This window comes from Tyto alba, unplaced genomic scaffold (genome assembly GCF_018691265.1).
Source record: "Tyto alba isolate M040663 unplaced genomic scaffold, T.alba_DEE_v4.0 Super-Scaffold_22, whole genome shotgun sequence".
In the NCBI taxonomy this organism is placed as follows: domain Eukaryota; kingdom Metazoa; phylum Chordata; class Aves; order Strigiformes; family Tytonidae; genus Tyto; species Tyto alba.
In genome coordinates this window covers 29,674,784-29,802,202 of record NW_024881296.1, presented here as the reverse complement: position 1 = coordinate 29,802,202, position 127,419 = coordinate 29,674,784, and the positions used below count along the sequence as shown (strand labels likewise).

Sequence of the window (127,419 nt, the reverse complement as noted above, 5' to 3'; positions counted from 1 at the left end):
AGTACATTTAACACAAGTGATGCAGATAAATGTAAAGCAAGCAGACGAGACAAATTTAGTCAGATATTCCTGTAGAAACATAGTTATGTAGCTTTTAAAACCAGAAAGGCTATTTCATTACAGAAAAATAGGGCTGAAAGGGATCTTGAAAGGACACCTTGCTTAACCTCCTTTTCATTAAATTCAATCGAGTTAAATTTCACCAGGTCTAGTGAATCCAATAACATGTGTTTAATTAAACTGTAAAATATGTTCCAATTAAGCTGTATTTTCCAGTAAGGTCTGGAAAATAAAATAGAGACTTCATCACTTCCTCCCATCCTATGTTCCAGGTTAATAAAACTCAGTTTCATGAAAGAACGTTTTTTCTAATATTGATCTGGCTTCTGGTTCTAGCCATAGCTTCCTGTCTGGCCCTTCTCTGTGAGAATTGTCAGCCTTGTTGTACAAAGTATGTTTGAGGATACTGGTCTACTGTAAATAGTTACTTCTCAAGCATCTCTATGGTTAAGTAAACAGACTGAGCATTTCACATTTTTCAGTGGAAGCACATGAGTTTTGGTGTTCTTACAGGACTGTCTGAAACAGTAATCTGAAGAACCAATATCTCATCAGGATTGCTTTATTTGTGTAACTAATTGTCACTGAAGCAAGGAGAGAGGGAACTTTCTGCTCTGCTTCTCTGTCTGGGGTTAATGGATTTCACCAAGAAGCAATTCAGTTCAGCCTCTGAAAACTGACCAGTGATTCAGAGTGCTCAGCTAGAGGCAGGTTGGAGGGATTTTCAGAAAATCTGGAATAATCAATATGCCTCAGCCAGGCTTCCCTGAACTAAGCACCCCCCTCCACCCCACAGCCTGTCCCTCAGCCTCTAGTCATCTGTGAAAAATTTATCATTAATCCTCTCCTGTGCTTTAGAGTTGTCAGGCCTATATTCTGGTGCTTATGGCTAGAGAAATAGATAATGGTGAGTGTCCAGTTTTTACTGATGGCGTCTCCCAGTACTCTATTCTGAGCACCACATGCTTTGTTGGCTAATGTGATATGCAAAGAAACTATTGTTGAAAAATGGCTTTCACTCAGGCAAACCAGGCAGCTTGCTGTGCACAGACGTTTATTTTTGAGATCTTTGATCTATTCAGCCACAGCTTTTATCTGTCTCTCAGCCTCAGATATTTCTCCTAAGGGCTCGGCACTATCTTCTCTTTCACAAAAGCATTTGTATTGACTCTACCACCTCCATGAGATTTCCAGACTGCTGGCTGAAACGCCATTCTCCTTCCATCCTTCTAGACCTGGCACCCTGCGTGCTGGTGGTGGTGGTGGCTGCCCCTGCGCATATATCTCATGGGTCCTGGTACCAGAGACTTGGCCTCTCAACCTTTCTTGCTAATTAGTTTGTTTGAGTGTTGGCCTCTCTTCAGCTGGACAAACTATGCACTCAAGCATATTTCTATTAGAGAGAAAAATCTCCAACTGTTTTAAAAGTAGCCTGATAGTTTTAAAGTACTGTGTTGTTTTTTTGAGGCAGGTGCATTACTGTGAAAGGAATGACCTAGAACACTAACCTTGCATTATATAGAGCCTTCCTGGCCTCTTCAGGATATCCATATTTTCCTAAGAATTCTTCCTGGCTGAAATCCTGTTGGCTTTGTGGCCTCGAAGGATTGTACATGAAAACTTTTTTACCACAGATATCAGAAGTGTGACTCAATGGCTGTAGACCTTATATCTAGCACAGGAGATTAAAAGTCCTAAAGAGACCCAGAAGGGGAACACCACATTATGTGTTTTTACACCATTAGACAAAGATTTAAAGCAAGAGAGATTTTCCTGAGAAGTGTTCCACTTTATTATGGTGCCAAAATCATGACTTCAGACTTAAACCTGAAATAAGCATAAAACTCCATGTTTGCTGCATTTAACTGCAAACAAAAGGTATAAAAATTGAGTAGGAAAATAAAAACTTGAGCCAAGACAACCTCCTCAAAGGTGCTTTATTGTGGCTGTCATGAAACACCAAGGGCTTTCATCAACTTGGTGGCCTGCCAGATGTACCAAGCTCTTTAAACAAGTCCTACAGGTACTTCATACTTGAATGGCCTTTAGCAGTTTCCATTAAACTGTCATATACTTGCCCAATGATAAAATAAGTTTTTTATTAGGGCAGTCAGGGAAGAAATGCACAGATATTCTAGCTGCAAAATTTTGGAGAGCTGCAAAACACACAGTAGTATTTGAATCCCTGTGAGGCAGCCCCATAGGAGGGCACAGAGGTTTTTTCATCACAGATCCTGAAGGAGTAATATAAATTTAGATTAACATAGTATGCAGAGGGCACTGCGCATGGACCAGAACTCTCATTCTGCTGTGCCTTTTACAAGCACAGCATCCCAACAATTGGCCTTGCCTTCAAATGATTACAAGTGCAATATAACAGATAACTGGTGGTAAATCAGTCCAGGGTTTATAAGGGAGCAAGTAAATTCTACTGACGGGTTTGATTGGCTACAGACTTAACAGCCTAAATCATCTTCTTTTCCCCCTGCCTAAGAAGAATATTCAATGTGAAGTCTCAGGTTTAATATCACAGCCCTTTGTGTGGTTCCTTTTGCTGTGCTTTCAAAGTTACCTACATCTCTGGCATTGTCCAAATCCACATGTTGCAGATTATTTCTAATATCTTGCCAGTTATCTGTTCTTACCCAGCCGCTCAGACAGTGAGTGCTCCTCCCTTCCCTCCCTTTGTGGGCCAGGAAGGGCGGATAGCTTCCAGCAACTATGGCTCTGATAATTTACCCTGGTATCCAATCATGAAGAAGGACACAGCTCATTTCACAGAGTACCACTGGAACAGCTCAGAGAGTAAGAATGAAAACTGAAGAAAGAAGAATGAGCATTTGACCCTTCTAGTCCTTATTCTATCTCCAGAAATTAAGCTAGTTGAGTGTCTGTCTGGCTTTCAGCTCAGCTCTGCCTTAGGGCAGCTCTTGACACTTCCTACGTTGTTATTCTACCTACCAGCCTTGTCAGCATCTACCTTGTAACCCTGTTGTGCGGACACCCCCCTTACACCAACTCTCATACGTTTTCTGTTGTTTATCACTCACAAGCAGCACATGTCTCCCAGCTCCTATTTGTGTTTGCCACTGTGCTCCATTGCCACCCTGCTCCTGACCATATGCAACTCAAGAACATATGGACTGTGTGGTGCCCCTTGTTGGCCAGGTTTTCCTACAGTTCTTCATCTGTTGTTGCTCCTTGCTCTCCCATTCGCTGTGAGGACTGGGGAAGTGAGTGACACAGTAACAGCCCCAACATACAGTCACCATATTCCGATACCAGAAATTAAAGCTGGCGATATAATGCCTAGCAATAAAAGACTAACGTAAATAAAGCTGGTGTGGTAAAAGCAAAGCATGTTTAGCTCTTTGGAAGCTTGCTCAAAACTAACACTGCATCTACTCTTAGTGTTTTAGCCCCCTCCTTTGAGAGGTATTTTGAGGGGCTCTTCACAGTGCTGACAAAGACTTATTATGGTCACACTTGGTTTTATTTAGGGAAAAACTAAAACATGATGGGACCCTAGGAAAGTTATGGTACTTTCTTGCAGTAGCATAACGCCCACAGTGTTGTAGGAAGGCAGAAAGAGAGGGTAGGGGGGATTTCCTCAGCTGTGAGAGATGAAGAAAGAAAATCCTTCTGAAGAGTGGTGCCCAGAAATATAGCATGGCCAGGGGCATTGGGCTGGCCTCCTGCAGAGCACTCCAGCCCTTCCTTCTCCTGACCCGGTTGACTATGCTCGCCTTTCACATCCTGTGCTGGCCGAATAGAAAAGGAGATCTAGCTGCTCTCCAGCAGTTCAAACTTCTTAAAAATGGCTTATAACAGTTTTTATTCATACACAATATCAGAAGCAATTTGAAGGTCTGATAGTCTGAAATCCTTCCAGGCCTGGAAGCAATTGTTCTGTATTTCATAGGTGAGCCGAAATCCCCTTCTGTGCAGCCTCATGTAGTTTCCATTTCTAGCCTACAGAGAGCTGGAGATATAAAACCTATTCCGCAGGAAGAAAGCATCTATCTATATCCTATAGGCCACAAAACAATCATCAGAAAATAATGAGCTTTGCTTGCTGCTGACCTGAGCAGAATTCAAACTGTGAAAATTTCCATGACCAAGATCAGTCAGTTTAGCTAAAGAGTCTATGTAGGTAGCTGGTTTTAATTTTGCATACTTGACTTTTGCTGTTAGATTATTTCAGGCATCTCGTTTCCTTGAATATTACTTAGAGGTTGGATGAAAATAAAATGATACATGAAACTATGAAATAAAATAAAACTGACATTCACAAAAGAGATAGAAAGAGATCTGGATCTAAAGCAAGCAAAATTTCACTAGAATAGACAGAGAAGCTTTTTTTGTGCCAGGACTCTCTTTTTCCCAGATAAGTCCAATCTAGAAAAAAACCAGGATAGAGGAAAGCCATCATTATTACTGCAGGCACTTAATTAGGTTTCCTAACTGTATCTTGATTGATCTGTAAGGTTTTTAGAGAAAGGGAGCCAAAAAGCATTAGGGGAAAAAATTGAATTTTATGGAAACCTTATCAAGTCAATAATTTTCCCTGGCTCCTTTTTTCATTCCTTGAATCCATTCATGAAGCGACACATCCCTTCAGCCCCAGCAGCACCTTCACAGCCGAGCTGCCAGGGTCGGTGCTGGGGCTGAACGGGCTCCCTGTGCCCGCTCTCTCTGCGTCTCTCCCCGGCTCAGCGCCCGGCTCGGCACAGCCAGCACTCGTGGGGCACGGCCCAGCAGCGGTGGGGTTTTCCCAGCTGCTGGCAAGGCGATGCTGGATGTGAGACCCTGGCCAACAGATAGAGCTGGTCAGGGAGAAGGAGGCCTGCAGGGAAGTCAAGCCCCTAAAAAATACCTTTGCAAATGGTGAAAGAACTGTACAGCTCCTGAGCGCACAGCCATGGATAAAGGTCCAAGCTGTCACAGATTGAAACAAAACCATGGTGTTTTGAGGGTGGGGGTGGGTTAGCAGCTGCCCCGTTTATTTGAGAAGACAGGACTGAAGTAATTAGTAAATAGCTAGTTACCCACAGAAGACACGGTTTAGATGATGCTGAAAATAAGCATGCTCTGTGAAGGACACTGTCATTTTACATGGATTTGGTAGTCTAATCTTTCCACTGCAAGTTTATTTAAATGTGTGCATTTTGTTTGGGTTTTTGTTGTTGTTTTTTTTTTTTTTTTTTTTTTTTTATTTTTTGTTTTGTTTTGTTTTTGGTTTTGTTTTTTTTTTTTTAAATCACAGCTAGGACATACTCTTCTCTAGGACATTTGCCAGTGCTGTCAAGGGCAGCTTTATGGGCAGGTATACACAGGTCCTCAGTGAAGACGCTGTTCATTTTCCTCAGCAGGCTCAGCATGCATGCTTGAGTTCTCATGCTGTGGAAATCTGCTCACTTTGACTAGCAGGTGGAGAAACGAATTATAGCAACCATCCCTCTAGGCCAAAAGAATTCTACCAATTGTCACGGTGGTTAGGTGTGAGCTCTCATAGTCCTTCACCTTTGGGGGGGGGATTTTTTTGTCTGAAGACCAGCTAGTATTATCATCCACTCACTTCCCAGGGTGTTGTTTCATCTTCATTGCCCTTTTCACTCACACCACAGGGCCATCTGGCATGAACTGTCCTGGATTGCCCCAGTTAAACCCAGTGACTACTATGCTCAGCTTTTGATGCCCCCTCTCCCTAATCAGCCAGCCCTCGAGGGAGTACCTCTTGACATCTCCCTCTTTATTCCTCTTCATGGTGTATTCTAGGTGTATTCTAGGCCAGTGCTACAGTGTACTGTAGCAAATTTTCCCATTTATTTAAAAAAGCAGTTAACTAGAATGGAAGTTTTGCAGCTACTCCAGTCAAGTAAATAGCTACATTTAATTTGAGACGAAAAATTCCTTTGTTTCACTCTGCCTTGTCATATAGAAACAAGACAAATACCCAAAAGGTACAAAGGCAACAGCGTGTAGCCAATAGCATGTAGTCCATCTAAGATGGGCTTGCTTATGACTCGTTGGCAGAGATCAGGGAAAGACTCTGATGGGACCAACACCAACTTACAGATATTCCCAAAAAACATGATCCCTCAGAAGTATTAGATGAGTCACAATTACTCATTTGCTCCTTCAGTTGGTTGGGGAGGGGGACAGGGAGAAATAACTTGTTAATATTGGCTCATAATATCTAAAAATTGCAACAACCCACATACGGTTCAGTTACAATGGCTGCCGTGTAGGGGACACAGAGCCAAGATCCACCCAGCCTCCATCACTCCTCTCCCAAACTTGTAGCTTCACCGATTCCTGTTGCAGTCAGACCCAAGGTATGAGCTGTCTGTGTGGGAGTGTTTGCAAGTGGTGTTTCTCCAAAGCACAGTGTAACACTGACACATACACTCTGATAATTCAAATCATCATCTAGCCCTGCAAAAGGGCAAACTGAGTGTCAATGGTGGCTGATTTTTGCATTACATCTCCAGGTCTGCCAACCAGTCTGTCTGCTTTGAAGACCTGGGCTGAGCAGGAATGGGGTCCACATGAATATTCAACATATTCTCAGGGAGAAAGAGGGATAAGTTACCTGTCTAGAAGACTATGTTTTGGTGTTTTAAAGACAAAAGAGGCTTGTATCAGAAAATATTTGTGTACAGGAAATTTGAAAACATTCAGATAATGTTATGACTGAATTACCTGACTCTATTTTCACAGTAAACTCAGCTACAGCAAACTTCGATTTGTAGCAAAGCAAATTAAAGTCACTAATTGTTTCATATGTGCAATGTGGGAATTGCAGTTTCATTTATAATGAAACTTTGATTACACCATAATTGTTCTGGCAGAAAAAATGACTCGATTTTCAGAGGCTTCTGCTGTGTTTTCAGACTGTGTCCATGTCTGCAGTAATTTTTATATTCCTTGACTAGCATTGTGCAATCATATCTCTTTAGGCTTTCCCAGAATTGTGATTCATATTACCTTGTCGTGGTTTGAGCTCAGAGGGCAACTGAACACCACACAGCCGCTCACTCGTCCCTTCCCTCCCAGCGATGAGAAGGGACAAATAGGCCAGGCTTTGGATTCGAGATAGGATCAGGAGGGGAAAATCACCCATTATGGTCATGGGCAAAAGGCAGACTCATTAGGGGAAGAAAAAAGAACATAGATATATTACAGACACTAATAACAACACTTAACAGAGTAGGACAGTGAGAAGCATTGCCACATCTTGAGAACACCTTCCCCACACCCCTCCCTTCTTCCCAGGCTTGGGTCTGCTCCTGATATCTCTACCTCCTCCCCACAGCGGCGCAGGGGCAGGGAATGGGGGTTGAAGTCAGTGCTGCATCTTTGGTTGGGGGAGTTTCTGGAACTTCTCTCCCTGCTCCATTGTGGTCCCCCTCTCAAGGATACAGTCCTCCACAAACTTTCTCCAACATGAGTCCCTCCCATGGTCCACAGCATTTCCTGACACTGCTCCAGTGTGGGTCACCAACTTTCTCCAACTGGAGTCCCTCCCACGGCTGCAGCCCTTCCTGAGCTGCTCCGGCGTGGGACACCCCAGCATGCTGCAATCCTCCCGGCGCTGAACTACAACAGCGGGGCTACCTTATTCCCAAAAGATCCTGGCCATCTTTGGGCACAATCACCTTGATAATCCTGGTGAAAAACACAGGCCATAAATCAGTGTCTTCTCCACCGTAGATATTAATGGGTGGCGGGGGGGGCCACCCTGCCATTTCACCACAGGATACAGGGGGGTCTCTGCTCCGGCACACCTCCCCCTTCCTTTCTTCCTCCGTTCCTCCACTGACCTTGGTGTTCACGCAGCTGCAGCAACTCCTCCTCACAAGTCCAACTCCTCCTCACCACGTCCCTTCTTAAATACATTATCGCAGAGGCGCAGCTGATTGGCTCAGTTTTTGAGCAGAGGTGGAGCTGACTTGGAGCTGGGGGAGCTTTGAGAAGCTTCTCACAGGGGGCCACCCCTATAGCCCCCTCCCCTGCTACCAAAAAACCCCACCACTCACTCAAACCTAGGACATACCTGATTCTCAAAATCCAGACAAACTCAGCGGAAACACTCTTCTTTAGGTGGAAAAGCAAATAGAAATGCAGTGGTTTGGATATCCTGATAAATCCTGACTGTTCTGTGCAGAATCCCAGGGGAAATACTAACTCATGCTTTTATTTTGCTCATCAGGCTTCTGCGTTTGACATATCCTCCAATGCTTTTCCTCTTACAGAAAGCCACTGTTCCCTTGCAGAAGGTGCTTCTGACACTTCCTACCAGAGCTTATCTAGTAATTGCCTACGAAGTATAACCATGTCTTCACTGAGCATCTGGAATGAAAAAACATCATTGGAAAGACCTTCATTAACTTGTTCCTAATGTAATTGAATTAATAAATCACATTCCTCACGACCCTTTCCCTCCTGTAACATGTTTTACTTCACACTCATCCATGAAGAACACAGCCAAGGTGGTTATTGGTATAACTTTAAATGTTACAGTTGTTGGTATTTCTCCTATATGTTTGCACTGGTGAGACAGTGGTTTAGAACTCTAAACTATTTGCAGCAGGAATCTCAGTTTCTTGGATTTCTATGCCCAATGTCTATAGGCCTGGGAGCTTTATAAAACAATGTATAATAATAATAATAATCTGAGGTTTATCAGCTGTGCTTCCTTTACAACTTTTCCAATGTCCTCTCCTATTGCAAAGGAATACTGTAGCTATCAGGTGGCATAGGAGGGGAGCAACACTACACCTCTAGTTCCATAGAAACCATAGGGTAGTTACACATAGTACAGTGAAGGAAGAATTATTTGTAATTAATGTCAACAGATATGGGCATGAAATGACTGACAACACCATGTAATTGTGTCCCAAAGCAGGGGGACTTAGAGCTGAGACAAAGGGTTTTGTTTCCATGTCATTGATACCAGGATTGAACTGTGAAGTGAATATTCACATCACTCAAGTGAGAAGCATTCAATTTCCTCAAGATCAACTCTCTGTAGTCTGAAAGTGTGAGAGAAATGTGTTGGGCCACTTTCTGGGCATCCTTTTGTGAAAATGAAACAGATTTCCAAGAGATGAGAAAATTAACACCCCAAATTAAGCTGGTTTGCCAGATGACTTCAGCCTTTCATATTAAACACTCTTCCACAATAAGACTTGCATTTTTCTGAGTAACAGTTGTAGGCATCAGCAGTAATATTGTTTAGCATTAGCTGGTATTACTAATGAATTTTTATGTGACATACGTCTGGATGGAAAAACTACCATATTAACATTTAGAAGTGGAACCATTTTAACCTGGATTATTTAGAGGCTTTTCCTGTGCTTACATTTTATAAATATTAATGACATGTTTCACTGCTCATGTTATAAATCATCCATGCGACACAGGAATTCATCTCTTCTATATATTTGAGCACAGCACGGAGCAAGATGTGTCGTTAGTTTAGAAGATCTCAGTGTTCTCAACTGGAGAAACTAGTAGTTCTGAAAGTCTGTTCATCCCTACATAGGACTTGCAATCTTCTGAAAATCTCAATGGTGGGAGTCTGGTGCCATCAAAAAATCTGTCCTCAAATGTCTTCTTGTGTTTTGTGTTTTTCTCTGAAGGTTTTTCAGCAATTTTATATTTTTCTCCTTGAAATTTCAATAATTTTGCATTCACAGAGGCTGAATTTATGGTAAATACATCTGCATGTCTCAGTACGTCATGGAGCTCCAGGTAGGCTAAAAACCTCCTTTGATCAGTTGTAACAAATGCCTTGGTTCAGATAATGTCAAAATATCTGTTAACAATTAACATCAGTGCTGAGGTACATCCTGTAATTGATTATGTCAAATTGCAATCTTGATCAAACATACAGAGACGTCTGAAGATGATGGAAAAATATAATTAACAACTTCAATTGTAATGTATCATAAACTAAATTAGCATATGGAAAATAATTCAGATAATGCCTTAGGAATCTAGAGAGAATTCTTATTATGTTAGAATGTCATAAGCCAGACACTGTCATGAAAGGAAAGAAAGGTAAAACTAATTAAAGTATTTCCAGTGAAAATCACTTTTCATTACGAAGTTCCATATGTCAAAACTGAAACTGTTCACAGAAAAGAGTTGGTTTTAGTAAGTCTCAGGATAATTTAAATTCCAAATTGTCAAATACCTCTTTTTGGTTCTTTAAAGGAAAAGTCTTCTTTTCTGACATAAAATTCATTTTCTCCTCAGCAATTTTCATTAATATATAATGAAAAATGTTTAAAAAATAAAAATCAGTTATCAGGAAAAAAATCATGTTTTGACTAAAACAATCTTTTTTATTGTTATGACATCACACAGGATTTTTTTTTTTTTCTCTCTGTCCTGAGTGAGCTTTGAAATCTCAAAAATTCCTACAGATCAGAAACCTGCTTTGCATTCAGCTTTTATATGCATGTCAGCATTTGATTATCTCAGCATACTGTACCATTGGTTTCAGTTAGGAGTCATGAGACAATGTCAGCGTTGTGAGACCTATCCAAACTTCCAAATTTGTGATTTGGGGTCATGTTCTTTTCAGCATGTCTTTTCAGACAGATGCACATTTTAAATGTTTAACATTTACATTATATAAATAGCTATTGCATGATGCTAGGCCTTTCTCTATCATACAGTGATAGACAGTTGATTTATTAGTGTGTATTTTATGTGGAAATCCTTTCATTTTCTGTTACACACTTCCATTGCAGGTTCCAAGATTTTTTTTCATATGCAATTCCTTTGATGTTAAATAAATGAATTTGCAAACACAAGTAATTGACCAAGTTTCCTACATAAAAGAATTTACTATACTACTTTTTGACCCCTGCTCTCACACATTCCAAGAGGAATGTTAAAATTCATACTGTGTTTAGCAGGACAGCAAATCTGGGCTTGCGTACACTGAAACAGAATTTTAAAACTAGTATCTGTGCATGTGGCTTCCCAATTACTCACTGCGTACTTCGATGTCTTTAGTTAAGACTACTGTGTCATCATGGCTAAAGAGAAACTGCCTCTCCAGTAACAGGCCTGAAATCAGTTCAGGGACTACACGATAAAAGCAAAACCTTAACCTTCACATAGATCCTTATCATCAACAAAACCTAAGCGTCAAAGCACTAGTTCAGTGTCCTAAGACTTGAGTCAGAGGCAGATATCTGCTATATCAGCTTCAATTTCTCAGGGAATTAGACGGCAGATTTTTGTCATGAGCTCGAGAGCAGCCTGTTCCCAAAGTGACTAAGACTTTTGGTGAGTGAGGCAACACCTATGCTGTGTTTTGAGGCAAGACGCAACCACATTGAGGGTTACGGGCAAGCAGGCACCTGGAGTGTCTGGACCAGCACTGTTATCCAGCGCTACATCTCGGCTTTGAGCTCCATGAGTCCATGGCTGCTCGGAGTTTGGTTTATTCAAAGCACAGACAATGGAATCTCCCTGTATGCCATGTAGACCCATCCAGAGTGACTGAGAGGAGGGATTGTGCCCCTTTCATCTGCATCAACTGACAAGGTCCTTGTAAGTATAAGAGAACCAGACACTAAATGCAAACAGCCGGTGCCTCTGGACCAGCGACACTGTGGAACTATTGACAGTTGTCCCACCAACCCTGTAATGTTATTCATGCTTTACCTAGAGGGGGACTTGGCCAGCTACTGTTTGCACGGCAGACACTAAAGCTGTGCAGGCACCATGCATTTTGGTGTGTGGCATGGGTCAGAGTAGATGGACATGCGGAGACAGGAATCATTAACCTACTGATACATATCTAGCACTTACTAGTGGAGTAAGATTCATATGCATGTTCAACTGGACAGTTGAGAGGACACAATGATGCATGTTAGTGATTTTAGGGCAAACTCTGACCCTCTCAGACATCTAACAAAGAAAGGAACAAAGGCTTCAAATCATCAGCCTTTCATCTTACTGAGAACCAATAAAGGTCACTTTGTCACTTGCTAACAGGTCCTACCAATGGCTATACTTAACTGAATTAACCTAACTCTGACTTCGACCAAGGTTCTATCACCCATATTGGAAACCTCAGACTTAATCTGAAAATATTAAAATCTGATTGAGTTTTTTGCAGGATCTGGGCAGGTTTGAACTCAGGCTACATAGAATTTATACTGAAATATTCCCACCCACTAAATAACATTCCAAATCTTCCTGAAAGTCACTCCTGAGGGAGAGAAATGCTCTCTCAGCACTGTAACAGCTGATGACAATTATTAGCAAAATCGGTAACAAGTCACCTACATCTCTTCTGAGTGCAGATGGACAAGTATACGGCAGGAAGGACATGGGATGATGTGTAGTTGTGGGGGATACTCATGTCCAAGCTAATGCAGGTGCTCAGACTCTGGCCACCAGCATTCAGGAAAAAAACAAAAACCAGTAAGTCCCAATCTTTCTTCACTTTTCTGAGAAATAAATAACTCAGCTACAATAAATAGATTGTGCAGCATATGCAAGAAAGAAATCAAATACTTTCCCAATTTGTCATTAGAAGAACAACTATCCAGTTCATTATCTGGAACATTCTTCTGATGGCCTGTAAAGGGAGCCTGAACTGTCCTGAATACCACATGGATTCCTAACGCACTCTATTATCAACTTAATTTCTCAGAAAAGGACTGGCCCTAAAAAGACTCACGCTTTCAGTATACTGTTTCCTAGAAAAAGGCAGCAACACAGCCTCCTTCAGATTACAAGCATACATTTTGTGGCCAAAAATGTTCTAATACCTTCTGCATCTCCACACTTGCTCTTTTCAGTATTTCTTGTCCCACCAGCTACAAAATTGTGCAAAAACTAAAATCAAAATATATTGGTATTTATCTTAATGAGATGAAACTAAGTGTAAGGAGAACATGCAGCTATGATGTCATCTTCATGACAGTTATAGATGACAATAATTTAGCAGCTCAGTCAGCAGCAACATACTAACAACTAAATCCAAGGTCAGATGTCTTCAGCTTTGTGGCCTTACCATAATTAGTACAGAGGCTTACCTCCCACCATCCAGCTTGCTATTATGGGAGGTAGGATTTTGCACCCTTATACTCAAGCTGGACTGAGCACAGATGCCTCTTTTACACAAGTTTTGCCGTGGCCTTGAGGTTATGTTAAACATAAGAATATTATTTCAAGCATGTAGCTGAACAGGAGCTGTTAGAGGCTTAGTGTGCACATCCATACATCAGTATCCAAGAGCGTCCACCTGAAAGGTGTCCAAGCAGAGAGGGTTCTGACTGGAAGTTGCCATAGATCTCCTACCCCTGAATTTTGATATGGATAAATCTGGCCTTTGCTCAGTACTGTCTCCTCTGAGATACAAGGTCAAAGGGTAAGAAAGTTTAGTATATCTCAGGTTAATGCTAGATAACCATGATGCTCATTGTTTAAAGGTTAAACATTATCACACCTACTTCAGGACCATGCACCCAAAATTTGGAACAACGAAGGCCAGATCGACTTTGTGATGAAAAAGGAGTTTGCCACCTGATACAGATCCAGACATCAGGGCAAGCAGGAACCATAAGGAACACAAAAGCAATATCAGAAAATATCAGCAACTTCTCAGGCTTCATCCAGAACAGATAATTATGCTGTGTTATGTTTCATAGAATCCAGTTGCTATATGTGGTTGGGTGAAATATGCTGAAGTTTGGCTGCTTCCAGTCATTATGCATGAAAATTCCACCTAGTGATGATAAATATTGAGCCATAAACCTCTGCAGAGTTCAGGAAAGATTTCTTGTTTTCAGAATGTTCTTCTGATGTTACAACAATGTGTCTCGAGACTTATTATGTACGGCTGTTTCTTTTAATCTAGTGTATTTAGCTTCAATGTCAGTTCTAGACGGTCCCCCTGGAGCTAGATGAAAAATGAATTCTTGATCATTGCTCAGCTTTATGGAAATTTAATGCAAGCAATTATGAGTTGAACCCTGAGAAGGTCACATTTATAAGTAAGAGCAAATAAGGGAGCTTAGTGAGTGACTACTCTGTGAACAACAGAGACAAAACAAAGTACAGATGCATTTAGCTGTTTGCTGCCTCCATGGTGCTCGCTGACCTGATGCCGTCCACCACCTGAACTCCAGGATCCCTCCCCATGCCATTGCCCAGCAAGCACGTCAGGTGAGAGTGCTCCTGTGAGTGAAGTAGGAGGCAGACATATGAAGGAGCAGGGGCTGGGATCACCCTGCAAGCCAGGTGCCACTCCAGCCAGCAGAGAGTCTTACCCTCTCTGTCTTTGATCTGCTTGGGCTTTTGAAAGTTTTGGGGTAAGGTTATCTTTTCTGAGGGGTCTTTGGTTGCAAGTTAAAAAAATCCTCATTTCAGTGCTTATGTTATATTGAATTATTCTGGCAGGAAAGAAGTTAATACATCTCCTCCTCCCATTTTATGTTATCTTTCTCTACCACTGGGTGAAATAAAAAAATAGACATAAAAAAAAAAAAAAGCTTGCTTGTATTTCACTACTCCTCTTTTATTGCATTTTCTTTTTGCCTTTCTACACCATACCTTTAAAATTCTACCAAAAGGTAACAAGTGAAATAAGACTTTGCAGTCCTACAGAAATTGATTCATTCCAAATGAAATTACGTTTGATAGGGTATGTTTTTCAAAATAATCCTTTTTTATTCCACCAACCCCACTATTCAATTTTGAAGGCTTGAAATGAAATAGATGCATAGTTTCCTATGAGTCCTGTATGACTTCAAAATAATTGATTTACATTTTGTTATTTTAATTTTATTTCATTTATTTCATCAGTCTTTAAGGAATACTTTGGTAACTGTCAAATGCCCGTAATTTATCACAATAAAGGACTGATAAATAGACAGAGGTATCATTTCTCTCTTCTAGTCTAAATCTGAATTGGTAAATTAATATACTATAAACATGCTGAAATAACTGCTAATAGTGAATCTTAGATTTAAGTAGTAGAATCCTCAATAACTTGCCTATGGACAAACTGACTCCTGGCATCACATGAGTTTTCACGTACCACACTGAACTGAAAGTAAATTTTGTTTATGGATTCACAGTATAAAGTTGTATAGACATAAAATTGGAAAGCAAATGCAGTAAAGATCTTCTTAAATAACAGTTAGTATGTACAATTCACAGGGTTGGGTTTTTTTGTTTGTTTTTTTTTTTTTTTTTTTGCTTTGTCCAGACCTTATAGCTTTGCATTTGGACTAAAACAGTTGTAAATTGTTCTGATCTGGTAGCATTTCAGTTACTAACTAGAAAAGAGATAAAACTGATAAGTATGTAGCTTATATTTGTGATGTGATTGACAGAAGTGCTGCAAAAGGTGAGGCAGTATAGGTTAGGAGTAATAGCATGTTTACAAGACACATGGCTTTGTAAAAATTATGTCATATATTTTCTTGTTATATTTCATTAAAATTAATTCCATACATCTGCTAGCTTACTACAGGCAGTAAATCAGACTGTCTTTCCTCATTCTTTTGTTCTGGCACATAAAATTTCTACAGTTCATGTATATTTTGGCAACCACAGGGATGATATTGAAAAACAGGGAAAAATGTCCTTCCATATTCACACTGTTTTATGCCAGGCATCTAATATTAAACGTCTGATTTCATACTTGACACAGATTAGCAGTGCCTTAGACCTAGCATATCTCGACCCATATTTGTCCATTAAATAGTTTTGATTCTTTTGTAATGCAAACTAGATGAATGATAGTTTTCCAAGCATATAGAATTGCTCATTATGTCAGCATCAGTGTCTGATTTGTGCTTTTGGCTGTGGCAGTAAAATTGCAACTCCCCTTTGTGCTACTTGAGTCTTCCTTGAAGGGGGAGAAGAAAATAGAGAAGGGGTTTTTTTACTTCCTTTAGTCTTTATTTTTGTTGTCACTAAATAGTAACTTCTACCTCTGTGTAACAACATGGAAATGCAGTTAATTAAATCCAAGGATTGTAAAATATTTAGTGCTGAAAAGGAAACTGCCAGAAAATCCATTTGCACAGTTTATTGAAAGGAAAAAGAGTAAGTACCACTGGAGAAGTTAGTAAAACTTTACCATGGAATCTTTTTGATAAGATTCTTAAGAAGTGGGCCCACATGAACCTTATGAAGTTTAACAAGGCCAAGTTCAAGGTCCTGCACCTGGGTTGGAGCAATCCCCAGTATAAATACAGGCTGAGGGACAAAGAAATTGAGAGAGGTTCAGCTGAGAAGGATTTGGGGCTACTGGTGGATGAAAAGCTGGACATGAGGCATCAATGTGTGCTTGCAGTCCAGAAGCCAACCATATCCTTGGATGCATCTAAAGCTGCAACAAAAGTTGCATCAAAAGAAGTGACCAGCAGGTTGAGTAAGATGATTCTTCCCCTCTACTCTGCTCTGGTGGGACCCCACCTGGAGTCTTGTGTCCAGCTCTGGGGCCTCCAATATAAGAAAGACATGGACCTACCTGTTGGAGCAGGTCTAGAGGTGGGCCACAAAAACAGAGATATGGAACATCTCTCCTATGAAGACAGGCTGAGAGAGTTTGGCTTATTCAATCTGAAGAAGAGACGGCTCTGGGGAGACCTTATTGCAGCCTTTCAGAACTTAAAAGGGCCTTATAAGAAAGACTTTTTAATATGGCCTGCAGCAATAAGACAAGGGGTAATGGCTTTAAGCTAAAAGAAGGTAGATTTAGACTACAAACTTTTTACAATTAAGGTGGTGAAACATTGAACAGGTTGCTCAGAGAAGTGGTAGATACTCCCTCCCTGGAAGCATTCAAGGCCAGGTTGGACGCAGCTTTGAGCAGTCTGATCTAGTTGAAGATGTCCCTGCTCATTGCAGGGGGATTGGACTAGATGACTTTTAAAAGTCGCTCCCAACCCAAACTATTCTTTGATTCAAAAGGCTATGGAAATTCTCTAGGGTCTGATGTATTGAAGAAAATGAACCTCTTAGGTTATGACTTGGCTCTAAATAAGTAGGATAATTAAAATAATAATATTTATTCAATACAGATTCATTTAATTTAGAATAGGATTCAGTTATTCATAAGTGCTGTAGAACTGAGAGCTGCTGGATGTGATTTTATAAGCTGTGTTAGGGAGCTCAGTGTTTTTCATGTGTCTTTTCTGTTGCTCAGATGTGTGGCTTCCGTACTACACGCTGAGGGTGCAGGATGGAGTCAACCCAAATTGCATGGATAAGCAGTGGGTAGCCAGGAGATCTGCCTCAGTGCACACCTGCAACTGCAGACAGTGTGCCAAAGCTGCAGGCATGTTCAGCAGATGGCTGGGAGCATTTGGGGCATGACAGACCACACGGAGCCATTGTCAACAACCAGATACAGGCAGGTAAGAGAGGTTTTCCCTCTCACACACACAGCCTGTCTATCTGGGGAATTAAAATGAAGACTTAAGGAAAAAAGCCAACCCCAAAACATTTGGTAGAGAAAACACGACACTGACACCAAAAAGGAAACTACTACACGAGTGTTATACTAAAGGTTACTCCAAATAGTCAGAAGAATCTCTGAGTTGCATTAATATTTGCACATCTGTGTCCATAGTCCTCTAAAAGTCTTGCTGCTTCTTTTTATTCTTAAACTTCAGACAGTCACATGCCTGTGAAATGTTTTGCCTGACTTGGGAGGGAAATACACTCCTCTGCTTTTTTATGCTAGATTATCAATTATGTTAAAGATTTCTCTGCCTATTAATGAGAGAAGGAAAGGATGAGCTTTCACTGAGAACTTTTCTTTGAAGTGAAAATCTTTAGTAGAGCCCTCTCATTTCTAAGGACACTATAATCATCTTCATGAGAGGAAAAAAAAAAAAGTATTCTGGCTCTGTACCTATCTTCCTCCCACACTCCCCCTCATTTTCCTTCTCCCTCTCCTCTGTGTGCACGTGCACGCACACACGCACACACTCTCTATGGGCTATGGATGTAGCAACCTACAAAGCATGTATTTTCTGAACAGCACGTATACATCCACACAGGTACAGTTATTTTTTCAAAGTAGCCCATACCTGTAACACATGCACACCAACACTCACACACTATACTTCAAGGACTTTACTTTTATTCTTGTCAGTACACTTTTATGGATTTGATCTTTATTTTCTCCACACATCCTGTCAAATCTTTTGCAAATGAATTTTATAGACACAAATATTTGCTCTAAAGGAATTTGGAATTATAAACACCCACACTCAAGGAGACTTTACTTTAAACATGAACGCTTTGCTATGGAAATACTTGCATTCTTCACTTGGGGAATAAAATCTGCATCTTGTCTGCTGCTCCCAACCAGGCAGCACAGCTCGGGTTACAATTATGCACCATAACTCCCTGTGATAGAAGTATACTGACAATGATCAATCCACATGCATTCAGATAAATAATTTTAAAGTAAATGCATATTGCTTGAGGATGCTCAGCAAGCAGAAAAAAAAAAAAAAAAGCCTAGTAGACGAGTATGTTACTTCTTGGGAATAGCTCTCTCTGCATTTACGTTGATATATTCTTTGGGAACACTTTAACGCAGTTCCTATAATTAGTGAGTACTTCATAATCACCTTCTAGAGAATGAAATCTCATTGTAATGCTCGGGTTGATTTCGCAGGCATTGTAGTGTACATGGTTCTTGTATCAGCAGAAGGAAAGTTGCAGGGCAGGGCAGGGACACACACACACACAGATGCACAGACACACACACATGCACACTCTAAAACATTACCAGGAGGCATCAATGTCAGTTCCCTGTAGCAGAATAATTTCTCTTCTTTGAGGAACACCAGTGAAATCCTGGTCTCACTGAAGCCCGTGGGCATTTTGACAGCCGCTCCCCCAGCAATCCAGCTAGGAGAATGGCTTCATTTACATCGTGCAGGGGTGGTGGGGGAGCGGTGAGGTATGCGGGGACAGAGTCAGGTGCTCCTTTCCTTACCTGGGTGAGGAGGTGACCTGTGGGCTGTGACCCGGCTGTTGGCAGCAGGCACCCTCTCCCAGGCGCTCCCCTTGGGCCCGGCACCAGAAAAGCCCCTCCGGCCACTCTTGTTCTGCTCTGCCCACCCCTCTCCCCCTCACACCCCAAGGCTATGATGTCTACAGGCTAAATGTGTTCCTTTAAATAAGATTAACTGTCTGTGATAGTATGGAGAGATTACTGTGTGGTTTTTAACCCTTCGAGTGTCCTGGGACAAATTCTGTCTATGGGAATCCCTCCGCCCCTGGCACCCAGAGTGCTGCCACTGCTGCTTGCCAGTGCATTTTCTATTGAGCTGGCGTGCCGGGAGACGTAAAAACGGTGACTTAACATTAATCTGATATATGGTCATGATTGGTAACTATTCTGTGAAGTGTCTTGTGAGAGGAGAGAGGGGTAGAAAGAGCCGTGGAAAACTGGTCAAAGCCTGTTGTTCTAGTAAATAACGTTGAGCTTAATGTTTGATAACTGCATAGCTATGAGAAGACCAGAGTTTATAAGCCTTACTTCATTTGATTGTAAAATTTGCCTAGTGAAGGAAATGCCTAGAAAAGAAATTGTGCGAAAATTTTACTTCTGGTACTGTTTGCCAGGTGTTTGAGAACTTAAAAAGTCTAAAAAAGAACCAAACCAGTTTTAACTTTAATGATATTTTTTCCATCTCTTTCCTTTCTCTACAAACTTAAACTTGATAAGAAAGAGTTGCACATTAACAAAATACAGTAGTTGATTACAGCTCACTCCCTGGACCCCATGGATCCCTGCACCTCCTCCTGTTACTAAGCATCCCCAATAAATATTTCTCATTTTGAACCAAAGAAGCCTTTTATGACATTTCATGCTAAAATGTATTTACCTGAAATCATTGCTTAGAAGTGATCTACAGGATTTAGCCTGCTCAGAAGTATTCTACAGCACTTAGACTGTGACAGCCAAAGGATTTTGACTGTGATAGTGCTCTGTGTCTCAAAGAACAAAGAATTTATAACCAAATGGCTCTGTGGTAATCTGATTAGATCAAGCTTGCACATTATGTATAATATAATCCATAATAATAATATAGCTCTTTGACTTCCTGTAGAATTTCTAACTTGCTCATGTTATATTATTGTTCCACGATTACTGGAATACATGGAGGGAAAAGTTGGAGACAACTGTACAAAAGCTAGGCAGTATTTTTGAGATGTTCAACCAAAATGTGGAAGGGGACTATGTTTCCAAAGTATCTAAAAGCAGATGGTTAATAGGGTGATTTGTTCATTGTTGCAAAGGTGAGGGGAAGAGCATTTGTAAGACTAAACTTTCATGCAAAGATAAGTTAGATTAATGGTTTACAAAATGTTCTGGGTAAAGTAGCTCTTTTACCTTCAGGCTTTTATGTAGGCAGGCATGTGAGAAGTCTGTTTGCAGTACTGCAGGGTTGGCATGCACTGCTTATTTAGATTCATACCTGCAAAGCCGGTAGTGATTTCATGCCATCAGAATGAATTTGGAACAGATTTCTTTGCTCTTTCCAAGAGACATAAATTGTGAGAAGCCCTCCTGGGGCAGGTTAGATTTGTTCTTTCTTTAACCTTCACACCTTTTGAACCATATGCTTTCAAGGAAGATGTTAAAAGGTCATTAAAGAACATTGGTCAAAGCATAAAACCAGATTCTTAAGTTCTAGATTCTTTGTCTATATATAGCACAGAGATCCTGTGTGTCCCGGAGCTTGTCATTTAACTTTTTATGTGCCTCAGATTAATTTGCACTGAAATTGCAAAATGTGTCTATCTCCCAGGTAGGTAGCTGATATTAGAACTTACTTTTACTCTACACAGGACATGTAATATGGACAAGATGGGGCTCGGAGCTCCAATTCATCACAGCTTGTATCACACTTTCAAATTATCAGTTCCTAAGGTATGAGTTGGGAAGTTAGGATGGACACGGTTCTGGGAGATGCCAAGCAGCCACATCTTCCACTAACTGAGGTGAAAGCAGAGGGAACTGGACATCTCCTGGGAGAGCCCAGAGTATAGAGCAGAGTCAGCACACATACACAGATAAAGATACACGCATGTCTATGCACACTTATCAGCCAATTAGCCTGATAAACCTAAATAATTCAATGATTCTATAAACTAGCTAACACTCAGGAAGAATTGTTTTAGCTATGGGTATAAATCAACTATATATATCAGACATTTCCCTTCCTTGCAATCCCAGTCATTGTCAGAGAACATATATGGAGCTTATCCCCTTAAGTACAGTAGAAGCAAAGATCAGCCAGCCCTTTTCCTGCCCTCCATTCCCAGAACTGCTTTTCCAGACAGTTCTTGACATAAGAAGCTTCATCCCAGATGAAGGTGGCTATGCTTTTCTTACCATCTGTTTTCTTCTTTCACAGCTTTCAACAGGTGTAAGGAGACCTCTCAGACTATGTGCCTTGATTGTGGCCATGGTTTGCCATGTAGCCAATTGCCCAGGGCAGCAACTTCTAGAAACTTCCATTGTCTCTTACTAAAAAGGGCTTTAATTGTCTCTTCTGCTCAGTCACAAATGTGTCTTGCACATGTGGTGGGTTGAAGAAGGTCTCTAGTTGTATGGCAATGAAAATGTCTTTAGATGCAAACTGCCCACAGACATAATAAGCCAAAATACTTTCTCACATTATGTAACAATAAGCTTGACACAAGCATCAAAAAATCATTAAAATGTACCCTAAAATATTTTATAGATTATCATTTTCTCAGACACAGGACCTGCTCTGGGCTGGCTCTCATTCAAGTTCATGCAAAGTAACTCACTGCTCTTATGTGATCTTATTTTTGTTAAATAATAGCAGAAGGAGTAAGAAATTCAGAGCCACACATTCAGGCCAGATCAGTAAAGAGGGTTAAATCCTACACACAGACTTTTCTGTAAGTGTAATGGAAAAGGACCTCAGAAATATTGTTATACTGTGACAGGATGCCTTCTAAAGCAATCACTCCCCGCGTGCTGTTTTTAAGTCAAGCACCCAGGAATGTGTCTTAAGTTGTGAAAAATACTATTGAAAATTGGAATATGAATCCCAGCTGTTTCAGACTGTCACACCTGTACAAGAAGATGGCTTGTCCTGAGCACCTATTGGAGATGAATGCCAAAAAGATGTTCACTGCTTTTTCTTGATAACCCTTTTGAAAAGAAGAATCAAAAAGGATCAGTGGTTGTTTAAGTGGAAGTCATGCACCACCATAGGGTCAGCCTCTGAATATATACGGTCTGATTTCATTAAACTCCACACAACTCTATAAACACTTCCCCTTCTAACCGAGAGAAGAACATGTTCCCTGTTTCTTTTCCTACTAGAATAATTGCAGTATATTAAGACACAACAGGCAGGTTAGAGCAAAGCTTGTTTGGAGTTTGCATTTCAACTGCACACTATGCACTTGCTTTGTAATGTATTCAAATTGACAGCATCGTTATGGTGAATTAATCTAAATTACGTCTAGACATATATTTACAACAACAACTATCCTAGGGACTGTTTGATGACTGACTGCTCAGAGGAATTAAACAAGAAAATCCCAGGCTTAAATCTTAAAAATAAATTATTAAATTGATAAATGAAGGAATAAATGAGTTTAGGCCATGCTTCAGGAGCAATACCAAAATCTTCTCCCTAGAATTTTACTAGCTTACATGTTCCTTTGTTTACCATTTTAATTATCATCCCTTCTGTTGTAGGGACATACCCCTGCTGTAATGCTAGTGCAGTCTCAGAAACACACACAGGGAGAGTGCAGGGAAGTCACAGCAAGTCACGGGAATCATTACATGATTTCTGCTTTTGTGCAGTAAAAGTGCCTGGATATACTCACATTTTGAAAGATTATTGTGAATCTCCTATGGCTATTTAAAGTCAGGTGTGTCAGGAAGCTTAGTTATCATTTTAACATTTGTGAAGTTAAAGACATAAATTTAGTGTTGTTCCACCACTAGTGGTGATGGGGAGAAAAGGAGGCTTGTAGTTCACACTATTATTTATTATTTGTAAGGACAAAGGCTTTAGGAACAAGGTTGATTGCTTTTAGCACTTTCCACCTACAGATAATAATTCTATTATGCAGCTGTAATAAATCTGCAACACTGCTAGTGGATCATGCAATTAATTGTGTTTTATAGACTGACCATATACAGTGCTTCATCCTAAACTCACTGCAAGGTAAGAGCTCGCAACTGCAGGGCGAGGGGCAGCGTATGAGTGGTTTGGTGTTTCACAGTAGTGCTGACTGTCAGCAGAGCTCTCAGGGCAGCAGGGCACGCAGGGATGCAGCAGTGCCGCCCGAGGAATCTCCATGTCATCAGAAAGGATCATGCTGCTGTCTCACGACATCATTCCCCTGCGGCGACACAGGGACAGCATGTTCCCAGCTCCTGGGGAAATAAAATGCTTTCTCCCTGGCATGGGGTTAGTGAGAGGGGAGGGACTGCCTCTGCCAGCCCGTTTGGTTTTCAGATCTTGATCCATATGCAGTAACAAAACCTGCGTGTGGCTGTCCAGGAGGGCTGGAGAGGGACTGAGGGAGGAAAGGGGGCTGAGCCTGAGCAGGGGGGAATTAGAAGCTGGATGAGAGAAATGTGAGACCGGAGACTGCTTCAGCACCAGGGCTCTGTGTTCCCCAGTGTGCTGGAAAGCACTGGTGATTTCTACACTTGAGGAGACCCACAACAGTAAATTCAACTCCTTGACATGCATTTTTTACCTGTGGGGAAGCAGAAAAAATCAGCATGGGCACAGCCTTCAGCAACACGTCTAAACAGCTTCCAGCTTGGAGAAGGCTTTCACTTGGCTGATTCAGAGTGCGGGCAGAGCTGCCGTCTGTGCAGATATGCTTGTAGATAATCCAGGTGGAAACAGAGCAGTGCAAGTATGGTACATGTCCTACAGAAATGGGGGTGAGGTAAGAGTGATAGCAACACAGGAAGGTCAAATTAATTTCTTAAGATTGCCCAAGAGGCCTGTGCCGAACCTAGCATTTGAACCCCAGCACCTCCTGAATCCCGGGTGAGTAACTGAGAGTGCAGTGGAGGTTTACCTTCAGGATCACTATTGCTGCTACCTTTAATAAGTGCTTTAATTGCTCTGTCAGAAGTGTTTAATAGTTATTTAGAAAGCAGAAGTAGAGATGTGAGCGTATGGCGTTAGTTAGCCACTGCTAGAAGCTGACTTGAATTTCTGGTCTCTGTTTAAGGGAGGCTAAGGAAATACTAGAGGTTTCAAAGGAGAGCCACAAAACTGACTTGTGGGCTGCCAAGCAGACTGTAGGAGGGGAAACCTTAGGACCATAATTTATACAGTTTACTGAAAAAAAAGAAGCCTGAGGTGATTTGGGTGTTTTGTACAAGTGTTAGCACATGGGCTAGATATCTGAGAGTAGAGAGCTTTTAAACTTTTACTGACAAAGGCGTGACAAGATCCAGTCACAGATAAATGTCCTTTGGTGGGAGAAACTCCAAATCACAGCCTGCAATCAGTGGTGAGGACCTCACATGATTGCCTTCAGGCTATGAAAGAATTCCTTCTCTCTCCCTCTGAGACATATTTTGATTACTCCCCTACCCACTTACCACTTTCTGAAGTATCAGACCTTGGTCACAGGACAACAGCAGGGTTAGACCTCTGACAGAAGGCACAACATAGTCCCAGATTTCTGCTTTGTGTCTCTTCCTCTGATGCTCAGGGTCACAACAATGACCAGATTTGGTGTAGGGACAGTGTTTTACTCCAGAAGATAGTCAGGAAGGGATTTTGAGAGTTTTTTCCTTTATCTTCATCAAGGAGTGCAGTTTGCAGGCTGGAATTCCTCATTGTCCCAAGGGTCTTCAGGGTGCAGATACTTTGCTGTCTCTTCCTTGCACGCGGTGTGGAGCTTTTTCTCCCAAGAGCTAAAACACTGAGTACAACTGTAGTCTTTGGGACATGCAGGAATTCAAACAATTCTCACAGACCAATAAAAGGACATGACTACCCAAGTGACACATTTAAAACCAAGTCCCAGAAAGTCCTCCTCAGCCACTGGCCCATGCTGGTAGTGCCCAAGCTCCTCATGCAAGTCCCCCAGGCTGGCAATGATGACCAGCTGAAGCCTATCTTGTTTCTGTTCCCCATCAGGATCAGGAAGATGGAACTCTTTCTGGTCATCTCCCCTTAATAGCTTAATCTAGCAGGTGTTCTGAGAAGATCCCAAACTGAACACATTGCATTCAAAATGCAATGACAGATGCTTTTAAAACATAGTGGCAGTAGAAGAAGGTCTTTATGTTACTGGTAAAGGGTGAAAATGCCCAGCCAAGTTATGGTCAGTTGACACAGATTTGATTATCCTTTCTCTGCCTGAAGGAATTTAAATCCCAGATTTCCAGAGGAAGAAATCTTTGCTTCTGGCACTCCCCTGAGCAGTCTAGTTAAAAGGACATTTTACAAGCAGGTAAACACCAACATCAGTCAAGGTTTTGAAGAGAAGTGTAATGTCTACTCAGTGTATTTGAAGCAAGAGCACTGACATATCCTTTCTAATGTAAATTAAAGCCTGGGAATACTAAGTGAAAGTACTCAGATACTTGCCTGCAAGGAGAAGTGGAATACAGGAGTTTTAGCCCTAAAGTCGAGGTACCCCATCAGCCTGGCTTCCCCCCTGCCTTATCCACTCTGTGGCATGCAGTGCTCTCCTGCTCTGTATAGGGAGCCTATCTCAAGACTAGCAAGTAACTATGAGTTTGTGCATGGTAGTGCTTCTGTGAAGCTGAAGCTTAAAGATTTCAGAAATTTCCATCCGGATAAGAGAGAAACAGAAAGGCTATGCCGGAAGAAGAAATCTAAAACTGTTTTCAGTATATGGTCACTTCTGTAAACTGCCCATGAGAAATATCTGGGCTTTTACAAAACCTTTTGTCACAAATGAAGTTCTTTTGTGAGAAGAAGAAAAAAATGATCTTTGGTATAAAATAAGGATTATTGTCATGCTTCTTTCATTCACATTTTTAGCCTCTTTAAAAATGGAAATACACTTAAGTGAGCTGTCTGTATATGTAGCTTGGTTTCCCCTTAGTTTTGCACCTACTCATCAATTTGAATAAAATTTGAGATAAGAATAAAACCCTCAAAGCTTTTTACTGACTGAACAGTATTCTGGGGGGGATTTAAAAGGTAAAAAAGTACGGGGGAATCTGGAGAGGGGATAGGAAATCCTAAGATTGGTCTGTTAAATCAACAAAGAGGCAGAGCCCTGTAAGAAACCTGACTTAATGTTTTGTACTCATTGCTTTTATCTGACTTTTTCTTTCTGCAGATAATGTCCATAGTTTCTGAAGGCCTGAACCTCACTTATAAACCCCTCCAATAGCTGCCTGTTCTTGTGACCCTTGCAGGAGCTTTGCAGGAACAATATGTTTGAGAGTTGTCAAATTTGGATCAAATCAGCCAACAAGTTCTGTAACTACCGAAGAGGAAAATATATGCAGGGTGCAGTCCCGACAGAAATGGGAAAGCTTGTCAGCCCTGCAGCCATGAATAAACCACCTGATACCAGCCAGAGCTAATGAAAGGAGAAGGGGTCAAGCTACTTTACCCACTCCAACATATCCATCCCCCTTAAAATAGCAGGTTGAAACGCAGGCTAGTAGGAACTAGTTTATTGCTTTTAAATGCTTCAGTTGCTGCTTGTGATTCATCAATAGAAGAGCGGGCTACAGCATGCAGGGAGGTTTGTTTGGCCAGCTGTGAGCCTGAGCAAGTCCAGACTCATGTAACCAGTCATCACTTTCTCACTGTTAATATATCCATGCAGAGCTCTCTGTTGTTCTTGCGAAGAGTGGGTGAGGATGGAGGGAACACGTGGATGAAATATGGTTCCAGGACAGCAAGTGTCATTTGATCAACATGTGGAGAGGCATGGGAGAGGAACATCTGCAGTGTGCTATCATACATAGAGATCACTATATTCTGATTGTCTGAATATTACAGACATATTTAAGAGGTTGAAAAGTGATAATTAACTTTTTTGTCCAACATTCTGGGGCGAGCATGTTACTGAGATTATTCATTCATGTTGGCGAATGCGTGTTTATTAAAACGGGTGCATTTGTGCTTTTAATCCAATTTTTCTGTGCCCTTATGTATTTCAAAAACTCTTAACATCTTACAAAAATTAAAAATCTCATTTTCTAGGCAACACAATCGAAATAATTATAGCAATTTTATTTTCACAAAAATTATGTTTGGTATCTGCTTCTGTGGTGTAGATATAACCCATCCTACCATGTAATAGAAATTAAAGAGTGCATTTACACAGCTTGTGAGGTCTGATTCTATTTTCAGTTATTAGCCATGAAAGCTACTACTGTACAAGCTATCGGTTCAGTGATAACCATTTGGTGGGTAATTGCATAACTTACATTAGCTCAGTGCCACATGTCATCTAAGGCATGAAGCATTTGCTCAGGAGTAGCTGTGTGCCTGATTGCAGTGTGCTATTAGACTTATGCTGAGGAAACTTCTGCAAGCCCTATTTGCATTTACACTAATGGCTTTCTACACTGTTAAGGCAGGGAAAAGGAGCCTTAAACCAAGTACAGTTTTCTCATGTTCTCTCCTCTGGGTTCCTTTACACTTCCTGAGCTATGTGATTATAATCAACGTATCTGGATATTGGTCAAGAACTTCTGTATGTTTTCATACAGATGATTATATCGCAGCAAGTGCACACATGCAGCACAGATAATCTCTTCACACACAGTCATCATATATATGCTGGCGTGTTGGATTCACTGCTTAGGTCTGACTCATGGTAGAGCAAGTACACAGAGCAAGTACGCAAACATAGCAGATGGATCAGACTGCACAGATGCTATGCGATGCTGTATTCCTGCCTAGGAAATCCCTGACTCCAGCAGAGATCCTCAGTGCTGCAGCAGTAGGTGAGAATTGGGACCAAGTATGAAGAAGGGTGAGTGTACATGGCACTACAACAGTTCCACAGTGATTAATTCAATTTAATTTAAATCATTTAACATTTTACTCTGAACTGCTGGAAAATTACTTTTGGCACAACATATCCACACTTCCCTCTGTCTTTGCAGCCGGCCTTCAGCTCCTGGTGATGTTGAACTGCCTGCATGTTTGACAGCCACGTCACCTTCCCTGACATATAAGTAGGCTGACCAGCAACTTGACAAGCAGTGCAGCAAGAAGATGAAAAGGTGGTGTTTTTATGTGTAAAGGACAGAGAACTGCAATGAAAGCTGCCCCTTTTACTGATCATGAGTGTCTCTGGTAGACACAGCTAATAATGTTACAATGCTGAAGAGCTGGAACTTACCAGAAGCCAGAAGCCATGCTGCTGACCGCTGTGGGCAGCCCAGGAGGTAAATTTGTAGCTGCAGGGTCTGGCAGATGGGGCTGCCTGGGCTGCTGTGCTGCCTGGGTGCCATGCAGAGGGGAGGGATGGACATGAAGAAATGGGAGGGGGGAGGGAAGAGAAGCCCCCATAGAAATACCAGCACACCCTAATAAAACCCAAAGCCATGACCCCTGGGCAGAGGTTTGTTTTTCGGAGAGCGTGGCACGCAGCGGCGTGGCCGCCGCCAATGCTGCCTGGCAGAGTACAAAGATCTTGTCAGGCTGCCGGTGACTTGTCCCCCCAAAGTGCTGCAGGTCTGGCTTTGTTTTCTGGTCTTAATCAAGCCAGACCTGCAGCACTTACCGGTGGGCTTATCCCTGTCTCCAGATACAGTAATTTTAGCTAGAATTCAACTGCATCAGCTATTAGAATGAAGTGTTTGGGTGAGTGGAGCAAGCCCTCACCTCTGCAGGGCTTCGGAGGGCCTGGGAGGCCGCAGCAAGGCTGCACGGCAGCATTCCACGCCAGCACACCGGAGGGAAGCCCCGCAGTGGGTCTGGCTTACTCCACGTGGCTTTTCCAAGACGCTTCAGCAATGACCCTGGCCCCCACCTCTGCCAGAGGGCCCGGCTCCCACCTTGGCCTGCCCAAATCACCTGCACCTTGCGCGGCTGCAGCCGGTGCCACGGCCCACGCCATGGCTGCCCAGCCCTGCTGAGGGACACCTGCTTCCCCTGGCGTCTTCATGGTGGGGACAGGAGGCAGCCTGGGGGCTGCCCGTGCTGGGTGGAGGTGGCGGGGGGAGAGGGTGGGGGGGGAGCCAGCTTTGGAACTGGTCGTCGTCTTAACATCCCAGCCCCTGCAATCCGATAAAAGCACGGCCACTGTGATGCGGTGGGACAGAACGGCGAGTGTCAGTCCAGGGGCTGAGCTCGCGTGCCCCCGCCGCTCTGCCGGGGGCTCTGCAGGGATGGGGTGGGGATGGCTGAGCAGCTGCCGGCACCTCCTCACCCTGAGGCAGATGTCTGCTTGGGGCTGAGGGGAGTTGCATCCCCGGAGCACCCGTTTCTCCCCCTTACAGACAAGGCGAGTCTAAAGGACTGTCTTGGGTGCAGAGGCGTGCAGCACCAGTGCACAAAGCTGCAAGAGGGATCCCAGTCCTAATTTTCATCTTCCGTTAGGTCGACTGAATCTTCCCAGCAAAACGATTTATGGACTCATAAGCAGCCACATCTTATGGATGTCTTTGAACAGAGTTTCTTTTTTGACACAGACATTTACATTCATAAAAAAGTTGCCGGATTCACATTAATACTAAGCATTCCCAGCTCCCAGTGGACTCATCATCAAGACTTGACCAAGGGCAACACTCCTAGAAACAGGCAGTTTGTATAAAGTTTCCTAGATGTCAGCATCATGTCAGGAAACACTGTCTTGTGTGTAGGTCACCTACACAGGCATGGCTGCTCTGGACAGGTGTGAGAGCCGCAGCCGTTGGCCAGGCCTTACGCTATGTACCATCATACTTCTGTCTATGGTTAATATGTGAAATTGTCATCAGGAATGCAGGGCAAGGTAGACAGAAGAGTCAAACGTGTGTAGCAGGCTGTTCTGTCCTGCCAAACTCTTTTTCTTTGACCTCTCTGCCCCTGAATGCACAAGCTGTTCTGGTTTTAACACCCCCTGCATACCAAATTTGAAGGAAGTCACACTAGTTTTCTACTTTAAACCCACTTGCACCTGTTTATCTTTCCCAGTGAGTGCATCAGCACCAAATGTAGTCTCATGCCTCTTGCCTCCACCACCTCAAGAGGGTATCTGCCACTGCCATTCACATCTCAGCTGAATGTAGGCTACTCTTCTTCAGGTGGCTTGAGAAACCCATTTAAGAAAACACACTTTTAAAATTACTTCCTCTTCTTTTAAAAGTATTTTTAAAATTTTTGCTTCAGCTTTTTTCTTTAGGGTCTTAAGGCAGCTATGTCAAAATGTTTACAGTTTTAATACTGCTGAATGTCACTGGAAGCACAAGCTGGGTTGCTAAATTCTTAGACACATTTATTATGTGGGATTCATTTGTTTCTATTTAGCTCATTCTGCATGTGAATGAATACAGACAGGATAAATATGGCACAGGAGAAGACAATAGTTTTGACTGCAGCTTGCCTGTGTTGGTTTTATGCTCTGCCGGCCAGTGGGATGACACTGGTATGAAAGGGGAATCAGAGCAATATCGCTGCCCCAAGACTGCTCCATCCTGGAACGCCTTGAAGGGGAAAGCAGCCAGACCCATGGATCACCCCAGGATGGTGAAGCCATGTCACATCAGGCACAGGCGGTATCTGGCAGGTGCCACCTCCTGCAAGGTCCTAGGGACACATGTCCTCACAGATGACAAATCCCCAGCTGCCAAGGCCTCTCCTACACATCCCAGTTCCCCACGCTGTAGGCAGCTGGTCAACCTGATCTGTGTGTGACCCACTGACCATCTGCACCTGGTGGGTAGGATTTCAGCAGCAGGGTGCTGCTCTGCAGGTGTTTGTGATAGAGGACATTTGGGAGAAGGGAAGGAAGGAGAAAGGGGAGAAAAGGCACAGAAACCAACATCTACTTTCCTGGTCTCATCTTCAGTATGTGAGTCCTGAAAGCTGTTGGCAGCATGAATATAGACGGACCGAGTGTGATGATGCAGGTACAGTAGGGAGGCTCAAGAGAGTCATGCATCTCCCTTCAGCCTGAGCATGTGACTTGTTTCACTGGGAGCTGCTCTGTCTTTTAATGAAATCAGATGGTCAAAGCAGACTAGGGGGATTTGAGTATGTGTGGTTTAATTGAGCAATTTCTCCCTCTTACATTAAAAAAGAGTTTTGCTGTGCTGACCTAAAATCTAGGTTTTGTTCATTAGATCATTTATTCAGATCTATAGTCCACAGGATAATTAAAATTTAAGAGTTAATTAAACCAGCAGTGATCTAAGCATAGGTCTATAAAGAAGGCAGGGAATCAGATACCTTATATCTCCTCTTAGAAGTCATGACTTCTATCATATATAATTACTTTCCCCTGTGGTGTGCATGGGAAAGACCTGTTTCTAAATGAGCACATTTTCTATTAAAAACGGCAGGAGAAGGGTTCAGACACTAAGGCCTTCATACGTAAGGCTCATTTTTGAATGAAATCAGCCCCAGTCTGGCAAAGCAGTGGTGCAAATGTTTATTTATGAGTGTGTGAATAGCTCTGTTGCCTTTAATGCCATCACTTCTGCTCCTGAAGCTAGGCATGCCCCTAAATGCTTTGTTTGAGCAGCCCCAGAACACTCGCTGGAGTCTTTTTCAATTGGCAACACACAAATCAAGCACCTAGGAATCACGGACTTCAAAAAAGTGCCACCAATACACAGCTCCCAATATCCTGGCACCTAGCTGTTGCTCTGGCACTGACATGACTGACAAGCAGACTGTGAAGGAGGCAGGACTCTGGGAGGTAGGGTGCAGAGCTTTGTAGAGAGTCACGCATGCACTGAAGGAAAAATATGCTGAGGATGCATTCCAGGGGTGGGAGAGTTGTTCGTGGGACTGGGACTAAGTGGATTGTAGGGCTGTGTGGAAAGATGGTGGACTGTGGACCACTCCTAGGGTTGGGAGAGAGGTGCTGTAGGGTTTGGTGGAAGTCTGTGGCACTGCACATGGAGCAAGCTGTAGAACTGGCTGCGGGAAAATAAACTGAGGACTGTATGGAAAGCTCCCTGGCTAGCAGTGGCAGCTGTAAAGCAACATCTAGGGATTATTTCTCCTGCCATAAACACTGTCACTTTTTCTTTCTGCTTTTTTGCAAGGTGAGATTCTGCACAGATTGCAAGCTGATTTAGATCATCTCAGTTGCATGGATTAATCATGCAGGATCCAACTATTCATGCGGGTAGTTTCTAGAGCTGCTTGAGTTCTGTAAATGTAGCTGACATAGTGATCGGAGAACAAGATTGCTGTGGAAACTACTTCACTTGCACTTCAGATGAGGCAATGACCTAAATGCTCTTTAAGGGTACAGGGAGTGGCTTGTGCTGTAACTAAGTTCGTCAGTGAAAACACTTGAAAACAGACCTGAGGAAACAATACAAATTTTTTCTGCAGTAGTCATTGTTTGATTTTTTAAAAATTAATAGATTGCATTTCCTCTTTCTTACAGCAGTCACCCTCTAACACTTCAGTTTTCCCCCAGCCCACCTGGCAACAAGGAATGAGAGCCACTATTTGGCTGATTCCTCATGCCTCAAGGTAGAAGATATCTTCCCTGTCTGATTCTGGATTTGAGAAAGCAAGTAAGCAGGGGGTTGAACAGGAAGATGGCTTCAGCTGAGCATCGGTTTACTACTGCTCATTGCCCTCCCTATTGAAGAGGTGTCTCCTTCTGCAGACAACCCTGCTGTCTGGAGTCCTGGTGATTTGTCAGGCTCCTTCTTGTTTGGTTCAGAGGATGAACAGGTAGCTCATCCAGGCAGCTTCAAGGAAGTAGCACAATTTAGAGTGCTGACTGGAAAGCATTTGTCCAAATACTGAAGAATCTGGGAAACATGGCAAAAGCATTAACGGGTAAGCAGTGAACAGAAGAATAATATTCATTGAAAAGCACTTAGTGCAAATGATTTGTTGAGCCCTGTTTGCAGTAAATACAAAGTTTAGATAGATGTATATACACACGTGTGTGAATATCAACAGCAGTCTGCTCTTTCAAGGTGCCTGCCTATTCACATGGTGTATCGGCCTATCCAGCAGAGTAGCAACAAGAACATGTTATGAATTTCAAGTCAGTGAATGAATATTTTTGGGCACACTTGATGTCTTGCTAATTCCTACCTGTAGCAGGAATACATTTCAGAGCTCTCATTACTTCAAATGACACGCATAGAGACACGGACTGTTGAAATATGTGCTTTCTGGGTTTCTTTTCTGACTTAGAAGGGCAAGAATAAGTGCTACCAGGTCACCCTACTTGGAATCACTTAGCTGAAAGCAGTCAGCCAGCATCATCTGAGCTTTTTCAGCGCTGTTGTTTGCATGCAGGTATAATTTGCTTTCAGCCTTTGAGGAGTAGTGCACGTAAGGCAGGCCTTCAGAGTGATGTTGGTATCTTCCCTTGGAAGGAACTGCCTGCCCATCAACTGTGGCTGGGGTTATCAGAAATTAGATCAACTCCAGGCTTGTATGAAAAAGCACCAAAGTTGTTTTCAGATGGTCTACCTAACTACTCCTCCTTTGAGATTCATGACATAGAATGGAATGAGCTCTACACGGCTCCTGTTTTATGTTAGTTTATAAGTGAGTTGGTTTGGGACTACCACTGTAGCTGAACTTGCATTTTTTTCACCTTTTGTGACCTGGTGGAGATGGAGATTACAGAGCCGTGTGAAACCTGAATGTTGATGTGGGGGAGAGGAAAGACTGTGCAGTCACAAGACTGCCTCATCGTATGACAGTGAATATGTGTGCAAAGCAGGGAGGGGTGCATAGCAAAAAACATCAAGAGCCCTCATGTTTGTGTTATAGATCTGCATCACTGTACCATTTGGTATCACGATGACCCCAGCTTTCCTGGGGAAATCACATATTTTCAAAGCAGTTGGCAATGATCTTCATATTCCAGCAATGACTAGTTAATCTCTCAAACAAACCTTTTGAAATACTGGAATAAACTTCCCACCAGGTAGAGGTCACAAATGTTTACCTTATTATTGAAATACTGGGTCTCCTATACACACTTACATGATTCCACATAGGCATACACACACAGCTGCATAAAGAAACCAAGCAGTAATTTAGCTTTGTAAGAAAACCAAATTTCAGTGGTCTGGCAGAGCAGGAAATGAGGCCCGCCAGTGTGGGGGTTGTGCCTGGACCCTCCCTGGGTCCTGCCGTAGGTAGATATGTAGGCAGATAGCTTGAAGCATCACTCTCCTCTGTCTATCCTCCTCTGCCTTGTGATTGACCACTACTACTTCTCATTCCGTGCTAGCAAAATCTCTATGGATCTATGCACAACTACATTGGGACAATGGAGTGGGGAGGGAGAGATTGGTGCCCTTTCTTTTTCTGCAAGTTAGTTTTAATCTGTATCACCTAGAAGATCTGGTTTAGTGCATGCTGCGTGGGAGCAGGTGCAGTAGAAGGGAAAGAAGATGGTAACAAGAAATTGAATGTGAGGGTGGACAAGATTGCATCTTTCTGGTGCATTTCTGGCTTAAAATGACCATGAAATCTATGAACTTTCTGTAATATATTATCTCAGGAAAATGTATCAGGTCCCACTCTTCAGGATAAATTTATGGGAGGAGAGTGAAAAATAAAACTTCATATTGGAAACTAAACTCTATGCAGAAATTACTACCATACATCCATGCATCCATCCATACCTATCATTACTGTACTATCTGAATACATCTTTCGACTAACTCACATTTCTCAGTGGACTTTATTCTTTTTTTTACTCATGTAAATGGAAAGTAGTCATATTCTCTGATGAGTTCCTGATAAGTAGACAGGGAATGGCATGGGTCTATGAAATTTTTTTCTCAGCTGCTGTTATATTCTTAACACAGAAAAACAAAGGTGGTGACAGAAGGGGAGGAGTGAGGGATGCTGAGCCCAGCATTTCAGCAGTGCCCTTGAATTCTTGTTTTACCTGTTTACCTGTAATTGTAGCTTATCAGAAGCACATCAGAAGCCTCAGGTAGAAATACAGACAGATCACTGGGCTTGAAAAAATGAAGCCACGGGCTCCCAAAGTGCACAAGGCTAGAACCAAGACTGTGCATTGCTGAGAACATAGTGAAATGCATTAGTCTCTCTATAACAGATAGATAAAATAAATCCTCAAGGTGTGCAGAGATATGTCCTAGCAACTTTCAATGTGCTTCCCTCCTTAGCTGAAATGTTTATTTCTAAAAGTGGAAAAGAAACTAATTCTCTGCCTGCACCCACTCATCTGGTTTATGGCTAGAAACGCCTGCCAGGATAAACAGCTAGACCCTAATCCTCAGTTTCAGGGTGTTAGGCACATCAGTACACTTGAGGATCTGGGCTCCAGCATGAACTCAGAAGATGGGCTTTCAAATAGAGTATTTGCTCAATACAACTTGCTGTTTTGCAGGGGTACCCTCAAGTAACTTCAGTGATTTGTGATTAGGGAGGGTTATGGAGATGAGCACATACATCTCTGCCAATGTTTGAGAAATCCAGTCATACGGTCAAAATGAGCGCTAGTCATTTAATAATTTATTTAATCTGGAAAAATCATGAAGGATGTGAGTTTCAGGAGTTTGGGAAAATACCCACAAAGCATTCCATGTCTCCCCTTAGAACAATAGAAGGGAAAGTGCATGATATAAGACAGTACATTTGCTACAGATGGCCTTTCAAACCTGCTGCAAACCTGACATGATGTAGAACAGTAGATCTGTGTCTTCTGAACAGGGAAAACACATACGTGACTTTGGCTAGTTAATCTGAAGAAAGATCTCATAGGACTACTTGTCTTATCAGACCATAAATAAGAATGAATGATCCATACAAATACCACAAACCCATATAAAACACTATAAAAAATGAATCCCAATTCAGCCTGAACTAAAATGAAATTCTGAACCATATCCCGAAAGTGATTCAGTGATCAAAACACCTGTTCTTTCCATACATGTTCTCTCTCCCTATCAAACTATAATACTTAGGTTGGAAGCAGAGACTGTGTTTGAATAACTGGAAGCAGGTGTTCTTTTGGAAAGGCCTGCAACCACATAGTAGAACATTCCCTTCCAAAATCTTAAAATTCACACACAAAATGAGAGCTTTACAGGAATATTACTACATTCATTAATGTTTTGAAAATTTCTCCACCACATTGTAACAACCCTGCTTGCAGATCATTAGGCTGTACTTCAGTGCATCACAGTGACGCACTTCCAGATTTAAAGATTTTGTATGTTCATCCCCATCATTTCCAAGCTTTAAAGAAGTGTATTCCATACTTTCCTTTGCCGAGATAACCTGGAAAATTACCATGATACTGAACAACATACTTGGCTCCAAACCGTGAGTTTTACCAAATGCTGTTTGTCACAGGGTAACAAAGCTCAGGTTTGAGAAAAGCAGTCTGGAGCTTCATTTTCTATCTAGATTTACCAGGAAGGTTTAGAGACATCAGAATTGGTAGCTCCCCTCCAAGTGGCACTGCCTGCTGTAGCAGATGTGGCTTTCATGGGATCACAGGAGATGTCCTGCAGCTCCCCACCCCCTCCTTCAGATCGGTGTCCAGCCCTGCTCAAAGCTCTGATAAGCAGCAGATTACTTCCAGATCTTTACATGCCAGAGATATCACCTGGGTGTGGTATCATAGCATTTCATATTTAATACCATCATGACCTTGTATATAATAACTGCATTAAAATGGTAAGTACGGACAAAGTCCAACATGTACATGCTCAAATGAATGTTTCATCTGATTCCTGATAAATGAACAGAGGTTTGTCATTCACTCAGGCTATTCACTTTTCCCCCTCTTCTGTCCTCTGAGACTTTTATTTAGTGGCCAGTGTTTGCAACATGGTGGTTACCTGGGAAATTATAATTGCTTGTAGATAGCATTAGTTAAAATGAAGATTCCAAGGCTGAAATGAAAGGGGAAAGGCCTTTCAGTTTTACCAAATATACATATGTTCCCATTGTGTTTCTTTTTTCACTAGCTGATATTCTAATAAACTGTATGTTTTGTTATGAGCACCAAGAATCTAATCCAATTTTCACAAAAAGCAATGGAAAATAATCCTTTTGTTTTTCATGGGGCTCAGATTCTGCACCAATTGTGTTTTCTCTCTCTGCCTAGCAGACATATGAATAAAATGCTGTAGATGTGGTTTTGATTGTCATTAGTTGTTCTTTAGATCATGTTATTCCTCTGCTGAGCCAAATTATATCATTAGAACATCTGTTTATTCCAGATTTTTTCCATTTGGATACCTTTTAATCTCAATTTTGAAATCCTAAATGTTGTTCTCCCTGAGAAAAAGGAAGAAGTCTAGTTTTTAACATTGTGGAGTTATAACGGGGAAAAGAAAAAAAAATAATAGCAACACGGTGTAAGGGACAAAATATTTCTGCTTCTGAAACATGGAAGAAAATTGCTTTTTCAAGACACTGTGCCTCTGTCTTACATGTAAAATTTAACTACTTAGTGTCTTAACTATTATTTTCTCTTTTGTCTCTTAGCTAGTCTCCTCGTCCTCCTCTTTTCAGTCAGTGTCATGAAAGGAGCCATTTCCCTTCCCACTCTTGGGGACACAATGCATCTGGCCTCTTTTAGAAGTCTACATATGGATGAGGGGAATCAGGTCCTGGAATTGCCTGTTCCTCGCCATTAACTCTGAGGTGAGTTAAAACAACTGAATCAGGTGCAGATATCTTGTATTGTAGATATCTTGCTTAGGTCAGATGTTGTTCCCTGGGGCAGTTGCCCTGTAAGATGATAGACAAAATCTGGTCCTAAAGAAAAAGTCAAATAAAGTCATAGCTAGAAGCAAGGTAGCAGAGATGCCAAGTTAACTCACAATGACTATTTCTGAGGACTGGCAAAAAAAAAAGCAGAAGATGCTTGTTCGCATGGAGAAGATTTCTCAGTTTATGAGCTTGTGTAGACCCCATCAAATATTTTTGTGAATGTAATTCACAGTTCTCTTGCCAGAGAACTAGTTTTCTTTTTGGAATTATTAGACACTTTTTTTTCACTGTGCTTGCTTGAAAGACAAGTACAGCTACATCACTGTGCCTTACCTGATGTTGCAGATGACTGTAATCCATGGTTTGTTTAGGTCTTTTTCTTTTTAATTTTAATGGAACACTGCATGTTGTATGATAGAAGACCCATCTTAAAAAAAAAAATATTTCTGCCAGTGGGTAGTACATATTTGGCAGTATGTATTTGGTTTGTATGTTGGACTTACGTTTCCTGTAATTTTAATTTTACTAGTTTACTTCATTCTCAGCTGCCATTTTGAGCATTAGCCTGCCGTGAAGTAGCTAAACTAACATTTTTATGTAAGTTGAGCTTCTGAGGCTGAAAAACTTGAACAGATTCATAATGAATGAATCTGTACATATTTGTTCTTTTTTTCCAACCATTTTTCACCTTTACCTACATCTTTACACTGATCTAAATATTTCTGTATTTTGAAAGTGGGTGGGCAGAAGTGTGCACATACATCTGATAAGTAAGAGAGTTATATATCTCAAGTGGCAACTATGAAAAGTCATGATGGAAGTGTGTTTGGAGCTTGGGTAGCACCAGACATTCTCTTCTTGTCACTTTATTGGACTCCTCTTATGCCAAGAATATTGGCAAAATCTGTTAAAATTCTTGCAGCAAGGCAAAATGGCTTTTTTTTTTTTTTTGCTTCTGTGTGTTGTCTCTGTGTGACAAACAAGTAAGAGCCAAAGTTCCTGCCCCAGGTCCATATTTGGAAAGGGATGTTTGCCATGGAGCCTCCCTGATTAGACTGTGCAAGGAACCCGTGCTGGATATGGTGCAGGAATGCACCAGTGGTTGGATGATTACTGCAGTGGTTTCCTCTATGGTCTTCTTCATTGTTCCCTCTTAGTTTGCCAAAAAAAAGAAAGGGTGCTTTTTATCCAAGCCTCTCTTCCCTTTAAATACTTCACTGGTTTCCTAATAACCTACATATCACATTCAGTCTCCTTGTACTGGCTTGAAAGACCTTCTATAACCCTCCAGTCTGCAACTTGAAGTGCTTCTTGTACTTGTTCACAGCTGTGTCACAATGACTGCATCCTTGATCTGAGTGTGGGTGACCTCTTCTTCCTTTGCCTAACCTGTTCATATTGAAGGGCTCTTGAGGTCTTACTCACAGAGGTATTGTCCACCTCTCTTTCTGCTGCCCACTAAAGCTTGTTTCTAATGTGATGAAGCCAAGTTTATTCAATTATATCTTTAAAATGAATAGAAGCACCTACAAGATATTACTTGCCCCAGACCCAAGCAGTTACCTTTTGAGGTGAAGGCTGTGGTTCTCATACTCCCTTAGTCCATAATGACCATGTTGGTTGTTCTCATTGTAGCAGCACATCTAAATTTAGGTTGTAAATTCTTTGCCCGTTAGATTGCCTATTTGCTGTGCCAAGTGCAGAGCATAGCTTAGGCCCTGCATAGTTTGGCTATGGGTTAGGATTACTTACAGCTGGGGTGGCATGCTGATGCTGGCTTGCTAACCAGGCTTTCTTAAAGGATGCGGTCTGTGCTACGCTCTGTTTCGATTTCATTCCTGGTCACAAATTAGGTTATTGTTTTTGACCGTTAGACTTAAACCAAATCTGGAAATGGTTCCTTAAAGGCTGCCCCTTTGCTTGCTTCAGACCATAAAAATAGAGGACTGCGGAGATGCTTCCTAGGAACCCCTCATGCAAAAATGTTCCACAGAAAGAGCTCAAATTCAGAGCTCTCTTTTGTCTTACCTCAAACCAGCCAACCTGCAGAATAACAGGTAGCCAGTTCTGTTTCCTCCAGTGTTTGTGGGAAAAGGTCCAGTGTCTGAAAAGCTGAAAGTAAATTAAGTGTGTGTGTTTTGAGTGCAGGGTAAGTAAGCATAGATGATGATGAACAAGGAGAATTTTCTGGATCAACTGATCAGGTGTATATTTGTCTAGAACACCTTTAAAAAAGAAACAGAAGAACAATGTATTTTGTAAAATAGATGTTAAAGGGTAGCACTGAAGATAAATTTTAACTCCTGTGTTTAGCACAGCCACAAACTTTTCATTGCATTCCTCCATTTGCTGGCAAATAGCATTAGACTCACATTGCATCCAGGACACTATATAATGACTTTTCAGGCTTAGTCAGTATTTAAAAAATCCATTTGAGGCCTGATGAAATGAAAGTACAGTTTAATCTAATTAATTTAAAAAATAGATCCAGGTAATATTTTGTTTAAATATGTCAAACATTTGAACTTAAATAAACACATTCCTTTATTTTTTTCCCTAGCTGAAGCAATTTCATGAATATACTAGGGATTTCCATGCAATTTTGCCTGAACCAACCCCCCTTTTTTTGGAGAATAAGATACACAAATAAAAATGTTTCCAATTCTTTCCATACTTAGAAACTTGTAAGTGAAAAATCGTATCTGTCTCTAGGACTGGGATCTCTTGTTTTTCCAAATGTGTGGCCTTCGGAAGGGTAAATGGGCATTTGTGCCAACAGCTGCAGAAAACATAAGATGAGCCTCACAGACACTGATAATATTTTGCAACAGTTTTGACTAGCTGGTGCCAGGCGGCTGTTTGCTGTGATGCCCACCTCATCCAAGGCTCTTTATCACTGGTCCCCCATGGACTTGCCCCTGATGATTCCACTCTTCTCCCTCCCCTCCATCTCTCTCTCCCTCTGCTTTGTCTTTCCATTTTGCTTATCACATTCCTGTCCCTGCCCTCAGTTAAACCAGGGCTGTGAAAGTACCATAGTGTTTGCTGCTGTGGTTTTCTGTGTTTTATCTCCTTTCCCTAGTTTTTGGCTGTGTTGTCTGTTTTGACTGTAAGCAATTCAGGGTGTGGGCTGTCTCCTCTTCATCACACAGTGTCTAGAACAGTAGATCTCCATTCCAGCTTGATCCTTAACAACATAAATAGTAAGTATGTAAATAGAATGGACAACAGAGTTTTATGTACTCATCTAGATAGGAAATGGTAAAAAACATGATTCTTGTCACAAAAACTCTCCCTATATGAAGCAAAATAATTCTGTCCTCCTCTAGTGGAATCCTTCCATGACTATTTTACTTTAAGTGTGTTTTGTATTTTTATCTTCCACTGGCAGCCTTATGTGGTTCTACATAGAAATCTTTCTAGCACAATAATTCCTCACTCCTATTTTTCTTTCCTTTCTCCTACAGACCAAATTAAAATTTCTCATTTTCCATATCCACAGCCTTATATAAATTCTCTCTTCTATCCTACTCTGCAAACCTAATTAAGAGCAGAGTCCTGCAAGGAGTCGGCACATGTAAAAGCTGGGGTATGCTCCTGCACTGCAATTTCTTTTTAAGCAGTGATGAAACCAAGTTGATAGAGGTATTCAGTGTATCCTAATGTTTCCTTATCTCCTGTGAGTGCAGTCTCTCACACAGCTTCTTGCCAGCATTCTCTGACTCACTCAGCAAAGCTGGGATTGGAACAAATCGAAACAAACACAGTTTCCAAGCTTTAATCCTAATGTCCTACACCTAGTTCCAAAACTGTGCTATAAAGGCTTGCTTACATTCTTCCTCCTCAATCCACAAAGTCTCTTATGTAAAATGCTTTCCTAGGTCACTCAAAAATCATTTAATGATGATTCAGTGGTCCATAATATTTAATGAGCTTTTGGCACTGTTTGGTGACTGCTTGGATATTTGAGGAGTGCAAGTATGAGGTGCACTGTAAAACTGTACCAGGGAAAATACTTTTTTGGGGCTCATCATTTATAGCTCAGCAAAGATCAAGGATGAAAATAGTACAGTCTCAATTAGCTGCTGGTCTGGATGATACTGGCAAGCTGTAAATAAAAACCGTCTGTGTTTTGCTGGACTCTGAATAGGCTGCTTTGAGCAGCCAAGGAATGGCTTGAGCTGGCTGTCAGAGGCTCAGAAAAGCCCCAGTCTACATGACAGGCTGCTGCCCTGCTCAGCTGTTGGCAGTTACCTCATAGTTTGAGGTTTGGTTTTCTTTTTCTTTTAAATTAACTTGTAATAAACTTCAAGTTAACCTTAAACTGAGGTCAGTCTGAGGCTAGGTAGATGATACTTGTGCATGATACTAAAAACATCTAAAAGGTTCTGATTATTTTAACTCCTGTTAATCTAGTTACAGATCTTAGTATAAGCAAGAAACTATTCTGGTCTTACAAATCTCTAGTCTTCCTAGCAATAGGATAAGAATAGGCCTCTTGGCTATTTTTTAGATCTTGGAATTTTTTATTTTGGTATCAGTGATCGACACGGTGTTCGTCTCTCCCCCAAAGTGGAACCGCCAGAGCTGAATGCAAACACAAATGAAGCATGTTTTCTGTAGACTAAAAGCTCCTGGGCAAGGAAACTTGCTGCCCTTAAAAAAACAACCAAACAAACAAAAAAACCCAAACAAACAAACAAAAACAAAAGCAAAACAAACCCAAAAACGACAGAGAGAGTTTAAAAAAAAAAAAAAAAGAAGAAGAAGAGATTGTCTCACTTTCCTACATGTTTCTAAGGGCCACTTCCAGATATAGTTTTCCAAAAAAGAGACAAATACCACCTACAGTATCTCTTGGTGTGATGTAATCTGCTGCACTGAGGTTTCCAGTCACTGTAACTGATTTTCTCAGAACTTTGTCAAAACTTCTTGTCCTAGAATTTTTTGGAGCAGAGTTGATCTGAAGAGACATCTTTTACTGAACTTTAAAAAAAGTTGATAGTGAAGTTACTCAGGAACATTAGTTGATTTAATTAAATTTATACTTTGGAAAAACGTTAGGAGAATGGTTTTAAACTACTGAAATACCCATTTTTGTAAAAATATTTTTCTCATTAAAAAATTAACTTAGTTTACAGAAAAAATGCTTGGTCTTTTAAAATGGTTATAAGCAAAGTTTGTTTAAAAATTACAACCATGGATTATTTACATTTACTAATCAAAACCTTTTTTCTGACCTCACAAAAATAGTCACGTGTTCCAGTTTTGGCTAAGAAAAACTATTAAAATCTAGAATGTTCTTGTAAAGGCACTGACTGTGAAACAGCTTCTTAGATGACATCCTTTAATTTTGCAAACCTGCCAAATCTATTCTTCTCTCCCTGTGAAGTGGTCAGGTGTTAATCAACATTACCCTATTAGCTATGGAGTTCTCTGTTTTAACTGCCTGGGGATGGTATTGTTTGCACAGGTGCCCTAGCTGGGGAACTGAATTAATATCCATTTTCCTTGGCTAAAAGGCTTGTTTTTCATGTCTTGCCTGTCTTTTTGCAAACATAAATGCAGAATCTCTTTTAGACTTGCATTTACAATTAACTGTTTTCACACAACAGGCTTTCTCTCCTGCTGATGCTGGTTCATTAGTATATAGATACATTTTCATGCCTTCACCTAAGGGCCTGATCCTTCCCCCAATGCAATAATTAAATGTCTTGTCACTAATATCAGTGGAAGCAGTGTCTGGCCCTACATCACTACTCCTCTTTTCCTGAAGAAGTTGCAGGCTTTCCCAAAATTAGTGATGAAACAGCAGGTTGCTCCCCATTAAACACAACATTAAGGTGTGCAGCTCATCTGTAGTTCTCGGTTCTCAGTCACAGACTGTGCTCTCCCTGTTGACAGTACTCAGTCTGTCATAGTCCCCAGGCTTGTACTGTCCTTTTCACTGGAATTTGGATACACAGATCTGAACTGCAAATGTTTCCAGTCAGATTGTCTGCCTACCTACCAGTCAGACACTACTTAATACACTAGTTCATTTATCTTCCCTTTGAGCTAGGAGTTTTCAAAAACAAATCTTTTTTTCTCCTTAGGAGTCTTTGTTTCTAGTTTGTATTTCTACAGCTCCTTATGGAAGAACAAATCAGAGGGATCAGCTTTGTATTTAGCTCTGAAGGTGGAAAGGCCAATTTGTTCTATAGGACACATCCAGACTCCATGACATGTCCTCTCCCCAGTAAACTTCAGAGGGATTTCTAAGTGAGTTAGGTCTTTTATTAGAAAATTATACCAATATGCCCTGACATAGATCCCAATTAAACTGATTGTGAAGGTTCCTGGGGTTTCAGTGAGATTTGGTTCAAACTGTGAAAGGAGCCCTGTTCCACAAAGCAAATACCTGCTGCCTTTTCCAGGGTATTTGGTCTTCCTTCTAAATAAAATGAAGTTTACTTAAGCCTACTACCCAGGAATGGACACACACCCTAACCAGTTCTGTGCAGGATAAAATAAGCTACAATTTTCAGTATTTATTTTTTCTTCCTAGCAGACTTTCAGATTATTTAAAGCACTGAAGTGAAAATAATGTTATGGCAATAAAGTGACACACTATTCTGTTCAATCACACCTTTTCCAAAGCCACAAAAAATGGCTCTTTTTTGCTGTAGCAGACAAAGACTCCATCCAAGAATACCATGCAAATGCAGGAAGCCTTAGATGAATGAGCATTTGGCATATAAATGACTCTCTCTTCTGCCTGCACCTGCTTAATTTTACCTGCATTCAGTTTTGACTAGATCCTTTCTGTGAAGGTGATAAGTATTTGAGAACGGAAGAATCTGGTAGTTTCTTATTTTATAGCATCAGGCATAACAGCCCAGGACGGACTTCGTCTATAGCTTCTCTAGAAATCCACTTGGTGATGGTAACTAGAGACTGGGTAATACTTGGGGGAAAACTGGGTAGGATATATGTAAAGATGACCTTGGTCTACTCTAACCAGGCTACATAGCCACAAGTGGTGAAGTCAATGAAGATAAAAGCAGAGTGATGATTTTATGTATTTCAGCATGCTGTTGGAGAATATTTCTCACACTTTTCTGGGGATGTCTGAGTTTCGGGAGTGGGAGAAAGAGAGTCAGGGGTGGAGGGACAGCAGCATAAGGGAGGCTTGGAGCACAGCATCCAGCCTCCATCTATCTCCGGTCTCACTCATTGCATGGATACCCTTGAATAATTTTGACTCAGGTGAGATTTTCCTGCTTTAGATGTGAAGGCAACAAAATGGCTGCTCCATCACTTTCCTATCCCTTGGCTAAAATGCACATGAAAATGAGAGTAGAATAGTTGGCAGACTAGACAAATGTGCAGTCATTGGAGAAGCTGATTTCTGGAGGCAGAAATTAAATTAAGATAACATTTCCTTATCTCTGATTTTTGAAAGATTTTTGAGTGTCTGCTAACTCCTTTATAAGTTGATATTTGTAATTGCTTCAAGATACTGTGTTCAAGTGCTCTAAGTGTTTTTTGAAATTGCTTCCAAGGGGGGAGTTTTCTGAGATGTTACTGGATATAAACTAAATGACGCACAGCTGAATTCCTTACCTGCTTCTTTGCCGTGCTGTTCCAGTGACACAAGAAGCCACAGGCACGCACAGCTCACAGGTCCTGCTGCCACTCCCTCAGCACTCACCTGCTTCTCCCTCCTTCCTCTGCCCCATCCTCCAGCAGCTCCATCTCTCCTTCCTCATTTTACTCCACAAACTCTTACCTTTCAGTCATCAAAGTGGTTCTTACCTCTCACCTGAACCCCATAATCATAAATCATTAATTCCAAGATCTCTTCTACGTTAATAGAAGTCAGGTGAGGATGCTTATTATTTAGATGACAGAGAGAGTGTTTCCTGTTTATCTGGTTCTGTTCTTACGAAGTATCCTGCTACAAATAAGTGCTTTGGCTGAAGCCTCATCTTTCATAGGCTCAGCCTGATTTTATGAAGGTAAGTCCCCATCCTTGAACCCGCAATTGCAATTTAATACCCTGGAAACTATTTTCTTGATCACAAAACCTTTGTTTTGAAATGTTATGGTATAGGCATGAGATAACATCACCACGTGCTGTTCTGTTGTGATGTTACTGTGTTGCAAAGTGACACGCTGGCACTTGCAAAGCAAGAAGAATTACGGTCCAAAATAAGAGATTTGGGTGTATTTTGTTTGCTTTTAACCAGGGTTGGTGAATCAAAAATAAACCAGCAGTTTAAAACATATCGTAAAAGTATTTAAAGAGAATTTCAACAAAATGTTGTTCGCTAGTCATTCTTCTGTTACTAAGCTGCTTTGTAATTATTGCTTATGTATAGGAAGCTTGCTAATTGCTTTTATATTGAAATCTCTAATTAAATATTTGGCTTAACTAAATAATACATTAAAAATGACGTGAAAGGACATGACGTGAGTAGCCGACTTTTCTGATAATGGGGAAGATGTCTTGGAAGAGAGGTGTGTGATAGCAAACAACTTCTCTGCTGCAAGGAACCGATGTATTTAAGTATAGTTCCCCCCTGAAAATGCTGCATAGAAGTAGTCTTCTATCATTGATGCACTTTTTATTCCACTAGTTCTTATTCTTAAATTGCTCGTTTCTCAGTAGCCCTCTGGGGCTCCTCTCTGGACAATGTAGAGTCTCCTTTTCACTCTGTGTGTAGGGAATCCTTCTGTCACGCCAGGTACAGACTGTGGGGGATGCCTCAGAGGGGTTCCCCTTTTCCTAGCGATAACTCAATTTCTGCTGTCAATGCAAATGGCTTTATTTTTAAGCACTACATCAGGTCTGGGCTATTTCTAGAGCCTCATAAGCAAAGATGAGCAATTTCCGCTCTAGTAATCTAACTAGGCTACTAAATCTACAATTAACAGTCTTCATGCCTTAAATGGTCTTAGTGTCTCTGTCTACAAAGTCTTCTATGATAAAAGAACAATCTAGTGGCAGTATTACTTTTGAGAGTATATATCCAAATGATTGAGCTTAAATTATTCTGTTAATCTTTTTAAGGAAAACACTGTATAAACTGTTATGATTTCTTTATTTGTTCACTGTTATCCATCACAAAGATATAGCAATTCCTTCTAGTTATACACAATTGCTTTAATTTAAAGGTAAATATCTTACAAGGTGAATTTAATTGCATATGGGCTGGCACATTAAAAGGATTTCCAGTGAAAACATCTGAAATGTATCAGAAGCTGAAGCCAGAGCTTCACAGCTCAGTGACCAAGCTGCTCCAAACAAATGAATTGGATCACTTAATTGATTCAGATACAGGCACCATGAAAATATGTTTTCAGGTTGCTATTTTCAGCAGTGACGTAGACTCTGTCAGAGACCACAGTGCTGTATTAGCCATCCAGCTACTGAATTAATGTTCATAAAGATCACCTTGCAATGACAGTGCTTGGAAGATTTCAGCCAATGTGCACAGACGTATGGAAAGAGAGTGCTGAATTAGAAACAGCTTTGAAGATTAGGTAAGATATAACCCCAGGCCATTAATCTTTTTTTGAAAGATTTGTGACGCAGTCACCTTGGTGTTTGCTGTTGTCATCTGTAGTTTGTGCACATCCCTATATAGAAGCACTCCAGTGGACGCTTCTCCCAATAACAGAATAATAGAGGAAGAAGAACCTCCGGGCCCAACATCACAATGTTGTCATCAGAGTGGGGTTTGCCATTGCATCAAGCGGGAATAGGACTGATCTTGAGACAGTAGGCACAGATACAACAGAAACAGATATATCAGGGAAATTCTTTTGCATTTTATGTTGCCCTGTCTTGGACAGTCCCTTCAAATGACAACCTCCCTGCTCGATGAGGGCATGTCATGACAATTAAAACCAGACAAGCTTTTGTAGGGAAAGTTAGAAGAAGACACTATAATTCATGGGAAAGTGAGTCAGCCTCATTTCCTGGCCAAATTCTATTTAGGGTTATTAGTTTCCTTCTGTCTGTATTCCCCCACATTTTCAGCGACACACCATAGTTTAAATTCAAACCCAAAGTGCTGTGACATGCTGTTAAAGGTCTACTTCCTTCCACTGCACAGGTGACTGTGCCAAGGTTGTGGGAAGAGCAATTATTGCTTGTTAATTCATAGCATTCTGCAGTCATGGATTAATCTTTACATAAAAGGTGCTGTATAAATATATATTTCAAAGGAGATGTTTTATTCCTTATCACCTTTATTATTTTATCTTTCTTTACTCCTATTGGGAATGAATACTTTGAAATATCTTGTAATGTCAAATATTTCTAATTCTGCTTTTTTAAGAACATGAACTAAATTCAGTAATCTTCAGTAGGATCTGAGCTGGCATGTGAGCTTTGATCTAAATTTAAGTATTTTAGATCTTTCAAGCAGTGTTGACATGACTAGTGGATAGAGTTTCTGAAGAACCTCTAAGTTGCAAGCACTACAAAGTCATTTTGACTTGGCCAAGCAATAGCATTTATCAAGGCGATGTCATATTAGTGGTGGTAGTGTGACTTTTTATAAACATACCCTAGAACTCCAATCAAAAGTCTGACGAACAGGAACATGCTAATCTAACAGTAATAAAAATAATTATATTTAAAAAGAAAAACCTCAGCCTCTCTTTTCCGATAAAGCATAAGGAGATTGTTTTCATGATCCGATGACAGACTGTCCTTGAATTCTTACATCATAAACTAAAAATGACAACAGAGGAACCTCCAAAGGAATGAGCCTCTCTTCTGAGACGCACTGAACGTACGCGACCTATGTTTGAGTCACTCAGAGCGGTACTTACGGAGTCTTAACACATCGCTATAGTATGCTACAGGTCTGGTGTCATACGCACTAATAGCAGGGTAGAGAGCTGGAGTTAACATCACCCTCATGCACTCAAGGCATAGTCACTGTTCACAGAAGTAGCACCACTGTGCTGTTAGGTCTTTGCTGAGATTCCTTTCCCTGTGGCAGCCCCACTGATGGTCAGGAGGGGACTGAGGGATGACCCTGAATCAGCGTGTCCCCTGGCAGTGCCGGAGAAGCCCTCCCCTGCGGTGTGACGCTGAGGAAGACAGTGTCTGCCACCCTGCTGTGCTCCTCCAGGCAGGCTTTCCTCCCCTGGGGTTTTCTGCCAGACTCCCCATGGGCAGAAGTCAGCATGTACCCTACATTAATTTGTTTTCAGATGTTTACAGGCTGCAGGTTGCTTTGGTAACATGGTTAAATCCCAGCCTGGGTCTGTTTGACTTCATCTGTGTGGTCATCTGTATTAGATGACCAGGATCTCTTTTCCCAGCACGCTTGTTCTGCTGTTTATGTGGGACCATGGTCAGCTGACTCAGGCAGGCTAGGACTCTTTCAGCATCATCATTTACAGGATCTATGCCATTACTTCATCTGTTTTCTTTTCCTCAGCAACACAGCCAAACTATCAAGTCCCAGAGCATGTTCCCATTCTCCCTCTCCCACAGCTAGTGGATGTTAGCCACGCACCCCCTGCACGGGATGGGGAAACAACACTGCATTTCCATAGGACATAACTCAGCTCTGACTAAGCCCTGCAGAGCCCAGCCCAGCTCCTCTCCAGACTTCATTGTCAGATTTTCCATGTGCGATAGAAGCCTGACTGTACTGCAGATGCCTCAGCTGATCAATATACTAACACTAGTTATTACAGATGCAAGATCATGTAGTGAGAGGTAGAGTCTTATCAGTCACGTCTGGAAAAAATTAAGGACTTTCTATTCCTTGCTTTGCTTCTCCACATCTACCACCTTATTCAGAATATAAGAACAACAGCAACAAACGTGTTGGGGAGCAGACAAGATGGACTCATCCCTTTCATTTCAAAAAAGGATCATGTCATTGTCATTTAGACTTGATCCTCATTGTGAACGGAAGTATTAAAGGATTAGTGAGTCATTTATACCCAGTTATACCTCCAAACATTGGGGTGGCTTTCATTACTCAGGGACACTGCTCCCATGTGTGTGCAGAGAAGAGGTCTGTCCAGTGTGACTGCCACACCGAGAGAGGGGTTAGCTAATGATATATTTCCAATTAATTAACAGACTAAGGGAATCCTATGTCTGAACAGCTTCCTAAAATAACATTGCTTAGTTGTTGTGACAATAAATCCTAGATTAATGTGTTGTTCTCCTTTCCTTCTATTTTTTACTCATACAAAAAAAAAAATTCCTCCTCCTCCTCAAGTAGGATATTGAACATGACTGTCTAGAAACCTGTGTTTCATCTGGGAACACATGACATACAAGAGAAAGCCAGAATCCTAAAGCTCATGGAAGCTGACAGGCGCAGTGCCTGAAAAAAGAACCATATAAGACTTTCAAGAACTGCTCTATGTGCTCTATGGTATATTTGTTTTACAACATCAGAAGCTAAAATGGAGTCACATCACAAATTCAATTCTGCTTTATGCTACATTCCTGAATGCAGTCTAGTGTCAGACACCTTAAGCTGAGACTTTAATCACCATTAAAAACTCCTGCTACAAAAAAAAAAAAAAAAAATTGTAAGTGCTTTTTTGGAGGGGAGGTTTCATGTACTATTTTGACTGCTGAGCATTGAGGCATGGCAGGCTTCCATTCCAATCCACCAGTTTCAAAACCAGCAGCAATGCGGGCCATGTCATACAGCTTGTGAGCAGATAAGGCATTAACTGACTTCAGACATAGTTGGAGTTGGATGGTGCTTAGTGGCTGTCAGTCCATGTTAAGATCTGAGGAGGTAAAAGTGCTGCTTCTGGCAAGAATCTGACCTAAATGGTCTCATTGCGTTCCTAAGTAATTAGCTGTGTACCAAAGCCCTACTCTATAGGGTGCATCACTGGTTTGTACGTACGCAAGGTTACAGTGTGGTAACTACACTATGGGAAACCAAGCTGCCCCTGAAGTGGGAGAGGACTGCATCACCTCTCCTTTCTCACCCTCCCCAGTCCATATGTGAAGAAGGTGTGACTCCCTAATTGCCTCCCTCGTTAAGCTGCTGAGGAGCGCAACACAGAGGCCTCACCCCATGAGCCTGCTGTGCCTGGTGGGTGAATTTAGATGTGTGATGGGGTCTATGCCCCAGTGCATGGTCCGGTGTGGCCGGGTCACCGCAGCGAAGGGGCTGCTGGGGAAACAGTGGCACTGCGGGCTTTGCCAGGGGAAGGCTGAGCATCTTGGAGGAGACAGCCAGGAGAAGAAGGTAAGGCTGAAAACTGAGTTAATGGGATATAAGAACTTGTGGCTGGTATACAGAGAGAGTCCTTTATCTTTCAATAATGTCTCTTAAAAGAAGAATTCAGGTTGTACATAAGGTCTGCAAGTTATCTGTTATTATGTAGCAGTCTCTTTTCTTTCAGCTGTATAATACGGCAAGATTTATTGGGGGTCTGAAGCCCAGAATTCTTTGGAAACCCAATAAGCCTCTGTTTCAGCTCTGGCTGGAACAAACTCTCTTCTTTATTTCTCCTGGTGAGTTTCATGCTTCTCTACTTCCAGGTTGTATTCACTGCAGTATCTTAAGTAAACACTGCTTCTGGCTGCATTGCATAGCAGGAAGAAATAAAAAGCAATGAGGCTTCCATCATGGTTTGAAGATCTGATTGGTGAAAGAGTTTAAGAAAATTCTGAAATTATTGCTGGGGTAGGGATGTATCCAAACATACCTAAGCCCTTGGAGGTCTTACTGCCCATGATGAATTTTGCACTTCATACTTCTGCCAATGGAGAGTAAGGTAGCATGGACACCTTGTGCAGGAGCACATTTATAGCTGTCATTATCAGGAAAGTGCTCTGAAACTGATGCCTAGATCCTCAACAGGATTTGGGGTTCACAAGCCTTGTGGCTTCAGCAGGGTTCAAAGTCCTACTTAAGGTACCCAGCCTCCCCCTGCCCTGTACGGAGAAGGTCAAGTAACTCAGAAAAAGATGCAGAAAAGAAGGGATACAGGCTATGGATTTGGGGGGGTATGGAAGTCAGAGTACATCTTGGTGTTCCCACCTTCTTTCCCTGGCTACTCTCCCACCTCGCTCCCTCAGCCCCTGACCAGTGGGTGGTGAAGAAGGACATTTTGCTGACCTTCTGGCAGGGATTGGGGTGGGGGCTGCGTCCTGCCAGGCAGGGAGCGCTCACCCCATGCCTCTTGGAGGGGCATCTGGGGACTGAAGGTGGCTGCTTCCAGTGTGCTCCATCTGCACACCATGCTGCTTTCAACAGGCATGGCAGGACCTTCCTCCGAGCTCCTTTTAAAGGAGTTGACTCAAGAAAAGAAATAATTATATGTTCCGGCTCAGAAAAGATTAGTCTCCACCTGGGAGAAGTTTAGCAGCTGGTTGGATTTGTGCTGTATTAAATGTGCTCTAAGTAACCACATTTAATACCACTCACTCAAACCCAGGACACAGGGGAAAACCCCTTCTCCTGTTGTGTGACCCCCAGATACCAAGTGTGTCGGGTGCTGGATGCACAGCAGTGAGGTCAGGGTGGCAGATGCACTCATAAATGGAAGGCAGAGATTAATCTGCACTGGTGTGCATGGGCATCCAACAAGGAATTAAGTCCCAATTGCTTCATTGGTAGCATCAGGGCTTTTAGCAGTTTTCCCTTTCAAGAAATGGAATTTCTGACACTTCAAGAATTTTAATATTATAACATCTAAAGTGCCTCGAGATCAAGTCACAGTCACACAGAGGTCACACCTCCAAAATGGGAACTGGGAGAGATTCGTGACCCTCCATCCCTCCGTAGCCATTTTATACTATTCTGAAGTTTTCACACCCCATGGGAGTAATTAAAGGTGATGCAAGAATCAGACTTGAATTGCTTGACTTCAGTGTCCTTATCATCACATCCACATCATCAGGGGATGCCAGAGAAAGGTTTCATATGAACACTTCAGGGATGAAGTGCAATACTTAAAATTTGTGGCGCATAAAGTCACGCTGCCGTTCAAATTTGCTTGAACTTGACAGGCCTTTTATTATTATTTTATGTCTTTTCTGTTATTTTCTTTTACTTTATTTTTGTGTTATCTCATTTCATTTTTATATTGCTGCTGCAGCAAGTTTTGCATTCAGCATATTATTCTCTGGCAAGAGGATGTGAATGAACTCTGTGATTCAGCAAGTCAGCAGCACTGCAAGAAGGACTTCAGGGTCAAAGCAATCAGCTGCTATAGACATAAAAGCATTACACTGAAATAGCATTTCAGCATCCACAGGAGGCACAAAAAATCAATTTCTCTTTAGAGATCACAGAAATAATGATGATGTATTTTTACAGTAGAAGGTAGAACGCAATTTTGTGATGATGTCAGGTCTTTTAGGTACTCAGTGATGTCATTCGCATAGGTGCTCTGGATGGAATAAGAACAACCAGCATCACAGTTCTCATCAGTGATGGCTGGATTTGCAGTTTCGTTTCAAATAGATGCCAGTCTATTAGTGAAATGTCACTTAACCACAAGGGACACACTGACCTGAAAAACTGAAAAAAAAGGCTCTCCTGGGAACTCAGTTTCTTGTGCAAACCGCATTTTTTTTCCCTGCTCTTTCTTAAAATGCAACAAAAGAAACCCCAAAGCAATTTGTCATTTTGGCTCAGAATCAGAAAACACTGAGGCAGAGTAAACTGCCCAGCATGAGATTATTTTATTTTTTTCAAAGTGACTTATTATGAACATGGAAAATATTTCCCAACAGGTTTGGCTCAACCTTGGGATGAAGGCTCTGATCAGTTCCTCATACATGTGACCTCATATGTTTGCCTCTGTTCATCAGGCATTGGTGGCTCGGCCCTGTGCAGTCCACCCCCACAGTGCAGGACAGAAGTGTTCACTGGTGCCCTGTGGTTCGGAGCCTGCAGAAGATGTTGGGTTTGACTTTTCTCAGTGACTTTAGCTCTGAGGATAGGGAAGCCATGGACTGTGAAAAGCTAAGACTCCTTTTCTCAAGAGCCTGTGCCTCTCTTCCATCTTTTTTTTCGGGACAAGTAGGCCAGGATGGGCCCCTGGACTTCAAACAAGCTGTCCTTTGAGAGATGGCATGTCACTCCTGACAGCCTGTGAGCAGCAAAGTCAGCGCAGTGGTACTGCACACTTAGCAAGCTAAGCCTGTCAAGGTGTTCAGTTCAGAAGCTGGGCAAGTTGTATCTCCTGCCATGTTTATTTGTTTGCAGGTAAAATAAAACACAGCCGATGAGTGGGAAATATAATGCTCTGATGCACATTATCACTTCCTTTTTGAGTTTATATCATCAACACCATTCAATCGGCCCTTTATTACATACAGCCAGGTGCATGCTCTTTCTTTAAATCTATTTAATCATAACACTACCTCCATAAAGTTTAGGATACAAAAGGCATTTGACCACGCAGAGAATAGAAAAGAACATTTGCATCCCAAGGTGGTATCTTTGATTACTGTAAACACATAAAAATTAGTCCATCTAGAGCTGTAATAAAAACTGGAAATTAAATGGAAACAATTAAAAAACCCCAAATAAAAACCCCACTAGTATAGAATAGATTATTAAAGCCTTGTTCAAAAATACACACAGATGCTCTACACTTTCCAATCCGAAGATTGTTTCATATCCTAGGTCACCATTTTAGCACCTTTTCCCTAAGTGATCAGTTACCATTAAAGAAGTTTTCCAAAGAGGGTTGCCCTGTTGCAAAAGTGGCTCCTGCCTCAGCCTGTCCCCATCCAGAAGTGCCCACTGCTTGGGCTGGCCTGCATGGCTCCTGCTGACCAAAGCTGAGTTCTCCAAATGGGACAGAAAGTCACTTCTGGCAGAGGGACAGTGACAGGAAGATGAGAGGTATGCTAGGAGAGGTTTTCAGAGCTGTTTTCAGGCAGCTAGAACACGCAGCTGGCAGTGATACATGGAAAAACCTCAAAGCAACAGCAGAAAGCAGAGTGCAAGGCTGTTGTTGCATTAAGGCCTTTAAGGACTCTGACTGGGTCTCCTGCACAAGGAAGTTCTGAACAAGAGATATTTTCTCTTCCACAAATTTTGTTGGCATAGATTATTATATTTCTACATATTCCTCAGGACTTTTCAAATGCACAAGCTCCTATATGTGCCTAATTATTCTTCAGGTCATAGATACCTGCAGGCATGGCTGTTCACAGTAGTCTTTTCAGCTTAAAGCATCTAGCAGATGGTTTGTGTCAATAAGATGGGTGAGTATGGTTGCATGTTTTGAGCAAGAATATTTCCTTCTTTTGGTTTTGAAATCAGATAGACTGAAATTACACAGGGAGGTCCAGAAATTTTTGTCATGAGTGATATTTTAGGCAGTGTCCTCAGGGGATCAGGCCTACATGAGGGGCTGCTCCTTTTTTTCTTCATACATCTGAGGCAGTTCCATGCTCAAGATTTTAAACCTTGCATTTAAGAACTTACCCACCGCAAAATGAAGACATCAACTGAGGAGAAATCCTTCCGGTTTCTAATTTGATTTTGCTCCCAGCAGCCTATGTCCAATGAGAGCAAATAACTTTCAGAGACCTGTCTTGCTCTAGATCTATCAGTGAATCAGCAAGGAAAGGTACAGAGCACACTGCTCAGCTCTGCCTGGTCGCCAGTCCCAGAACACTTCAGAGAAAGAAGCTGATGTCAGGCTGAACACCATTGTATGTTTATAACAGAGCCACGTATGGAAAGAAAGAGTCCCAGCTCATTTGAAGAGCAGATTGAGGTTCATTTGGGAGCTGGCCAGCTGGTGGAAGGGACCCTGGAACTCATGAGTTCTTGGTGAGAAACACAGCTGTGAGACTGCGTCCTGCTGCGTTGCCTCAGCTATCATTTCTGAGTGGCTTGAAGGTGCAGTTCCAGGTAGGTGCAATTTGACCTCAGGGTGACAAACTGAGATCAATAAACACAGTAAGGTTCCTAGCAGGAGACAAGGACAAAACCTGCCTCCCAAGCACAGAGTACAAAGAGCCTGGCAAGTCTCTCAAGTTCATTATATTTAGTAACTCACTATATTGGATTTGCTGTGCGTGGTGCAAAGAATGATTTTAAACTATTAGGAATAGCTTTCATAATGAACCTCTAATGCTTTCAAGGACATGGAGTTTAGGGATCAAATTAATATATTCCAGAGTTTACTGCCACACACCATAAAGAAACAAACAGAAAAAGCCAAATAAAAAGTCTTCATTCATTTTCTCCAGAATGTTGTATGACTATTCAGAAGTATGAATTTGTCTAGTTTCTCCACGTATAAAATGTTCAGAATGATAATCCTTAGAAAAATAGGTACCATATGAGTATTTTTTCCCAACATTTTTACAATTGTCTTTCTTTTTAGTATAAGGTGTTTTGTTTTTTTTTTTTTTTTTTTTTTGTACTATAAAGGATCCAGAAAAGAATAATCTGTTGACAGATTTTTAGTTCTGCCGCTTAAAAATTGCCAAATGGGGGTTTAATTTTTAAATATCCTTCCATCCTGAGAATATAAGCTATACTTCTGCTAACAGTGTAGTTCTAAGGCCAAGATATAAATTCTCTGTCAGACCTGCCTACCCAGCAGTAGTTTGTTTCCAACCTTGGACTGACTCTCCAGCTCCATTTGCACCTGTAACAAGTGACAGAGTTGATACTGCCTTCCCAATTACACAGCAACAAAAGGGAAAGTGGTTTAGAAGACACTGCTGCCTCATCTAGAAGCAACACAGTCAGTTTGCAGCCTGACACTCTGCAACGGAGCTGGTCACTGGCAGCTCCGTTTTTGCTTGACAAAAAAGACAGTACTGCTGCACTGAGCCACGTAGTCTGGGGAAAGGTCTAGTTCAAGATGTAGCGACAAGGAACCCCAGCAGGAAGAGGTAAGGGATTATCAGAGGTGGCAAGCTTCAAGGAAAGGGAGGATACAGAAGTTCAAGGTGTGTGCGTATCTGAAACTTATGTAAAAGACTGATAATCTTACCGTCTTGCCACACTGGAACATTGTGTCTTTTCCAAAATCACTTCAGATAGAACAAAATATTTCTGTCAGGAGATTACACAAAAAACTTGGCCCCAAATCAATGAAGGGATGCATACAGTCCTATTTGAGGCTTGGGGATGTTTGAGAGGGGTGGGGGGAGGTTTCCCTTTCATGTGAGGTCATGGCTGTTTATTTTCTATTAATACAAGTAATTACCCAGCTGACAATTAAAAGCAAAAGCTCTAACATCCCATTGCATGGATTATTTTTAAGATGTCTTGCTAGATAAATAACCGCAGTGGACTAAGCATGAATGCTTTTGCTTCTTTTGTGACATTTAACCCTTTCTGTTAGAGTTCTTCCACTTAACATGAAAAAATGTTCTTAAGGACAGAGACAGAAAGAGAGAGACCACTTCAGGCATCCAGTGGATAGAACAGGGACTGCAGGAATCCAGCTGCTGGATATTGCATTACTTCATACAAAATATTTGCAGGTAAAGAGACTGGACTCCCCCACATGTATGTGTTTCTTATTCATGTTTCTGATTCATCAGACACCAAAGTGATTCCAGTAAGAAGTTTCCTCTAATACAGAGCACAGAAATGTTGTATCGTAGACTCATGAAGGCCCTTGATGTGAAGTTTAGTTTATTCTGTGCCAATATGCCTTCAATAAATGTGCTTTATCCCCTGCCTCCATAGGAATTCATACTGCTTGCAGGAGGAGGAATGTTTATGCTCAGGGAAGTGGTCAGCACACTGTACTTTCAATATTCCTGCTAGATGTCATGAGCATGGGGCATGAGATGACATCTGCCTAAAGGCTTAGGTTATCTTTGAGAATATAAAATGAATATTATCCACAATTCAGTAGGTTCTTTATGGGTAATTTGCCACCTACACATACATTATTAAAGCTCTTGATGCATCCAAGTACTCATCTCTAAGTTACAGCAGTAATATAAAATCCCACAAAGTTATTATTACACAATTTTTCTTGCAAAGATTATATTTTACTGCTGTAATCACTTCCCTCTAGGAGACTCCAGAAGATTTCATCTCCATTACTAATGATTTATGGAGTCAACTTTGTGCACATATTTTGAGCTTTCCTGTGACCTGCTGAAGCACAATTAATGGAAGCTGTAATAAGGAAAGTTGACTTCCCTCTTCCTACTGAAGGGGAACCTTTGCAAATAGGGTATATTTGGAAGTTTCATACAGAGTAAAATGCCAGCATGTCCCTGCTCTGTTAGGGAAGGAAGCAGGAAGGGGGAAATTCAATTAAAAGAGGAGGAAAATGGAGAAGAACGAGAACATATTAAAATAAGAACAGTTACAGGGAACCTGACTACAATAGAGTAGAGAGGTGGAGAGAGAAGCATTATAATGAAATAATAATGCATATGCTACTCAGTGAAGCCATTCTGGCAAGGTTTTTTTTTGACACAGAGAAACCTTTTGGCTTTGTTTTTAAAATCTCATTGCTCCAGAGGCCAAACATGCTAAGACATTAATGAGAGAAAAAGCCTCAGACTTTGCTCCTACGTTGGAAACCACATGAGACAAAGCCTGGGAACAAAGGCAGAGAGCTGTCTGCACCACTGCTCGGAGGGCCAAGGGACTAAAGCTGCTTGTGTTGAGGGGTTCCTTGGCTGAAGTCTCTCCTGATGAGATTAGGTCTGGAAATATCACAGTGTTCTTTAAAGACGAGGAATATAGAGTGGAATTCAATGAAAATTCCATTGAGTGTGGTATTTTCCTTCATTTCCTCTTCCACTCTGCCTTAGTGCAGTATGGCTTGTCCTGTCTACTGACTGCAACAAAACCTGCCTGAGGAGAATGATGTTTATGTGCAATACCTGCTTGTGATAAAGTTGTCTGGGTTAAAGAAGAAAGTGTCACATAAAGCTGTTCACTCACTTTAAAGACTTGTCTTTGTTGCTTCAACCCTGTTGCACCAAAAGGGTTTGTATTGCCCTAATTCTGTAACACGGGACTGCTACTCAACTCACATGTGATGCATTATGAGATCTATAACCTTTCATGTGGTACAACTCCCATTCTCTAGTATTTTTAGTTTTTAGGTGAAGTCTAGTATTATAATTATACCAAATAAGAAGTATGTTCTTGACTGCTGTTAAACCCTTCCTGGGGTGGATTCTCTCTATAACAGTAAGTTTACCAGTTATGAAAATGAATGCTTTGCTTTGAAACCTTCATAGCATCCTTTCTTTTCTCTTGATTAGCAGAAACAACATTTAAGGAGAATTTTCTGACTTGTTTTTGTAGCAGGTCCCAGGAGCTGAGAATTTACAGTCTTGCTTTCATCCTTGGAAATGTATCTGTGTGTTCTCACCTTCAGATTGAAGCATAAATATTTTGGCTGCTCTGCTAAAGCCCTAACTTAGGTTTCCTGCTAGGATTTTACAGCCAGAAAAGATATATCTCTGTTGTCTTTTTACTTTTGAAATATTTTGTATACTTCAGTTGTACTGTCTTTTGTTTAGAATTTAGTTTTATGTTTTGTCTTGAAGTAGTTCAAGGACTGAATAGGGAGGGTCAGAGTGTTAGATTTTAAAGAATACATGAAACAAGCACTTGCAGAAATAAAATCCAAAGGCAAGGTGGTTTTGAGATTTGGAGAGAATGTATGATTGCATTTTGTGAGGGTGCTGAATTGCAATTATTAAAGCAGAGTGCTAATGACTAAGTAGGTGATAAATCTATATTCTGGAAAAAGAGTCATCAGTTTGCAGCTGAGGTTATGATACTATTTGTAGGTGTGACCCTGCATAGTCTCATTTGTACATGTGCTGATTCCATGTGTGTCCCTATGTGGATTTGTGCTCCCACACAGTGGGCTTTATTTAGATCACTTGTACACATGGGATGCATCATTTGTTTGTGTGTGCTACCTTTCCTTTTTAATTTTGACTTGTTTCTTGCACTACTCTTAAATTCCAAACTTAATGTAAGGTCATAAGCTCGTGTGAGAAGTTACGTGCTTTGAGAAGTCATGTGCTACGATTTATACTAAAATTTTTCACGTGGCTTCAGCATCTACAATTTTCAATGAAACAGGTTGCCCAGCTTTGTAGGAACACATGAATAGACATAGAGAAAGAGTTGTAAAGGTGTCATCCTATGCAGTGCTACTCTGGTTGCTAATACCTATTCACCTTTAACATATACATATATATCTTGATTGCTCTGCAACAGTTGGATATGTATATGTGTATGTGTTTTGACATCAGCACTCAGACAAATATTTATCTATGCAAACATAGATGCGTATGTGTTGCTTGTGTAATTGTTGCAAAAGAACCAGAGAAAAATAACTGAAGCGTGAGCATGTACTGTTGTCACACTGAATATTTTGAATAACACACTCATGTATGTACATGTAATGCATTAGTAGATTGTTCCTTAAAAAACAGTAGTTCGCCCACCAGTAGAAAAAACTACAGGTTATATTAGTGTAAAATAAATGCACACAACATTACAGTAGTAAAAGCAGACAACTTAATACACTGAAAGCATAAATCTTACTGAAATACTATTTAAGTGAAGACCTTCGTCCTTTTACACAGAGAGATAAGTTCTTTTCCAGGTCATAAGTTGTATCTCCTTCACACGAACATCCCCTCCTGCCTACTACATGATTATAGTTGATCATCCAAACACTAAATAAAAGAGAGTGAGGGAAATTCAGCAAGCAAAGACATTTACAAGGGAATAAATTAGTTACTGACTAAACATTTTCAGCATTTTGATAAAATGTTTATTACGTGCCAAGAGACATTGCTGAGTAGGTGTCAAAAGTCCAAGCAGATTCAATCTAAAGATAACCTCAAAGAACACTCCCTGCCAGCATTTTGTTGATTTTAGCAGTTCAATATGTTTCACAACATGAGATGAATTTTCATTACATAGTGTTTCATACTGCAAGTACCTGCAGTGACCTGACTTGAATTTTTCACCCACTCAGGAATAATTTTGCCATTAGCTAGGCTGCATGGGGGCTCAGGGTGCAAAGTTCCTGCTGCTCTGAGGCTGAAGAACATAGCAAGTGTGTTTTGGAAGATGAAAAATCTAAAAACAGTTCTAGGAAAAATGGAGCATCAGAGTTATCTAAGAAGTAAACAGCTAGGGTCTTGTGAAATCTGACTGCTGGGGACTGATGGGGATGCACTTTCTCAGAGCATATGACAGAGGATAATAGGTCTTACTCCCTGTGCTGTGGCAACTATTTTTTTTTTTTTTTCCCCAATGACATAAAGGAGGATACAGGTCCCTGTGTAGCATGTCTTCTGATGGAGAGTGGTACATTAATCTCTCTTTAAAATGCCCTTTACTATGTTCCAGGAAGCACTCCGATGAAAGCAGCTCATGGCTTTGGGGATGTTCCTCATTCCCAGCACTCCAGCCCCTCATAGATCTACCTTTGCAAGGATGCACATGTCCAATGCTGTTGACAGTCCAGCTCAGTTCAGGCAGGTGGCATGACCAAGCACAGCTCGAGCAGAAGCAGTGGGGTCTGTAGCTCACCTGTGAACATCAGTGGGTGTCAAGTGTGCTTCCAGCCATCCATACCCACCTGGTCACATCTGGAAGGGCCACCCATGTCTTACCAAGACAACTTCAGAGGGAAGAAACAAATGCCTTTAAGCCACCCATGCTACAGCAAAGCCTCCTGACTACAAACTCAAAATGTGCGCACCCCCAAAACTCCTCAGTCCACATGAATGGGCAGAGTAAAAATTATTTTTCTCAGCACAATGCTAGAGTTCACCATGTAAAGATGCAAATGACTGAAATAATAAGATAATATGTGGCAACTGCGTTTGAGGCATTAAGAGGAGTACAAGCAGTACAAGTTTCCCCTCATTAAGGGGAAACAAGCAGTTGACTCAGAATAGTCTTGTGTGTGGCTGAAATGTACCCACAAGTGTTTTATAACTAAGGACATTATTATATATGCTATTGCAGTATTTCATATTATATAAAAGCAATCAGACTAAGAAAATGCAGTGTTTTAGTCTAATTCTCACCTGTTTAAGGACTATCTGTTAAAGCATGAACACCCTTTAAAACCAATGACATTTGCTGGATCTTCATTGAAACGCTATTTTTTTTTCCAAATAGGACAAAATATCTGACACAGTAAAATAATTCAAACATTATTTATATTATGACTTTATGCCTATCAGTCTTTGTTTTAATCCAGATTTACCAACAGAAGCATATCAAATTTACAGATGAGAGCACACAACCCCCCTACCTTTTAGAGCATGGGACAAAAATGTAAAAGGAGTGCTGAGGACATGGTCTACTCAAAAAACTTCAAAATGGTGATAGATAATTTTTATGTCCACACAAGCTCAACATGATTCAGCAGTTTTTTATAGTGTGAAGTCTGAAATTGCCAGAAAGCAGGGAAAAGAATCCCCAAAATATCAGTATGCTTTCAGTCAGTGTCTACAATCAACATAAGGGATAATATACCAAAGAACTGCTCTATGTACAGACTACAGGCAGTCCTTGTGCAAAACTACCAAGGAAATAAATGTTTTTATTGTATAGGATTATATCTGAAGTGACTGTTGTTCCCCACTTGTTGTATTCTGTTGTTTGGTTGGCCAAGAGCATCTCTCTTGCTAAGTTTATATAGTGTCCAACAGAATAGAGTCCTCAACCAGACATGGTGTCTCTGAGCACTACTGAAATAATATGTAAAAGGATACTTTAACATTGCTCTTTGGAGACCTGGGATTAAGTCTTTTGTTTAGCTGTGATCGTTACATTGACAACACAGTTTGAGGTTATGAATGTTGGTCTTGTGGTTAATGGGGCTCTAGAGATCCAGGTTCAGCTCTTGGCTCAAGCACAGGCTTCAGCTGTTCAATTAATCTCCATGATCCTCAGTCCCTAATCTGTAAAAATCATATAATAACTTATTATTTTCCCTATCCTGTATCTATTTCATCTAGTTAGCATATAAACTCTCCAGGGCAGTGATAGTCTCTTCAGGTCTGTATAGCTTCTAGTACAATTAGGCTCTGATCTTGCCATGCTTCTGCAAGATCTACTGTATCAGAACCATGAATAATTGCAAAGTATTTTTCAATCTAGTTTTTAATTTCTCAGTGAGGCTCACAGTCTTTCCTCTGGTCTCTCCATATAGCCCTTGGAAGCACTTTTATTCTGTGAAATGTGCTGGGCCACCTCCTAGAAATCACTCTGCATAAAAATTCCTCTGACTGCTGTGATGCTGGTATGCTTCTTTCCACAAAAAATAAGATGCTGCAAATTATTAAAGAGGATGACAGACCCCGCCATCAGACAGTGCCATCAGAACGTTCCACGGTCCTCCAATCAAGGCATAATTTATTAAAAAAAAAAAAAAAAAAAAAAAAAGCAAAAAGCACAGTGAATGCTTTGAATGCTTTCCAAGGTCATCATTATCTATTTTGCTTTATTTTTTTTTTTTTGGTAGAAATTATTCTGTAGAGTGAATGTCCCCTCTTCCTGCACATTTTCTTCAGTGAACAGTCAGAAATAAAAGCATTTTTGAAGGAATAGAACTTTATTAAGAGAATTGCAGTGTATCGACAGAGTATCAAAATGGATTTACTTCAGACTGGAAGAGGAGACACCTTGTGCTGTGCCACTGACTGTGCACAAGCACTCCTCTTAGCCATGTTTTCTTATCTTCATCTGAAGAAATTTCTTCCTCATAGCAAGACAAATAGCTATAACGTTATTAAAGCCCAAAGACTGTAAACACATCAATGCAGTGGGACACTGTTTATAGTATGTCTTTGCAGATTTTTGTTTCATTTCATTTTTTTTTTTAATCTGAGTTGAGTAATGGGTAGGTGCTACACTATGCCAGGAGAGACAAAGCATATTCTGATATTTATTAAAATACTCATTCCTTTTTAATTTTCTGTAGGTTCTTGACTACTGTGATTCCACAGTTATGCATGGTGAGAAAAAAATGTTCTTTGCCAGTTTTCAGTTTGCTGCCTCTCTATTCATTGAATGCAACCTTGCTGCTGAATGAGCAGTGATGTGCTATATCTCTCATCTCCAGGTCTTTCATTATCCTACAGACTTGTGTTGTGTCCCTTCTTATTCTCCTTTCTAGGGTCAACGATTTCAATCTTTTCAATTCCTCTGACAAATTAAAGTTTTTCTGAGCCTTTGCTCAGTCCCATCACCCACATACAAACTACTTCAGTTCTGCCATATCCTCTTGGAGATCACACTGCCCGTACCACATACTGGATTCTGGATAACTCCTCAGCGTTGCTTTAGAGATAGACATCCTAAGGGAATCTATATTCTCTGTCCTGTTCTTCATTTCAGCTTCCCTTAAGATATTTTTAGGGTGTACAAGATTTTCTGCAATGATGCATGGGAATTTCTGAAGTTAGTGCAAGAGTAGGGAGCTCACTGCTAAAGAACTTCTTTCTCCCTGGTAGGTGGATTTGTTAGAGGAAGACAACAGGACTTTCATGTGCAGCATTCATACCTACACCAAGTACAGTGAGAGTTCCTTCCAGAAGAAAAATGCCTCACGGTGTTTGATGTGTTTACAAACAGCTCACATACTTCTGCTTCTGTGCCCAAAAAAGAAATTATTTTATAAAGCCAGATTTGACTGATGAGGTCTTGGCATGAGAAGCAAAAGTCATATAAGAGAATAAAAGAAAAATGCTGGACTACTTGAAAGTGTGTCATGGACTTGCAATTTTTTAGGTGAAAGCCTCTCCTAAGGTACTGCTCTCTGTAGATAGGACTCCCCAAATAATATTCTGTCTGCAGAAAAGTTTTTTCCTGGTTACTTATCAGCTACTTTTCAAAGTGAACTCAGTGCTACTGAAAGATGCCAGTTCAACAGCTGAGAGGACTGAAGGTCCTTCAGAGGCACACAGGGACACACATACACCCACAAGCTGTTTCAGCTCCAGTGCACTGGCAACGTGGCTCAGTCCAAAGGGAACTTTCTCAGTTGTAAAGAATTAATCTTCTGTCTACATGATATTTATATGGCCCTAATTACTGTGTTATCTAAATTATTCATAATCTATAACTGTATCATTGTAGAAAAATAGGGCATTTTGCCTGCACACATGCAGTCACACATGCCACACTTTGGAGCCTCATGGCAACAACCCTCTCCTCAGCCATGGCTGCTACCATGGCACCTTACCAGGGAGGACATGTGGGAATGTGTGTTTCTGCTGTGGAAGACATGCAGCAGTTGTTGAGCATATGCATGGCAAGTATTTGCCCATGCTTCTTTTTCCTGCCCAGCTGCAGAGCTTTATCCAGGCTGCCATTTGGATTGCAGTATACTGGATATCCTTCTGGCTTGTCTGCTGCACTTGCCAAGTAATGCACATTAGTTCGGCCTTTGCTATTTTTTTTTCAGAATGTGAATGTGCTTTCTCAAAATAGGGAAAAACCATGATCTCATTTCATAAAACCCACCAGGTTTTTAAGCATTAAACTGTAGTTTAAGGATACATTGACTCACTCACTGACAGAGACTCCTTATCCTTCGGTCCATTTAATTCTCAAGAACTTTTCTACTTCCTCTGAAACTTTCCAAATATTTGTTTCCTTTTCCATTTAGTTGGACGATAAGATCAGAATTACTTACCATGCTGAGAGTAAAAACCCTGCTTCCAGAGAAACAGACTGACAATCCCTGAATTTCATTTCAGTGCCCTGTCGTTCCTCCCTCTGGAGCAGCACTGGTGACAAAGGTTCAAACACCCACTCGAGAGGTGTCCCTGCAGCACCCTCAGCCCTCCCACCAGAGCATCCCAGGCAGCTCAGCCGGAGCCAGGCTCTGTCCATGCTGTGTGGGGCTGCTGCGAATTGCAGCCTTTGCCCAGCACTGTTCATGGGGAAGGGCAGCCAGAAACATCAAGCAGAGCTGCCAAGCACTGAACAAGATAAGGGACATGCCAAGAAGGGGAAAGGATGCAAAGGACTCATCCAGTCAGATGTAGATATGCTAGTCTGAACAGTGTCCTGGCAGAGAAACTGCAGCTCCAGCATTTCAGGCAGCCGGGCACACCAGGCAACAGGAAGGGATGGAGCCTGTCCAAGGCTGAGGTTCAAATGACTCTGAGTGACTGAGACCATCAGCACTGGTGAACTGACATGCAGTGCCCTCACCCTAGCCACAGGTAACAACAATGTGTTGCAAACACAGCTGGGTTACCGTTGTCCAGAGGGGCTCTGGGGGGACCGAGTGAGGCTCTGTCAGCCATGAGATAAGTGGCTGTGACAGCCTCCAGCTCTCTGAGCAGCTCCCGGCCTCCAGGTGACAGCAGGGATGGCAGAGGGTGATGCACTTTCACCCTGCAGCTGCTACAGTTCATAGCGCTGATGACAGTGCATTTGCACTTACATGACTGACCATGCACTGCAATCACTTGAGACACTTTATTTTCCCTGCCTTACTTCATGCCACCTTTTGTTCACCTTACTGTGGGGACACTGGCAGAGGGATGGAGCAAACAACTGAGGGCCCAGGAATATCTTAGAGGACTTGGTTCATTGCACATGAGTTATAATGCTCAATCCAGACCAAGCCAGATTCACAGAACAGAGGAACAAAACATGCAGGAGATGTTTCCTGTTGGCCATAGGACTCAGACTGTACAGCTTTATCCTCAGGCATCTCTTTTTAATGGTGTTCTGTAATACTCCAACTGCTATGCTGTGAACATCTCAAGAAATACTGCCAGAAATCACATTCACATTCACAGCTTCATTCGTTGCCAGTTCTTACATCACCTGTTGTTGGCAGACTCCATCAATAAGGATGGTTTTCTGGCAATTATGTCAGCCAACCTTCTTCTTTATATAGCTGTGTTGTTCTGCATTTGATATCAGCTGCTATGGTTTATGAACTGTCTTCCTGAGAACTTTCAACTGACACATTTGCCTGCAGTTTCCAGTTTTAATACACCTTGACTGCAGGTACAATTCTGTCTTTCCCACATGCACTGCTTTTTTTTGTTTGTTTGTTTTTTAAAAGTGAGCTGTCAAACAATTAAAGGAAAAGCTAAAGATCCGATCCTCTTTGGGGAACAACAGCCAGAATCCCTCTAAAATGTTCAGAAAGATATAGGAGGTGAGTCCTGCAAACCTATCAGTCAGCTTCCAAAATCTCAGTGAGGGCTTGGAGATTCGGGATGGTTGGTTGGGGATTAGGTGGAAGCTGTTATCACAGGCTGGCTAGGTTATGCATTTCCTTCAATTCAATCCCTCCTGTGCACAGAGCAGCAATGTACCTAACAGCTGCATGTTCTTTGCTTCCTTTTGAGCCCTGCTCTGGCCAGAAAAGCCTTTATCAGTGGACACATTTGGGTGCCTTTGTTCATTAATGATAACTGAGATAGAATAAAATTTCTTTTTCATCTCCACTGCCTCTGCCATATATCCCCATGGAATAAAATCTCTTGGGACATTGCAGCACTACAAGTCAACTGTTAAAGGGAATTTAAGTAAAGAGTACCTAAGTTTGACAGCAGCAATCAGTTGGGTTTTTTATTTCCTTTGATGTCCACAGTCTGCAATTGCAGAAAGTGTACTTGCCAAGCTTGAGGGAAAGGGGACGAGTCCTCTCTGTAATTTTGTTCTCTTTTCTTGAGCATTTGCATGGTTGTCTTTCCCTTATTCATTATAATGACCAGAAGATCGCAGTACATGTGGGAGCCTGGATGCTGTTCTTGTGGGAAGTCCACAATCCCTGCAAGTCTTGCATAATGCAGGCTTTCCCTCGGACTCAGTCCAGGATTACTTCCTGCCAGACACTTTTCCTATAGCAATGGGACCATATGAGGAAAAAAGAAGCCTTTATTCCCTACTAGGGAAACACCTTATTCTTCCTCTTCCCCTCAAACCTAAGATACATTAAAACTCTTATTATGTAAACATAAAAAAGCAGTCTAATGAAATTCTCAGTGTCTTTTTATGACATCCGAATATTCTGGTTCAACAGGTTTATAAAACATGTGTGCTCTCTACCAGTCTCCCTAAAGCATAACACCTTCATTCTGTCACCAGCTAATGACATTACTTAAGTAATCTGTGTTATGACACTGAAGGTCATGGGTTTAAATCCTGCTAATCAGTCAAAGTAAATGTCATCGCAAAAGCAGTGACTTCTTTTTCATTCATTTTTTATCCTAGAATTGCTGCTGATGAGCAGCACACATCACACTGGCATGGATACCTCAGCAGGTAGGATCTGACATGCCATTCGTGTTTCAGTACTGGAAAAAAACACTTATGTAATTCTCATACTGCCAAAAATCCACATCACAGATGAACAATCAAAATACAAGCTGAATTTACTGCATCATCAGATGAGCAGTCCAAAACCATATACTTACTTAGAAATGTCCAGAGCCCACCGGGGTTAGTTACAACAAAGTTGTGCATGGCTTTATCAAAATTATGGTTTAAGCAAAGGTTTAATGACCAGGGCTATATTGAAAAGATTTCATCAACTTTTGGACCATAAACCCTGAGGATGTGCAGTCAATGAGACAAAAGCTAATCATATGGAGTGAAACACCAACCCTCTTATTCGTAGCTGCTTGCTCTTAATTTGCCTTTTTTCTGCTTGTGGACAACCATGTACTAGACTTTGTGTTCACCGGCAATGTGAAGTAATAGGATGTTGCACAGCTTTAGGTCAGCTGAAAGCTAAAGCATTCTTCATATAACTGAATATTCCCAGAAGATTTGCAGCATAAACTTGTGAACATTATTAGGAAGAAACTCTTACCCAGGAAAACACAGAGCTTAATTTATATGGTGTAACTCCACTGAAAGGGGTGGAATTACAGCCCAGGTGGGCTTTGACCAGCATAGAGCCAGTGTCCCAGAGGAGAAGAGGTCCTTGGCAGTGCCAAGCTGCAGTGAGTGCCAGACTGTGGTGGCTAGAGGTCCTCAATGCGAGCAGACGCCCCAATGCCAGACACCTCCTTCATTTCTCCATTATTTTCCCATTTACGTCTGCTCACCCCCTGCCATTCTGTCTTGGGTTTGCCAGATGCCTGAGGGATAACTAACCTCTGCAGTGTTGCAACTTTTGCCTTTACCATAGGACAATTCATTTTTTCCAAGTGAAAAGCAGGGCAGTACCCTTACTCTTGTTCCTTGAGATACATGGTGGAGGAAAAACAAAAGAAAGATGACAGATAATATACCCACCACATGGCATCTCTGCAGGAGAGAAGAGAGCTGCTGTAATGTGTGAAGATGTTGAAACAGCAAACCAGAGTGGATGGCCACTCCTCTTCTAGGGAACAGACTAATTCATTCTTATTCTCTGACTCTCCTGGAAAAGAAGGATTTCTGGGCTGGGTGGGAAAAGTAATTTTCCTGTGAAGAAGTGAGACAGCTGAACTCTGTCTCCCCTCCATGTGTTTTTTGAACTTAACTCCTAGTCATGGCTGGGGTTAGCACAGGTGAGCCCCAGAGGCAGCATAATGTGAGCCACTAAAACAAGTCCAACTGCTTGAACACATTTGTGCCATGACCCAGATTTCATCAATGCATGGAAAGTCCCCAAGTTGAACTAGGAAAATATTCCTCAGATTCATTAGAAAATTAGAGGTAGTCAGAGGCTTGAATTCAGCATTGGAAATGCACTTATATCTTCTTCGTTACAAGGGCTGTGAAGCAAAGGGCAGTAGACTTTATTAGAAATTAACTTAATGGCTGTTATTATTTGAATGTGGCAAACTACAGCAGGAAATCTTGACTATGATTTTGACTGACATTCTTGTCATAGAACTGATGCTTTCCTAACCAGAACAGGTTCAAGTAATAAGGACACATTTTTTTTAATGTCAACTCACGTGTGGCAAAGTAGACAGATTTTAAGAACTGTAGCTGCTTTTTTTTTTTTTTTTTTTTTTTTTTTTTTGTCTCTATGCACAGTTAAATGTTATGATCATAAGTGCTTAGCCACAGGATAAAAGTAGCATAGGAGGAAGTGGCAAAGAAGAGAAATTACAGTAACAGAACAATTGCAGTGACCAGATGACTGAAAGATCACTGATCTGAGGGGTGTATGCTCAATAAACTCCCAAGCAATGTCCCCTGTCCTTGGGTGTTCCTTTTGATAGTCATAATCCCGGGCCTGCATATCCATAACAGAAAAACAGTAAAAATAGCATAGTATAAGAATCAGAACAGTGAAAAACCTAGACGTTGACAGCGAAAAGCTGCTGTAGAGGCAAAATGGGGAACAGGTGCCAATGTGCCTGACTGGCCCTGCAGCTGCCAGCCTTGACCAGTTGATTGCTCCAAAGAGCCTGCAGAGCCTGGTCAGAGTGCCAGCTGGAGAGACAACCTTGCGTGCACTCCTTGGTGGCCTTGCCTGCACCCTCATGAACTGTTTTTTTAACCACTGAAAGTCTGGATTGTTCTATGTGTGTCTTTTTATGGCAATGTGTTTTATGAGAGTGTTGTGCTTTGGCCTGCTGCTGCTGACAAAGCTTCCAGTTCACAGGTCTGCATAATGAAGCAAATTGGCCAAAGGTCAGGGCTGGGGACATGGGAGCAATGCCAGCTGTTTTCAGTATGATCATTACCCATCCTCACATCCTGATGTAAAAAATATTCAGCTGTTGTAAATGTGAAACTTGCAATCCCCCACCTTTTAGAGGTGATTTCTGTGAGATGAGACCAGAGGAATCAACCACAGAGCTCTCCGAGAGCCAAAGAAGACTCAGCCACCTCCCCGTGAGAACAGTTGTCTACCTGCCATTATTTAACGTGTTGTCCACAGTATGTTCTGCACTGTGAAGGGAAAAAAAGAAACAGGAAGATCTATCAAGCCTGTCTGTTATGGTGGCTGTGTTTAAAAGAACAAAGAGCATTTCATGCTGCCTAGAATTAGATGCCTGGGGTGGAATTTAGCTTTCCTAGCTTTAGATGTCTGTCAAGTCAGTCATCTGTATTTGAGCTAGGCAACTTCTGCTGCCTGCATAGTCAATTGAGGAGAACAGGACCTACCAGCGGGCAGATCACTCTGTCTTATTTTAGACACACATAGCAGTCAAAAGGAGGACCCAACATCTACATTTTTCACTGTACACTGACTCCAGTTTGGTCCCAGGGACAGGACACCCACAGGCAGCAAGGGCATGTCTTCAGGAGTCCAGTTCATGCAACCCAAGATGATTTGCAATATGATAGCATGCAGCATGTGGGGGTGACTGGGAGACCCATTTCAAAAGCACACTCCTGAGGTAGGTAAAGATGCAAATACACACACGCACACAGTCTCATCTTTATAGAGGACAAGGCCTTGGGTAAGCATCAAGTACAGGTTGTGCCAGGCTGGATATTCTCGCTTGTTCCTTAGGTACCACTGTCAAGTGTAGGTGATCTACTTGCTTAGCACTTGCATTGGGGAAATACTTATCACTTATTCATTAAGGAGTAGACAAGAATGGTCTTTGAGGAAAGAAGATTTCTAACTTCACATTCAGTAAACTCCTTTTCTGTGGACATAGAGACAACCTGATTTGTCACCCATGAACCTTTTGTTCCATAGTTTAGTCAGCATTATTGCTGCTATAAAGAAATATTGCTATTTACACTCTGCTTACAGTAGATGTAGCCAGGACAGGAGAATGGGGAGTAGGAAGTGCAGTGCAGAGATTCATTCTTGATTTCTTTTAATTTAGCTTCTGCTGTAACTAAATAATTTTGACAGTGCTCCAGATGTACTAGATGTTGTATAATTGCAAAGATCACTGTCTTTACTGATCTTACAGCTGCACAGAGAGATCAATAAAACAGACAGGGCAGAAAGCAGAGCAACATTAAACATAGTGGTGGAAAGGTGAATAATTGTGTCTCTGAAAGCTATTTTCACAGACTCAGTTTTTCTGAGTTGTTTTACACCCCCTACACACACACACCTAAATGGCTATTGCTCTGTGACTGTTAGGGGAACTCTTTTTCCTGTTTCTGTGCATGGCTAATCAGGCTCAAGCTGATGAAATCCTCAGTACTGGGAGGAAAGGTAATTAGCGTGGGCCTCAAGTCAATAAAAGCTCTCCTCAACATGTTCCCCCTTTCACAGAAGTTAAGGCCAGGCTGATTTTCAGTAGTTCTACCATGTCTGTTCCTCCACTTAGCCCAGAACTTCCCCTGTGAGAATGCAGAGAGACACCTTAAAGCAGTGGGCACTGTCTATGTCAGAAATTAGGTTCCTACAGAGGCAAGAACAGAGTACGAACTGAATGCACTGGGACTCAGAACCGTTCTCTGGATTTGAGATTTAAAAATGGTAATTAATCTCAGTGAAGCTGAACGGGAGGCTTGATGCATGTTGATTTGAAGCTGTGTGTTGATACGTCATTCTGAAAACTGCCAGCAGGACATTTACATGGTGCACAGTGTCTCCAAGTTGAGTGCAGAATCACTTAGTGTCACATGCTCCATGCCAGAACAGTTGGGACCCTGTTGGGAAAGAGATGGGTTCAATAACACCCTTATTGAGAATACCTAACATGTACAAAAGGTCAATCACCCTGTAAAGGAGCAGGAAATAGTTGCAAATGCATAGGGAGGGGCTAGTGTTAGAGAAGTCCAAGGAAGTGTGTTGCCTCAAGTAGCTGCTGCTGTCTACGATGACTAATGTATTACTGTTCATAGAACAACACAGGTGCTTAATGAGGTACTGAACCAAACACCTCTGTATCTTAAAGAAAGCTGTTTTTCTCCTGAGGCTTATGCATAAGAACCAGATTCAAGGGAAAACTTCTCATCTTGAACTCCTGTAATATCTGAGAAAGCAGTGAGGTATAAAATGGTGAATCACAAAGAAGAAAGTCTTGCATTTCAGCAGGAAGTACATTTTGTCAGTAGAGGAAAGCAGAGCTGGCATTGTGCAACTCTGAATTTGCAACGGTGCTCCTGCTCTCAAAATTGCCTGAAGGCATTTGCAATCTAAATCAGACAGGTCCAAAGCCAAGAGTAGCAGTTCTAATGCAAAGAAATGCAAGTGTTGCATGGGGAGGTGTGTGTGTGTGTGGAATAAAAATGCTTTAAAGAAGTATCTGAACAATAAAAGGAAAAAGGCTTAGTGCACGAGAAAGTGGAGGTAGCACTCACAGTGAGGAAATGCATGGTAAAACACCCAGGAGGACAAGGATCCCAATCAAGCAGTCTGCCTGAAACTATGAGAAGAAGCAAAGCAGCTAGAAATATAGCTGGAGAGGAAAAACATTTAGGTCTTTTTTGAAGGGAAAAAGTAGCAGAATTTTAGGAATTTGAGTACTGAACGACTGTAGTGAATGTTGTCATAACAACCAGAAATATAAGACTGGACAATAAGCAAAAGGTCAGAAGTGAGTAGAAAGATTTGTGAGTCACCATTCAGGTAGCATATGTGAGGACTGGAACACATGAGGTCATGAAGAATTGTACATATGGGAGCCCATAATAAATCCTCATCCTCCTTCACCTTTCAGCTAGTTGGATTTATTCCAGTTCAAAGAAAGGGATTCTTTAAGGCCCTGGTTGTGTTCTACCTACCTTCAACACCCCTTTCTCAGATCCCCTTCTTCCACTTTTACACTTTAGCTGTGTTGACATGGCAGCACAGCCAGATCTTATACTCCAGAAAGTGCCTCAAACTACCTAATGTTTACATACAGAAATATCAGGTGTAACATATGAAGAACCTCCTCCCCCCAGAAAGTAAGACACTGAAGTCAAAGCTCTGGCATTCCAGTGGTGCTGTGTGGTCATAGCAGGTACCTAGTGCTGGTGTTGTAAGCAGAAACATCTCCCAATCATGCTTCACTGCTGTGAAAGGAAGACAGGTAAGTAGCAGCCACCTTTCTGCAGGAAATTCAACTGTTTACCAATAGCACAGTTTCACAGCAACTAAATCCAGTTTTTACATCAATGCTCAGACTAGCTTATTATGGCTTGTCATATTGTCAAAAGTAAAATTGGCAAATTAATCTCTAAACTCCTCAGGATTTATGAATTTGTTAAAAAAAAAAAAGTTACATATAGAAGACACCGTTAATTTTTGTGTGCCTTTGATGCAAACTCCTCTTCTGCTTGTTCTTTTTCCCTGTTCATCTATGTAGCCTGCAAAACTGGCACCATCATTTTCTCTGTACCTGTTAGTGCTAAGAATTTTGGTGCTTCAGTGCAGATTTCAGGCTACAGGTGCTGGGAAACCTAAGGGAAGCCCATTCCACACTAGTTTACAAAGAGACCCATTAGACATTCCTTTATTGAAAAGAGGAGGAGGAAATTCTCCCAGACCCTCTCTTTCTTGGAATAGCTTTCATATGCATACACAGTTTTGAAAGAAAACAAATTCTACATGAGCAAGTTTATGGAAGAAGGTCATGACATTTCCACTGAAAGGACGTGATCTTGTTCCTGTTGAGATTACTAGTTAAATTCCCATCAGCTTCAGTCAGAGTTAAAGTGGAATGTGAACAAAATCCAGAATGGGTCCCTAGGCTGCCTAATAAGTTTTATGCAGTTGTTGCTGTTTTTAGGAATTTGGTTTTTAGACAAATGAAAGAGATACGGAAAGTGGAGTTGCTAGAAAAGAAACAGAGAGAACTGTTTTGTTTAGACCAAAGGAATGCTGTTACAACATGTTCTTTAAATAATAAATTAACATTGTGAGTTGAAATTAAATGAAAATGGTTTTCTTTCTCAGTGTCACTTTGAAACAACCACTTTTTTTCCATCTTCCTTCCCATGAAATGGGTAATTTTCATCAGAATTCAAATGCTTTTGTGCAGAAATGTGCTCCCATACTGCGCTTTAAGCAAGCCAACTTTTCACAGAATTGACAAGCTTTGTTGGTTTACCATTTGGAATTCCCAAGCATATGTCAGGTACATCATCAAAAAACAGAAACAGCTGTTCCTTCTCTGCTGAATCTAAAGAGCAAATTTAAAAACAGTGCTGCAATTCCCAAGCTAGTCATAAGGGGTTTGTGGTAAGGATGAGGTTAATCTCCTCAGGCTTTGGGACCTACCTGGCAGACTCTGGAAGGCAGTGAAGATGACAGGGTAGAAGGATCAGGACTTTGATCCTTGCGTGTGGCTAGGTTTATTCATGAAAGAGCACAGATACAGGATGAAGGTCAGCAAGAAGGACAGTTTTACCCATGCAGGACAATCATGACACAAGCAGAGCAATCCAGGCGCCCAGACCTGAGGGTACTAAGGAGATAAACTCAGCTATGACTCACGTCCAACAGCAGACCCCTCTGGAGCAGCAGCAGAAGGTCAAACGACATGGCCAAAGGTGACCTCAGACGCCTCAGTGTAGGCATTTGAATTGCTCCTGGGGCATTTTGGCTTCCCCACTTCCTGCCTCCCCACGCAGCTCCAGTGACCGCTCAGCCCTTGGGAGCAGCACTGGAGCGTGAAGCCACAGTCTGCTTTTCCAGGGAATCAACCCTTCCTGGAGAAAAACAGCTTCCCCGTCACTGTGGGCTGGAGGGGCATTGAACTGCCAGCCATGTTCAAGTGCAGGTTGTGGCTGACTGTTGCCAGAGAGGTAATCAGGACAAAGCCAAGCAAGCATCAGATCTTTTTATTCATGCTCTATTCTTTCATCTTTTGATTGTGGCTGCTAATTGTGGTGTTAGCATGGCTGTGGTCGTACCAAACCCAACATCAGATTTGCCACTGGCTCTACTATGAACTTTGTAGTGTCCAAAGGAAGTCTAAGTGCTAAATGGAGAAACCTCTTCTAAGAGGGCACAGTCTTAACAAGAGAGAAAACAGGACAAAAGCTCATTATTTTTCAGATTGAATATATATAAACACTGTATTTTGAGGTATTTTTTACTCTTCATCTGTTCTGCCTGAAACTGAGCTTCCCCAGCTGGATATCCCCAGCTCCTATGCCTCTCACTCACATCAGCTAGGCCCACCATGGAAATCTTAAAATGGCCTACAACATTTGGAGGCTCTAATACAATTACTGGAAGTACAGCAAGATCCACAGGGCTATCTACCTTGACTAGTAAATTGTGTTACATGCAGACTACAAAGGGAGAAAGCCAGAGGGGAAAATGAGGCTATACATCAGCTTCTATAGCATTGGATTGTATAGTTGTAACTCAGACAAATTAGGCAACCACATGGGCAAATTCAACGTCATCTTGTTAAGAGCTTGTTTTCTATCCAGTTCCTAGAGTGCTTTAGGAGCCATACAAATAGAAGCTCTTCAGTTGTTAACCACTCATTGGGTTGCACACTGTGATGACTTCACTAGCTATTTCAATTTGTTCTAACTCAGCCCCAGGGAGAAAAAATGACAGTGTAATCAACTTCAGAAAGTTAGTTATTTGGATGAAAACATGAAGCCTGAAGTAGCATGAAGACACAATAAGACTATTTTAAGCTGATAATAAAAAATACTTATGGCTTGAATATCTTCATCAATGTGCTTTTGCTATCATTTTTCAGTGCTCTGTGGCATAAATAACCCAGGAGACTGTCAAATTGTAAGCTGGTTTTGATTTGGTAGCATGATCACTTCCTGTGTCTGTGACTACCTCCCTCTGATCGATGGTGGGAACTCCTGAGGAACTTCAGGGTCAAACACATAGGATGACTTCAGTTGGCTGATTAAGCAAGTTATCACTGAGGATGACGTTCCACCCTGAGGTGGTTCCTCATAAATGGCACTTAACTGTATGTGTAATGTTAAGAGACTTGCTGTAGCTTATAAGGACAAAGTGACTAAATCAGGAAGCTGTGTCACACCTCCATTTTGCATAATTTTCTCCTATAGTTTCAGTGGTTTGTGACACCACCACAGATGAAGGTGTTAGAATATAAACTTCCTTTAATTATGCAAAACAAAACCAGCGTTGCACTGCTTCCAGAAGGATTTAACATGTAGCAACTGTGGGCAATTCAAAAGGTCAAGGGGTTCATTCTAGCTGTGTTTATACTGAGATAGGCATTTGGGCCTTCCACACATTTCTCCTTTCCATTCATTTCCCCATCCTTAAGTTCCTTCCCTCTCGGGTCCTCTTAGCAATCACATGTCCCTTGGATGATCCTTAAAGCACTAAAAAGCTTTTCGTGGAGCTGTTACAACAGCAAAAATGGATCCAGGATACATGATCTGACGTCAAAACCACTGACTATTCGCAGTCTTCTCTTTACTCATCCCCCTTTTGACTACTTTTATTGTTTTCTGATACTCTAAATTAAAGTCTTTCTGCTGACTGGCATGCACTTCCAAGTTGGCTGCTAGGGACATTTGATTTAGGCAACTGTGCCTTATCTGTTTTTTCCCTACGTCAACTGGTGGGGAAAACCCCACCCATACCAAATATTTAGAAGATAACATTATCTGCCTATCTTTTTATTTGCATTGAGCATCCTTTGTTTGGGACTCAGAAGAGCTGTATGATTCAGGAACAGGAAGAGCCGAGACAGACAGACTGGGACTGTACAAGGAACTGAGGAAACTCTAAAGGAGAACGTGTCCTGTGTTGTGTCCTGGTTTGTCTTCGGGATAGTAAGTGCTGATTTATTCTCTGAGGCTTGGACAGGAACTGCATGTATCTCAGCCAAGAGAGTTTGGAATATCTGGGCAACACCTGTGGATTGATTTGCTTTCTTAATATGCTGGTTTCTTAATATGCAGCCATCGAGCTCTGCAAGAACTGCAGACCCTATTACTATGATTACAGTCACAGAGGGACTTTTTGGTGTTCTGGGACTAATGCTCTGCTTTCAATTAAGAGAACAGTTCTAATCCTATTAAATGTTTATTGGTATTTTGAAAGGAATATATATTTTTGTGAATGTGTAGAGTATGGTTTACATTTCCACTAAACTGACTTTGTGTTCATCCACTGGTATAAAAGGGTCTTTAGGTGATCTTAAAGTGTATTGTACATTACAGATCTATCATCCCCAAAGCAATATGAGTGAATCATCTGACTCTGAACACTTAAGGATTTTTCTTTAAAAATTAAAAAAAGTGTATTGCAAGAAACTTTCTGTACTTCTGAGGAAGGTTTTATAAATAATAGTGATGGTTACTTCATGAATAACCAGGTAATTGCTTGAGAGTCACTTTCAAGGGGACAGAGCACACACTGTACAGGGTCAAGCTGGTAATGGCCTGCAGATATTAGTTAATGAAGCAATCCATCAGGACGAGGCATTTGGTGTTTGAGTGATGTTTATTATGGTAATAGCCATTGAAGTCAATGTGAATAACTGTGACAGTGGCATTGTGGAATTCCAGCCTTATTTCCATATCAAATCATTTTTGGTGACAGGTGAAAGGGTGAGGCTGCTGTTTGCCATGCACACAAAGTCACAATGGGCAATTGAGGTTGTGTTGATGCTTTCTCTTTAATATGTCACCTGTGATCAAGATACTGAAATCCAGATTCTGCCTTCAGATACAAGTATGCAAATTTGTCATCTTAAAACTTTGTCATTGTTCCTGGGATTGCAGCGTCACTGTGCTCAGATTGTATCTTCAGTCACAGCTTGGTCAATCTTCACAGCAGCTTGCACAAGAATAAAGAGACTTTAGTTAGGAGTTCTCTCAGCTAGTTATGCATCAGATGAAATGAGGGACATCTACATCCATACCCAACCTGGCTATGCTAATGTAGCTCTTTTGCAACTCTTTTCTTCATTCCCATTAGTAGCATCACAATCAGCACTAAATACCATTTTGGTTAATTTGATAAGAGAAAAAAAGATTTTTCCTGGCTGGAGCAACCTCTGAGCAATGTATTCACAAAGTAAAGATACTGAGAAAGTTCATGACTGGAAGAGCGATTGTGAAATCACAGCCTTAGGAAATAGGCACAGAGAATTTCCGTAGGCAGATGGAAATAACATTTTTGAATGTAGAATCTATATAAATAATTAACACAAAGCTTGGCTGAGACCTATCATTAAATTTCACCCCCTGCTAGTGCAAGATACCCTATCTCATATAAATGCACCTGTGAGCTGTGAAGAGGGAAACTGTCTAATCAACAGTCTGATGGATCACAGAGGCTAAACTTGCTGTTTTGGGGGGTTGGAGATGTGCTTGAGCACAATAAATCTACATTGGGTAAGACCTGTCTACAGTTTGTCTTTTGAGAATCATTCAAAGGTTTGACCAAGAATGCCAATCCACCAGGGCAGTCCATTGAGTTTGGCCAACTCGTATGAAAACCTTGAGTTTAGAAGAAGGTTGTGTCTAGGATGAGAACTCATCTGCCAAACGTCATATTTATGAACCTAACATGTAGCTACATACCAGGCAGTCCCCCTTACTTTGTAGGTGCCTGTTTTCATTAATTGCCTCCCTAGCTTGATACCTCACTTGGAACGGGTCTTCAGGCTCTTACAGATGCTCTGAGGCCTGATCTGAGAGATGGCTTGGGAACTGTGTCCAAAGCCTCCCTCTTCCTGCCCTCCAAAATTAGTCATGGTATCTGTTGCATCCACCTGACTTCTTCCTAAGAAAATGTGAGGCCTTGGGCTCTACAGTTGAAACGCCCTTTCCTACATCCCGAGAAGGTGCCCTAGCTGCAAGATTTCATATAGTGCAGAAGATAACATCTCCGCACCTTTTCCCTGAAGCTAGGCCATGGAAGAGCCAGGAGGGCAGTATCTCAGGGCCCAAGGTACAGCCCATGTCCCTGCCTTAATGGCTTTATCCACCTGGCAGACAAGGTAGCACTGGATTACAGACCCAGCTCCCTCAGTACCTCATAGGTTGGATCCTTCATGGCTGAGGAAAAACACCAGTGGCAGGAAGCCCTTAATACCTCCACTCCTCTGAAGTACTGAGAATAAACCCTGCACGCTAAGGATTTGCCTGCAGTCTCCTTTCATTACTTCCTTTTGTTGTGAGTTTTGAGCAGATCCAGTATTCATTAAATCAACGGGAATCTTTCCATCAGCTTGGATGGCCATTAGATCAGGCACCAGCTGACTGGAAAAAGTGACATCACACTTCTAATAACACAGATATTATGAATAGCTTGGCTTTATGTAGTGCTTTTTAATGGAAAACATTGTGTAGTTTTAATCTCTCTGTGCAGGATTTGCTTTAACTAACCACCAAAAAGCAACCACATGTGGAGAGAAATGTGACTGCAATTAAACAGTTCACAGCAGAGTTATATTATGACAGCACATCTCTCCAGTTCATGAAGCTCCAGGCAGCAATGATACACTAACAACACAGGGAACATGTGGTGTAAAGCCAGGTGAAAAGCATGATCTATATTATTTTTGAAATTTGAATTATTTGCCCATGTTGTCATTTTGACTAGAAAAGGTCATTAAGGATTCTTTGTTTTTTGTTTTTGTTTTTTTTTTTTTGTTTTTTTTTTTTTTGTTTTTTTACTTTTTTTCTCTCCTGCATGAGCTTTCATTTCTGAGCAAGTTCCATTTCAACTGTCCTGTTAATCTGACTAATATTTCTCATTTAATCCCATTCTGCCTTTGTAAAGGAATAGTAAGTGAAATGGATGATCAGTCTGTATGCAAATCTATTTCATAGTGACACATTTTTTGATAGACTATATTTGAAAAATTCTTTATATTTTGCAGTCAGAGAATGAAGAAATATTTGTAGATTTCAAATTTTGAAACACATTCTGACTAATTTGCAGATGGGCTCAAAATCCAAAAAGGAATATATCTGATCTAAAGAGACTGTCTGTCCCTTGGGATATTTTAATACTGTAATTTAAAGAAAAAAACCTGCTCTTTCCTCCCTCTTTCAGGAAGATAGCTTCCAGCACAGTAACACTAAACATTTGGGTTACATGCATGCATCAATACATGCTTGCTTGCTTGCTTAATTCCCATAATTTTAACAATTATTAGTATCTTTCCTAGAGATGCTATATTGTGATAGAGCTGTTGATTCAAATTTACCCTGATACAAACATGAAGAAAATGAAGAATTGTTTCCAAAAAGCTAAAGTGGGACACGTAAAAGCATTGAGTGATTGTAACTGTCCAGGTCACCCATGTGTTTGGACAGCTGAGTTGAAATGGACTGGGTCTGTGTTACGAAGGGGTTGCAGCCACAGGGTAACCTATAAAGGGCGCTGAGAGGCTGGAAAGAATTTCTAGGATGGATTTTCACTTCCAGAATGAAAGCAGTGGGATTTAATTTCAGAGAAAATATTACAGAAGCCAACCCTCCCCTAAATACATGTAATGCAAGTAAAATGCTGAAGCACTGGATAAAAGCAAAGGCATTGGCAAAGTTAAAGCATTGAAAAGGGGGAGGCATTTTGTCAGTAGATTAGTTTTCTGCAGGCTTCTTGCCATGTGCCTCCCAATGATGCCTCTACTCGATTGAAATTTACTTCCATAGGACAATCAATTAATGTTATTAATGGTGTTATTATGAATTTGACATTAAGGATCAAACCCAAGAAGCTAGGATGTGAGTCAGCTGCAGAAAAGGGGCCTGAAAAATGCCTGTCCTTAGGCAGTAATGAAAAACAGAGGAATGGCATTTTCCGTCAGATCTGAGCTGAAAGCTTTGTGAAAGATGAGGCAGGACACCAATTCCATTGCTCTCCATCTTTTTAGGATATGGACTTCTTAAATTTCCCTTGTTAGACCTCACAGAGTGATTTTTGTTTTGGATAAACTGGCTTTCAGTAGTAAATACGAACTTCTCATCCAAGTTTTCAGCTCCAAGTGAACATGACTTGGTCTTGTTTAATTCTACCATACATCTGCCAGATGAAGTCTGTGTCAAAATTTCCTTGACCTCAGAGACAGTAAGCTTGAGCTCTTTGCAAATATAATTAAAACATTTGTAAAAACAGAAGCAGAGCTACACGCCATAGCAGCGATTTCAACAGTCTGCTCTTTTGCCCCCTTGCTGCCTCAGTTTCCCACTTGCTAGCCATTAGTATTTTGAGACAGAGAGCAGCTTAGATTTATGGTTGCCATAGGAGTTCATGCCACCAATTAGATTTATATGAATGCAGATAAACTCTGGTTTCTTCTCCTCCCTCAGAGCCTTCAGGTTTTGCTCTCTGACTTGCAGCTCCCTCTTCCCACACATCCAGACCAAACAAAAGACCTGACCTCTCCTCTCCTCTCCTCTCCTCTCCTCTCCTCTCCTCTCCTCTCCTCTCCTCTCCTCTCCTCTCCTCTCCTCTCCTCTCCTCTCCTCTCCTCTCCTCTCCCTCTCCTCTCCCTCTCCCTCTCCCTCTCCCTCTCCCTCTCCCTCTCCCTCTCCCTCTCCCTCTCCCTCTCCCTCTCCCTCTCCCTCTCCCTCTCCCTCTCCCTCTCCCTCTCCCTCTCCCTCTCTCTTTTTTTAACAGGTTGTCCACCCATGCTGAGAATAACCCTTCTTTTTGTCCCCTTCCTTTTGGGCTATGGCAGCGACCTAACAAATCATGCTGTTGCTGTTTCCTTCACAAACTCTTCTGTGGCTCTCAGTCCGACCAATTCTTTTCTTCTCCCCATGGTCTAGGCTGTACTCCCTGCTTTTTCTGAGAGATTTCCCAGTTTGTATCAAAATCTGCCTTTCCTTTCTTCACTTGAGGTTACCCTTGTATTTCCCAACAAGCGTTAACTAAGTGCTTCTCAACAGTTGACTTTATATTTACTCCCTTTCTATGACTGCTAGGCTAGACCTAGCCAAATGTCAGTCCTAGCCTCCCTTAAAAGACCAGATCACTTGGTTATGCTGGGGAAAATGGAATGGATTAACCTAGGCTGGAATGATCATCATTAGTGGTTTTTATTTTAAAGTGAGAAATACTCATTTATGGAATGCCAAAAGAACATCACCTTCATCAGTTTTCACATAAAGTTCATGTTATTACATGTTAATGTTAATATTTGAGGAGGTTTTCATAATTTATGTGAAATTAGCATATACGTGATTCCTGCTATAACAGTGAAAAAAAATCACTATATTTCTGGAAAAACGTATAACTTTTCTTGCTCTCTTTTCATTAAGGCAATTAAATATGAATTGCCACAGTAACCTAAAGCTTTCCATCTTTAACATGAACTTTTTTTGGTTATTTTCTGTACTTTAAAGAACTACTCTGAGGAAAAAACCCAGGAAAAAATGTCACCCACTGAATTTTCTGGTTTACATTTATTCTGCTGGAAAACATACAAAAATCCAATTATTTCTTCTAAGGGATCTTACAGGACATGACAAATAGTGTGTACAGGAAAATCATTTGCCTACTTCTGTGTATGTAGGGGTGGAAGACGGTTCAGGCTGGCAATTTCCAGCAAAGCCAAACTGCAGATAGCAAGAGGCACAAGGCTACTCTTTGCCCTGTAGTCCATCACCCCAGCTGCCAGCCTGATACTGGAGGATCCAAGTTTGGGATGGCTTCACCTTCAAAGCTGAAGTCCTCCCCTTCAGTGTTGGAAAAGCCATGACGATAACCTCTCATCACAGACTGCTTCATACTCTGCCATCATTACACTTGGACCATTTTGGACAGCAGTGTCGCTGTCTGTGCCAAAGCATTATCTTTTTGCTTGCAGTCAGAGACCAGGACTGAGATTTTCAAGTCCAGTGTTGCAGATTTGCTGGCAGTCACAGCAGTCTCTAAACCATTTCCTTTTCTATGGGTGTTCAGGACACATTCCACAGTTTTTTTGTCCCTTCCCTTTAAGTCAATATTTTAAAAATAAATGCTTAGGGAAATTGGACCTTTGGGATTAAGCACGGAGCAAAGGTCACTGGCTGTGAACTCTGCAAATGAAAGCAGCAGCTGATATTGCCATGGTCACCTGTTGGGCCTTTTCTTCTGATACAAACACAGATTTAGGTCAGCCAATGTCTGTCTGATTATAACCAAAACTGGGATAAAAGACGTGCAATTGCTACCCTGGGGCACAGAGGCAACATTTCAATATATTGAAGAATATGGATATAAGTTTGCATTCTTTAACTAATTTATCCTTTCCTCTCCTCTTTTCCCTCATATCTGATGACATTGATTTCTAGTCTGCTTGGGAATTCTAAATACATACAGCCTGACCAGCAGCAATGTGGTGGGTTTGAATGACATTGCCCCAGAAGGTTGATGAAGTCTACCAGGTGAGAGGAGACAGAATCACTGGGACACATTAAGGGTTATGATTTACACTTACAGAAGGGAACTGTAGGTTGAATAACAACAATTATTTCTTATGGTCTGTTAGACTGAATAGCAGCCCAAGCAAAATGAGTGGAGAACTGTAAAGTTATGTTGTTTAAAATCAGCCTAGATTGCATAAAATCTGCATTGCGTGAAATTCTGTGTAGGGAACAATCTTTCATTGTTACAGGAAGGAACTAAATGACCAAACCATCTCCAGCTTCTGTGAGTCTATGTCTTGACCAGTTTTTAGCTTGTACAATTAGAATAATTGTTTTGTCAGTTAGTCACCAGAAACTCCCTTTTGCTGGAGAGATTGTTCTTGGCTAACGGCTCCAGGCAAGATCCACTCCTGGTATGACAGAATTATTCCAAAAATGAATAGAGCGAGTGTGTTCACTTGTGCCATATATAGTCATCCATGTACTAATCTGTGATTAGTAAACCAAGCCAATCTGCTAAGTATCTTTACCTTAAAAAATCAGCAAGAAGGGAAAAAAAAAATCAGTAGAAGTTGAGAAAATAAATCTCATAGGCTCCTGTGTTATTCCTATCTTTGGAGTGCTGTACAGAGGAATTCTGCATAAGACACAGTACAACTCACTGTGAGTAGTAAAATCCAAGTTCTTTAACCTCATCATTTTTTCCACTGAAGTCAAGGCTTCTTTGTGACATCCTGGTTAATGTCACAGAGAATATTCCCTGCTGGCTGAAAGATAGCAATAAGAAAAATTATATGTAAACCTGATTTTTAGCTTGTTCAAATGTATTCACTGATGTTTAGAAGTTTATAGCTGGTGAGATTTAAATGTAAAATATAATTTCAATTCAATTATGCATTGATCAAAATGAAAGTAACATGGAGGCTTTTCAGCTCTTTGCTCTCTAATTTGACTCACTGCTGTCTCATGGAAAAAAGCAAGATAGAAAAGCAGTAAAGTGATTTTAGGGACAAGACGACAAAAAAGTTCAAATTGAATCAGTTTTCATCTCATTTGAATGAAAAATGGAAAGTGTCCAGTGACAGGCTTTGACAGGAGAGAAAAAGTCAGACTTTTTCATCAATATATTTTCAAAGAAAATTTTTACAGAAAAGTTATGTTGTTTAAGTGCAGAAATGATCACCAGAAGTACTATTTTATTAGTAGCAGTGACAGAAAAACTTGACTATAAAACAATGTTTCTGCATATTTCAAGATATGAGTGCTTCTCTGAGTTGCATTTAGACAACAAGAAGAAGGAAAACCCTTGGCTTAGTTTTTTTAAGTACAATTGTTTATAACAATAGTTTAAGCCAGTGATCATGCACCATCTGATATCTGCTATCTGATATAGCAGGTATCACTTACATTTTTTTCTGACTGAGGCAAAGTTGAGTAGTTTGAAATATACTGTTCTTGAAGGCTAACCTCCCACTGCCTCCTACAAGCTTCCTACTGACATGTGAGATATTAGCATATAAGAAACAGCATTTATTCTAGATTCTGTGAATTGTTTCTCCTGAACACTGGGAAAGGTAAGCTTTCTTCAATAGTTCCAACTATCATAAAAAAAAACATTAGTTGGGATTGAATTCTGCAGAGGCATATTCAGGTTCTTCCATCTTATTCTGGGAACAATAATCTACCACTCCAGTTACACCAAGGTCTGCATTGTCTAAAGCCCACAAAAAGTGTCTGGTGGTCAAGATCAGCCTTCAGGGAGTGGGAGCATCAGTGTGAGCAGAGAAGAGAAGGTTATGGCAAAGGGGATGCACACTATATCTTTGTCTGCAAAGGGTTTTGCTTCAACAGGTAAAATAGGGAAAAGGTTTGATGATACAAGTATGTAAAAACAGATTATTGTATCTGATGAATTGTGAGAAAATAAAATTTAAAACAAGGGATAGAACCAACTCTCAAATCTAATTCTGGCTGCTTTCAACAGCTAAAGTAGGGGTTATTTTGGAGGAATCAAAAAAAAAAAAATGGTACAAATTCAGTCTTCTGTCAAAAAATAGCAGCAAATATTTTCCGCAACATTCTTTGGTGGCTCAGAGTTGGGATGAGCTAGATATCAGAGAGACTGGGAGGATTTCCTGAGGGAGACCCTTCAGTGCAACATGGCAAAGAATGGTGGACAGTCTCCCCTATCTAAGTGTAGTTATAAGGCCATGACAACAGCTGAAGTGAAAAGCACTAATGACTAGTTGACACAACTGATGACCTAAGGCCAAGAGCTCAGCCAGCCAGTAGCAATGTGGAAATGTCCCTTGCCAAGGTCCATGAAGTTATCGTAGGATTTCCTTTTTTAGAGTTTGTACAATATATTCTCTTTTTCTATAGTTATGTATCCTGGAAGCTTCTAAAAAATGTGTGTCTAGTACCTCAATTGATCAGAAAACTATAGTTTTAACACTCTTTTTACAGTCTAAGCTAAGCAATTTTGTGGGTTTGCTTTTTTTTTTTTTTTTTTAGGAAAAAAAGGTTAGAAACTTAGCCTTGACTCCATAATGCCAGTGTCAAACATCCTGCTCATTTGATGGAGCCAGAATGTCACATAGGTATCCTGAATATTTCTTATTTGTTTATGTCCTGTGTCAACTAAACCATCAGTTGTTTGTTGTTGGCTTTAAAACGAATTTAAATAAGTCTCATTCTGTTAAGTGGGTTGGTCCTTCCTGCTTCCTGTGCTGGGTTTGCCTTTTTCATTATAGGCATACAAAAAGAAGATTTCTCTGGCACAGATGTTTACAATACAGTCTGTAAATAATGGATTTCCATTGTTTATGGGAAAAAATATTTTTTTGATGCAGAGCTACAAGGTTTGTAGAACTGGCGTCAGCCTCCCCACACACAGAGTTTCCGAGTTTCCGTGAAGAACCCCAGGGCATCCTCCCCTCTTGTAAAATTTTTCTGTCAGAAACATTTTAAAAATGCTCAACAAGCATGAAACGTGCAGAATGAGGCATTGCAAAGGAAGAAGAAACTAGAAAAGGGGGGGCAAAAAATGGAACTTTGCAGGAAAGGACTTCAATTTGTCCAGTGATACCAGTTAATAAAGTGTCCAGTCTGTAAATGGTGACTTCCACACATAGAATATATCTTCAGGAGTAATAAACATTTATAGTAATTTAAAACTGTACATTTTAAAGTTCTGTTCTAGGGACTGTACTCTGCTACCTTTGTACCAAAGTATTAAAGAGATAATTTATGTCAGAAAAAGTTTACAGTCTAGAAGGCATGAAAAGACAAAGGGTGCATTTATTCCTTTGAATTTCTTTCCTTTTTAATTCTGGCAGAGAAATTGATGCTCGGGAGTAACTAGTCTGGGTATGGGGGATCATGATTGTTCCTTGGGTTATGCTGTGTTTACAGTGGCTTCCCTTTATCACTGTACCCAAATGTTTGCAGTATTTTTGACTTTATTGAAATGACAGTTTGAGATGCACTGGTCAGCAGGGAAAAAAGTTGTTACCCCTCCCACACCTGTTTTATGATAGGATTTGGTTTTGGAGGCTATTTTTCCACTTCTAAGAACTAAAGGGATATAGGCATAATGATACCACAGACACTGTTACACTCTCATTTCGAAGGTCCTGGTTATGAGAGTGGAATTCACAGCCTTTCCTGAGCCACTTGCTTTCCCAGTGTCACAAACAGGGAGTTTGGAGGCGGGCAGACTGGACATACAACACCAGAGCACATAAGACAGCCAAGAGGCACAGGCTGAACAGTGGGATTCATCTGAAACCCTGTCACTCTCAGGGACTGAGATGCTTTCCTGCTGCTCATCCTGAATAGTATGCCAGGGTGAAAGAGGAAACTATAGTTTGAGGCCACTTCCAAAACTTAGGCACGTGAGTCACCCATTCAAGTACAGACAGCCTTGTTGTTCTTTTCTTCCAGGCCATACTTGCTGCTGTGCCTGGTTAAGATGATGTCACTCCTATTTTTGTTGGATGCTTGGGGTTAAAGCACTTACCTAGGAATCAAAGACCTGCGTGTGTTCAGGTCTCTTGAGGCTGAGGGTCACAGGGTGTCACCTTCCACACCCTCAGAAGATGGTCCATGGCAGAAAAAGTGATATGGTGAGGTGTCTCCTAATCAAGATTAGCCACTGTCAGGCCAAGAGCAAGCTCACAAGGCTGGAGAGTGATAGCAAGCTGGAGGAGCATACCTATCTCAGCGAGATCTCTTGAAAGAGAGATGTGCCTGCCTTTATGGGTTTTATTCATTGACTTTTAAATGCAAAATACACAAACACATTCCAAAAGGCTTTAAGTATCAGACAGATGCAAAGATGCTCACTTTAGCCACGATGCTTAAATCTTTTATTGGATTTGGATTTAGACTGTTATTAGTTCCATATCCTATCTTGAATGCAGAACATGAGATGCCCCTTTTCATGCTTGGATAAGTTTATCTCTGAGTTCTGCCACAAACCCGAACTAGTCTCAGTTTTTCCTTCGTTTAGATATTGCTGACATCAGTGTGGTGATCTCATACATTCTTCCTATAATGCCCTGCTTCTTGACATCATAATTAATAGTACTTCCATGGCAAAAAAAAGGGTCAAGCATCTTTGCTCTTTTTTTAAAACGATTTGGCAAACAAGAGGTGCAAACAGCAAGAGACCCATCATGAGAGGGCATGCATGAAACGTTTAATAAATCTGGTACCTCACTAAAGAGGGAGTGGAAGCTTACATATCTGAATTGTTTCCTCATCTGCTTTTAACACTAATTTACACAAAATGCACCTGCCCAGAAGTCTGGGTGCTTATGTAAGGTTTAACATTCATGCAGAAAAGCATGCAGTGCTAATGCCCCAGAATCACTTTCCAAAATCACCTTCTTTAACCATGTCTCATATATTTCTTCTGCAAAGTCTAAGAGAATGGATGAACCTTCTGGGATTTCCAGAAAGACGGCCAGTCTGGATGCCATCAGAGAGAAACTTTCATGACATTTCTATTTTCTTCTCTTGACACCAAGCCATGGGGTTTTTACCCATAAAAATCATCTCTGAGTTTCACTGCAGCCAACTGCTGTGTCTCAAGGAGAGAAAAGTAGTCTCTGGGGTGACAGAGGCCCACAGTTAAATGCCGTAGAATTAGAAGATCATATTCGAAGCACAGCAAAGAAACTAATTAGAAAAGAGTGCAGGCTAGTGTTGAATGCTGGCCTAGTATGTTTTTTTTCCTGAGGCAAAGGTCTGAAGTCAGACATATTCTGTACTAATTAAAGTGCCTGAATGGTCCCAACATGTATCTTGCCACAGGAGCTCCCAAAGCTTTCCCTAAAACACTGGCATTGCCAACAGTGGGAAAAGGAGAAGCAGCAAGACCGGTGCCAGGCGAGGCCAGGGGATGGGGACGAGTCCCTTGGCTGTGGGGCAGTGCTCACACAGCGCTTTGGAACCGCCGGCACACCGGCAAGCTGGGAGCCCTTCCCTGATAGGCATTTGGCAGCGTGCTGCTGCGGGGAGCTGTAACGGTCTGCCACGGAACTTAGCTGACACGTCCCACAGAGGACTGTTGGTCACCATCCTGCACCCAGAAACAGTCCCCAGAAGCTACAGGAAAAGGAACAAGTGGCTGGAGGGAAGCTAGAACTGTTGCACTAAGAAGCAGGGTAAGATACTCCACTTATCTGAATCAGGGCACCATCTGATTATTAGAAACAGCCATAGCTTCTGGACAGAAGACAGAAACGTGTCTCTTGTCAGAAGGATGATGCTTCAAAAATATGTTAAATTTCACTACAGTTCAAAAAACAGATTTAAATATGCTGTCTCTATTTTCCCAATTATGTTTGATGCACTCAAAATATTTTGAATTCCTCATTTATATATATTCTCATGTTTCATTATGAAATCACTATATCTAAATGTATCACTAAATTAAATTTAACATATAAATATTTCATAAATTTTATCCAACATTATACTGCAATGTTTCAGCATCATTGAAGGCAAATACTGTTACTTTAGCAAGTGTTGCAGCATTATAGAACAAAAAACCATTTTCCTTGATGTAACACTAAGAATTTCAGTGACATGGGAACTCTGAGTGTGTTGAATTTTCATTCCAGTTTGGAATGAAAACAAATATCAAATCGCTGTGAATTCTTATGGAATGGAAATGCTATCCCTGACTGGCTCTCTAGACTGTAACTGTAGATGGCCCTTAAGCTGAGAATATTTTGAAGGTCAGTACAAGTGGATCTGTGGCAGAGCATAACAACTAATGATGCCTTTGACTTCAAAACCAGCCACGTAACCAGCTAGACAACCAACAAGCAGTAAACAGTTGCTTCCTGAAAGGGGAGAGAGGATTAGAGAAAAGGGACATGAGATCACCGTCTGGAAGAATCCCGAGTCAGCAACCTAGGTGAGAAAGTTTCCTCTGGTCCCAAGAGCTACATCTGCCTCCAGAAGTGCTGACCAGGCTCATGCTGTGGCTTGCTCACCACCAACCCAACCCCCACATGGCTGGGGCACCCCAGCTACATCCCAGTACCTGAGCAGTGTATGTATTTTGTAGTTACACTGAACCTATAGCATCCTTGCTGAACGCAGGGTACTTTTTGATAAGAATTCTAAGAAACTGGTGGCTGGAAAGCAGTGAGTATAGGTTGAAACAGCATCTCCCTGACTGAACTGCGCCTTAGTCACCTGCCTGCTGGCCCAGCCAGCGAATCGCACTGGTGTCTAGCAGGTGCCACTGCTGGCACTGGGACAGAAAGCAATGACAGCCCTGTTAGCCAGTCCCTGCCCTCATGGAGACTTGTCTGACCTGCAGAGAAGAGTTTGGAAGTTGAGTCTCGGTGTAACAGGTAGCGCAAAAAGAATTGGGTGGTTAAAATAGCAAGGTAGTGTCTTCCTAGAATCTAAATCAGAGTTTTTAATTGCAGTAAGAGTTGCGGCTGGAATAACTGTGTGTAATGTGGACAGACCAGACCAAGATATATTTCCTGCTGACTCTCTGGTGAAGAATTGTCCTGGAGTCTTGCTACTGTCAGTGGAAAATAAAACACTGCACCGTCACCAGGCACTGCCTGCCAGTTAGGGCAGGGAGCTGGGTGCTGTCTGCTCCCTTGTGAAAGCTCACAGGTGTGAGCAAAGGCTTCTTTCCAGCTCAGATACTCTCAGAAATCACCTGTATGACAGCACACACACACTTTGACTCCTTAATCCTAAAACCAACATTGCTTTGTTTATTATTTTCTATCAAAAAGGGCAGCTCATCTATGTACACATTAATCTTCTTTTCCTATCTCTTTTCCAAAACTTTAAAACCATGATTTTAAAGGAACAGGAAAAGATTTTTTTATCTCAGAGATATTGCCTTGTTTGCTCCACAGGCAAACTAAAATAGCTCCTAAACAGAAGTACAGGACACAGTTGCCCCACGTCTATCAAAATATCATGTCCATTTCTCCTTCCCCTCCAGCTTGTGTCTGCAGTGCAGGTTTAATCAAGTCATCTTAATTCTGACACTCACAAGCTACAGTTACACAGCGTCTCACAGATCCTCCTATCTGAAACCAGACAACACAGTGCAAGGAAACGCTTTTATTAGTTTTGGGGTTGTTTTTTTTTTTTCCTCTTTTCTTAGAGTTTGGGCTACAAGTGACTCAGTTCTTCTTGTTTTCTTAATGATAAGCCACAAGATGTCAAGAACTTCTGGCCTAGATGCTTATCCTGACCTTAATGACAAATTGTAGGACTCTTTCTTCCTGTGACACACAAATAACCTCTTTCTCAAGAAGTTCTGGCTGCTGTGGTAGCAAAAGTTTCTTAGGAAAGCCCAAACAGTGGTGTTCTGCTCTCCACTTAGTGAAGCTGCTCTTAAGTCACTGAGGAGGCATTTTTCTTTCCACAGTATATATTCAAGGGGAGTATCCTTTCCAACCTCATGTCCAGAGAATTTCGCATCTTCTGTGGGTGCTGTGGAGTGGGAATCTTATATTCAGTAAACAAAATAATTTAAAAAACCCAGTTTGCTTTGAGGGAGACTGGAGTTACACTGTGTCCCCAAGGCTCAGGAACAGGGGACAAGGCTGCAGCCACCTGGGATTCTCACTATACTTTGAAATTAATAGAAAGCTCCAGTTAGTCTGGGTCAAAGAGATGTGTGAAGGAAACCAATAGCTGTGGTGGGAGAAGAGAGAATGAGAGATGACTGAAGAAGTGTTTCAGATGATGGTCTGTGGTCCTGTTTTCTTCCTCAAGTTGCAGTAGTGGCCCATGCAGACACCATACTTGCTGGCCTCTGTTGCTCTGAGAGGTGCCACAGTAGGGTGATACTCAGAATATCTCAAGGACAGCCTTGCTCAGTAGCCCTCCGGGGGGTTTTCCAATGTAGCCACAGGATTAATATGTCCCACAAGGTCTATGGCAACCCTACCAGGGAATAACTGAGATGCATAGAGGTGTCAGTAACATTGGGTACGTGCCACTGCAAGCGACCTTCTGGACTCCCTGCCCTATGCTTTTACCATTGTGCAAGACTCCCTCCCTCTCAGTTAGTCCTGCAGTCCTAACTCCTTTCTCTGTACAATATATAAATTATGGTTTTCAAATGCAAAACCACCTGATGCTGGTCTGCAGACAACTCCAAAGCAGGTTCAGAAAGTCACATTGAAACAAGAAGTGAATCTCTTCCAGAATAGGTAAAGCTGCCCTGGCATTTCAGATGCTCTCTTATCCCTAACCCTATGACTTTTTTTGACACCCAAATGAGATGACACCAGCTTGGGTGACACCATTTCCTCAACATTCAATTTGCTTGGTGCGTGTCCAGCTGGCTTCAGTGCACATGTAGGGTGCTGCAGACACATGTACCCTGCATTGCCAAGAGTGTTGAGGCAAGACTCTAAGTCACTGTCATCCCCGGTTTTGCTCCCTGGCTATACTCACTGGGTGGAAAAAACACCAATTGCAATGCACTGTCGTGCTTCAAACCCAGCCAAGAAGGCGAGTCAGGACATGGGGAAATATCACTGGATCCAGGCCAGTGTTTGGGGATTTTCACTTGACTTGTAGGAATCCAAAATAACACTTGCAAAGGACAGTCAGAGTGCCAGGTCAGGCCTTTTCTATCCCTTTTGTATTTATAACTGTAATGTGAACTGTCACGGGGTTCATTTATATATGGCTTTCAGAAGGCAGCTTACAGTTTAGTTCTGCCATAGAAGTCCATGTTTTTGTAAGACCTTATTCTGAAGATCTATCTCCTCTCCATCAATATAAGGCAAACAGCACTATAAACTAGGCAATTTCTGTGCAGTGTGCTTTGAGCCAGCAATTAAGTCTGTTTTATCTGTTGTTACCTTAATAGGAATCATTTTGTTTCTCATTTTTGGGGCAGGAAGGGCGAAGGAAGGGGGAAAAGGAATTGCCTCTGTAATTCACGTGCCCTGACAAAGCTAGAAGTGCCTGGATATTCCTCAGAAAAATAAAATAAAAAAAAAAATCTATAGGAATGAGCTAAAGACTTTATCATTTTGACTGGCTGTTGTGTCCAGTTGCAGCTTTCAGTAAACACAAATGGAAAAATAAGTTCAGCTGCAGACTGGACAGTGAGCCTAGAGGCAGTCTGATTTATGCAGGCTGTTTGAAGTATATATTTGAAGAAGACTTGGGAAAGAGGCTGAAGATAGCAGCCCCTCTGGAGTGATTAGTACCCAACCCTGCCCTCACCATAAAACAGAAACACTGAGGGGAGGGACCAAGGGCCAGATATTCCACTTCGGACACTGTAATCATCCTGGTTACAGAGATATAAATACAGGATAGTGTGCAAAGGAAGCAGCTCTGCAGACAGAGGTTAAGTTATAACTAGGAGGAGAGAAAATATCAGTGAGCTATGAGGCAGCCAGTAGAAGCCAAAAGGATCTCATCAGTCCGCCAGCTGAATACCTACCAGTGCTCGAGTTCCTTGTTCGTGGAGCACTGGCACAGGCATTAGCTGACTCCTCATGTCCTGTCCAATAGATGCTTTCAGCACTGACAACTGGCAGCCAGGAATCCTTGGGGCTTCTAAATAACCACTTACAGCTCTGCTTACTCTCTAATGTTCATTCATCTTCTATGCATCGGCATCTCTTCTTTTACTCACCCACAACCTCATTTCACTGCTTTTTTTCCTGCTCTATCTGACTTGTTCTGGAGAGTTTTCTTGGTTAACAAGCAACAGTTTGTCAGCTGCGAGTCTATATTCATATATTATATTTATTATATTATATTTATTATTTTATATTATATTACATTATATTAATTACATTATATTATATTAATTACATTATATTATGTTACGTTATATTATTATGTTATATTAATTATATTATATTGGTCAGTGACAATTTTAATGTAGAAAGAGATAGCATATACCTCACGTTACATAAATACATCCAATTATAAAGCCATTGACAGAAATAAAATCAAAAGCCAACCTATACATTGAGCACATTTTGGGTTAAACACACAGCTAGCATTATGTGAGTAAGAACAAAAGTCACCAGATGTTTACTTTGCTTACTGCATCCTTTGCAAATAAGTTAGCCGTGGCATCTACTCACAAATATTGGAAAGGTTTCTTCCCACCAGGTCTGATCTTTCCAAAGCAGATAAAAAGGAATATGGACCTATGGCCTACAGCTACTGTGATCCAGTCAATAGAAGTAAAAGATAGCAAAGAGAGACTGTTAGTTGAATTTGGTTTAGATGCACAACTTATGAACCAGACACTTAAGGTATGGGAGATGCAGAAACATTCCAGTTCACATCCCCTGTGCCGCGTCCAGAACCAGAAGTGCCAGGTCATTTATTATGTGGAAAACGACCTTAAAAGCCATGTCAGCCAAGTGCTGTCACAGAGCACCCTCCAGCTAATGAATCTTGTTAGGCTGGACTGCACAGTGTGTGGAACTTACTGGATTGGTTCTCTTCAATACATTAAATTTCCTGGGATGAACACACCCTGAGCAGACTGATGTAACAACAGCTATTGTCTCAAGGCTACATTCAAGCTTATAATGTTTGTCTAGACATCATTGTTTAATATCTCAATCCATTTGTAATTGGAAAATAGTCTGTGCTTTTGCAAAATAGCATTATTTATTCCAGTTTCTTTAGATTTTTTGAAAATTAGAAATAGAGAAAAAACCCATACAAATATATCCGGACCCTCTCATTTCAGTATATATATGTTTTCAGTGTTTGTGGAGTAAATCTGTATATCTGTTACTCCACATTCATAGAACTACAGCTTTGGATCAGAACTTGGCTCTAATTTAGAGTGGATCTCTAGGGTATGGATGTGTTGTAACTAGTTCTGCTGACTTTAGAGTCAGCCTTACAATTCGTTATTCATAAAGGCTTCCTCAGAAGTCCAATGATTACTGAGAAATCTTAACTTTTAAGTGAAAGCCAAGAGGTTTTAGACAGACCGCTGAAAAGTCCAAAATACACGAGTCCTCAATTAATTGGAGAAAAAAAAAAAAAAAAAAAAAAAAAAAAAAAGGAAGAAAGAAAACCTCATCATGGCTATTCTTTAAAATCATATGTTTTTAAATCACATAACTCAGTGGGTGTTGGGGGGTGTGGTTTCAGTTCTTGGTTTGGCACAGATGCAGTCTGTATTCTTCTTTGCCCAGCATTAAGCATGTATTCAGACATGGTAATAATCCACAAAGGAGTCACGGAAGAATTTACAAACACAACATAGTGACCCTCCTCCTCAGTGGTGTTCATCTGTCCCAGCATACCCAAAAGGCAGATGGTATGAACAGGAAACTTATGATCTATAATGTTAAAATCTACAACAAAGCGAGAAGACGAAAGGCCAGCCCTGTGATGTATGTAATGGGTTGGCTTGTAATAAACGTCTTCCTAAAACAGATGAATGAATGGGTGGTCTCAGGTCTGGGTTTATTTCAGAAAAACTGTCATCTCCATTCTCAGTCTTAGGCAAGATTTGCCAAACTAAATAACAGCAGCAAAAGACTTGGTTGTCTGCAGCTCTTCAAAGTGGTGCTCTCTAGTGAAGTTTGTGAAATACTGATTCAGAGCTGTAGGGAGATCTTGCCATGCTCTCATACCTCTTCTGTGGGTTCATGTAGAGCAGCAGTTTTGAGCACGCTCAAACCAACAGTGCACTTGATGACTTCATCCTCTTTCTGAAAGACATGAGTGCACAGCGGCTGGAGATGTCTCCCTAGGATTTTTGTTTTCTTCTTTACAGTGTCATTTTTGGCCAAGGCCTGATCTGCATATTAATGAAGTTGATTTGCATTCTGTTTTTGTGGCTACACTTTTGCCTATAATGAGCCAAAACCAAACACTTTGGAAAAAATGTGGCTCTAAATCTGCACATTCCAGTTTTTGCTCCTCTCTAGCTTGGTTTTTCTAACCCCTGGAGATTTGTTTGTTTGTTTGTTTGTTTTAAAAAGAAAAAGCCATATATAATCTTACTGTTCCCAGAAATCTCTTAAAAATTCCACATGGCATAAGTTTATACAATAGCAAATGCTCCACTGATGCAATTAGGAGGTGGGAATCTCTGCTGCATTACTCCAGTGTTATGCTAGTGTAAGCCTGCTTGTGCCAGTAGATTTCATGTGATGGAAAACTGAAGCAGTGTAGTGGTGAATCAAGCCCAGTGGTTTGGTTCATATGCAAGTATGAAATACTTAGGTGTTATTGTGCAAGTTCCCACTGTGTTTATGAGGGAAAATATTTTCCATGCACCATTCAACATGATACCCTGGCATCAAACAGAAGTCTGTTTCTTCCAATATCTACAACCTCCAAAATACCAAGTAACTAGAAAGCATCAAGGGCTAGATAAAACCAATGCCATTTCCTTGTTTGAAATATTTTTTTTAATCATGCACATCTTCTTTACACACACAAAATAAATGTTAATATTGTACTAGAAAAGTAAGATGGTGAACACTGCAATTTTATCTGAGTTGTTCAAATAAGATACCTATAAATAGGAAAACACAAGAAATTGCTGCTGTTGCAGAGTGTTCCCTCTATCAGCTTTCTCAGATGCATCCACTGAAAGATTTCCAGAACATTCCCTTTCCTTGCCTGCGTGCCATTTGCAGCAGTTCTTACCATTCCCTTCTCTCATTTCTTCCCTTTCTCTGCCTTTCACTTTTCCCCTTTGGGATCACATCTCTGTGGCTCTGACTGTTTTTCACCCTTTGCATTGCAATCTCTCCCTCTCTCCCATCAAGCCAAATGTAAATCCCACACCCCTGCCATCCTGCCTTCACCTAGACTGACCTTTCTTTGCTTTGCCACCAGCCCTGGCTTCTCTCCAGCCTTACACTTTCCACCCCATATGTCTGGTCCCCTTAACACCTTCATCACCTCATGCCTATTGCTCGTTTGCATTGTTTCTTGAGAGCCAGCTTCATTTCTACCATGATCTGGCACTCTTGAACTCAACATGACCTGCTCCCTTCAGCTGCTGGTTGTGCTAAACACCTAGACCCACCTGGAAGTCTTTCTGCTGCTCATTTCTTCTCTGACTCTCTCCAGCCTGTAAGAATCAGCTTCTCTCTTTCATTTCTTCTCTCTCCATTTTTCCTCACTCTCCCTCCTATCTGATTTCTTATCTTCCCATCTCAACATTTCTGTCCTCCAGTGACTACCCAGTTCCCTTCCTATTTGATTTGCTTTTGCTTGGAAACCAAAACTTTTATTATTTACTTCCAGCTACACTTTGCATTAAGCAGTTAGCACTACGAAGTTCTCTGTAAACAATTACAAGAAACTCTTCTTCAGATTCCCATGTACATTTTTTTTTTTTGGCAGAAAACTTGGCAATGGCTAAGCTGCTGACGTGCTGAGGCAATTATCCAAGACATGTTGGTCAGTACTGTCTTACTGGACCTATTATTCTGGATGTATCCATCTTTTGCCTCTCAGTTTTCAGTTACATTATAGCTCTTTGTAAAACACCACACCACACCTCCCCCCTCCCCCCGCCTTTTTATCCCCTATGTTATTATATTGCCTGACACTAAGGAGATTTATCTTTTGTCTTGGGTTTTCAAACTCCATGGCAATGAAAATGATAAAGAATATAATTTCAAAACTTGACAGCAAAATATATGGCAAATGAAGAAAATGCCAAGGAAAACAAAACAAAACTAAACAAACCTTACACTGCAAATATTCACAAACACAGTTCTTTTCTATCTGGGAAAATACATCTGAGAGGAAGTAGGTATAGTTTTCTGGGTATATGAAAAATCACTTTTGAAGAATGGTACTGTATTATGTTTTGGCAACTCAGTTTCTGCAGTCCTTGTGCGGCCTCCCCCAAAACCAGAAATGAGATGAGTTTTAACAGCCCCTTTGTTCAGCTCTCTAGCTGTTGCCAGCAGTCCAGGAGAATTCCTGCGGCGCAGGCAGAGCCTGCTCATTTTCCACCGTAAGGACGTCCACAGGCACAGAGTGCAGAGTGGATTAGCCAGGTGGTTTTAAGTGAAACAGCTAGGGTACTGGGAGGTATTTCATTGTCATAGTATGAAGGTCTCCTTGGTTTAATTTAACATGAGAACGGGCAACCTGCTGTGTTGATATAACCTCAGCGGCACTGTGGGAATGAAAAAGGACTCTTCTCTAATGTAATCTAACCTCAGAATCTTTCATTTTCTATTGCCAGAATAGCTCTAGTGAACATATGAGTGCAACTTCAGCTGCCCCAGATTTAGACAGATAATGGTTTTAGTGTTACAGAGCCTCAGGCAGACTTCCACAACATTTGGTCACCAGCAGGAGAGATAGAGGAACAGAAACTGAGTTTCTTCTGAGACATTTACATCTTTTCTCTGTGCTCTGGACTGGAAAAGTATGTAATGCTAACAAATGCCCTTTATACATACTTCTGGTAACCCAAATTGCAACCACTTCCCTTGCTCTACTTCTACTGCTTCTGTTTTTAACCAAGCACAGATCTAGAGGTGGAACTGAAAGGACTTCAGTGTTCCCCACCTGTTTTAGGAGAGACTGGAGGGATACAAGCTCCTTCACCATTTGACACTGTAAAGTCTTGTGGTGTCTGTGCTCGGCCATTTGACTTGGGGATGGATCCACCTCTGTTTCAAAAATTCTGCAAAAATGTAGCTTTTATCAATTTGAAAAGGCAATATATGACTTGCCTTGGAGATTACATTCAGGAGAAATATTTCTAAATGAAAATTCCTGAGAGGGAGACAATGCAGTAAGGTCAAGATCCAGCACATAAAAAGTTATGGACTACAAAAAAAAAGTAAAGCTGGATTTTGAAAGTCAACCTCTGACACTATGCTCACATCAGTGGTGCTAGAACAACTTATGCGTACTGAGACAGCTCCAGATCAACCTCCTAGGAGGATTTTTTACTCAATTAGGGTTCACCGTAAATCCTCAGAATAACATGCTACTGCTATTGAAGCTACCTGCAGAGGCTCTGTAGAAAGAAACATTTAACAGATGGGATTAGATTCAGATCCTGTAATGCCAGCCATCAGAAAATTAGACAGCTAGCCTAGGGTCCCTAGTTAGGTAGTGATGTGCATCTAGTGAGTAATGCATCCCCTTATGAGATATGATATGAAGGTCTTTGTCCCATCTTGGGTTGTGGTAAGAGGCTACTTTCTCTTCTGTGACTACATACTACAGACTAGTCCTAACACTGAGACTCATGAAATGGCAATATGAACTGTTAGAAGGAAAAAATGTCCCTGTCCTGCTCCTCTGCCCCATTTTGCAGTTGTGGTACCTTCTGTCCAATGTTTTGGAAATGCTGATGGAGGATGCTGTTAGGTAGAAATTCATTTTGGCAGCTGAGTCCCAGCAAAAGAGCAGCTCCCAGCCAAAAACATTCCAAACTTTCTGAAAGTTTCTGCTGAGACCTTGTTTAAGAAGGCTTGGAACTAAGGTGAATCAAAAATCCTGATCTTCACCCACCCTTTTATCTGGGAGGTGTCTAGTCCAAGACAAACTAACTCGCAGTTTTGGAGAAGGGGATGCCTCAGAATAATGCAGAAGGAAATCTGTGTATTGGTCTCTCCCATACCTTTTATGTGGGTAAATACAGGCCTAACCTTCTGGACCATCAATGAATGACTTCCTGAAACTGCATTTACTTCACATGTGAGGCAAATTGAAGCTCCACAGCTCAGCTGCATTCAGATTCAGGATGGAATTCCAAGCACCACACAAGGTGATGTCTTTCAGTCCAACTGTTTGACTGTTATAAAGATTCAAGTTCATTATTGAACATAGATCTGGCAGAACTCCCGTGCAATTGGAATTTTGACTCACTGCTCTATTGTGACCAATCTCTGGTACAAAACACACTTGCACACATGCATGAACGCATACAGATACTGTGCTGCAAACTCCAGTGTTCAAGAAACCAGCAAATTCCTGAATTACAGTTTTCTATCCTTTCTTTTTTCAGCTGTCCTTGGTCTATGCCTTATGGCAATGATTTTTTTTAATTACAACTACAGATTACAGTGGGCCTTGCCTCACTCAGGGCCTGAAACATGTGATGCTCAGTTGATGAACACCTACTGAATATGACATTTTTTCCTCCTCATGGTTCTCATTCTGCACAAGCCAAATCCTCTTTTGAGGCCAACATTATTTGTTAGCTTATGATCTAATAAATAAGCTTTGCAAGTCATCACCAGGAGATCCGAGAGCCTCAATAGTCACCAGTGAATTTGTTCTCATATCGGTAGGGGAAGAACTGGGGAAGCTGAAATGAAGTAACCTGGACTTTCATGTTTCAGAGCCTGGTAACATATGTCTAGAACATGTATTCAGAGCACATCACATAAGGAAATATTGTGATCAATGACAAATGATCTTTAGTAAAAGCAGTTTGTCTAGCATCACTGATCCCACTCAAAAAAGAACTGGACACACCTCTGTTACTTCATGTGGTAAAAGTACTTATTTACAATTCCCTCCACACACACAGAGTTTATATTAGAAGTCCAACTGAGGCTAAAAGGTTTTTGATTCACCTTTTTATTAAAATTTTTAGAAGGACACTTTTGGATAAAAATGAGGCAAGAAGAGAAAGCATGGACTTCTACAAGACAAAGTAACACCCAGCTGACTTTAATCACACCTAGTACTCTTGCTTCATATATATGCATCCCAAGCCCCGACCCCTTCCCACGTTTATTTTCCCCATTACACTTCCAGCCCTCAGTAGTATCACCTGAAGTTTCAGGTGCTTCTGAAAAGTCAGGCTGCCCCCCTCTTGCTGCAGGTCTTGCTGATGCTGGGGAGCACAGGCATGTGATGTGCTGCCCCCTCAGCTATGAATAGTTAGCACTGTTACAGTGCAAGCCTCCAGCCCGGATTGCCACCTGTGAGGACTGGGTGACTTGGGACAGAAAGTCCTTGGCAGGAGCTAAACTTTAATAAGCTTAAAATGCATTGAAGAGTTTGGCAAATACAAAGCCAGGCCACAGAACAAGTAGTTGCAGAAAGTTTCCAATGTGAAATGTTTACAAGACAATTATTTACATTATCTGGATGGTTTTAATTACAGGACAGCTCAGACCAGTTGCTTAAGTTTTCCCAAGGGGTAATTAGTCACCCTGTGAATTTGCATATTTTCCATTGCTGCACTGAAGCAAATCAGCTGTACTTATCAGAAGATTGACCTGGCAACCTCTGTTCTTGGCAGATTATAATTTGAGTTTCATCATGACAGTATCTAATGTATTAGAAAATGATCCACTGTAGCGCTACGGCAAGAAAACCTGGGGGACATCACAGAGCTCCTCATTTTATATGTAAGAAATTTCAAGCACATACAGAAGGGGCCTTTTTCTACAGCAACTGCTCATGACAGCTGCAGTACATTTCAACATCTTATGAATATATTAATATTCTAGCCTCTGTCAGTGTGGCAAAAGGACTTGATCATCTTATTCATAGTAATAGCTACAACAATCCCATGAACTTCATACATCCACATGGTATACAAACTGCCACATGTTATACAGTGTGTTTTTAGTTGTGCTGAAATTTGCTAAACTGAATGGAAATAGATTCATTCCCACCACAATTCCTCAGAAGTAAATGGGTTTCAGAAAGAAATATGGCATGGTACATTTTAGGAAGCTCGTTTCATGGTATTTTACTGTCTGTGTTCTTTTGCTTGGTCATATGTTTTAATTATGGGACTCAGCTGCCAAGCATGGAGAAATCCACAGCTGAGATTATTAGCCATTTTTATTTAACAATGAAAACCATCATATAAATAGAGAAATACCAAATATTGTATTACTTATTCTTACAGGTTTCACAGTAGAAAATAAACTATTTTCTTTTTTTTCAAATGAGTTTGTAAATGGCAGTATTTTATAAGATTCTCATATTGCTTCACTTTACTTACATTGCTTCCATTGAGAAAAGGTGATGATGGGCATAAATCACAGTAAATTTAAATTGTGATAGATATTTAAATAAGTAAATTACATTCTTTCAAAAGGACCTAAAATTGGTGCTTATCAAGACAGAAAATTTTAAAATGACAACTGGCGTTATTCAAGTGCCATCTAGCCTGGTTAGATGGGTTATCCTTGAGCCTATGTGTACTTGTATTATGCAGTGAGGTGTAAGCTAGACAAAGTAGAGCATTTTGGATTTTTTAAATTACTTTTGTTAATACTGAAGTTGAAATCTCTGAACACTCAGAACAAGCAAGGCCTAAGTTTTTATGTATAAGGAAAATGACTGTAAACAAGTGACAGTCACATTTTCAGATATCCTTCTCTTACGAAGCAGGTCAGAATCTGATATTATAATAGCTTATACATGTATATATGTATAGACACACATATTCTTATAAAATATCTTCAATAAAAACTGCATGGCAAGTATAGGCAGATTAATTTCAATTGCTTTATATGTGAAAACAAAGTAGTAAATCCTCCTTTTCTTGTCCACATGTTTATTTTACCATGTAATGAAGCTAGCCATTTGGGTCAGTTAGTTTTTGCCCTGGTCATTTTTTAAGCCACTGTTTCTAGAAGATCAGATGTCATGATCAGTATAGTCTCTTTGGCCTGAAAATTAGGGAAAATTGTTGTTTCTCAGACAGAGAAAAACACATGCAACCAGATTCTCTTCTGCTGACAGCCTCCACCAGGCAGAAAGGGATCTTTAGGGAGCTGATGGCTGCTGACACCTTGGAGCACTCACCAGCAGCCCATTTATCATGTGCAAGGGACAGAACTGAAGCGGGGCTCATATTGCCCACACCACGTCTGTGATAAAGAATATCCCCCCTGTACGGGACATTAGTAGCAAACTACTGCCCTGCAAATGCTTCGCATGTTCACTCTCTCTCCTAACTGTACAGTTTGCACCAGGGAATAGGATAGGGAGCTGGCCTGGAGCAAGAGCCACTTCTCCATACCAGTTCTGCAGGATCCAGCTGATCCTGCAGGAATTCCTTGCTGAGCCAGGTTTCAGCTCCTTCAGACCATCTGAGCACTGCCAAGACCCTGGCTCTCTGCCTGCCCGACACATTACCTCCCAGAGTACTTAAGAAGCACACAGCACAATGTCTTGTCCGTTGTCTCTTGCCCTGCTACCCATTTAAAAGTTCACAGCAATTGATGTAAAAGCAGGAGAGATGCAAATCCTGATGAAGAACAGCAAGAAAGCCAAGGGGGATCACCCATTTTTTTTTTTTCACTTGGAGTAGAACCATCAGGATACTCACAGCCTATTGGACAACCGCTCAAAATCAGCAAAGTTCAGTAAACTGGGAATAAGCATATGTGCATATATGTAAATTCATTTATACATGTAGTTATTCCTCACTTTCTGAAATTCTATCCATACTTGGTTTCAATCCAAGCAAAAACATACCAGAAGAAGAGAGATCTTGCAGATCTCTGGGATTAACAAAGAAATTAATGACCTTGAAAGGGTGTTTTCTAGAGGAGAGGAGGGAGGAGGCAATTCAGTAGTAAAACTTAATCTGAATCACATTAATGCAATGCTACAGAGGAAGAACCTTAATTGTAGCAATAGCCTGACACCAGTGGCTAGATATTTAAACTGATGCTCTAGTTGTTAAACTCAATTTCTTTAAATTTTTTATTATGTACCATGTTTCTAAAAAGGAAAACTATTGTTTACTGTAGGTGTCCTTTTATGAATCATCAGGAGTCAGTGAAAATGTACTCATGTTGCAATCCTTAATAAATTAGCAGTAGGGACCTACACACTAAAGTGCTTTGCGTGTTATACCTTCTGTTCTTGTTATTTAACAAAGACATTTCACAGCTTGTGGCAAGAAAATAATTTCTCCTTTTTGAAATAAAGCAAGTGACGCCTGCTTTATTTTAATGTGCTTAGTGAAATACAAGCTTTTACTGAAGGTATCAAGAATCACCCAGAGCACTTAAGTTTCAGTCTTCTGCTACAGGCAGCAAAGTAGACATGATTTTATTGCCTACTTTGCCTTTGCCAGAGGGCCAGGCTGGCTTCTGCTACAGCTCATGGAGACTTCTGTAGGGCTGGGTAGTAGCTACCTGCTGTAGCTGTAGTAGCTACCTAAAGGGGTGCCTACACTAGAGAGGTCCCCTACTCTAGAGGCAACAGGGTCACCCTGGTCCAGCAGCTGCCATCCCCCATCTCAGGTCAGTCACTGGTGGTAGCACAGTCAGGACACTCAAGTCACCAGGCCTCTTCTCTACTTTTCTTTGTACACAGGTTGTAAATTAATTGTCTTTTTACTCTGCTTGTACAGCAGCACACATAGTGGATGTCCAGGTTTGTAAATGTGCAGTAGATACAATAACAGCAATCTAAATAATGGTCATTGCATCCAAATGAAAGTTTAGTGCTGCAGGTACGCTAATGGAAGAGAAAAAAATAAATGATGGCTCACATTAAGCTGAGAAGTGATTCAGTTTCCATAAGAAATGTTGTGAATGCTTTTTCCACAAGCCATCCAGCTCTACCCATAAATAAAATTGGTTCTAGAGGCAGTCAAACTGCACATGGTTGCAGCTCACTGTTCTCTTGTGAATGAACGTGATTGGGATGTCTCTATCTGCACGGTACAGATGTCCACTGACATTTAACTGTATCCAAAACCAGCTTTTCCACAGAGTGCTCAATACTGGTTAGATGTATGGACATAAGAATCATGTTTACACACAGAGGTGAGCTGCAAAGCTTTAGCAAAGATTCTTTGATATTGATAAAGTTAAATCTACATAACACTAGGGCAGGGAAGGGCTTATGGATGTAGTTCTGTTGGTTAATCTATTCCAGCAAGCAATTTGAAATGTAGTAAAAGCCCAAAGCTAAAGAGCACAGTATATTTGTGAATACATTTCCACCAAACATGGTGTAAAGAATTATTCTTCCTGTCTAATGTTAACTGAATTAAAGGAGGCATATTTTGTCCCTTTATTTAAACCATGAATAAAAATAGAATAATAATAAAACTGCATAAACCAAGAGCTGCAAAAGGCATGTTCAGTAAAAATTCTAGTGGCTCCTTCTTGTCCCACTTCTTGAGTCCATTTCACCTGCCCCAGAGCTACATCTGGAAAAAGAACAGAAGTACAGCCTCCTGAAAGAGCCTGTTTTGCTGAAGTTGGCATGGGAGCAGTGGGCAACACTTCAAACCCAGGCATCAGCTGAGGATTACGTAAGGTTGATTCTCTTCATTGTTTCTGCCAATCTTTAAGCTGTTAGTATAGAGTCAATGTGACCTGATTCCTTTGAATGGAAAACAACACAATAGTTTCATGAAAAAAATGGTTATGCTGATTAGGAAAGTGGTTTTCTGTCACAAAAGCAAATATGTGGCCACACTTCCATGCAGGTATGGAATGCCATGTGCATACTTTTCCTTTTCCTTTTTATGCAGGCAAAACAATACCCTCAACTCATGCTTGCTATGGAGGTTTTTTTATGTATGATGTGAACTAAAGAGCTGTTTGAAGACCAGAGTTTTGGGAGAGTCATCAAAAGATGTCTGTTTTCCCCTGGATTTTGCCTTGCAGGTTACCGAGCTTTTAACAGAATTCTATTATTTTCTTTCTTCTCACCAATCTATACAAGAAAATCATCCTTTCCTCCTAGCACCTGAACCAGATTGTCTTGAATTAGCCAAATCTAGCCAAGGAAGCACAGTAAATGGGTGTGGAAGTGTCGGTACTGGAGAAACACACATCATCCTAGCTCCCATTCTCACTGGCATGCTTTCCATCACCTACAAATCACAATAATCCATGGAGTGATATTCATATGCTGTGTTGGAAGAAGAAAAGCACATTATTTGGTATTTTGTACCAAAAGCAGATGAGGAGGCTGCAGATGGTGTGGATGGTACTGACATTGTGTGGGATGCTGTCTTGCAGCAGGAGCAATGGCAGCTCATGATAGGTGAATGGTTTTACAGCTCTGATATTAATAAATCTGTGCTTCTGCCCTACATTGGGTTTCAGTCGAGTGCTTCTTCCCTTTTTTTGATCTATTTCTGCTGTAATGAGCCTAAGTATCTTTCTCATCTCCCATTATTTACAAAATTTACAGGAAGTTAAACATCTGCACCTCAGTCAAGATAGCTTCAAATCAGACAATGATCACGAAAAATATTGGTGGGGATTAGGCAAGATGTACACAGTTATACAGAGCACTCACCTAAGCTTTTGTTTCTTTGAGAAGTCAAGCTAAGACTGAAAAATCCCAAGTGGTCCAGGCTGATCACAACAGATTTTTTTTCCCCATGTTCCTTTTTTGTTTTTCCTTTTTTAAATGAAATATCTGACTAATCTAATTTTCTACTAAGTTGAAACACTGTGATCGATTGAAAATGAAATATTTCATTTTTTCGTTTGGGAGATACTTTACCCAATAAAATCAGATCTGTTTCAAAACCAGAAGTTGAAATGGTTGAAAGATGTAACCATGAACATATTTTAATTTTTTTTTTGGTAACACAACCCTTCAACTTCAGTTGATTGATCCAAATGGGAACTGCTTGTTTGCTTGAAACCATTTACTGATTTAGATCCAACTTCACAAATAGTTTCCATTCTCCCTGAGTGCACTTTCTGGCAAAGCAATTCCTTGCAGCTCTGTTGTCTCCACTCCTTTCAGTGTCTTCACTCTAAAAAGCAAAGTATGTGAGGCTATAACATAAATGGCAGCTACACCCAAAGAAGGAACAAATGTGCATAAATGTGTGGAGGATGTAGGGGATCTTGAACTAGTCTTAAATTCATTCAGATTGGAAAACTTAGGAAGGGTTATTCTTACATACCTTCATGAGTGGGGTAGTGAATGATTTATGTGAGAACTGGGACAGGCCTTTTCTCCCTGCTTTTGCCACAGTGGTATTCTATCCAGAAGTGACTGGCATTGAGAAATTCCCACGTGCTTAATTTCTGACAGCAATTGCAGAGACTCTGACTTCTCTCTCCTGGTCTCCTGCTGCAGCTGAGGAAGCTCAGCGTTGCTGGCAGAGCATCAGCAGCTTCTTGATGGTTCCTTGGTCCCATGCAGCCGGTGCAGCAGGACACAGGGCAGGCTCAGCACTGCAAGCGCTGGGGATGTGCTGGGGGAGGTGATGATGCTCCCCTCCAACCCCCCACTACTTCCCAGCACATTCTGTGCTGCCCCGGTATGTAGCGCTGCACGGGGAAACAATGGCCACTGCAAAGCTGAAACTCTGAAACCTGCCACTTGTGAGGAGAAAAGTCATCACAGGGGAAGCAAGGGACACACTGTATGCCCATCTCTCAGGGGGAGGAATTACAGCAGCACAAGTTTTAGCTCTTTTAGTCACGCTTGCGTGGACAGTTCAACAACATCTCTGAGAACCTCTCGGACCCAAAGATCAGCTGAAGCATTCAAATCTTCTCCGTGTGACCACTGTTTGGCAAACCTTCCTTCAATTCAATCATAAATTACAGTGCAGGACCAGGAAATGAAAAAACAAACTCCAAAATATTTTAGCAAGGAGCCAAGACTGGTCTTTACATAACAACTGTGACTTGCTTTTGGAAAATACTTGACAGTGAAGGTTGGACAAATCAAATACCACAGAACAGCAGGAGTACATTTTCTTTCATCCGGTTAACTGTACTATATAATTTTCTGACCAAATATTGCTAGAACTGGCTCTTGTTGGCATCAACAGGTAACTAATTAACAACAAGTATACACACTTATGAGATGAATTTCTAATCCTCCAAAAAAGTAGTGCTATTGCCTTGCTTCCAAAAAAAGGGTGAGAGAGGTTTAGAGAAAGAAAGTGCAGTGCACTCATTAACTAACAGGATTAGAAATTCAAAGGTACAGAGTAGTTTCAACTACATATTTTTCACAATATTTGATTTGATAAGCCATGTCAACTTGAAAAACATCCTAAATCATAACCAAGCACTAGATTAAGAAAAATAATGGGATTTTAAAAAAAATATACAGGGGAAAAACTGTTCAATAAACATTAATAAAGAGTGTTTGGGAACCAGAAGTAAAACTTGTTGAAAATTTTCTGGTAAAAAAACAGTCTGATAGAAAACGGTGATTCAGTGAAATCAAAACATTTCATAGGAATGTAAATAACTGTGGGACCCTTTCTCTAAAAATTACTAAAAATACAAATGAAGCATCTGATGGACTTGTGTAGAAAAAAATTGAGTCAAAATTAAACTTTCTGACATAGCAATTGATAAGGCCCTTTTGATATTTTGTGGGCCATTCTGAAGTGTCATTTTGCCAAGTTGGAGTTGAAACTAAAACCTGAAATGTTCACATTTTTTCATAGAGTGGACATAATCCTTTGCAAACCCCTTTAGTCAAAAGATAGATGAGTATACTTGTTAGCAGTCACTGCCACCCCAAGTACTCATTAGAGTGTCTGGAAAAAATGTTCCCAGAAATGGAGTGGCACTGAAGAGAGTTTCAAATTCTCAGAATTAACCAAGAGCAAATGGAGAGATGTATCTCGTAGTCCATTGTAAAAAGAATAGTGGGGATTATATGGTCAAGAAACCCATTTGAAACAGTATGAAAGGAAAATACTATGAATTTTATAACATTACCACAACAGATCACCAGACTATACAGTCAGACTGTAAGGTAAACTGTATAATATGGTTACCAAGGTTCCAGAACAATTAAGTAGAGTTATTGAAACTAGCCTGTGCTCAGACTATGGTGTGGCTACCACTAACTTCACATGTATTCCTTTGTTTGTATTGTTCCAGGTCATAAGAATGGCTAGATCAAATGACAGTGAGACAATTTTGTCCAAATTTCTATGTAGTATGTACACATGAGAAATTTGATCTTGAAGGCATGGAGAGCTATGTGTCACTGATGCATGAAAGACTCTGGGGAAACTGCATGCAAAATTCAGTTATGTGCAACTGGATATGCAGCTACTTTTTTTTTTTTTTTTTTTTTTTTTTTCCTGTGGCAAGCATTCTACCATTTAATTGCACACAGATAATGCAATCTTCACCTATTGCTGCAACATCATGTCTGCTTTTATTTCCTAGCTGTTCCCTCAGAGGATCAGTTCTGCTCCATTTAGGACCAAAACCTGAAAGCATTCCCTGGATTGTACATGGGGTTGTGCTGACAGCAGAGATAGTGGCACAGTCACAAGACTTCGGAATGTGCTTTGCATTAAAGTTCTTTAACTTAAAAAACAACTGAAAAGTAGTCATGATAGCACAGAGTTCAGGCAGGTTGGTTTACCAGGCTTCTAGGCAGACTAGCCATGCATGTTTTGCTTGTCTGTGTCTCTTTCTGCAGCAGTGTAGACATAGTTTACTATGTTGCAGAGAATTCAGAAGCACGGGAATAGCAAAATAGCATGAAAAAATACAACCATAAAGTCACGCTTGACAGGTTGCAGTTCCGTTCAAACAGTACTTATCTCAGTTACCCACACCCTTTGCAAATAAGCTAATTTTTTTTAAGCAAAGCTTAATCCATTTCCAGTGTATCTGGGGTGGGCATTTGCTTACATAGGTAAATGTAACACCACTGTGTGCAGGGGGACCTTTCCAGGGCGTTACAGATTATGTCTGCATTAGCCTGCAATTCTGTGCAATAGGACATCAATAAATTAAATCTTCCTCTTCTGCTCCTAGTCCACCATGATGCAAACCCAACCAAAGCACAGCCAGAGAGCAACCAGGGTATTTGTGCAGAAGCATGCTGCTACTCCAAGCCAAAATGTCCACACGGCCACACTTGCCTTTCCAGAGGACCTCAGAAACTTAGCCCTTTGGAGCTTTTGCTAGGAAGAAGATGATCTAGAAAATTCAGTCTTGCCACTGACAAACCTAAATGTAGACACAGTCTCCTGCTTTTCCACACAGCAGGTAGATTTCGTTCTCTGCCAGAGCACACAGCCTTTCAGACTTAGAGCTACTTTTCTTTTATTTTCAGTCATGCCATAAAAGCAGTTTTGTGGCAGGTGAGTGAGTGTATTTATAAGCATCTTTCTAGTCACCTGACAAAATTTGTCCTTAAGCTTCATCAAATCATTTTCCGCTGAAAGCAATAGTATGACACCAGGACATAACACAGCTCTTTGTGTTACAGCAGTTATAATAAAACTGTTGTTCTTCATGCTTTAATGGAGTTCCTAGAAAAGGAGATTTGAAAAAGAGGGTTAAGCCTCGGTTTATAAAACTTAAGTATGTACCTAATCTGTCTGGGAAAATTCTAAATTCACTTTGCACATTTTTGAAACTCTCAAACCTTAATGTCAGAGCAGCACAGAGAGTCTGGAAGTATGTATTTAATGGCTTCACTTATAAAAAAACACAGAAAAATTTATATTTAAAGCTGTCTGTCTGCTAAATATTTATACGAAGGTATAGCGTGTGTATGTGTATAAAAACATACATACCTGCCTAGCACAGTATGTAGATAGTAATAAAACAACATCATTTAATAATGAAGTTGCCACCTTCCAGAGCACCACCGTAAAAATTTCAAAGCCAGGCTTCAAGAGCTCTGCCTGACCTTTCTGCCATCAATATGAAGACAAATGGGTATCGACCACATCTATATCACCAAGAAATGGGACCGTCTTTTCAGCTGACATTAAGCCTATCAAAGCTCTATTAAAGAATCAGTGGGACTTTAGCAGTGTTCACCAGCTGAGATGTTGCCTTCTGATTCTCTCTTAGTTACTCCAACTTTACATTATTTCACCTAGCTATCTGTCTGCAGCATCACTCTTGGTCTCTGCCAGTGCTGGGGGACCCCTCAAAGATAAAATATTACAGACACTAAGACAATTCATACAGCAGCTGAGGGCTGCCACCAATAATTGGTACAGGTTGCATCTGTACAGGACAGTGTCATATTGCAGTACAGAGTTCAGTGTTAGGCTCCCAGATTTGCTGGGCAGTACAGGGGGACAAATGACTGCTCCAAAATGGTGTTCAAGGCAGTCAGCAGAGGAGTTTCCAGGAGTCTCTTAGGAGTTTCTTAGTTTCATTGAGATTTGCTCCATGAACTGCTACCTAGAACCAACTAATAGGAAAGGCTGAAAACCAACCCACTTCCTAAAACGCATCCCTGCTGGTCTATCACTTGCTGGGCAAATGTGGTGATACTAAACTAATGTCAATAAAAGTAGGCATGGGCCAGGGCACTGGTCCTTATTTGCCCATATTTTTTGAAGAAAGAGTTAGCCACAACTGTCTTGGGAAGGAGTTCATTCATCTGTTAGTGTGCAGGATATACTTTGGGAAGTATTTGGCAAGCTGAATCATCACCAGAGGATGTGGGGGAAGAATATACATGGTGGGATTTAGCTGAGCAGAGATTACAATGTAGAGGTGGGATTCCCACATAATGTGGTTTTAACTGCCAAATCACTGCAGATGTTTTGGATGCCTAAACCCCTTGCTTCTGGCTTCCAGTTGGACTTGGTTGTTGCACTGCCTTCAACTTTTCGTGAAACCAATACGAACAGAATTATTTTTGAGACTCCAGACATCTTCTAAGCATGATGTGAATTGGCCCAAGGGTTCAAAAGCTATCATGAGGATGCAGACAGACAATGCAATCTCATGAATTTATTTTCTTAGAAAACCAGACTAATGAGCCTGTCAGGGAGTTTAGGTACTTTCAGGATTTGACAGGAGGTGAACAGGAGTTCTCAGGTTTGCTTGAATATTTACTTAAGTACTTCCTTTAATAATACATACTTGAACACTAAGTCTGTTCTTCAATCATGTTCTTAGAATTTCTTGGCATTATTTTTTACCCATTGCAATAACAAGCAAGTTCATGACACAAAGCCATCTGTCTGGCTCTGGTGAACAGCAGACAAGCTTCTGCGTGTTGCAAAAGGACATGGCCTTCTGCAACATAAAGTTTTTATCTCGCCTAACTGATGAGCCAGGAGGGCTGCAGGCAGGAGGGTGTTGGAATGGGGCTGAGAAAATGGATGCAGAAAGCACAAGGGACACACAACCCCTTCCTCTTGTGCTCCCTCAGTGAGCAGAAAGCCAGCTGAGAGTGTGCTTTTCTTCTTCCTCACAAGCTACAGTATAAAGAGTTATTTGGTATCTTGTACTTTTACATCTGCTGAAGCAGAATGCCTCACGTCAGAGACATCCTCTTCCCCCATTTCTTCCCTCCCCCCAGTTTTTGGCTGCTCTCAACCTTCTCAGGTTCGACAGAACATTAAGTTTCAAGACACTGCTGCCACAGATTACTACTTCATAGCAGACCTAGCATAGGAAAAAAAATCCTTCAAAGTGTGAAGTCAAATTTAGAGGTAGTCTAAGCTGAGAAAGAAGGCACTGATGTGCTGTCTGCCTTTTAGTTGTTTTCAGCTATTATTTCAGTCTAATTCACTGTGTAAGAGGAGAGACTGCATCGACAAGTTACGTTTCGTACAACTCACTGTTGCAGAAATGGTCCCTATGCAGTTTCCTATTCTCAGCACATCTGGATGAGTTGCAAGTGAAATCAGTAATTTTGAAAAATTACTACAATTTCCAGTAATTTTGCAGTCATTTTTCAGTCTTCCAGTTAGTGGAATGAGTAAAAGTAACAGGCATTCACAGATCTGACTAGTCTTCTAGCTTGGTTTTTATCCGGGTGTTTTATGAAATGCCTAAAAGTTTCAAGTAACTTCTGAAACATCTGGGTCACAGTTCCCACCACACTGTGAAACCTGACATTCTGCTTTTGTTGAGAAAAGTGACTCTCCTGGTCTGAAGGAGTTCCAGATTCAGTGGGAGTCAGATGCCAGCCCCTCTGGATGTGGCAGGGCTGAGCCCGGGCTCTGTGCAAGACTCTTCTCTGGTGTTTTCCCAGTGGAGAACAGCATTATGTAAAATGTCACTATACACTTGGCACAAAGGAGGAATAAAACCAAACAGATGCAAACATTCAAAAAGGAAATCGGAGCGTAACAGACAATGTCGCAGTAGTCTTAACAGGGAAAATAAGCACTGGCTCCTCTTCAGCTGCCTGTCAACATGCCCACTCCCATCTCCAGCGCTTGGCCTGGGGAGCCGTTCCTTCCTTTGCAGTATCCGTGCCCCGTGCATGTGCTGCTTCCCACATCTGATGGGCACACTGCTCCTTCTCCCACGACTTGGGAACATGCCCCCTTTGCCTGCCTCCTCCCAGTTTCCTCCTGCTGGACCTTTTCTTTTTTACTGCCCTCCTCTGCCTTTATAGTTATTTCTTTCAACTTGTTTGTGAGTTTAAAATTTATTTCCTTCTGGCAGGAGACCCTGTATTTTCTGGGGCAGTTTTCATGCTACATGGTGCTCATATAGGTTGAGGCCTCTCCATCCCCTTTCTCCACAGTTCTTCACCTTGCCCCATCTTGCCTTGCTCCCCTCAAGCTGTGGAGCTGAGAAAGTCAAATTATAATTTTTACTTTTTTCTTTCCATAGGATTTAAATTATTTGCACATCTTTCTCTGACTAGTAATTTATATATTCATATATTAACTAATGCTCAGTTATTACTTTTATTACCCTGTTTTACACTCTCTAGCTTCTTCCACATCCTCAGATTTCCAGTCTCTGTGAGCTGTGGTAGCCAGGGGCTGATGACGGGCACTCAGGTTGAGGCTTTCATTGCCTCAGGGAAGCCCTGCGGTCCTCACCCGTTTGCCTGTCCACTTGGACACTTGCAGCCCTGTCACAGTGCCTGTTTCCCAGCATGACTGCTGGGGCACAGGCAGCTCCAACAGCAGGCACATCTCCCAGAAAGGGGAGACAGGAGGGAACTGCCTCTTCACAGTGGGACTATGCATCCATGATGGACCCTGTAGATCAAGGTGTGCAACCTGGCTCACGTCCTGGGGCCGTGGGAAGACAAAGGCTTTCCTCACTGCTGCAGTTTCCTCACTGGCTCTGGAGCTGCTGGAAAGAAGTTGCAGTGCTGCCTGGGGGGCAGATGCATGTTGGCTCCTGGTGCTCAGCTGAGTAGCAGCAGAGAGTTAGTGGGAAGGGTTTTAAAGCTCACCTCAAATACTCTCCTTGGGGAAATCCAAATGTGAGTGCAGCCCATCTGTGCCTACACATTCAGACTTCATAGCAACATGCACCAAGTCCTGAGAGCTAATTGTATATAGTTGTCTCTGTTCATTAGCTGGGCTGCTGTCTGAATTTGAAAGGCATCCATTCAAGTAAGTGGTTGTATTATAACACAGAGGCTCCTGCTCCAAGTGCCAGCAGTTTCCTGGAGGGTTTTGTATGGCTCTGAAGATATCCAAAGAAGAAAACCAGCTGAGCAGCATGTTCTCTGTTTAACTTTCTTCCCCTTTTCACCTTGTCTGTTTCCCTTTTAACCATTTATGATCAAGTAATTAGTACTGACTCAGTTGCAGTGGATTCTTTAGCTGTAGTTTGTTTTCTTAGTTGAAAGAGCTCTATTTAATTGCAAAGCCTAGCCAGAGAAATCCACTAAAAAGCTCTTCAGAGATGAGGATGCATATGGTTTTATTTATACTCTAATACGATTTCACTTTTCTTATATTGCTCAGTGCACCGAGTATATTAACTGATATTTGTATTTAATACTCTAACTGAACTGTAGAGCATCCTGGAGAAGACTTGGTTTTGTCTCCTAACTTGTTCTGAAAGCAAGAAAAATCACATGTTGATAAAAAGGAGCAGCAGATCACATTTCTGATCAGAGTTCAGAAGCCTCACAGGCACAGGCACCTTGCCCTGCCCAGGTAGAGTGACCTGCATCAGGGGCCCAGGAGGGGAGGCTCTGCTCAGAGCAGCACCCACATAGCTGTGAACCAGCCAGCTCTTCTGGAAGGAGATGGGCACTTGGTTCAGTAGTCATTTGAGCTTGAACAATTGACAAAGAATGCAGAGGAAGGCAGACACATGTAATGGAGACCCATGTCACTGTATGCAGGCAGGAAAACCTTGGTAGCTTCTGATCCTTAGCTTTCTGATCCCCTTTTTCACTATTTCTTCTTCTATTGTCCATCTCTGAATATTGCCTGCCTTGAGGGCATTAAAATGTTTGTTAATCCAGGCATAGTTTCTTCCTTCAAAATGGGGTTCAGACAGCCTTTTGGTTTTCAGTTTATATGCTCTTAAAAATTATATTTCTCTAGAGAGCACAGGTCTTATGATGCTACGAAGCTGGCTTAAGAAAGATAGCAGGTATTTCCAAACAAGCAGCAAATTATAATGGTTGTGTTGGATGGAAAAATTTCTTTCGTATTTCATTAAACTCCACAGGACTGGATCATCTGAGTCAACTCAAGTGGCTCTTCTCAGAAAAGATAAGTGGCCACTTATTTCCCATTGCCACATAAAGTGTTTCTCAAATGTACCTGAAAGTTATAAATAAAGACAAAGGACAATGAAGAATTTTCTTTTCATTTTCTTTAGATGGGACAAAGTTGCAATTGTTAGTTCTGAGAGTTCTGTCTGACATAAAAATGCCTTTCATGGAAAATTAAAGCTTTAGTGCAAATTCCTACAACATGTTTCCAGATGCCACATCCAGCCAATCTGTCAAATAGTTGATGTAACACAGGCTTTGCTCTTGGTCTTCCTCGAGAATGTTTCCTCATTAGAGAACTTCCAACTGCTTCTCTTGTTTCTACTGTTTCTAGATTTCTTTTATTGCCTTTGCTAAAGGCACCTTTCCAATCACATTCCCTCAAGAGACAGATTCCAAAACCTTTGCTCTCACTTGGCAAGATGATGATCTCCTGTCCCTTCAAAAAGTGTCTTCTGTACAACTGATCCTGGTAATGTTACTGGAGATCATTTCTCATCATGGAGATTTGGGTGCACACGCAGTGTAGTATTTTGCCTTGGCAGTATCTTGCTGCATCCTATGGGTAAGTAATGCTCAGAATGAGTGACAGAATCTGTCTCTTGTAGACTGACTACAGGAATGTGAAGCCAGATATTGTAATTTCTATTCATTCAGTGGATACAGCCAGAAAGCATCCAGCATAACGATCAGATCCTTGCTTATCTGAAAATTATTTTAAGGAAGAATAATGTGTTATTTACTTAATGATGTCAAAAAGTTGCTGTCCTTGACTCCCACTGCTACAGCATTTAAAAATGAAAAACAACTCCTTTGCAGACAGTGGGTAGGATCTAGGAAGTCATGTTATACCTTCAAGGTTAATTTGGCAAAGGACTAAAGCAGAAGGCTTAGTGGAGGAGACTAAGGCAAGCTGTTTGATAAAATCCTCTATAGATTAGATCACTGCTCTGCTTCCACTTGTGACGCTAATGGAAATTAATTGATCCACCTACAAGGATGTGTGCCTGTTACTAACACAGGCACTTTTACATTTCTTCACTTTTCTCTTTCAGAGGCAAAGAATGAGAGGTCAGAAGAGGTCATAGTAGCTCTTTATGTTTTTTTTTTTTTCCGCATATTTACTTCTCCGGAGGAGGGTTACAAGCAGTTTTAACAAGCCCTGAAGCTTCACAATCACTTAGATTTTTCAGCATCTTAATTGCTTTCTGTGATATGTATCAGTGAGAGCATGATAAGGCTAAAATTCAATTCAAAATCCCATGAGTGTTGACAGATGTAGGAATCTGACCGGGATGCAGGGCACAGCTGTACCCTTTCCGCTGGGCTCTGCCAGCACCCTAAGCCAAACACCTTGAGTTTTGGAGAGTTCACAGTCAGTCAAGATCTGCATCAAAAATGCACAGTTCAGATCCACTTTTGGTCTAAAATATGCCAGGCCACGTGCCAGAGGACACATACCTAATTACCAGGCTGTGCTGATTATTCCTTCGCCTGTACTTTTCCCAGTAAATTTAGAATAAATTATATCTTTGGCAAATTACACAAAGAGATGATTATACATTTAATTAGATGTTTACCTCTTGTTTTCTTCATGCAATAGTAACTAGTGCAGATTACAGGAAGTCAGAAAATTTCTTCTGTATGGCTACATTTTCTCAGGGTTAGATTCAATGAAAAAAAACAACAACCAAACAGTCAGGCTTTTGGTTAGGGGAATATTTATACCATACTCAGCTTTTTTTCTTCCTTTAATATGAAAATTAATAGTAACAGGGGACAGTGTCTCAGCTATTTGCAATCCATTGGAAAATGCATATTAGAAGGGAAAATACATAATTTATTAAATCTATTGCTTAAAGTGAGAAACTTGAGTTTTGTAAGTCTGGGGATTTTGGGTTATACTTGGCATAGGCTACTCAGTCTGCTGAATTATTCAGTGCTAAGCCTGCCAGTGGGAATAACAAGAAAACAGACATAGATTTTGAAATGTGTTTTCATTTGATTGGGAAAAAAAAGTTTAAAAATTAAACAGCTTCACTCAAAAAAAGGCTCTATTCCCTCCTCATTGAACAACTGTTGATGGATGACTGCACTTCTCCCTGTGAAAGGAGTACCCATGTGTATTCACTTAGTGGCACTTAAACAAGAATGCTATAAGAGACTGTACTGTCCATTAAACTGCCACAAATGTTAAATGTAATTAGAAATTGCTTCCCATTGCAACCATTTTTTTTTTTCAAACTAACCAAAAAGTACATATAAAAAGATAAGGACAGAAGATTGTCAAAATCCTGATGTCTCTTACACCTGTTTGAGGAAATCAGCTTAAAAGGAAAACTCATCACTTAGGATGAGTTCTTTCACCACAAAATCAGTTCCCTATGTTAGAAAAGCCCTCTGATTTCATTCAGAGATGGAGAGAATTGTGCAAAGAGTGGTACTTTTGCCTCAGTTTTACATGTTGTCAGAGGAAAGCCTGCCTTTGCTTTAATGAAAGCTAAATCTGACTTTTTGTTATCCAAGTATCAGATTACCTGGTGTCCGAAAGATTTCTTATGTACATAAAGAAAAACAGTTTCTTGGCAACAAATATCTTCAACCATCACAAAGAAAGAATTGTTTCAGGAACTGAAGTAAAACCCCTTATTTTGTCAAATCCTACTTTTTTCCTTATTAATACGGGGTAACTCCCTTTTATAACAGAAGGCTCTTTTTCTCCTAATCACAAGGTTGGGTAAGACCTCAGGAGATAGGAGGGATCAAAGTAACTAAAAGAACACTCCATTTTACCTATGCCGAGCCACACTGTTCAGTTGGAAACAGGAATTGCTAGCAAGGGGCAAAAAAAAAAGCATCTGAATCTGAAAGCTTTTAATTCCTGTCCATCCCATTTTTCCCACACCCTACTGTATTCTACCTACAGCTCTTCTGTGTCCTATGACCAACACTTCAAATAATCTCAAAGAGCATGGATGAAGACAGTCTCTGCCCATGATTTCAGTCTCACACCTCTGGTTCTGCACTTGTTCAGCAAAACATAATCCCCCAAAACTGAGGAAGTGAAGGTAGCAAAATGACCTCATGGCAAAACACCAGGGAGTCTAATTAATAATTAAAGGAAAAAAAAAAAAAAAAAGTAGCAAAACTCCCAGGTCCTTCAAAGTATGAGCATGGTCCTCCACACTCAGGAGTCCTCCATGCAAAATCACATGCAGAATGGTGCACCACAGGAGCGTGGCATTCAAGCAAAGGGCAAATCAAGTCATAGCCTTCACTGGAACAAGCCAAACCTTGAAACACTGCAATGAAGCCACCATGGTGGAGCTGCATGTGAACCTTGATCAGTGAGGAGTTGCTATGTGACTAGGTAGTAGCACAGCATCTAAGGAAAAGGATGTACCAGGCTGTTGAATTTTACATCTGGCCATTTCATCATATGACACTTTTCCTTATCTTTGGATAATGTTATATGGATTCACAGACATCATGGTAAGACAGTGCCAATGTGTTCATTCACAGACAGCTAAGAGTAGCACCAAGGCAAACAGCTAATTTCTGGACATGTATTTCCTTAAGCTGTAGGAAATAATTGACTTTTACAATGAGACAGCTTTTCTGAGATTCATATGTGCGTGCTTTCTCCAAATCATTTTTTTTTGGACATTTTTGTTTAATATGTCATAAATTACATACAATTAACTGCTATACATCATGATAGCACTAACCTTTCAATATTACAACATTTTATCTATTCTTCATCATGTTTTGGTGAAAAGGAAAATGCTTTTTGTATTTTCTTTGATTAATTTTATCAACAAGGGAGCAGCTGTCAGGGCTAGAAACAGCACTTTTACAGATTAAAAAGGCTGCAGAAAGTTTCTAGGTTTGTCCAAGGAGAGACATTCTAGGTGAGGAAGAAACCAGTGGAACAATTTTAAGAGAAACACATAAATATCATTTTCATCAACATGTACAACTCCCTTTGGAAGAAAAAGTTCTGCTTTTTTAATACAAGCAAATACAAGCTAAGATTTTTCATATTCAGAGAGTTCACAAACAGTGACTAACCAACATACTTTTGCAAAGCTTTCTAAAGATATTTTTATTTAGCAATATAAGGCAAATATTTCAGCCTGATGACAATAGATCAGAAGAATGGAACAATAAATACAAATTGGATTTATTATTATCATCCTAGGACTTGAGAAATATCACCAAGCTGACTAATAACTCTGGTCACTTCGCCTCTGTCTCACTCTTGTCCAGTTTGTGAAGGGCTCTTAAATATGTGTCAAATGCAAACAAGAAATAATAAATAGGGAAGGTGTGGCTATATACAGGAAAATGGACATCTGAAATTTTTAAGGGAAAAAAAAAAAAAAAGAGAAGTATAAATTACACACATTAGCCTGATCCAGGGCTATTAAATTCAGCTGGAGCTCTTCCATCAGGCTCAATGACCTTTGGACCAGACCCACCACTGTTGTGATAAAGTGCAGAGTTCTCATCTCCTGTAGAAACTGTTTGACCCAAAATCCAGTCTCTGTGCTGGAGCCCTCCCACCCCAGCTGGGGCTGAATTCAGACCACACTTCAGCCAGGACACCTGAGCTGAAATCTGACCTATTTAGCACACTGTTTATTGAAGTAGATACCCCAATTAAAATGCAAGCATCATGTGGATGGACTCAGTCCAACTCTCCTTTGAGTCTAACTGACTGGAATCAAATTTATCTGTCTACTCCTGCTGCTCTGTGACAGTCTGGCAACACAAAGCAGTTGTGAACTTAAGGGACCACTTGAAACATAATTGGCCCAGGTGTAAATGGTTACAAAAGGGACTAGGCAAGGTAGCATGATCTACCCAGTCATTTTAAGATAGGGTCATAACTTTTAAAGTTTTATTTTTCTGTAGGAGACCCCTTTGCTCTGTGCAGCAGTGAGAACAAGGAACTGGACAGTGGATGACAGCTTGCATTTGTCACAGGATTTTTTTCCAGTGTGTTTCCTGCTTTGTAGAAGGTGAAATAATTCACTTGGATTTCCCCAGTTCCTTTGCAACTCTATAAAAGGCAAAACTGATATGGAAACAGAGTGCTTATGGGCAAGATAAAATCAGACTTAGTCATTTTTGTAGTCCTTTCCAATTACAATAAACTAGAGGTGTGGTTTGTTTTGTTTTGTTTTGTTTTAAGGAAAACAGCTCTTGAAGAATTCTGATTAATTCACAAGTTACCCGATTCTTTCACCATTTGTAATCTTTTAGCAACTTAAAAGATGTAATCTTTTTAGCAGGAACATCTTCTAAACAATTCCTAAAATATTAAAATATTACTAACTACTTTTTTTCCTTCCCCCCCCCCCTTTTTTTTTTTTTTAAGTGACTCTATTCAATCTTGAAATAAACTTAGGCTGATATTTTCAACATTTTATGTTCTTTTACTGTTTAGTGAAATGCCCCCTTGGGCTTACCCAGAACTGGATGAACTTACATGAAAAATAATATGAGCTGTTACAGTACTCTCAGCTTAACTAGAATAAAGACAAGATTTTTTTTTTTTTCAGAAGTATTCACACATTTGGAATCACAGAGGTCATAAAATAAATGAATACATGGGTCCTGATATAAAATCACCTTGCAAAACTCCTTTAATTAACCGATTTCCAGTAACTTACACTTCCAGATGTAACTCACCGTGTTGTTTACATTTTTTTCCCACAGCCCTAGAAACCATGCCTGTTCCATTTGGTAGTTGGTTCTTGCTGGTGTGTAAGTATCGCAGCACTTCACTAGGTCACATTTCTTCTTACTGACAGTTATACACTTTCCAGCACAAACCACAGAAGTAAAGCAGACTTCTATCTGCTTTGCAACATCTCAATTTTTGGAACTATTTGAGAACCTACAGGCTCTTGGAGCTTCATTCAACTCTCCTTTTTTGTTATATCACCACACTCACTGCTTTTCCAGAAAGATAAGAGAGGTTGGGGTCTTTCCATAGTTTGGTGTCTTCCTATACTAACTTGCATGTTTTAGCTTCACACTTCTATTTATTTAAAATATTAGCATATTTTGTCTTGGGAAGTTCATTCAAAAACCTAAATTAGAAACACTATGTAACATCTAGTTCCTGAGCTCAAGACAACCTAATAATTGTGGTATAGAAAATTAACTCCAGATTTCTGAGTATTAATTGTATGTATTAACGTCTGTGCATTGACAGCATTAATCCCTATAGTGCAATTGATGGCATCACTTGAATCAAAATGAATTGTGCTATATGAAGCCAGATTGCCATCTTGTACTTCCATGAGAATAAAACCCCTGGCTGATATCCCTCACTGATGGTTACACCAGCAACAAAAGAGGCTCTTAAGGACTACTAGATATAATGCCATGCCACCCTCTATCAGTCCTAAAAGCTAGAGCTGTTCTGGGGCAAGGCACAGATGGCAAAGGGCCATTACTGGCCAACACAGAGTAGGAAAGCCATCAGGGTACACCAGCCTGAGTGCTGGGACTCCTAAATTACAGCCCCAGCTGACCCTCTTGTGCTTTCCTTCAACTAAACCAGTAGAAACTGAATATATACATGCATAAATATATGTACATGTTTATATTTGTAAACATTTCCTGCCAAGAGACAGATTTTCCTCTCCCATGTATTAATTTGCTCTCTCACAGACACATTCCTTAGACTGTAATTCATCAATGTTTGGAGGAGACTTAAGTTTGCTGTGTTCGTACATGGTCTACCATTACAGTCCATGCCTGGAGCTTCCATACATTTGTGAAATGTAAACTGTAACTACACTAAGAGTAATAAATATAGGATATATCCTACAAACTACTGCTGGGAGGCAGAGTTGCAATGTCTTTTAACTTTTTTTTCATTCAAAAAAATAAGTTACACTCTCCTCAGATACCCCTTAACATTTTACACTGATAATTTTACTAGACATTTAAGGTATGACATAAACTAGCGAACAGATCGATGAAGACACATTTTAGGTAGACTGGGTGTCCGCAAGCTGCTTTCTTCTCCGTGTATAGGTGCTGTAGGACCGCCGCTCATGATCCACACCGATTCAGCCACATGCCTCTGGTACCCAGTGACCCTGCTCCCGGTGCTCCAGGTCCTTCGGCTGGCATCTCATAGGTCTTCATAACTCAGCCAGAGACTTCTGATTGATGGCGGCACCCAACACTAAACACAAAGCTGTTTGAAGATCTCTCGCGGCAGGGTGCCTTGCCCATTGCAGCAGTGCCTTTGAGCCATCGCAGTACCCAGTGCAACAATAAAAATCCAAAAGAGGGAATGGAGGCCACTACAGTCCCGTGTAAAGGGCACTGCAGCTTCCCGTCTCATAGGAAGCGCTCGCTCAGTGACCTATCGTCTCTGCTGTCTGGACATCTGTCTCTTCACTTCCTGGAGCAAAATAAAACAACACCAAAAGAAAGTGTCTCTTTCTTTTGTTTCGCTACTACTCTTCCGCAGGGGCTCTCTGAACTTGTGTGCCCAGCTGGAATTAATATGCCCAGAGTCTCCACAGAGAAGGCTGGGGAAGTGGAGGAGGCCCAAGGGGATGGTGTGAGTATTTGCTGTTGATATACACATAAATCAGAACCAGTGTATCACTCCGTTGGATTTCTGAAGCAGGACAAAGGAACCTCAGTTTGTGATGTGACTCTCCTAGTTTTTATGTATCTGGTCCCTAGACTTGTATGAACAGCCCTTGGCATAAGTAATAGCAAATGCCAAGAAGAGAAAGGCACATCTTTCTGCAGCTCCAAATAAGCCAGGAAGGATGCATTATAGGCAGGCTGCAAGGACTCATGTACATCTATCTACCTGAGCTTGAGAGCTGGCACCTCTTTGCAGAAGAGGCTAAGGCAAAGGCGAGATAGGCAGGGAGGGACAAGGGGAAGGCAACTGCAGAAGTAGTAAGCACTACTCTCAAGTTAGTTTTTTAATGCCACTCTGCTGTAGGAGCAGCTTGGCACTGGCTGGTAAGTGACCCAGCAGAATATCGCCCTGGTCAAACACCCCACTGGTGCATCTGCATCACAGGCGCGGTCCGGCTTCTGGATTTCCCCTTTCCAGTGCAAGGTGGATATCAACAGAAATAGGGAAGGAGGCATGTCAGAGTATCCCCTAGACAGTCTTTCTGAGAAAGTCTACCTTCTTGTTCACACACAGAGGTATACCTCAAAGGCAAGCGGGTTTTATAGAGCTTTTTTTCTGCCAGTTCACTGTGCCTATAAGCCTGGAGAGCTTCCTGCTGTAAGCTTTGCTTTTAGCTTTAGATCCCTGGCACACTGATGTCTGTGAGAGATAAATGCTAAATGGAGGAGGGCCATCTGACCACTACATGTACAAGTGTCTACATTGCTTAAGTGTTACCTCAGTCTGGTTTGGATCACTGCGACTAGATTTCTCAGCACAGTTTGAGTGACAGGTCACTCAATAGACCAGTCTCAAAAGTTTTTATGGATGTTCTAGAGTTGGCCTCCCTGCCTTACATAGTCCTTCAGTAGGCTTTGTTCCCTGAAATGACTCATGACCTCTAGCCTCAAGCCATAGCATGCATGTGCTCAGTGTCAGGGCACAAAAACACTAGCTGGGTGGGCTGCAAAATAATCCTGTCATTATTTCAATCACTTTGAACTGAAAAAAACACAAAAAGGATAATCATTATGTCTTAAAGACAGAGACATAACCCATGGGGCCTAAAAAGACCTAGGACCTAAAGAGCTATAACCCATGGGACCTAAAGAGACCAACTGCTATTATGCATGAATGTGGCCAGTTTGCTCTAGAAACACTGGAATGGAACTGCATAGAAGGAGGACACTTCCACCTTTTTGGTTAGGAACCAGTTTGTTTAGTCTGCAACACAGTCACAGCCAGATAGACCCCAGTCTTGATATTACACTATAACATGTGGTTCTTATTCTGCTCTGATCGCTACTATATCTAATACCTGCTGCCAGTAGCACTTACAAATGAGGGAAATGAAGTACAAAATGGGTGATGGGCTTGCTCAGAACCAAGAACAGAACTTTTGAGTTTAATAATCAGCTAATGTGGCCTAAGAACTTGAATGAAGATACAGACTTGAAGGAGGGGAATTGACAGGGGAAGCTCTGCTCAAAGAGGGAGTTCTGGTGTTAGACTGTGAAAGAAATAAGAAATTTGTCTTACGTAAAGAGAAGGTGGTGAGGTCCGAAGTGTCAACACTGATCAAAGTAGAATATAGGAGCCTTATGTTAATTTTATCACAGAAATTTAAAAATTGAGAAGGTTTTCTGAGTTAAAGACAAGAAGACTAAATTTGATTCAGTTAGTCTCTGTACTGATTTGCATTCCTAAAAATAACTGTCATTTCAGAACATACATTTGGCCCACTGGGTGAAGTTATTATTCAATCCTGTCTGGTATTCAGCCTGGGTAGTAACAAGTAACACATGTTGATCAAATGGAATTACAGACAAAATGTGTTGTCCTTACCCAATTAGGCATTGCTACACATGGAGTGAAGTATTTCTTCCCAGCGCTCACTGCTGATGGCTTTATGCCTTCGAGTATCAGGCTGAATTAGCCTTATCTCCTGCAAAGCTATATATAGTATTTTGCTGTTGTAAAACCTGGCATTAAAGTTGTTTTGGGTTTTTTTTTGTACACATTAACCTTAGGCTGCTTGTGGTGGTTGGAACTACTGGACTTTCCAACACCATGATATTCTAAAAATATGGAAAGCCTTGATTGTCCACATGGAAAGCAACAGAACCTCAGAAACTCTTGGAACAAGGTATACAGTGTGCTACCAGGTAAATTATGGTGTCATGATTGAAGCAAGTCATCTGGGAGAAAAGCTGAGCAAATAGAGCTGGTGGGAGATTTATTGATCAGATGAGAAGAATGAGTATGTGCCAAACCTCCTACACATCTGTACTGATGGATCCTGACATCTCCATTGTGTGTAGTCAAGAGAGTTATTGCCCAGGGTCATGGATCAGAGCAAACTGAGGCATTTCAGACATGAAGCAGCAAAAAGTAGCCAGCAGTTCCCTTCTCTTTCTTGTGCTGAGAAGATTTCTATCAGAGCAGAAAAGCTGGACTCATGCATCCTGAACCTGGATTTGTCCTAAGGGGACACCAATGACAAACTGTTCTTCAATATTTTTTTCCTGACAGCACAAACTGACTGGAAATGATGTCAAGAAGTAGCCTGCAGGCAGAAATGGATAGCATTAACTAAAAGAAAACAGCACTTTAGTTTGTTCCTTGGACCTGATGCATCTCTTTAAGACTGCAAATATTTTTAATGCTCAAGCAGTATAAACAACCTTAGCAGTAGATGCCAACTGATCACGTTCCCAAGTAGCAGCTAGGGAAGGGCAATTCATGCAGCATCACAGCTGCTGTGTCTTTGGAAACATTCATCTCCAAAACAAACAGAACAGCCAGGAAAGAGGTGAGTAATTGGATAAAAGAACCCCCTGCTTTTTTCTTTTTTTTTTTTTTTTTCATTTCATTTCATCATCAGACATGCCGAATGAGGAAGATCTAAGAAATATTTGTGTCATCAGTATGGCTTTGGGTGGGGAAGAAAAGGAGTACACAACAAAGAAAATTGTATCTATTATGCCTACTTAGCAAGTGGTTTTTAGCATTTGTTTTCCAAATCTGCTAAGGATTTGTGCCCTGTCTTTCTGTTTCTATTGTCAGCACTGCAGACCTTCCTAGTTTGGAATTGTCTTGAAGACACTTTCAACTTGCAGACTAGGAACAGTGACAAAAGTAGTTAAATTTTCTCAGCAAGTCACTTTCCCTGTCAGCCCTCTAGCCAGGTCCAGAAGCTATCCATATTTATTCACCATTTGACTGAAGATTTATACTGCTCCCAGAGGAGCTCTTTGCTTTTTTGCAACAGAGCTGCCACTCCCTCAGTATCAATAGGTCCAAAGCGAGCCACTAGTATCTCCTGCCAGTAGTTCCAGGAGGCCTCCATGATCATGTCTTTCCAGAAGAAGGGCTTGCTACTGTCATTGACTGGGGAGACCCCTTACCAAAACTCCTTCCAAGCATGTTAATTTTTATTTTTTAAACTCCTGTTTGCTTTAGTATCATCTTTGGCACCAGGGCTAAAGATGGTCATTGTCAACTAAAAGTCTCAATGCAGTTTGATGCCTAAACATGAAGATAGGCACTGACTGGGAGTCTCCAAAGCACATCATCCTGCAGCTCACAAATCAGTGCGAATTAGCCACTGCCATGTGTACAAAGTTTAGATATTTAACCACTATCTAACCTCCATTTTGGGGCACTTAAATACAATCTCATAAGCCTCAAAGGCTCCAGCCTGCTACCACCTGTATGAGTGAGCAGCAAAGTCCCTGTTGCACTGAGAGAGATCACAGAATCATAGAACATCAGGTTGAAAGGGACCTCAAGGATCATCTGTTTCAGCCTTTCTTGG

The 127,419-nt window shown here is 41.1% G+C and overlaps 1 long non-coding RNA gene across 2 annotated transcripts; it reads left to right on the top strand.

Moving 5' to 3' along the window:
• Positions 1 to 51,023: 51,023 nt before the first annotated feature.
• On the top strand, positions 51,024 to 123,759 carry LOC116959180. 2 transcript variants are annotated; one of them, XR_006165606.1, is made up of 3 exons: positions 51,024 to 51,199; positions 121,658 to 121,705; positions 122,990 to 123,759. It is a non-coding gene; the product is annotated as an uncharacterized LOC116959180 (long non-coding RNA). The 2 variants fall into 2 exon arrangements; XR_004405719.2 differs by lacking the exon at positions 51,024 to 51,199 and adding an exon at positions 77,455 to 77,524.
• The last annotated feature ends 3,660 nt before the right edge of the window (positions 123,760 to 127,419 follow it).